Source organism: Muscardinus avellanarius (genome assembly GCF_963383645.1).
Source record: "Muscardinus avellanarius genome assembly, chromosome: 1".
Lineage (NCBI taxonomy): Eukaryota > Metazoa > Chordata > Mammalia > Rodentia > Gliridae > Muscardinus > Muscardinus avellanarius.
In genome coordinates, this window is record NC_137786.1 from 30,521,632 (window position 1) to 30,656,808 (window position 135,177).

The 135,177-nt window shown below is 39.8% G+C and overlaps 4 protein-coding genes across 4 annotated transcripts; 2 read left to right on the forward strand and 2 right to left on the reverse strand.

Annotated features, from left to right (window-relative positions):
* Positions 1–11,429: 11,429 nt before the first annotated feature.
* RAD1 (RAD1 checkpoint DNA exonuclease) lies at positions 11,430–18,717 on the reverse strand (the record flags this gene model as incomplete). The annotated part of the gene is made up of 5 exons (XM_080712563.1): positions 11,430–11,613; positions 12,136–12,234; positions 14,619–14,877; positions 17,092–17,200; positions 18,520–18,717. The coding sequence occupies 5 exons, from the start codon at positions 18,715–18,717 to the stop codon at positions 11,430–11,432; spliced, it is 849 nt and encodes a 282-aa protein (XP_080568689.1).
* Positions 18,718–19,317: 600 nt separating this feature from the next.
* Positions 19,318–29,169, forward strand: BRIX1 (biogenesis of ribosomes BRX1; the record flags this gene model as incomplete). The annotated part of the gene is made up of 10 exons (XM_080718755.1): positions 19,318–19,476; positions 21,645–21,756; positions 24,400–24,443; positions 26,084–26,154; positions 26,835–26,884; positions 26,989–27,062; positions 27,231–27,281; positions 27,441–27,542; positions 28,538–28,666; positions 28,900–29,169. 10 exons carry the CDS (start codon positions 19,318–19,320, stop codon positions 29,167–29,169), a joined length of 1,062 nt encoding a protein of 353 aa, XP_080574881.1.
* A 2,889-nt stretch (positions 29,170–32,058) lies between these two features.
* On the forward strand, positions 32,059–53,904 carry DNAJC21 (DnaJ heat shock protein family (Hsp40) member C21; the record flags this gene model as incomplete). The annotated part of the gene is made up of 12 exons (XM_080695431.1): positions 32,059–32,170; positions 36,503–36,596; positions 37,411–37,534; positions 38,059–38,181; positions 38,574–38,878; positions 39,976–40,127; positions 41,963–42,050; positions 45,795–45,953; positions 46,280–46,322; positions 49,423–49,595; positions 52,498–52,573; positions 53,734–53,904. Exons 1-12 carry the CDS (start codon positions 32,074–32,076, stop codon positions 53,902–53,904), a joined length of 1,605 nt encoding a protein of 534 aa, XP_080551557.1. The 5' UTR covers positions 32,059–32,073.
* Positions 53,905–78,831: 24,927 nt separating this feature from the next.
* AGXT2 (alanine--glyoxylate aminotransferase 2) lies at positions 78,832–119,860 on the reverse strand (the record flags this gene model as incomplete). The annotated part of the gene is made up of 14 exons (XM_080705670.1): positions 78,832–78,939; positions 81,799–81,897; positions 86,696–86,845; positions 88,430–88,521; positions 89,936–90,068; positions 93,602–93,694; positions 94,271–94,371; positions 101,694–101,787; positions 102,408–102,501; positions 104,557–104,651; positions 105,910–106,033; positions 109,074–109,258; positions 110,210–110,298; positions 119,773–119,860. The coding sequence occupies 14 exons, from the start codon at positions 119,858–119,860 to the stop codon at positions 78,832–78,834; spliced, it is 1,545 nt and encodes a 514-aa protein (XP_080561796.1).
* Positions 119,861–135,177: the final 15,317 nt, after the last annotated feature.

A 135,177-nucleotide genomic window follows, 5' to 3' on the forward strand; every position in this document is an offset into this window, starting at 1 on the left:
TGGAAAAATATCCCAGATATTTTGATAGGGATAAAAAACTTATGGTATTATACATATATATAACTCATAAATACATATAATATGTGCTTAGTAAAGGTAACAGTATTATCTCTGGGACATTTGAATATGGGGGACTTCAACTTCTGTTATACATTTATCTATTATATTACCTTTTTAAGCAACAAACATGATTATATTTGTAATAATAAAACATAAAATTTTAAGAAATGTGGTATGTGTATTAGATGTTAACACAACACAGTGTAGTGGTAAGTTGAGTAGATTAGGGCCAGATGGCCTGGGTTATAACCCCAGCTCTATTATTTATAAGCTGTGTGATCTTGGACAAATCACTTCTCAGTTTCCTCAACCATAAAACAAGAATAGTAGTATTTTCCTACTTCAAGTGGTTGTTTTGAGTTAGCGTAAGTAAAATTGTTCAAAAAGATGCTTGGTACATATTATGTGATAACTAGAGATGATGATGATCTCAAGTGTGAAGATAATGATGACTAAGAAGAAACCATTATCTTGGCAAATAGAAAAATCATCACTTACACCACTGCCATTAGCATGAGCTATATGGGTAGAGCATTATTTTTGAGATTACTATTTATATAGTACCTAAACACTTTCCACAATCAGGAACTCACTCATAGTGGCCCCTTTCCATTGCACGACAGTTCAAAATGTTAAGGGAATGTAAGCCAGGTGTAGCAGTGAACACCTGTAAACCCAGTACTCAGAAGGCTGAGGCAGGAGGATGGCAGGTTTGTGCCCAGTCTCATCAATTTAGCAAGGCCCTCTACAACTTACTAGACCCTGTTTCTAAGTAAAAAATAAAATAAAATAGGGCTGGGAGGTGTAGGTCAAAGATAGATTTCCCCTTTGCTCAATCCTCAGTACTACAAAGAGAAAGAGGAGGAGGAGGGGGAGGAGGAGGAGGAAGTTAAGGTTATAAGCTAAATTTTTAATTAGATCTGTTTAAATCCACCACTTTCTATGTGCTTTAAAATGTTTTCCTAAATCTCATTTTTCTCTAATGAGTATTTAAATAGTGCCTATAATATGAAAGTACAACCGAGAGCTAATGGGATTATTCACATAAAGCATTTAACACCAGTATCTGGGTGCTAATAAATAAATAGCTCAATAAACATTAGCTTTTTTTTTTTTTACAACTCCACCATTCTATCTGGACTTATTTGAAACATGAAAACTTGGAACATTCACTTCATTTTTCATCTTTGCCAAATGTCTCTGGGACAGTTGCATACTGAAAAGTTACTTTGGTAGAACTTTTGATGGGTCTTAAGCTATAGAAGCCAAGAGGAACAAAGAAAACCAACCTTTTATCTCCACAAATAGGGAAAGAAGAGAGGTACCCCATGCCCAGTAATCTATTTGTGACCTACTACTGTTCTCTTGATCATGTGAACAGAATAGAACATCCTCTTCTGGAGTGAGGGCTGGGGAAGGAGCATGGGTGGAATGGGGGCTTGGTGATCATCTCCAGAGAGAACTGCACCATTCTGTATCAGCCAAACTAGTCATTGGTAAGACCTTAGTGCCGAAATGTATGCTCCATAAAGTGGGTTATTTACAGATTTTGTTCTTATGCTTTTCCGGACCTTATAAGTAAATATTTAAAAACTGCTTCTACAAATATTAAGAAAGAAAATGACCAAGCTTGGTACGAGAGAATTAGAAGCAAAATATGCCCACATATTGCTTGCCCATAGTCCTGCCACGGAAGGTTGCTGCTCCAGGAAACCTTCCCAGAAATATTCTTCTCACACTAATATGACACAAGATCAAAAATGATAATTTGGAGAAAGTTATATTTAACATCAGGGAGTTGGGGAGGAATTAGCTGACAGTCCTGGCTTCCTGCAGCCAGCGCCTTTCTTTTGTTATGGGTTCAAACAAAAACAGCAAATGGCAAGGAGGTCACGAGCTAAGTTTAGGATTACAAGCTAAGATTTATGGAAAGACAATCACAAACTAGGTTTAGGAGTGGCAATGATAAGCTAAGTTTAGGGAGGAGCAAGGTAAATATTTTAAGGAGAATAGGAGGCCATCAAAGCCCACCTTCCAGTCCCATCGGGTCTAAGGAAGTTTGTCTGTCTGCTTGCAGACAATTTCCACTTAGCATGTACTATGCACATAGCTAAGCTGGTCAGAAATGGTGACCTCATTGTGTGGGCTAAGATGGCCCCCAACGCTCTGCTCTGAGTCAGGGCTCCTCCTGTGTGATCCCAACTCTGCGATCTAATAGCTTTGCAATCCTAAGTCTTTAAGCATTCTGAGCTTCAGTTTTCTGTCTTCATTCATTCTTTCAACCAACATGAAGTGAGCACCTACTAAGTTCCAGGTGCAGTTAGAGTTACAGGTGATAATAAAGGTAAGTAAAACATGCTCATTAATCTCAAGGGGTCAGAACTCCAGAGAAAGAGACAAACATGAAGAAATCATTACACAGGCACTCTAAGTTCTGCCGTAGCAGGCTCAGGGCTATGAGAGCAGAAAGGAGAGACAGTCTGTGGCAAAGACTTCTTAGAGAGGCTGACATGTGAGCCATTTCTTAAAGGGCAAGCAACAGTCCATCCAGATGGAGAAGAGAAGCCACTCCAGGGAGAAGGAGGTCTATATGCAAAGGTGCCGAGGCATGATGGAGGCCAGTGTATTGAAGGGTGGTAAGTACTCAAGGATGCTACTTAGGGGAACACTTCCTAAAGGGGATTGTAGGGAATGCTGAGTCCAAGGGATGTGGCCCGATTACTCAGGGGAAGAAGAAAGGTTCTGGGGTAGTTTACGAAAAAACATGGGTTAAATAAAGTGACAGGGCTTACCTTCCTAAACTGCCCTCTAGGCTTGTTGAGAGCAAATCAGTATTTTAGAAAACACTGTTTATAAGTGTCTGAATTAAAAAAAAATGGCCATTGATTTAAAGTTTGTTCCAAAGCCCTTATACTGTCTTTAGAACCAAAGCACAAGTTTAGTTTTGTTTTGAATAAAGGATACAGGACATGCTTAAACTGAGGATACAAGAATTCTTTGGTAGTACAGTAAAGAATTTGGGCCCTAGTTCAGAATATAATAAAGTCTTTATGAACAATGACTACCTCACCTACAAACTATTTTATCTGATTACATTACTTCAACACATCCCTCTGAACTAATTTTTATTTATGATTCACGGTTAGAGCTGTGGGTTTGGAGATAGAATAGCTTAGGTTCAGACCCCAGAAGTATGACTTTCTGGCTATGTATAGTCCTGGTGTCCTCATCTGTAAAGAAGGGATGCATACAGTACCTAGCTAAGCATTGCTGTGAGAAGAAATTATTCTATGTAAAGTGGTTAGCAGAGTGCCTGACCCCATAGTAACCATGTATTAAATAACAATTTTTTGGGTTTTATTGAAACTTTGACTTTATTACCTCCTAGTTATATCATGGGTACATGATGTGGAAAACATTTTGGTGCTTAACAACTCAGACATGACCTAGATCTTATCAGCGCCTGGAAACATAGAATACCATAGACAAGACAGTTACTAAAGCCCAAATAAAATATACACTGTAGAAGTCAATTGTCCTTTTATTGAATTGAAGATTTCAGGCAAGGGGGATTCTGCCACCTTGTGGTGGGAGAGGAATAGGAGAGAGGCTGGTACTTGTTATCACAACCTAGCACCCATTCAGCCCTCTCGAACTTTTGCTTATTTCTGATTTTATGGTACCCCTGGATAACTGTCTTAATCTGTGCGTCTTTCTTTTGCTAACTTAGAATCACACTATCTCTTGGTTTACTGGAAATAAAGAGTCTCAGAGAGCTTTGGTTTTTTTTTTTTTTTTTTGATGTGTGTGTGTGTGTGTGTGTGTGTGTGTCTAGGGATGGAACCCAGAGGCATTTGACCGAGCTATACCCCCTGCCCATTTTTTTATTCTTTATTTTGAAACAGGGTCTCACTGAGTTGCGGAGGGCCTCACTAAGTAACTGAGGCTGTCCGCGAACGACGATCCTCTGGCCTCAGCCTCCCAAATGCTGGGAATACAAGCATGCGCCACCAAGCCTGGCAGCTTTCTATATTTTATGAAGCTCATAATTAAGAAAATGAAGCAGTCTTTCGTAGGATTTTCATGTTAAAAAAAACCCTCAAGTTGCTTGTAAAATTTTGTATCTCATATTTCTATGAAAGTTTTTTCCAGCTAATTAAGGGCTATGAAAACCACTTTTTGTAGGTGTGAGGCATGAACAGAAGGTGACTGTGTTTCTGGGTCAGCCTTTCGGACCACACTTCTTCTAAGTCCAGCTCTAGTCCTCCAGCATTGGGAGATGAGAGTATGGAAGGAATATGGTTGGAAGTAGGGAACCAGAGACATCCTCCTTTTCACATTTATAGGACTTCTAGGTTTTAAATCTCTATAGTCATGAGAAGAAATCACCTAAAAATCATGAACTATATAAAAGACCCTAAATTAGATGGGGGTTTTCAGCTGTGATCAGCAGTGATCCAGGTAACAGATATCCATGGTTTGCCATTGGAGTCAAGAGAAGAGCTCCCTGGTCTTGCAGGAGAAAACCCAAGACTCTGTTCCTATTCTAGAGGCTTATTAGAAGAGTCATCACTTAGGAAGTCTGGTAGTGCGAAATAACGTGACCGCTGCCTCAGCCTTAGCACTGCCTTCCAGCTCAGACAGGACAGTGGCAGGTGCAGGAAAAGACAGGGCTAGTCATGGAAGGGCAGAACCAAGAAAGCACACAAGTGGTCCTCTCCTTCCTCTAGGTCTTCTGTTGCCCCTGTACAAGGTAGCCAACAATAAAAGCAACCTTGTTGATGATATAAAAAAGTATGGGGCCAGATATAGTGACACACACTTTTAATCCCAGTACGTGGGAGGCTGAGACAGGAGGATCCCAGGTTCGAGGCCAGCCTCAGCTACTTAGGCCCTTATGTCACTGGGACTTCATTACCTTCCATTTCCCTTTTCTATCATTAATTTCATTCTTTTCAGCCCTGATTTTACAAACAACCTGCAATACCTAAACAGTTTCTTGGCAAATGTTTAATCTACTAGTATTTAAAAATGTTCGTAGTCAAAAAATGTTTGAGTTAACTAAAACTGTGTTGTGAGGAATGTTTGACCCTTCTGAGACATTTCCCTGGATCTATTTAAGTCATAACTTGTTAGAACCAGAACAGATATTTTAAAATTTTTATAAATGTAGATACCGGGGACAACAGAAAATAAGGGATTTGTCCAAGATCAGCCTGGTGGTAATTATGAAATGGACTTCCTGGATCGCAGGTGATAAGTCTTACCCACTGCTGCCTCCACCATGATGGATTTAAAACCTTGTTTTAGAAAAGGACTGCTCATTGAGGTCGCTTGAAAAATAAAAAATCCTTAGTCCCCCAAAGGGTGTGTATCTATGAAAAGAAACTGGCAATCTCTCATTATGCTCCTTCCTTTCTTTTTGTGTGTTTAGGAAAAAATGGAATTTCATTTGAGGGCTCATTATACATTTAAAGAATTTCCCCCTCTTCCTCCTTTCTCAGTTGTCTGAAGCTGATTTACTATTAGGAGTTCACAGACTCAGTGTCTTTGGGATTCAGGTGTCTCATTACCAACAACTGTATCATTCAGTACTTATAGAACTGTAATTCAGTTCTTCATTCGCGATTTTTTTTCCTCTGGTTTGTAAAATCTAACCAGTATAGTGGGGAGTCATGTTTTGCTATGGCAGAAGCACATACGAACCATTTAGCCAGTCTTGTCTGTAGACTGGTGCGCCATCTGTAAGCACCTGCCAGCTAACTCCCAGCATGCTGTAAACTTGGCACCAAGAACCGAGGTCCTAAGGGGCAGCCCTGCTGAAGGCCACAGTATTCCATTGTCGCTCTCCACGGTGCATATTAACTGGCAACTTGGCCAGTCAGAGTTAATTTCAGCTGATTTCTATAGATGGGCCTTCTGTTCTTACTTAGAATATCCTGAATTGACTCAAGCAGCCTCAGAAACATTCTTTCCATTTTCACATACCTAGCTGAAAATGGATTTTCAAAAATGTGACAAAGAGCCAGAAAGAAGTGCCATTCAGTCTCTGCTTTAGTAGCACCAATTTTTTTTAAAATTTTAATATTTTGTAAGACCTTCAAGTCTTAAGATTTCCAAACTTTTAAACTGTATCACTTAAACAACAAAAGGGTAATATAGTAGAATAAAATTTTATGTTACATTTATTCAGCATTCATTTTTAGTATTTCCATTTTTTCTTCAGTCTGTACACTGTTGCTATTTTCTGAGATTTTTATTTCAAGATATAACAGAATTGAAAATAAATGGTGGAGACTTTTAAAAAAAATTCAGTGCATTGTAATGAATACATTATATTGGGGTATAGAACGATAAAAACGCACATGCATACAACTCTTGGAGCTCCCCCCTCCAAGTCCGTCCTCTCTCTCCCTCTCCTAGCACATGTCTGAGATCGGGACTGGCAATTTTGTATATAGCTAGCATTATTTCAATTGTTGCACCTGCTTCCTTAAACCCCCTCTCTCACTACACTGGAGTCTCTGTTCTTCTGATGATACCCTTATTTCCAAACTCCTCTCTAGCTTCCATAAATAAGAGAAAGCATACATCTATTCCTTTCGGGACTGGTTTATCTTGCTTAGTATAATATTCTCAAGTTCCATTCATTTTTTTCTTGTTATAATATGATCTTGTTATTTTTTATGGCTGAGTAAAATTCTGTTGTTTGTATATACATTTGTGATCTGTTCATCTGTTGACACCTAGGCTGGTTCCAGAATATGGCTGTTGTAAATTGTGCTGTTATGAATATGGATATGCAAGTATTGCTGTAATAATTTGATTTCAGTTCCTTTGGAAAGATGCCCCGGAGCGCTATTGCTGGGTCATATCTTCTGAGAAACCTCCAAAGTGGTCTCCATAGTGGCTGTACTAGTTTGCAGTCCTACCAACAGTGTATTAGTTTCTAATTCCCCGTATCCTCGCCAGCATTTATTGTTTGTGTTCTTGATGATTGCCATTCTCACTGGAGTTAGATGACATCTCAATGTGGTTTTGATTTGCATCTCCCTGATTGCTAAAGATGTTGAATATTTTTTCATATATTTGTTGGCCATTTGTTTTATTTTTTTTTTTTGACAAGTGGTGTCTATTCAGTTCAGTAGCCCAATTTTGATTATTTTTTTGGTTGTGTTTTTTTAAGTGTTGTAAGCTCTTCATAGATAGTAGTCCTTTTTCAGAGGAGTAGGCAGTAGTCTTCTCCCATTCTGAAGGCTTTTTATAGACTCTTGATGGTTTCCTTTGTTTCACAGCTTTTCTTTTTTTCTTTTCTTTTCTTTTTTTTTGTGGTACTGGAAATGGAACCCAGGGGGCCTTCTACCTCCGGGCGACACTCCCAGACCTATTTTATATTTTATTTGGAAACAGGGTCTCTTAAGCCAGCTGAGGCTGGCTTCGAACCTGCATGATCCTCCTGTCTCAGCTTCCCAAGCCTGGGGATTACAAGCGTGCACCACCACACCTGGCTTTTTTTTTCTTTTTTTTAATGCCATCCCAATTGTTCTTGTTTTGATTTTCTGAGCTTTTGGGGTCTTATCATAAAGCAAGTTTCTATCAGTATCTATATGTTGGAATGTTGATACTATGCCCTTTTCTAGCAGTTTCAAAGTTTCTGGTCTAATTTCTAGGTCTTTGATCCATGCTAAATTGACTCTTGTGCAGGGTGAAAGGTTGGGGTTTAATTCTATTCTTCTACATATAGATAACCAGTTTTCCCAACATCATTTGTTGAAAATGCTTTCATCCAGTGTATGCTTTTGGTACTTTTATGAAAAAATTCAGCTGGTTATAACCATGGTACTTTAACAGAGATTGGATTGACTATGTAGATTGCTTTTGATAGGTTAGTAATTTGATTATATTCTGTCTGTCCAAGAGCATGGGAGGTCTTCTCATCTTCCAAGTTCTTCAGTTTTTTTAGTGATTTATAGTTTTTATTGTAGAGGTCTTTTACCTCCTTGGTTAAATTTATTATTAAGTATTTTATCTTTTTGAGGTTTGTGTGAATGAAATTATTTTCTGAGTTTCTTTTTTAGCGGATTCAGGATTGGTGTAAAAGAATGCTAATGATCTGGGTGTGGTGGCGCACGCTTGTAATCCCCGCGCTTGGGAGGTGGAGGTTCAAAGCCAGCCTCGCTGGCTTAAGAGACCCTGTTTCCAAATAAAAAAATATATTAAAAAAATGCTAATGAGTTTTAAGTTGATTTTATATCTGGCTACTTTGCTGAAGCTAATGATAATAATAATAATCGGAAGCCGGGTGTGGTGGTGTACATTTGCTGAGACATAAGGATTGTGGTTCGAAGACAACCTCAGCTACTTAGTGAGGCCCTTTGCAACTCAATGAGACCCTGTTTCAAAATAAAGAATTAAAAAATAAGGCTGGGAGTGTAGCTTGAATGGAGAATGTCCCTGGGTTCCATCCCCAGTAACTAACACACACACACACACACACACACACACACACACACACACACCCCAACATCTTGATGTTAGGAAGCTTTAGAAAGCATATACTAGTTTCTCAATTCTGAATAGCTGAAAACACATGCAGCTAAAATGATAGCTTTAAATGTTCAAAAATACCCATCCTTATTAAATCCATTTATCTTTATAGGTTCAACTTAAAAAATATTTACATAAACTTAGAGCTAAATAATCAAAAGTAAACAGTAACTAGTAAGATGTTAAAAGATAAACTGATCATGGACATAGTTGGTCTAAGAAATATTAAATCCTAGGCACTGTTCTAGGTATAGGACACACTAGTGAACAAAACCTCCAAATAACTACCCTGTTTTAAATTTTTCATGGAGGTGGGTGTGGGGAGGGGGTTCTAGTAAAAATTTGAAAGCCCACTAGACAAATTCAAAAAGCACTATAATATTGCTATTTTAAGTATGAAAGAAAATTACAGTCTCTGAAACACTGATTACTTTCATAATTGGTTATGATTTGTTCTATTCTTGGTGTTTAAACAAAAATAATTTAACATTTAGTAAACTCACCCATTTCCTTCTTAAATACATACTATACACGGTTTTGTTTTTGTTGTTGTTGTTTTGTTTTTTGCAGTACTGGGGATGGAACCCAGGGGCATTCTACCTCTGGGCTATCCTCCCAGCCCAAATTTTTATTCTTTATTTTGAAACAGGGTCTCACTGAGTTGCAAAAAGCCTAAGTAGCTGAGACTGTCTGTGAACAGCAATCCTCCTGTCTCAACCTCCCAAATGCTGGGATTACAAGTGTGCACCACCACGCCCAGCTCACTTTACAAAATTTAAACTGCTTGTGCAGCAGCTGGCATCCTGAGATTGCCTGGGAGGCTCATCAGGTCTTGACCCCACGCCACATCCCAGAACTGCTGTGCTTGTAGCAGATCTGCAAGAAGAACAGCTCCTGAGAGACCTCCTACAAGACTCTCCAAGTTCCTCTAATGCTTTGGGGTCTGTTTTAAGGAAGGCCATTCCAAAGGTGCCCTCAGACTTTGGTGAGTATCACTGAATAGTTCTCAGCCATCAATAGTTTGGGGAACTTTTATTGGGGGAAGGAGATGTGGTCATGACAGGCATTAATAGGCAAAGACCAGGGAAGCTAAATGAACCTGCAATGGGTTCAGTCTCTTCCCATGAAGAAATGTCATAACCTAAAGGCCGTGGTGCTAGTCCACGGCAAAGACACATTACACTATTGTTACCTGGAGCGGTAACAAGGAGAAACTTCATTTTAATCATGTGTTTTTTTCTACTAGAGAGGAAGTCATATAATTTTAATATTATATTTTATTAAGTACAAAGAATGTAACTGCATAAAATATTTCAGTGAAAACTACCCAGGAACATACAAAATCACTGGTTTTCTATACTTTAGTTTGGTTAAGAAGCTATTATAGGCAAATGGAAGGTACTATTAAGTATTTACATTGACTAGTTCTGAGAAGAAAATCTGTAACTGAGACTTTGTATATCCTGCTCACAGACTTCTTCAAAATGCGTACATTAAAAATAAACTATGCAAAGAAACATTCACATTGGTTCGGTGACACCTCAACTTCAGAATGTTTGTGAAGAAATCATGTGTAAAAACCACCACCTCAATGCAATTAAAAGCACAACATCCTTCAAAACAGTGTTTCTAGCCGGGTGTGGTGATGCAAACTTGTAATCCCAGGTCTTGGGAGGCTGAGAAAGGAGGATCACACAGGTTCGAAGCCAGCCTCGGCAGCTTAGTGAGGCTCTCAGCAACTTAGTGAAACCCTGTTTCCAAATAAAATATAAAATAGGTCTGGGAGTATAGCCCAGAGGTAGAAAAGCCCCTGGGTTCCACTCCCAGTACCACCAAAAACAAAAACAAACAAACAAAAAAACCAAACCTTGGCACACATCAGAATTTTCTGGGGAAGTTTGTTAAAATAAGAGTTTTTGCCAAGTTGCAGACGATTCTGATGAGTGTGGGCAGAACACCTTGAGCACCACTGACTTAAGATATAATATCCAACTGGGCATGGTAGAACATGCCTATAATCCTGGTACTTGGGAGGTTTAGACAGGAGGATCACTGGTTTGAAGCCAGTCAGCAATTTATGGAGGCCTTCAGTAACTTAGTGAGACTGTTTAAAAAAATAGGGCTGTGGGTGCAGTTCAGAGGTAGCACAATCCTGGGTTTAATCTCCAGTACCACACAAACAAAAAGATTTAATATCCAGAACTTTAACAGTCAATGCCCATATGCCTCTGCTTTTTTAAATAAATAAATAAATAAAAGAACATTCAGATATGGCTTCATCGAACTTTAAACCTTTAGAATCTTGAAATGTTCTACTTAAATAGACTAGAACACATATTCTTTCTGACTCTCATTGATTCCCATGAGTTCAAAAGACAGAACCTGGGGACATTTCAAAAGGCTGGACAATCTATGACTACTGAAACCATTTCTTATAAAATATATAACAACTGTCAGCCTCCAAGAACCTTGCTCCTATTTTCTCCATGCTTCTTCCCTACAGAAAATCCAACAAGAGCCAGGCATGGTGGCGCACGCTTGTAATCCCCGAGCTTGGGAGGCGGAGACAGGAGGATCACGCAGGTTCGGAGCCAGCCGCGCTGGCTTAAGAGACCTTGTTTCCAAATTTAAAAAAAAAGTATAAAAATAGGTCTGGGAGTGTAGCCCGGAGGTAGAAGGATTTCCAGGAAACCCAGTACTACCAAAAAAAAAAAAAAAAAAGAAAAGAAAAAAATCCAACAAGAAATCATGAAGAACACTCTACTCAGAACGAGAACACAGCCTATCATAAACACACGTATAAACATCACAGTGATCTCATACTAAGACTCAGGTTCCGGAACATCTTCATCAGGGCAGCAGTAATATTCCACAAAACATATTTGTCCATCTTCATTTCTAATCATATATTGTAAGGAGAGGAATCCTCGGTTATCTGTCCGAATAGATACCTTACAAGATAAAACCAATGCCTTTGTAGAGGGTTTCAGTAAAGAAATCTTGTATCTGTAGAAGAGTAAATAAAAAACTGTTATTTGGACACAGTGCAGTGCTTACAACTTTAAATGAAGAACAAAAATTAGCCAGGAAATACTAAGTAACAAATATAAGAATAAAATCAAATACTCCTATTTGCTATTATTTTCTCTTGATCTTTTTTATTCACCCACAATTACAACTCCAGACTACCAAGTAAATGCAGCATCCTATTTTTAAAATACTATGCGTTTTAACAGATCGAAGTTTTTTGTGTTAATAAAATTTAGAGCCAGGCGTGGTGGTGCATGCTTGTAACTCCATGCTTGGGAGGCTGAGACAGGAAGATCACAGATTTACAGCCAACCTCTCCTACTTAGGCCTTCTACAAAGTAGTGAGACACTGTTTCAAAATAATATAAAATAGGGCTGGGGTGGGGGTGTACTTTGGAGGCAGAATGCCCCTGGGTTCCAGGTTCCATCCCCAGGACCAAAAAAAAAAAGTAATTTTTTATTTAACCTCATGTTCATCACCAATGGTTAAAAACTGACCTGTTGACCTGGGTCTGATTACAGTGAAAGGCTTCCATCAAATCAGAATCTTTGGGATAGTCAAGGTGAGAGCTTCCTGCATTTCCAAAAGTAGATAACCTATAATAGAAAATGAGCAACTCATTTATTTATTGGTTTAATAATAATATTAGGATCCAAATAAAGAAAATACTTCTTTAAGAAGCTCATTCTGGTAGGCGAAACAGACATATACCAACACACACTTAAAAGCACTGTAATAAAAGTTCCCACAGGATGCTGTGGGAATACAGGGCAACTAACAACAAATCAGTCTGTACATCCTGTTCCTTCATCCTCAAATCTAGAAATATATGACAGAGGAGAGAATTGAGGAATGATGGAAGACCTTGATCTAAGTCTACTGCAGGCCTTGGCTTCTGTTCCAGAGCTTTATTGGCCATATCAAGCAATTATGGCCTTTCTGTACCTTACACTAGTTGCAAGCGGTTTTATGGGTTTCCTCGCTTGGTGATTAACAGTTGTGTGTAGACGACTTTAAATGTTCCTATGTTGCTTTAATCTGCAAGAACTTAAGCATTTCCTATGAGATAAGCCTGCTGGTAAATGCAATCTGAGCACGGTGATCAGACCTGGGTGTGGGTTCTCTCGTCAGGCTCCATCTTCCAGGCGCCTGTTTCCCCATCGGCCATCTTTTCCCTCTTTTTCTAATAACTTTTTTTTTAATCTATGTTTGGGATCATGCCCAGTCATGATGATGGTTTTCAATTCTAAATTTCCAATTTGGACTGATATCATGAGGGCCATACTCATATATCCAACTTTACTCCCTAGTGTCAAAGGCACCTCAAATTTAACATGTGCAGAAGGAGAAGAAAAAAAAAAGCTACCACTTTCCCATCACCAAATTGTTTTCCATTCTGAGGAAAGGTACAGTTATCCACCTAGTTGCCTGTGCTGAGAGAGCTTTTTCTAAAAGGGGTGCATCTAGAGTCAGGTGTGATGGCCCACGCCTGTAATCCCAGTACTTGGTAGGCTAAGACAGGAGAATCGCAGGTTGGAGGACAGCCTCAGTAAGTAGTGAAACGCTTATCAACCTAAGGAGACCCTGTCTCCAAATAATACATAAAATCAGTCTGGGGGTGTAGCTCAATGGTAGAGATCTGATCCTCTGAACCTCTAGGTTCAATCCCCAGTACAATACATAAATAAATAAATAGGTATGCATCTTCTGATAACTGCTCCAATTTTTACCATGAGAAGGGCCTGCAATTCTTCTAAAGTAGATATTAAAAGAACATCTTATATTTCTTATTCTGTATGTATTCAGTTTCTTTAATTTTGTGTTTTGTTATGCTGGGGATTGAATTCTATTTGAAATATATTATTTTTTTTGGAAACAGGGTGTAAGTTGCTGAGAGTCACTCTAAGTTGCTGGGGCTGACTGGGAACCTACAGTCCCCATCTCAGCCTCCCAAGGACTGAAATTACAGGTGTCTGCCACCATGCCCAGCTTCTTTACTCTTTAATATTTTAAAATATTTAAAAAGAGAAGAGTTTTTATTTTGGATAAAAATATTTGGATCCTCCAAATTGTTAAATTCTCTAAATTGATTCTAATCTGGAAAAATTTGCCATTTTATAATTTGTTGAGATAAAATATCAAGAACAAAGCCAAGTATGATGGCTTATGCCTGTAATTCCAATACCTGGGAGGCTGAGTCAGAAGGATCACAGGTTCAAGGCTAACTTCAGCAACTTAGCAAGACCCCATTTCAAAAGGCTGGGGGTATGGCTTAGAGGTAGAATGCCTCTGGGCTCAATTCTCAGTACCAGACACACACACAAAAAAGACCAGCTTAATTGTTTTGACATTGCATTCCTGCTTTAAATTATCCTCCCCTAGAAAGCTTACCTTGACCACTCCTCTCTAAATACTCATCTACTGTTTCCCCAAGTATCTGTGAGTATTATCTTGGTATTGAATGTTTTGCAATTTTGTTTTGTCTACTGTTTCACATATTTTGCCTTCACCTTTATTTTAAGCTGTGCCTCCCACAGTCTTAAGATGGATAAGCACACAGCAGATGATCAAGAGATGCCAAATAAACCATGTATCAAAAATATTTACTTGCCTTTGCCTCCTGTTTAAAAAGAGAAAAAGGTATCATTAACGCAAACACCTCTTTAAACATGTAAACCCAATTCTGCTCCTACATAACCTCAACTAGAGTAGAAAGTAGCACAACAATGAAAGGCCACTAATTTATGGATTAGGAGACTGGGTTTCTCATCCACAAACCAACACTACTTGACTACAAACCCTAAACAATGAATTATTCTTCTTAGTTCCTTGATCTCTAAAATTATGAGGTAAGAATAAATGCTCTAAAGTTCTGAAAATTCTGAGAACTCAGATAATAACAATTCTGCAACGTGAGCAAATGAGTAAGTGGGGAGATGGAGCATGGGCCACGTAACTACAACTGAATGCTCTCAAGTACCTGAAATATGGCTTGTCAGGAGACATGGTGATCTGCAGGATCTCACTCGTCATGTCCAATTCAGAAAATGCTTCACGGAGCCCCTCTGACTGCAAAATAATTTTATTAATAACATTGGTGCTACAGAAATCAAAATCCAGCGTCTCCTCAGGCTCCTGAGTATTGATTTTGCAGACTGTCACCACTCCTCCTTCTTCCAGAAATAGCATCAAAGGGTGACCATAACCTTGGTAACACATTCGAAGTGCAGTTAAAGTCCCTGCAAGTGGAAAGAAATCATGAAATCATATTGGGCTTCAAATGACACCCCAAACTCCTCAAGAATATTGTCACAGTCTATCATACATGTGTCACTTATAAGAAGGAAATACAATGCCAAAAAAATAACTAAGAAAATCAGTAACCAGAACAAAGTGTAATTCTGAATTCATTGGCTTACCAAAAACTCTACCAGAAAGTTTATTGATTATATATATATATATATACATATATATATATATCTCACGCACACATATAATATGTACATATACCTATCATATATATACATATTTGTGTATATTTACACACCTATTCCTATTTATATGTGTGTATACATGTGTGTGTACACACATGGTGTTTATGATCAATAGCTACTAATAAACCATGTATATCTACTACTTTTTGTATTCTGAATATATAGTGTATGTATGCCATATATGTAGATATATGTCTTTGTTTATACATATGTATTTATATGGCATGTGGTATGTGTGTATGCCATGTGTGTGTGTATGTGTGTTTAGGAACAGAATTGTTGCAGAATAGGCTATGCTATTTCTTGAAGGTTCAATTTATGCAGCAGTGAATTGCTTTGACACTGTAATATAAATGGGAGAAGGGAGGGTGGCCAATAGAGATGTGAATTTTAACTCTTCAAACCATAAGAAGGCAAGAGGAATAGGAGAAGACATTCTAGCTCCTTCTTACTGGACCGTGAACTGTAGTGAGGAACAGGGAAGCAGATTCTTTTTTGTAAAACTAACTGGGAAGCACTGCATTAGAAAATGATGAATTAATAATACTGGAACCATCAGTGCAAAACTAAAATTAATTTTCTAGAAAATTCTTAGCTAATGTCAGGTTGCTTTCCTATTAAATAAAATCATTCTTTTGAGGATTTCTCATAGTTTTTTTTTTTTTCCCCATAGGGAGTAAATTTGCCATTTCTAAAAATAATTTCCTAGTCAGGCGTGGTGGTGCACGCTTGTAATCCCAGCATTCGGGAGGCTGAGACTGAAGGATAACTGTTCACAGACAACCTCAGCTACTTAGTGAGACCCCATTTCAAATAAAAAAGAATAAAAAATGGGGCAGGGGGTGTAGCTCAGAGGTCAGATGCCCCTAATTTCCATCCCCAGACCTATGGGGGTGGGATCTAATTAAAAGGTATATATGGAAAATATTTTAGGAAATAGGCACACTCTATAAACATTTTTTTAAATATATATTTTATTTGGAAACAGGGTCTCTTAAGCCAAAGAGGCTGGCTTTGAACCTGAGCGATCCTCCCATCTCTGCCTCTCAAGCACGTGTATTACAAACTTGGGCCACCACTCCTGGCTATAAACAGAAATTTTTAAAAAGTAAGTTTTACATGTGGCAAACTGGGAGTCAGTAGAAATGTTTCTATTTTTCTCTGCCACATTGTAATTCTTAAGTTAGAGGAAAGATACAATCAAAACATATTTCATAATGTTAAAGATATTTATGACATGTTCAGTGTCAGGAGACTGAAATCAGTTCAAATTTAAAATCCCCAAAGATGAATGTAAATATTTTCACATATATGAAAAAATGATAAACATATTCAACTATTATAAAATCATAATCCATGATTTTGACCACTGGAAAATAAACTGGCAATTAATTTTCTAAATTAGTGTCTTTTTTTTTTTTTTCTTCTTAATTTCTTCTGGTACTAGGGATTGAAGAAATGGTCATTTTACCTCTGAGCTACACCCCCAGCCCTATTTATTTATTTATTTATTTATTTATTTATTTATTTATTTTATTGTGGTACTAGGGATGGAACTCAGGGGCATTCAACCTCTGAGCTACACCCCTAGCCCTATTTTTTTATTATTTATTTTTTGAAACAGTCTCTCACTGAGTTGCAAAGGGCCTCACTAAGTAGCTAAGGCTGTCCGTGAACCAGGATCCTCCTATCTAAGCCTCCCAAGTGGTAGGATTACAAACATGCACCCCCACAACTGGCTCCCTATTTTTTTGTTGTTGTTTTATTTTCAAACAGAGCCTAAGTTGGTGAGGCTGGCCACAAACCTGCAATCCTCTTGTCTCAGCTGCCCAAGTACTGGGATTACAGGCATGTACCACCATCCTCAGCTTAAAGAAGTACTTCTAAAAGATTTCTTAATTTTCTGATCATTTTGCATAATACTTTTATGTCTTTATAATAACAAACAAAATGGTTCACCTGGCATAGGACTTGATCCAAAAATAGATAAACAGTCCAACAGGACAGTTAAATTAATGCGAAAAGTAACAGACTCTTCCTGAACCATAAACTCTTGAAATACTTCAGCCTATGAAAAAAGTAAACATGAAAATGGAGTTAAGAATAAAAACTCACATGTAGATTTTAGATTTCACTCTATATGTTTTAAAATATCAATAATGTGCTAACTCCACGAGAATTTTTAATAAGCAAAACATCTTAGTTTTTTCTCAATTATTACCCATTTGAACAATACTCAACAGTTTAATAGTTAAAAGGTGTAATGGTGATTTATTTATTTGGTACTGTGAATTGAACCCAGGGGCACTCTACCTCCGAGCTACACTGCCATCCCTTTTAATTTTTTTTTTTTTTTCGATTTTGAAACACAGTCGTGATAAATTGCTGAGTAGCTTACTAAAGTTGCTGAGGCTAGTCTCCAATTGAGATCTCCTATCTCAGCCTCCCAAGTACTGGGCTTACAGGTGTCCTGTTCCTGACTGTTAACAGGGATTTAAACCCATGCCAAACCTTGTAAATGGCCCTTCATTTCCATTCCTGGATTGAAACCTGTCTCCATGTGATGCTCCTGTGTCCCCGTATTGTGCCCACCAGTACTTCAAAGGTCTCTTGGAAAATAGATAATCTGATAATGTATGTATGATATTAGTTTTTAAGTTTTTGAGGACAAGAATCTTGTCTTATGTATTCCTCCATCTCTGAGGCCATACTGGGTGCTTAGGTGTTCAAAAACATGCTGAGTTGAATCTGAACCATATGTTACTTTATAAGGACAATTCTATGATAACCAATAGGAGAAAACACTTTTAATAGGTGGTAATAATATAGTAGTAAAGAATAAACATTCTGGGTTCTCATCCCAACACATCCACTTAGTAGCTGACAGAAAATTACCTGAATTGTGCCTTAATTTCCACCTTTGCAAAAGGGAATAATAACAATCTGCTTTATAATAATACTGTAAGGATTAACAGCTAAGACACTCGGAAAAGTATCTGTCCTAGTTTAGCTTAATGTTAGTCATGCCGGGCGTGGTGGCTCAAGCTTGTAATCCCAGCACTTGGGAGGCTGGGATAAGAGGATCGCACAGGTTCGAAGCCAGCCTCAGCTACTTAGTGAGACCCTGTTTCCAAATAAAAGAGGTCTGGGAGTGTAGCCCGGGGGTAGAAAGGCCCCTGGGTTCCATCCCAGTACCGCAAAATGAATGAAGGAATGAATTAATGTTGGTCAGTTACTGTTATCTGCGAAAGACAAGATGTGAGAAGAATTTATCAGGAGAGGGAAAAAAAAATCTCTCAAATAATGACATTTTGTTCGCTAATAAATTTTGTCTAGTAAGATCTTATGAATTCATTAAACTGGGCTTTAAGTCACGTTTTCGCATACCTGAATAAACGCATTTGCTTGCACACATTTTGAATTTTCCACCGTAACTTTGATTCCATTTTTGGTAGCGAAACAGGTGGCATGTTCTCGGAAATGAATAGCTTTCAAGAGCGTGGAGAGATTCCTGACGTTGTCGAGGCTGGCCACGAGGCTGTACTGGTCGTCCTCGTCTTGCATCTGCTGGGTCAGCAGGGGCATGGTGCCCGCACCCCGGCCCGCCGAGCGCACCGGGGACCGGACGCCGAGAGGGGCTGGAGTCGACCGCCCCGCCTCGCCACCCACCCTAACTATGGGGGGAATGGAACTTCAGAGCGACGGATGCCTCGTCTTCGGTTATGGGGAGAGTGATGCACAAAAAGTTGCAAACGACGAAGATACACAAATGAAACAACAGTTCCAGCTGGGGCCGCGTCAAACGGGGCACCATCTCCTTGGAGCCGGCTCAGAGCCGCCCTCCGACGGCGCCGGCGGCCCGAGCCCCAGCCGCCCGTTCCCCAGCCCGCCCGCCCGCGGAATGGCGGCCTCGCACTGGAGAAGGGAGCCCAGGGCGCGGAAACCCAACCTCGGCGCTCGGAGGAGCGGTTCCCGCCACTCTTTTCAGAACCCCGAGCGCCTGGGGCACCGTTACCACAGAGCTGGCGGAGGCCTAGAGAGGCGAGGGCGCCGTCCGAACAGACCGGAAGAAGGGACCATAGAGCTGAAGGAGGACCGCCGAGTCCAGCCTGTTCTACCATAGAGACCGGAAGGAGGAGGGGGCCGGGCCGGAAGTTCCGCCCAGAGCGGCGGCGTCGAGGCAAGATGGCGGCAACCAAGAGGAAGCGGCGTGGGGTTTCGGCCGTTCCGGCGAAGAAGCCAAAAAGAAAAGAAAAAGATGCCAGGCCGCCAGCTAAGCCGCCCGTCGTGGCAGAAGAGGTGGAAGAAGAAGACAGGGACCGCATACCAGGGCCCGTTTGCAAGGTAGAAAGGCTGCCCCGGGGCACACCTGCGGCGGCCCCAGGTGTCTTTTTTTTGGGGGGGGGGCTGCCTACCCTGCTACAGCCCTCAACTTCAGAATACCTGAGGTGTTGGGGTAGCAGGATCTTAGCAGTCCTCCAGGGTTAACTGGGCACCGTTTTCCCATCACATCCTCGTGCACGTGGCCACCTTGCTGGAGGCCTAGTCTGTAGAGCCCTTACCCAGCTCACAGGGAAGCCATCTAGGGGGCACTCCGCTCTGGTGTTCTTTCTTCCAGTTATTTCGGGGTTTTTGCAGGGGAGGAAAGGTGCTTTTCTTTAGTTAGTTCTTATTATTGAATATAGCTCTTTCAGTGATTGGTAGCCACATATCCGTCCATAGTAGAGGAAGCACTATACCAGGCTTCCTCTGGTTTTGATATTGCAAAGGTGCCTAGAAAGTGACCTATTGAAATGTTGGCATTTAGAAGAAATTTAAGGATTCATGAAAATGCATGGGCTTTATTCATAAGGAGGTGAGCACAAGTTGTTGGAAATTCGCTTTCACAACTGAAAAGCCCTTAACGCAAGGTGGAATATTGTGAAGACAAGGACTGCCCTAGGTTTATTTTTGTGTTCTCCACACCTAAAACATAGTACTCTAGCACTGTGAGCTTTGAGAAATTAACCTTAGAGTGTAAATTATAGCCCTCCTGTTAAATGGCGGCACATGCTCTTTTCTCATCTGCTCATTTAAAGAATAAAAATACTTTTTGTGAAAAACAAGCTAGACATATAGCAGATTTCCAGTAAAAGTTTGTGCTCTTTTCCCTTGTGGAGCTGAAAAGAAATATGGGAGCTGTAACCTTAAGTTATACTAATATATACTATGAAACAGGTGAGAGAGTTTACTTTTATCTTAGGGTAATAAGGAGTCATGAGGAATCTAGGTGTCCAGTTTAATCATAAAGGGTAGAATTTTGATGTCCAAAAAATGAGAGGGAACAATCCAAGGGGGAAGAAGGCTAGTGAAAGGAATTGAAGTGGAGAAAATCTAAAAGTAGGGTCAGATTGATTTAAGTATATGGTTGATATTGGGCAATAGTGATATAAAAAGTGAGATCGGGTTTTTAAAATTCAACATTAAAGCTATATCATTTTAAACTTTGGAAATCCCTAGGAGGTAAGACTGATCTCAACAGTGCTTTTAAAAGATGAAAGTGCTACTCATCTGCCCTCTCTTGAGGATCTAGTGTCTGAGCTGGCCCTTAAGGAGGTTTGCAGCTGATACAAGGTTACAAGAACATAAGTAAGGACAGTGTGAATAAAAAGAGTTAAGAATTGTTGCCAAGAGAAACTAGTAGCATTTAGTAGTGCTTATGACATAAGAGAATAAGGGCAAATAAGAGAATAAAGTCAAAGCTTGGGAGACTGAAATGATGGTGACAACATGAAGAAAAGAAACAGGAAATTTACCACGTATAAAGCGTAGGGTAGTTTTTTAGTATTACAGAGTCGAGTTGAGGCATTAGTCAAATATTTGGAATATTAGGGTTAGAGTTGACAGTGAAAGCTGTGGTAATGGAGAAAACAAAAAAGGCCTAAGTAAGAATCTTTAAGGAGAAGGAATTGAAAAGGATGAAGATGAAAGACAGAAAATGAAGGAAACCAAAGAAGGCACTTCTGGGTGGCAGATATGCTCTTTTAACGTTACTGAGATTGAGTTTGACTTACTACCTGGGAGCTCGCTTGCTCTCGCTTTCCTTGAAATAGAGTCTTACTGTGTTGCCCAGGCATTAGGCATTAAACTCTTGGGCTCAAATGATCCTTCTCTTTGAGCCTCAGTAGCTGAGGCTACAGGCATTTATCAGCTTGCCTGATTCTGGAAACTTTTAAAACTGTCTTTAAAAAAAAAAAGCAGATTCAGTATGAGTTGTTTTGTTTTTTGTTCTACTGGGGATGGGACCCAGGGGCTTTCTACCTCTGGGCTATACTCCCAAACCTATTTTATATTTTATTTGGAAACAGGGTCTCACTAAGTTGCTGAGAGCCTAACTAAGTAGGTAAGGCTGGCTCTGAATCTGTGTGATCCTCCTGTCTCAGCCTCCCAAAGTACTGGGATTACAAGCATGCACCACCACGCCCAGCTCAGTATGAGATTTTTAAATATTTTAATGTTTTACTTTTCTTTAGGGCAAGTGGAAAAATAAGGAACGGATCCTCATCTTTTCTTCTAGAGGAATAAACTTCAGAACAAGACATTTGATGCAGGACTTGAGAATGTTGATGCCTCATTCTAAAGCAGGTACTTTTATATATCATGTACTTTAGAAAGTTATTTTTATAAAGTTGCCAATTTTTATATTCATTTGTTCAATCAAATTAGGTAAAGAAACACCATACTGTAAGAGTTTATTAAGTACACTTATTAAGTTAATATTTTATAAGAAGTCTTTTACAGAAATCATTGGACATTTTCTTTATTTTCCTAAGCAGACATCTAGTATTGTTGAAAAACTTCCTAAAAATCCAAACTTGCTTTAAAGCTTTCAGAGGTCATCTGAATTGAAATAGCTTTCCCATCTAACTGTGGATTGCCGAGTAGTCTCGAGGGGTGTGTGTATGTGTGTGTTGTTTTTTAATGTGGTCCTAGGGACTGAACTAAGGGACATTCTACCTCCGACCTACACCCTTTGCCCTATTTTAAAGTATTTTTTATTTTAAAACAGGGGCTAGCTGGGTTGATGAGAATCTACTTGTTGAGGCTCTCTTCAAACCTGTGATCCTTCTGTCTGAACCTCTGAAGTACTGGGATTACAGCCCTGTACCACTGTTTCTGGGTCCTTTCTGAGCTTTTAAAAAGATTTTATTAAAAAATTAGCTGGGCATGGTGGCGCACGCTTGTAATTCCTGCGCTTGGGAGGCGGAGACAGGAGGATTGGCCTGGTTTGAAGCCAGCCTTACTGGCTTAAGAGACCCTGTTCCCAAATTAAAAAATATAAAAAATAGGTCTGGGAGTGTAGCCCAGAGGTAGAAGGGTTTCCAGAAACCCCAGTACCACCAAGAAAAAAAAAAAAAAAAAATTAATGGAGCTAAGTTGGGCACGGTGTGCACACTTGTAATCTGGGTCCTTGGAGGCTGATACAGGAGGATCCGGGTTTGTGGCCAGCCTCAACTATTTAGTGAGGGTCTTCTCAACTTAGACCTTGTTTCAAAGAATAAAAAATCGGGGTGTAGCTAGGAGATAGAATTACCCTGGGTTCAATCCCCAGTACCGCACATTCATAAAAAAATTAATGGAGCTGAGCAAGGTGGCACACACCTGTCATCTTACTACTTGGGAGGCTGAGAGGAGGATCACGGTTCAAGGCCAGCCTCAGCAGCTTAACAAGGTCCTCACCAACTTAGACCCTGTTTAAAGTAAAAATTAAAATAGGTTGGGCACCTCTAAAACACCTTTAAACTGAGCTCAACATATTTCTGAATGGCATGTTATTTTTTAACAATGGGCTATTTACTTACTTGCACTATTAGAGCTCTAACCCAGGAGTGTTCTTCCTCTACCTCTGAGCTCCATCCTCAACCCTTTTTAAATTTTATATTGGACAGAGTCTCCTGTCTCAGCCTCTTACAACTGGTATTACAAGTGTGCCCCACCGCACTCCACACAAAGGGGTTTCTTAAAGGCTAGCAAAGAATGCCAGTGTTGAGATTAGGCCTTTGTCAGTACCATTATGGGCCTGTTTTGTGCCTATATTGGGGGTGCTTTTGTTTTTAATTCTAAGTAATAACTTGGTTCTTTATACAAGTACTTCTCAAACTGGGGCTAGCTATAATATCATTAGATCTTTGAAACTAACAAGAGTTTTTTTGTTTGTGGGTTTTTTTGTTTGTTTTGTTTTGGTAGTACTGGGAATGGAAAACAGGCTTTCAACCTCTAGGCTATACTCCCAGACCTATTTTATATTTTATTTGGAAACAGGTTTTCATTAAGTTTCTGAGAGCCTCACTAAGTAGCTGAGGCTGGCTTAGAACCTGTGCGATCCTCCTGTCTCAGCCTCCCAAGCGCGGGGATTACAAGCATGCACCGCCATGCCCACTCCATGATATTTTAAATTATGTGTTTTCTATAATAGTTTGAAACCAAGTTTTAAAATTTGTTTTCTGTGACTAGTATGATTCAGATTAAAAGATTTTTTTTGATTTTTAAAATCTTGGGTCCTTAAGTGAATGTTTTCTTAAACTGTGTTCTTTGAACATAAACTTTAGCTTGTAAGAATGTTTCCATTTTTTGAAAGGGGGACATAGAATGCAGCCTTCTGTTTCCATAGATTCCATATCTGCGGATTTGACCAATTACAGATTGAAATTATCAGGATAAAGCTGTACTTAAATATGTACAGGCTTTTGTCATTGTTTTATGATTATAGTATGACAACTATTTATGTAGTGTTTACATTGTATTAGGATTATTTAAAACATAAAAGAGGATGTACATAAGATTTGAGGATCTGTAGATTTGGGTATCCTTGGGAGTCCTATAACCAATCCGCAGGTACAGAGGGACCTAGAGTCTGAAAAATACTGCTTAAACAATAATTTTCATTTTTTTATACTTTACAAGAAACCAATCGGGATTTGGATATTTTGGGGCATTTTTTTTCTTTTTTCTTGGTGGTACTGGGGTACCTGGAAACCCTTCTACCTCTACGGGCTACACTCCCAGATGTATTTATTTGGAAACAGGTCTCTTCGAACTCCTGTCTTGGCCTCCCAAGTGTGGGGACTACAAGCATGCGCCACCACACCCGGCTGGGCAAATCATTTTGAAAATTATAAAAATCTCCTCTAAACTCAACAGTATAAAAACAGTTGAAGTTATTATTAACTAAGTATGTGATTCGATTGATGTTACTTTGGACTCTTATTTACTTCTTTCTTTTTATAGATACTAAAATGGATCGTAAAGACAAATTATTTGTGATTAATGAGGTAATTTTAGAAATTATAGTAAAATATTTTAGAAACAGTAAATAATAACTATTATTCACTTGAATAATAAGTCAGTTATTTGGTGACTTAAATTGTTTTGTGGGAAGTATGTAGATACTTTATTAACTATCCAATAACCTGTTATGTGAATATTTAAAGTTTTATAGTTCTATCTCACAATGTAGTGTTCCAACTTACATTATTTATTTCTAAATTGTCTTGTCTCCACAAGTATATTGAAATTTCCTGAAGACAAAGATAATCTCATTTTCTTCCATAATGTCTAGTGTTATGCAAAGTTCACAGTATGTATTCATAAAAATTAACAACCAAAATGCATATAATAAGGCATAAAAGGCCATTAAATGCTTATAGGAAATCCACATTGGATGCATGTGAAATGTGTTCTTGGGTATTACCAACTAGTAGTAGGTCATATTTTCAAAATATTGTTAAAGATACCACATCTGTATTTTAAATTAGGAATTTCAAAGCAATTGTTTTAAGATAAATCTCTCACTATTGAAAGCTTCTTTTGTCCAATTAGCACAGACTTTTGAACCTCTGCTATAATGTGGCATTATTCTGTGTGCTATGGAACTCGTGTTTACCAGAACAATGCCCCATTGTCCTGGAGTTTTCATTCTAATGAGGGAGATGGGCAATGAATAAGAGTTATAATTTCAAGGAAAGATGGGCGGGATGGAGCAGCGTGTGACTTGGACAAGTGAGTGGGACTGGGAAGGCCTTTCTGAAGGGATGGTGTTCAATTTAATACATATTTTATTAGAGACTTCAGGAGAAATAGTAGTTGGAAGAGTATTATTCTAGGTAGAGAAAAACGTTAAGTATAAAGGCCCACAAGTGGCACAAATTTCACATTGTTCTGTTTATTCTAAAACCAGTAAGAACCAAAAGCATTATACCTACTATTTTTTTATGAATACTATATTAGATAGTTTGAATTTGTGAATATTTTTACCATAACAAGAGTTTACTCTTGCGATGTTTTGTATATTTTTAAGGGTGACTTTGTAAACCTTTTAGGACTTTGCCATAGGTGAAACATTCAACTTGAAGTAGGTTTTTGTATAGATACGTTTTTCACAAATCCCTTAGAGATTTTGCAGAACTAGATCACCAGAAATGTTAAATAAATGTAACTGAAGAAAACTTTAATTTTGTAAAAAGAAAGTAAAAAAGTTCGAAAAGTTGGAAATCAAAGTAACCACTATAAAAGCATATCTTTGGTTCTGTAAGGACTGTATTTTTGTCAGATTGGTGAGTTTGGTTGTGTTATAACTTCTTTCTAGGGTGTTTATTTTCAGTCTTTGTAGTTTGTACATGAGACTGATCAGAGGCGGTGCCACTAATCAGAAGTGAGACCAACTGGTTTATAGTACTTGGCCAAAAAAAGAGAAGGATGGGTAACTTCCACCAAAAAGTTGCTCAAGCACCTGGTTGACCTTGAATAGCATACCTGAGAGGAACTAAATGTTTCTGCAATTAAATTTGCTTGGGTGTAGACCGTTGTGGCTTACTAACTTGCTTAAATGTATTTTGAGAAATATATGTATTCATTGCGTTGATTGCATTCTTATTTGTATTGTCTTCATTTTTCTGCAATTTACTTCATTTAGGTCTGTGAGATGAAAAACTGCAATAAATGCATCTATTTTGAAGCTAAGAAAAAACAAGATCTCTATATGTGGTAAGAGAAAGTATTAAAATTTGGATTAAAGCCAGACCTAATGGTGCACATTTGTAATCCCAGTTCTTGGGAGGCTGAGATAAGAGGATCCCAGGTTCTTGGCCAGCCTCAGCTACTTAGGCCTTCTACAATGTAATGAGACATTGTTTCAAAATAAAGAAAAATTTTAAGCTTGGGGTGGGGGGTGTAGCTCAGGTACAATGCCCCTGGGTTCAGTCCCTAATACTGCAAAAAAAAAAAAAAAAGAATCGAACTTGTTTGATTGGATTTATTTTTTTCTACCTTTTTTGTAATAGACTGATTTTAGAGTTTTATTGTAAAAGGGGATAGAATGGAGCAGACGCATTTGATTTCACAAATTTTGAAGCCACTAAGATATAAATTATAGTCAGGTGTGGTGGAGCATGCTTGTAGTCCTAGTACTTTTGAGGCTGAAACAGGAGGATCTTAGGTTCTCCGCCAACCTCAGCTACTTAGTGAGGCCCTCCGCAACTTAGACCCTGTTTCAAAATAAAGAATAAAAAATGGGGCTAGGTGTGTAGCTCAGAGGTAGAATGCCCTTGGGTTCGATCTCCCATTCAGCAAAAAAAAGAATATTTTGCATATATTATGTCTTTTTTATTTCACATAAGGGGCAAACATTTACTATGTTTAATTAGCTGAAAAAACTTTTATTTTAGGCTTTCAAATTCACCTCATGGTCCATCTGCAAAATTCCTTGTTCAAAATAGTAAGTTGGATCATTTTTCAATATTTTCATGAAAAAAATAAAAATCTTTTGGAATAATTGTGCCAAAGTTATGACTACTTTTGTTTTTGTTTTAATTCTTCTAGTTCATACCCTAGCTGAACTAAAGATGACTGGAAACTGTTTGAAAGGTTCTCGGCCCCTTTTGTCTTTTGATCCGGTAAGTTTCTTATTTGTTGTATGAGGTCAAATTTTCTTACTCTGAATAGCAATTTTTCAATAGCTTTGGTTGTAAATGTAATTTCTTTATTTAAAATAAAATTAAAAGTAACAATTTAAAACGAAGATCCTACTGTGGTCAAATAATACGTGCATTTTATTTTTATAGACTTTTGATGAATTGCCACATTATGCATTATTAAAAGAACTCTTAATTCAGGTAAATATCTTTTCTAGAAAGTCTTAAGTAATACAGTATTTTAAAATGACATAAATGATTATCTTCCTTTGGACTTTAACTTAGCTATCAAAAACATACATGATAATGCCTTATAATGAGGAACTAACATGTGTTTTTTTTTTTTTTTTTGGTTACTAGATTTTTAGTACACCGAGGTATCATCCCAAAAGCCAACCATTTGTGGACCATGTGTTTACTTTCACCATTCTGGACAATAGAATATGGTTTCGGAACTTTCAGGTTAGCTTTACTTTAATGTTGGTCATGCTTTTAGACATGGAAAATACAAATCAGGTATGGTGGCACACACCTTAAATCCAAGAACTTGGGAGGACAAAACAGGAGAATTGCACATTTGAGGTGAGCCTCAGCAACTTCGAGGAGACCCTGTTTCAAACTACAAAGAGCCAGGAGTGTAGGTCAGAAGTAGAAAGCCCCTGGATTTCATCCCATACATATACACATGCATATCCATGTATGCACACACATATATATATATATAAGTAATATATATAATAACACCAATTTATATATATATGTAATTCCTTTCTTAGATGGTTTTATTTTCCCTTTAGAAGTTTGCTGCAAATAACTGCTATCTCATAGGATAGTTGACATGGAACATATGTTCCTACTAATCCACTGTATATATCATCTTATAAAAAGGAAAAAGTTAAAAACTGATGGAAAAGTTGGGTTTCAAATTTATGCTATGTACTATAAAGGATACACTAAAATGTTTCTCTCTAAAAGGTTGTGATCCTGGGGAGGGACTTGAGGGAGTTGGTTAAGACTTAGGAAAACAGAACTCCTGGAAAAGGCATTCAATTAGAAATATTAGATGAGTCATACTCTGACTCATTCAGGAAAAGAGCTGATTCTAGAAATCCTGAAGCAGGAGTTTGGCAGGAAAACTAGAAAAATGGAGAAGTGGATAACAACAGCAAGAACAAAACTTCAGATAGCATAGTGCATAGACCAAATTTGACGTAAGACAAACCTAATTCATATTACTCAATTTTAAAAGATCATACTGAACAAAAACATTTTTTCTATGACAACTTCCTGTGAATAGCAGTGGGTTTCAGAAAGTATTGGTGATTTAGCTCTTGTCAAAATTTCCCCACTTACATCTTTAATCTTATCAGTTTTTTTTAGTATATCTGTAACAAAGTTATAGTCAGATTAGGAATAGTATATCCAAACCTAAACAAATATTTCCTCTTTTATTAAAGATTATAGAAGAAGATGCTGCTCTTGTAGAAATAGGTCCTCGTTTTGTCTTAAATCTCATAAAGATATTTCAAGGAAGTTTTGGAGGACCAACTTTGTATGAAAATCCTCACTACCAGTCACCAAACATGGTAAGCTGCTTTTGTTGTTTAGTGGTTTTCCATGTACCAGAGCTTTGGGGCCAACTTATTTTCTTGAAGTAATTACTGTTCTGTCACCTGTGCATCAGAATTTGTTTTTTGCTTTATAAATATCTACAAATTACTACCTTATTTAATGACTTTGGGTGAAGGGACGTCGGGTTCATAAGTGAATATCTTTGCTTTATATTAATCCAAGAGTATGTAACCTTTATTGTTCTTAGCATCGGCGTATCATAAGATCCATCACAGCTGCAAAATATAGAGAGAAACAGCAAGTGAAAGATGTGCAGAAACTGAAAAGGAAAGAACCGAAGACTCTTCTTGCACACGATCCCACTGAAGATGTTTTTGTTACGCCAGCTGAAGAGAAACCAATTGAAATACAGTGGGTAAAACCAGAGCCAAAAGTCGATTTGAAGGCAAGAAAGAAAAAGATTTACAAAAGGCAAAGAAAAATGAAACAGAAGCTGAACACTAGGAGTGCAAAATGAATCAATGAATAACTGTGTTTTCCAGTTACTGTATATTTATTTTGTATTCAGTGTGTAAATACTTTTATTTTTCAGGACTACCTTATTCTAATTAGTGTGCCATTTAAGAGAAACAATTAAAATTGTTTATCTTTTCCTAAATAAAATATAACCAGAACCTCCCTGTTAATTTTTCTTGTTTGGTATTACTGAAAACTTATCACACTTAAGGCTTTGGGACTGCTGTATTGGATTAGAATTTTTGGATTAGCAAATCTGAAATTCAGATAGATTTATGGGGTTCTTGTTAATAAAGGCATTCATTATGTACTTTAAGAGCTAGTTTGTGGATGGTAAAGTAGGGATAGTTTGGTTAAAGGAAAGCACCTTACTGAGTTTTGACTTACAGAGTCACCAGTAAAGGAGACCTTGAAAAAGTCAACCTGTGATCTTTTTGTCCTCTGAAAAGAAAGTTTGTTAAAATGTTTAGGTTTTTGAGAATCAAATGTGTTAATGCCCATTTCGAAAACATCTTGTAAATTATTTAGAAGGATTGGGTATAGATTGCTTATTTTAAAAACTAATAGTAAAAAACAAAAGGCAGAGTACTAGAACATTTGAATTACTCACCTCATGGAAGAACTGCTTAGGAAAGGTGGGAGCACTCAGCTTAAGGTCCTAGAACTGTATGAGTACAGGAAAAAGATTATTCCTATGACCATGGGTCATAGGTGCTTCTGGGAGGGACAGATAAATACTGTGTATATGTGAGGACACGCAGCCATGCTTGTGCTGCTCTGTCATTCACTTAACTTCATGTTGACCATTTCCCATGTGGTGGTTTTTTTTTTTTTTTTTTTTTTTTTGGTGGTACTGGGGTTCCTGGAAGCCCTTCTACCTCGGGGCTACACTCCCAGACCTATTTTTACATTTTCATTTTGGAAACAGGGTCTCCTAAGCCAGCTTGGCTGGCTTTGAACCTGCGCGATCCTCCAGTCTCTGCCTCCCAAGCGTGGGGATTACAAGCCTGCGCCACCACGCCTGGCTCCCATGTGTTTCTACAAGAAGATACATACTAACTGCACAACGTTCTACTTTGTGTCATAGCTGTATCTGATCAGTGTGGTCATTCTAACTATTGTGGAATAGTTCCCGGCTTTGTATTTTTGCTGATAAAGGTGCTTGCCAGTAAATATTTTACCTCTTTTTGCATAACCCTTGTGTTATTTAGAAATGTGACTTGGGTCAAAGATTTTATTTTTGTGTCCGTGGTACTGGGGATTGAAGCAGGGACATTCTACCTTCAAGCTACAACCCCAGCCCTATTTTTTATTTTGAAAAGGGTCTCACCAAGTTGCAAAGGACCTCACTAGCTGAAGTTGTCGGTGAGCCCAGATCCTCCTGTCTCAGCCTCACAAGTACTGGCATTACAAGCCTGTACCACCACCCTTGGCTTCCAAATATTTTAAATGTTAAAGCTTTTTGCTTGCTGAAAGAAAGTTGTACCTTACCAGAGGTTTGAGTGTTCATTACCTTGTTTGTATCCTTGCCAAGGGTGAGGTAATGTCAATTTGAAAAAATTATTTTTTGTTAGAAATTATACTTTCTTTTGTGACTATTTTTGGGTTTAATTGTGTGTGTGTGTGTGTGTGTGTGTGTGTGTGTGTGTGTGTGTGTGTGTGTGTGTTACTGGTGATTAAGCCCAGGTGCATTCTACTGAGCTATACCCCCAGCCTATCTTTTCTATTCTTTATTTGGAAACAGTGTCTCACTAGGGCCTCACTAAGTAGCTGAGGCTTCCTTTTCAGTCATTTATTTGGAGTGTGTGGTACTAGGGATTGAACCCAGGGACGTTTCATGTCTGAATTACACTCCCAGCGCTATACCTATATTTTATTTTGAGACCAGGGTCTCAGTTGGAGAAGGCCTCCCTAAGTTGCTGAGGCCGGCTCCTGTGATCTTCCTGTCTCAGACTCTTCAGTACTGCGATGTCACCAGACCAGACATTTGGATGTCTGAGTGAATCCTCTTAGAATGGGTTAATTGTCCATGTTCATGTAGAAGTCAGACCGTATAAAGACATCCCTTTTGGTTAAGATTTATGTTCAGTGTAACTGGTTTTAGGTTTATCTTCAGTGTTACAGATAACCTTTGCCTTTCAGAGGGGCAAAGGCAAGTGACTTTCAGAGGTAGCAAGCCAAACCAGATAGTTTCCAAAACTAAACATTGACAGAAGTGACGATTTACTGTCATTTCTCATGCACAGTAGTAAAACTGAACATCAGAGATCTCAACTGGCAGCTGAAGAGAAATGAAAAACCCTAGTGTACTGTTTAACGAATCCTGCCATTATTTACTGCAGAACGGAGCCAACTAGACTACGTGAAGCCTGAGTTGCCTCCTCTTAAAAAAAAAAAAAAAACGCAGTTAAGAAACAATAAGAACCCCAAGAAGAGCAAGAAGAGATTTCCGAGAATCCGTCCAGGACCAACCCTAACTCCCCCTTCAACCCTCAAGTCCGCTCTCCGGGTCGGTACCACTCCACGGGGATCACCATCTGTGCTCACAATGACACCTGCCGCGGCCCCGCCCACCGCGCGGCGCGGCCCCGCCCACCGCGCCGGCCCCGCCTCCCGCCCGCCGAGGCCCCGCCTCCCGCGCGCGGCTCCGCCCGCCCGGAGCCCAGCCCACCCGCCCATGCGGAGCCGCGGCCGCCGGCGCCGCCCCCTCCGCGCGCCCGCGTGCCGCAGCCCTCGCCGCCCGCCGCCGCCGCGCTCCGCCGCCGCCCCGCGCCGCTGCCGCCGCCGCCGCCGCGCTCGCTGGCTGGCCGGGTGCGGGCGCCGGGCCCCCGCGGGAGGAGAGGACCACCAGCGCCGCCGCCCCGGCCCCGCCCCGGGCCCCGGCCGGCCCGCGCCCGGCCCCGCCATGAAGTGTCACTACGAGGCGCTGGGGGTGCGGCGCGACGCCAGCGAGGAGGAGCTCAAGAAGGCCTATCGCAAGCTCGCCCTGAAATGGCACCCGGGTAGGTGGCCGCCCGCCCGCCCGCCGGCCGGGGGCGCTCTGCGGTGGGTGCGCGCACTTTAGGACCGACGCCGTCGTTCCCCCAGGGCCGGAGTCCGGCGGCCTCCCCGTAGAGTGCGCTTCCTTTGGATGTTGTGTTGGGGTGTGATCCAGGCCTGTGTGACTTTAATGAAGTAATCTGATCTTCCAGACTCGGAAACCAGGACAGCAGTTGAATAATCCCAGCTTCCTGAGGGTTCTGATAGGAGGCTGTCACCTTAACCATTAATCAGCGAACACGCTTAGAGGGTCTCCAGTAAATGCAAGTCACTGTGCTGGGTCTTGTGTGTGGCTTCTGAAATGCTAAAACCGGGACCACGGAGTCTTGTTGGGAAAACGTGCCTTACACACACGAAGAGTTAACAATGAGTGCAAAGAAAATAGCACAGCATGCACGATTGGTAGTTGGATTAGTAGAACAACCAGTAAGTGCCACGGGAATCCAGGGAGGGAGTTAATCGCTGTACGGGGAGCCGCCGAGGCTTCCCCTCATGCATGCACAGCACACACGTGTGTGTTGGAAGGGCAGAAGTGTGTGTGCTAAATGTGTATCATAGCAGAAGTCGGAAGATAGGGACAACATTAGTGTAAAGATAGTATACACGCAAATGGTAGAGTAACCGGTAATTACCTTTAGAAATTGAATTAGGAATTGGAAGACAGGAATGCCTTGACTTTCTGGGTTGGAAAGGGTGAGCCTGAATATTAAATTTTATGGCCTTAGGTAATTTTGAAGACTGTTATTAAAACATTTTTAAAGTGTAGTATGGAATCAAATTGTAGAGGTCCTTGACAGTTCAACTGAGGACTGATTTTTTTGAGTCCTGGCTGGTTTTATTGGGATGGCTTAGGAGGGTGCTCTAAAGGCTCTGAGTGACTTGGAGAAGACTGGTGAGAGGGAAAGCCCACCGTGAACAAGTAGTGGCCCAACCAGGGTGAGGGGAAAGATCCAGGTGGAAGGAACAAAGGAGAAATAACCAGATGTGATTAATTGTAAATCAGTGAGAGGAAGGATAAAATGAGTATATAATTGTTACTAGAATATGGACTTTGAAACCAAACCTGTCTGGAACTGAATGTAGATTATATTCTCTGAGTATCATCTTAATTCATGGCATTCTCAATATTTTTTGGTTTAGAAATGTTTGTGTATTTCTATTTTAGGAGGAACACAATTATGATATATTTACTTTCCTGGCTCATGGATTTAAATCTGTCATTCAGATGTCTAGTTTTGTTTCATGTGTAGGGCATTGTGTTAGACATTTCTCAGGCTAAATTGTGCTTCAGAGAATAATGTGCCTCTTGTATAGAAAGGCTGTCGGTTTATTATGGTATTAGAAAAACAAGGAAAGAAATTGTCTTTATTTCTTTTATAGAGGAACTGAGAATTATTTCCAGTAGGGTCAACAATCCTACCTAATGAGAGGCAGGTCTTCAGTAATTCATCCGGTGGCAATTTGATTTCCTGAGCACCTTGCTACATGAACGAGCTAGGGAGGGCCCAGTCCCACGTGGCATTAGTATTTTGTGAGTGACTCAGGAAAACGGGCAGTTTCAAACCAGTGAGGACAAAGGAAAGGTGCTTATGAGCCCATGTACTCATCCTGGGCTAGCTTTGTGTGGGGGAGGGAAAGATGGGGAGAGCGTTCCAGAAATGGATTCCTGAAGAGGTGCCATCCAGGTGGAGACCTAAAGTGGGAATGTAGGGGAAGAGAAGCTAGAAAGAGCACAGGGAAGAGAAGGTTTTGGTAAATTGGAGCAGGATTTTATCCTAAGGGCATTGGGAAGCCATGGGACCTGGAGGAGTGATAGATTCAGATTTTTCAAGTTTCTTTCAGGTGGTAGTGGGAAAATGTGTCAAGGGGTCAAGATTGTAGGTGTTTCAGCATGCTCAGTGCTGAAATCTAAAATAACTCCATCACAACTTAGAGGAAGCATGATTTATTTTTTCACAGTTCTGGAGATTTCAGAGGTTCAGTCCATCTGAGCAAGTTACATCAGTGGAGCTCAGGACATGGTGGTGGGAGGCATGGGGAGAGCAGTGTGCAGGTTCTGCTCTCACATCACAGAGGCTGGGAGCAAGAGAGAACAAGCAAGGGGATTCACAAATACAGGCACAAGTTCCCAAGGCCACACCCCCAGGGACCTGCCTCTTTCAGTCATACCCCACCTGCCTAGGTTACCATCCAATAAATCTATTACAGTGGATTTATCCACACATGAGATTACAGCCCTCATGGTTAAATTATATCAACTCCTCCTGGAAACTTCATTTAGTAGACTTGTGTTTACATCTGACTATAAATACAAGAAAGTCTGTATTTTCAAACTGGGTATATTGGCACTGTGAACAAAATCGTTCATTTGTTTTGAATACTGGGGATTAAGCCTAGGACCATTCAATCCCTGAGCTACAGTTCCATCAGCACCCCACCCCTCTATTTTAAATTTTGAAATGGTCTCTCTAGGCTACTGAGGTTGGCCTTAAACCTGTGATCCTCCTATCTCTGCTTCCCAAGTACTGAGCTTATAAGCATGCACCACCACACCTGGCTAAAATTGTGGTTTTGTTAGGAAGAAGAGAATAGATGTTGGGTAGAAACTAGTAATGTCTGTTACTGAGTGATAATAAAAATCTAAGGTAATTGCAACAAGAGTCTGCATGTCCTTCACTACCTAGAACCTGATTGTAAAAGGGTCATAACAAGATATAATTGCTAGTAGTCATTAGAAGTAGCAGCCTAAACAGTTTATTTTTCTCATTGTAAGGAGTGTGACAGGTAGGTAATCAGCTTCAAGGTAGTACAGACTATAGTGTTAAGTAACAAATGGCTCATTGATTATCAGTCCTTATTTTGGATGGCATTAGAAATAGAGGATTCTAGGATTCCAGAAGAAATGGGAGTGGTCAGTGCAGAGAAGAAATGGGCTGGAAGATGAGGCACTGTCTTTCCTCAGGTGAGCTGCAGGGTGGAAGGGGAGTTAGACTTACATTGTATTACTTTCTATAAACAGTGAGGCTACAGGAATGGAAGTTATTTTTAACTTAACATAAAATTACCTTCAATTCCCAGGGACCATGATTGTAAAATTATACCAAAACCTTTTTCTTTTACAGCATCTTAGCAAAATGAGCCATCATGAGTTGTTACACTTTGGAAAATATTGCCAGTGTTAGGTATTGAGCAGGCCGCCTTTAGGACTTGGGATGAGTGTGATGAGATCTGAGAAGAGGTGGTAAGATGCCCTTGAAAGTCAGTTATACAAACAGTATTGTAGGAACACATTTCTTTCCTCTCATCTTCTTCTGTCTAACCTCTTAAAAACAAGTATTGAGTTGTAATTAACGTTGGTGTGCTCAAAATATTTTATTCTCTGAATGTATTCATTTTCTGTTGCTACAAAGCAAATTACCAAACTATAAAACAGTAGGCATCTATTCACTCTATAGACTCCCAGGTTCTGAGACTCAGAATCAAGGATGGTGTGGCTGGATGGTTTTGGCCTAGGGCTTCTCACAAGGCTGGAACATCATTGTCTGAGAGAACCCACCTCCAGGTTCATGCACATGGTTGTTGGCAGGCTTCAGTGCTTTGCTGCCTGTGGCCCTGGAAACCTCCATTTTTCACCCGATGAACTCCATAGACTGCCTGATTTTCTTCTACTAGTGCAGCTGGCTATGCCCAGAGTACCCCCCAGAGAGAGAGCTCAAGGTGGACGCTGCAGCCATTCATAACCTCATCATACAAAATTACCATTACTCCTGCCCCTGTGGTTGGTTGATTCCTTAGACAAAGATGCTTGCAGAATACCACAGTCAAAGAAGTCCAGCTAATGGAAGAATGTGTGTGTGTGTGTGTGTGTGTGTGTGTGTGTGCGTGTGCGCGCGCGTGTGTGTGTGTGTGTGTGTGTGTGTGTGTGTGTGGTTTATTTTGGTATGCATTGATAAGAAAAAGTTAAAGACAACATGAGCACTAAATATAATCTAGCACTAGATAAATAATACTCTGTCCATAACTGTGATTGGTGCTTATTTTATTACTTGTGAAAGTAAAATGTGCTCCTAAGGTTTTTCCATTTGTGGATTTCTAGATTGATGTCCACTGATATACCAAGGCTTATAGATGCTTGTGACAGGTTCTCATTATCAGCTGTCATACAAGATTTCTCTTCCCTGTGGTTTTTTTTAATTTTGTAGTCTCTTCATCTGTTTACAGCATTTGTAATATAAAACATTTAGAGACTGTCCTTTAGTTTTTTGATGATTGAATTTTGTGACTTTTTTTAACAGATAAAAATCTGGATAATGCCGCAGAAGCAGCTGAACAATTTAAATTAATCCAAGCAGCGTATGACGTATTGAGTGACCCTCAGGAAAGAGCATGGTGAGCATGGCCTTGTCCTTCCCGTTCTAATCTGCTTTGCTCAAAGGAATCATCAACATATGGTGTTTTTGAAAAATTTAATACACTAAGTGGTTTTTGCTTTCTTTCTTATTCATTAAATGAAATGCATTATTTGAGTAGAAAAGAAACTTAGAGGAAATATGTATTTAATATCATTGAGCTGCAGTTTTGTGTGTGGAAAGCTCTTACATTAAGTTTACATAAACATATGAGCCTTATTCTAGTGCATGTTGGTAAATTCTGAGGTCACATCTGTGGACTAGATTATGTCCAATACTGTCCTATTTAGTAATGTTTCTTTTCTGTGAAAATGCAGCTATTTTTCTGGGAGAGTCAGAAATTTACTGGTTTTTAAAATTCTCCAGTTTATACAGGTTAGTATTGTATTAGAAATTGCAAGCTGGGCTTAGTGGCACACATCTATAATCCCAGTATTTAGGAGGCAGAGACCAGAGGATTGCAGGTTTGAAGTCAGTGTAGAGTAACTTAGTAAGACCCTATTTCCAAATAAAAATAAAATTGGACGAGGGAGTCTACCTCAGAGGTAGAGAGCAGTCCTGGATTCAATCCCAATGGTACAAAAGCAAAACTAAATAATTTTCATGTATAGTTTTAATCTGTGAGAGACTTTTTATGTTGGTATGTTATGCCTTTTTATGTTAATATTTCCTTAAAATTGTTTGGCTGTGGATTGGACACATAGAAATGAACATGAACGATTTGGCTAACTCAAAGTGAGGAGTCTGTACTTACTCAGCTTCTACTGAAGGATGATCTTTTGTTTTCTTTGTAGGTATGATAATCACAGAGAGGCCTTACTCAAAGGAGGACTTGATGGAGAATATCAAGATGACAGCTTGGATTTGCTCCACTATTTCACTGTTACCTGTTACTCTGGTTATGGAGATGACGAGAAGGTGAGATAAATGTAAACTCAATTTCTTATCGAGAAGGTAAGACTCAAATACAAAAAGAATTCTTAAGATTATTCTGTAATGGAAAGTGAAGCTGTGTTCAGTTTGAACACTGGAAATCCAATGCTTTCATATTTAAGCTGTCAGCACATAGAAGCCTCCAGTTGGAACTAAATGTATGCACTGACCAGAGCTGGGTCCTGTGATTCTTCACTGTTAAAAGTTTTTCATCTCAACTGGGCGTGATGGCGCACGCTTGTAACCTCAGCATTCGGGAGGCTGAGACTGGAGGATCGCGGTTTGCGGACAGCCTCAGCTACTTAGTGAGGCCCTCTGCAACTCAGAGAGACCCGGTTTCAAAATAAAGGATAAAAAATAGGGCAGGAGTTGTAGCTCAGAGGTCGAATGACCCTGGGTTCCACCCCCAGACCCCCCCCCCCCAAAAAAAAGTTTTTCATCTTGCATTTAAAAATCTTACTCTCATTAGACTACAAAGGTATTAAGAAATTGTGTTTCTGATGTTTTAGGGGTTTTATACAGTGTATCGTAATGTGTTTGAAATGATTGCAAAGGAAGAGCTAGAATCTGTGTTAGAGGAGGATGTTGAGGATTTCCCAACCTTTGGAGATTCCCAGAGTGACTATGATACGGTAAGAGAAAAGGGCATTGCATTGTCTAATTAGTATTTATCACTGTCCTTTCCCCATTTCCTCATGTCAAGAAACAAGTTCTAGTCCTTTCCCCGTGCCTCTCTTCCCCTCTCTCTCCTGAAGGAGCTTGTCGCAGCCCCATAGTCTCCCTCCATTGTTTTTCCTGTCTATGGGCCACGGTCCTATTCTGTGGTCAGTAAGATTGTTTTCTTTTCTCATTAAGTCTGTTTTGAAGAGTGGTTTACTCTGGAAAGCCTTAAAAGGACTGTCTTCTCCACTGATAAATAGCAATGTTATATATTTGAAAAAGATGTTTTACACCATAAATATGTACTGCCTTTCTAAAGAATTTTAAGTAAAACCGGAATTTTACCTGTGCTCTTTGTTGCTAGGTAGTCCACCCTTTCTACGCCTATTGGCAGAGTTTCTGCACTCAGAAGAATTTTGCTTGGAAGGAAGAATATGATACACGGCAGGCTTCAAACCGCTGGGAAAAGCGAGCCATGGAAAAAGAAAACAAAAAGATTCGAGACAAAGCCAGGAAGGAGAAGAATGAGCTGGTCCGGCAGCTGGTAGCTTTCATTCGTAAAAGAGATAAGAGAGTTCAGGCACATCGAAAGCTTGTGGAGGAACAAAATGCAGAGAAAGCGAGGAAGGCTGAAGAGATGAGGCGGCAGCAGAAGCTGAAGCAGGCCAAGTATGTGATTCGTGGCTGGCTCCTTTCTGTGTGGGCGAGGGCCAAAGGGAACGACGGGGCATACCTGTCACCCCAGTACTTGGGAGGATCGCAGGTCCACGCCCCTCCTCAGCAACCTAATGAGACCTTGTTTCAAAATAAAAAATATAAAAAAAGGACTGTGGGGTAGCTCAGAGTTAGAATGTAAAAACAAAACAAGAACATCAGTAGGCATCCAGTACATCACAGCTGGATTGGTTCTTCACTGTTAAAGTTTTTCATCTTGCATTTAAAAATCGTACTCCCATTAGACTACAAAGATACTAAGAATTTGTGTTTCTGGATTTTTTCTTTATCATCCTGGCTTCATCCTGGCAATGTAGTATTTTTCACCTACTATATAATAAACCTTTTATTTTGAAGTGGATATTTTCCTTCAAAATCCCTTTACACTTGAGATACTTTATAGATTCCTGTACAGTATAACAGTAACAAATGTTAATTGTATTCTTACTCTGTGCAAGACCCTGTTCTGAGTGCTTTCCTGACAGCAATTCTATGGAATAACTTCTGCTTTTGACCTCACCGATGTGGGGAAATGAGGAAGGCAGCCCAGGGTCTTGAGGCTGGTAAACCACGGAGCTGGGTATTGGACCCAAGCAGTTTACCTCAGGGCCTGCATTAGCCGCCATGCAATACTGCTTTATTGGCACAGTGAGATACTCAGTTTGTTTTTGTTCCTGTAAAGTTTTGTTGTTAAGAGTTGACTACAAGTTTTGTGTCCAGAGCATTGTAACATTCTTTTACAAATTGTTCACTTACTAAAAATTCTACTCGACCCACTCACCCACTCATTACTTTCTGAAAATCAGTAATTTACTTGAAGTCATCTGAAGATTGATTAAGTTTCAAACCCTTTTATCTAGCAGAACAGTTGAAACCAGCCAGGAGACAGATTTCAAATGAGTTTGCCAGAGCCGAAGCACAGATTTTAGGTTGTAAGCATTATAACTTGGGAATAAGGTGCTCCCTTGGGGATGGCTTTTAAGTGTAAGAAGTAAGTAAACCCAGGCAGAGGCATGCTTGCCAGAGCCAGTGAGACTGTCCTATGTATCCAGACTGGCAGAGCAGTACAGAGAACAGAGCTGGATGACCATGGCCGACTTGGAGAAGGAACTGCGGGAGATGGAGGCGCAGTACGAAAGGGAGTTTGGAGATGGATCGGATGAAACCGAAACGGAGGAACACGAGCCCAAAGATGGACAGGATGGTAATTTTTCTTGATTGGTTAAGAAATTTTGGAATATACATTTAATCATGTGTTAAGATGTGCATCTGAATGCACATAATAGTGCTACGTGGCCCAGGTGTCACATGACATGAAACAGGAGAGTGATGAAAACCCAGAGAACCTTGGGTTCTGGCTGATTGCTGCTAGGACCATGCAGAGCTTTCATTTTTCTAAGTTAAGCTGGAATTCTGAGTTTTATGTGACATCTTTCGATTTTTTTTTTTTTTTTCTGGGTAGTACTGGGGATGGAACCCAAGGGTATTGTACCTCTGAGCTACACCCTCATCCTCGTTTTTTAGTCTTTTTATTTTATTATTATTATTTATTTATTTATTGCAGTACTGGAGATGGAACCCAGGGGCATTCTACCTCCGAGTGACACCCCCAGCGGTATTATTATTTTTAATTTTATTTTTGAAACTGGGTCTCACTGAGTTGCGAAGGGCCTCGCTAAGTAGCTGAGGCTGTCTATGAACAGTGATCCTCTGGTCTCAGCCTCCCAGATGCTGGGATTACAAGTGTGCGCCACCATGTCTGGCTTTGGTATTTCCCAATTTATTTATTTTTGCAATACTGGGGATGGAACCCAGGGATATTCTACCTATGAGTGACACTCTCATCCCTAATTTTTTATTCTTTATTTTTGAAATAGGTCTCACTGAGTTGCAAGGGCCTCACTAAGTAGCTGAGGCTGTCCGCAAACCGCAATCCTCCAGTCTCCGCCTCCCAAATGCTGGGATTACAAGCATGTGCCACCATGCCCAGCCTTCCAATTTTTAAGTATTACAAATAATTAAAAACAATATTGTGCTGGGCGTGGTAGTGCACACTTGCAATCCCAGCGTTTGGGAGGCTGAGACCGGAGGATCGTGGTTCGTGGACAGCCTCAGCTACTTAGTGAGGCCCTTTGCAACTCAGTGAGACCCTGTATTAAAATAAAGAACAAAAAATAGGGCAGGGGGTGTAGCTTGGAGATTAAATGCCCCTGGGTTGCATCCACATACCTGCCCCCCCCAAAAAAAAAAGCAATATTGTATGGGCTTTATAAAGGTAGTCATTGAAGTAGTTTAATTCAGGTAGCTTGATTAATAAGGCCTTTCTGCCTATGTTCTAAATGATTTGTGTTTCTGGTTACCTAAATGTAATGACAGGTGGACATGTGCACCGGTGTGACTGACTAGCTATGAGCAGTAGGTTGTGTATTAGCAGCAGCTATTTCTAGGAAAGCAGATGTTCTGTGAGAGAGTGTGTGGTATGTGTGAATTCTTCCTTGCTTCTGACTTTATGGAGGGGCTCCTTCTATTGTGCCAACAGTTTTTTCTTCTTGCCTCTATTCTTAGAGTCCAGGGAGCAACTACCCTAAAGATGAGGCTTTGGCATTTTTGAGATTAGCTACACCTGATTTTTCTCACTGTCTGTAGCTTTTTCATAAATAAATCTGAGTGATTTAAACATAGTATACCAATTTTACTTATCAATAAATATGTCCTTTCAGATAATATCCCAAATGATAAAATTATATTTATCCAAAGTGCTTAGGAAACGACTTATTAATGAATCAGAAGGATGTGAAAAAGTGCTTTGAAAATTATAAAACATTCATAAATGTGAAGTGATCTAATCGCACAGACTTTTATAATTTTCAAAGTTCATTCACATCCAGGATCTCATCCCACTGCCACACAATACCTCTTGAACATAGGTTTTGTGGATAGAATTACGCTCGTTTTACTGAAGAGGTGTGATATTGTTAACATACTTTAGATTTGTGTTCTAACCAAACATGATTCTTACCATAGGCTTTCCTCTCATAGGTAAAGACAGTGATGAGGCCGAGGACGCTGAGCTTTATGACGAGCTTTACTGCCCAGCATGTGACAAATCGTTCAAGACAGAAAAGGCGTAAGTCTGATATCTTTGAATTTACCTTTTCTTTTGAGATAAAGTGTATTGTGGCATTTGATCACTAGCCCTTATGTCTTCTTGTCCAACGGGGAAAGAAAGAAATATTTGTACCAGCAGTTAAGCCTGGTGTATCAATTCTCATTCATCCCTCTATTCCAGTGTAATAACTGCTTTTTAAACACACATGGCTTTTTTCAGAAAGAAATCCTTCCTGGGTTTTTTTTGTTTTTGTTTTTTCCAGTACTGGGGATGGAACCCAAGGACATTCTACCTATGAGCTACATCCCCAGCCTGATATTTTCTTTATTTTGAAACAAGGTCTCACTGTGTTGCAAAAGGCCACACTAATAAGTAGTGAGGCTGTCCGTGAACTGTTATCCTCCTGTCTCAGCCTCCCAAGTACTGGGATTTCAAGAGTGAGCCACCACACCCGGCTCCTTCTTGTTTTGCTAAAGAAGGCGGGTCACATGGGCAAGCAGGCTAGACCCTAATGATCACTTCTCTGACCTCAGACTCACTTCCATCCAGCCTTTGGCCCAGGCATGTCACGGCCATCTAGAAACCAGATACTTGCTCTGCCAAGAGCATGTTTACTTCATCTTGTGGGAACAGTGACAAAGAAATACATACTAAAAAGGATTCCGTTATAAAGGAGGGAGAAAGAACGTGGAAGAAAATGGGAGCCAAATAACCTGCAGTCAAGAAGAAAGGAGAGCGAAGGCCGAGTGGGGAGGTGGTGGTCAGCACTAATGTTACAAGAGAAGCCCAGGGAGAAATCGCAGGGTAGCAAGAGAAGTGACAAGAGACAGAAAAGTTAAAAACAAGCAAAAATTAAAAAAAAAAAAAAACCAACATGCAACAGTTGATTTTTAAAATTATTATTATCATCATCATTATTATTATTGGTACTGGAGATTAAACCCAGGGGTGTCCTGCCTCTGAGCCACACCTCAGCCCTATTTTAATTTTGAAACAGAGCCTTGCTAGATTGCTGAAAATTTTTTTAAGTTGCTGAGGCTGGTCTTGAACTTGTGATCCTCCTGTCTCAGCCTCCCAAGTACTAGGATTACAAGCATATGCCACCACACCCGGCTAAATAATAATAATAATAATAATAATAATAATAATAATAATAATAATAATAATAATTTGTTATATAATAGTAGTTACTAATATGTAAATATTAATATCAATATAAAAATTAAAATTAAAAATTAAAAAATTATTTTTATTATTATTTCGGTATTGGGGATGGAACTCAGAGGCATTCTACCTCTGAGCTATACCCCCAGTCCTATTTTTTTTTAAGTTTGAAACAAGGTCTCACTAAGTTGCAGAGGCCTCACTAAGTAGTTGAGGCTGGCAGCGAACCATTATCCTCTTGTCTCAGCCTCCTAAGTACTGGGATTAGAAGCATGCGTCACCACACCTGGCTTATCTTTTAATTTGGAAATAATATTCCTAAAGGAAAGTTGTAGGAATAGAATTTGCCATACCCTGTTTACCCATTTGCTAATGTTCTGTCCCGTTTACATGTGTTCTCTTCATCTCTACATGCACATACACAGACATGGTTTTTATTTCCTGAATATATGTACTGCTCTTTTGCCTATAAATACTTTATATTTCTTAAGAACAAAGATAAGTTATCATCCTTAGGATGTGTATAACTGATACTTTAATTTATTTCACAAATTCTAATTCCGTTAGTTTACACTTTGTTAATAACCCGGTGTAAACCAGGCATGGTGGCACATGCTTGTAATCCCAGCATTTGGGAGACTGAGACTGGAGGATCGCAGTTTGCGGACAGCCTAAGCTACTTAGTGAGGTCCTTTGTAACTTAGTGAGACCCTGTTTCAAAATAAAAACTAAAAAATAGGCAGGGGATATAGTTCGGAGGTCAAATGCCCCTGGGTTCCATCCCCAGACCTACACACACACACACACACACACACACACACACACACACACACATAACCCGGTGTATGCCCCTGTTTTCCATCCCCAGACCTACACACACACACACACACACACACACACACACACACACACACCCCGGTGTAACATTTTTTTCCACTTCAGTACAGAGTCCAGTGTAGGATCATATACTTGCCTTATTTGTCATCCTTTAATTTGGAATAATTTCCTCATTTTGTCTTTTATCTCATTTATATTTTAGAAGTATACTACTTCAAAATATTTCTTCTTCAAGTTTTTAATTTGAGGTTTATTTCTTTATGATTAGATTCGGGATACTTGTATCCCCAGGTGAATACTACACAAGCATATGCTGTCAATCTCAAGGTTTCCTGTCTGGGGCACATGAAGTCCTCCTGCTTTGCCTTGCCTTGCCTGTGGCACTGAGGATTGAATCCAGGAGCATCCTTCTTACAATTTACACTCTAGCTTTATTTATTTATTTATTTATTTATTTATTTATTTATTTATTTATTTATTTATTTATTTATTTATGGTACTGGGGTTCCTGGAAGCCCTTCTACCTCTGGGCTACACTCCCAGACCTATTTTTATATTTTTATTTGGAAACAGTGTCTCTTAAGCCAGCGAGACTGGCTTCAAACCTGCGCAATCCTGCTTTCTCCGCCTCACAAGCACAGAGATTACAAGCGTGCGCCACCATGCCCAGCAAAGGCTCTAATTTTTAAGAACTGAAAAATTCTGTTTGTCACCAGGCAACGCTTGTAATCCCTGCGCTTGGGAGGCTGAGACAGGAGGATCACACAGGTTCAAAGCTAGCCTCAGCTACTTAGTGAGGCTCTCAGCAACATAGTAAGACCCTGTTTCCAAATAAAATATAAAATAGGTCTGGGAGTATATCCCGGAGGTAGGAAGCCTCTGGGTTCCACCCCCAATACCACCAAAAAAAAAAAAAAAAGCCAACAAAAAAAATTCTGTTCATCACATGTATGGGAAATATTTTCTCCTGTTGTGGGCTTGACTTTTTGGTCTTCACATAGTGTTTCTCATTTAATAAAGGGTCTTAATTTAGCCGGGCATGGTGGCGAACGCTTGTAATCCCAGCATTCCAGAGGCAGAGACTGGAGAATCGTGGTTCGCGGACAGCCTCAGCTACTTAGTGAGGCCCTTCGCAATTCAGTGAGACCCTATTTCAAAATTAAAAAGACTAAAAAAATAGGGATGGGGGTATGGCTTGGAGGTAGAATGCCCCTGGGTTCCATCCCCAGTATCACAAGAAAAGGGTCTTAATTTTATTTAATTTTTTATGTATGTCTTGAAATAAAGACATAAGCCGGGCATAGTGGCGCACGCTTGTAATCCCCACACTTGGGAGGCGGATACAGGAGGATTGTGCAGGTTTGAAGCCAGCCGTGCTGGCTTAAGATACCCTGTTTCCAAAAATTAAAAAATAGGTCTGGGAGTGTAGCCCGGAGGTAGAAGGGTTTCCAGGAACCCCAGTACCACCAAAAAAGAAAAAAAAAGAAAGACATAAAATTATGCATTAAAAATTGAAAAATCAAAATAACAGAGAATTTGGTTTCCCCCAAAAAGAAAATGTATAGTAAGTAAGAAGGAAGAAAATTCGGGGAATGCTGAGATTTAGGGTCCTAATACCTGGGCAGTCCTGATAGACTTCTTGGCTCTGTATAAAATCACAAGTATTTGCCAATGTTAGCTTGGTTGCAGTCATCCAGCAGCATACCTGGGCAGGTATGGGTGCGCCCTGGTGCAGCTACTCACACCAGATTGTTCTTTCAGCATGAAGAACCATGAGAAGTCAAAGAAGCATCGGGAAATGGTTGCCTTGCTAAAACAGCAGTTGGAAGAGGAGGAAGAACAGTTTTCAGGACCTCATACAGATGAAAATCTATTGAATGCCAATTCTGAGGAAGAAATGGGAAATACATCCAAACAAAAGTACTTTTTTTTACATCGAATATCACTGGGACATATTTACCACATTTTATTTAAATACCGTTATGTCTCAAGGGATTTAATCTGTTATCTAGCTTTCACAGAATATGTTAAGATTATATTAAAGCAGTTTTATTCCCAGTCAGTTGCCAAAGCTAATGACTATCAGTTTAACTACTGTTATTGTTCTCTAATTTGATAAGTATCTTTTTCTTTTAGAGCTTTATGGTATTAAGTAATTCTCTCTTTAGCACTGTTTTCAATATCTTTTCACTTAGTAAATCTTCACAAAGTCAACTATTTGACATTTGATTTATATTTGCTCTTAGGCTTTCTAAAAGACAGAAGAAAAAGAAACAGAAGCCAGCACAGGTATGTTGGAAAGACTTTATTAACATTGACTATCAGCTACAGAGTTGCAGGACTCTTGTTTATTCAATATAGTATGTATGAAGCAGGAAAGTTTCACTTCTTAATTTTGTGTAGGTAGTAAAACTGATTTAAAGGAAGTGGAAATATCTTTTTCAGTGCTTCCCTCCTTTGTATGTATGGTGCTAAATTATTTTTTGTTTTAAATTTTTGCATAACTCTCCTGGTATGAATTAGCTGCTGAATGTCATATCAAAAAAATCATAGATTCATCTGATTATAGATCTTTCAAGTCATCAATTAAAATCTAGAAACGGAATTTGGGAGTTGGTCATTATATTTCTAAGCTTCTTTTCCCAACATCAATAAAATACTACAAAAAAGAACATCTGATTAAAAACTTGTAATGATTTGATTATTAGAAAAAAGTTTTTATTACTCAGAAGTTTAGTTAAATATCTCACAGTTGATATTCAAAACCAGTCTCTAATAGTGTTATGGTATGTTTTTACACATGTGAAACAGTCTCGTGGATATCTCTTAACTTGTAAAAATAGTTTGTCCATTTTAGTAAGGATACTTAGCGGTTTTAAAGAGTATGGAATTGATTTTGTGTAATTTTAATGTAAATCAGTTATGTAATTTAGCATTAGAAGTTTTTAGGTTTTGTGTGTGTGTGTGTGTGTGTGTGTGTGTGTGTGTTACTGAGGATTGAACCCAGAGTCATTCTACCTCTGAGCTACACCCCCAGTCCTATTTTATTCTCTATTTTGAAACAGGGAGGGCCATAAGTTGTTGGAGGGCCTCACAAGTTGCTGAGGCTGACCGTGAACCTGTGATCCTCCTGCTTCAGCCTCCCAAGTACTGGGATTACAAGTGTGTGCCACCACACCTGGCTAATATTAAATGTTTCTTAAAAATAATAATAAATTATATTAACCACTTATAATAAAATTTTAGATATGTCTTATTTATCCAAATGGTTATAATACTGTTCAGTAGTTTTTATTAGTGTCCTATTTAAAATTTTTTTTTTTTTTTTGTGGTACTGGGGTTCCTGGAAGCCCTTCTACCTCCGGGCTACGCTCCCAGACCTATTTTTTTATATTTTTTATTTGGAAACAGGTTCTCTTAAACCAGCACGGCTGGCTTCGAACCTGCGCGATCCTTCTGTCTCCATCTCCCAAGCGCGGGGATTACAAGCATGCGCCGCCACCGCGCCCAGCTTTTAAAAATTTTTATATAACACAAACTATTTGTTATTTGTTTATTTATTATTGGTGCATTGTAGTCATACATTTTAATAAATATAAGATGGTAGAGGCATATATGCACACATCACTCATTTAGCCCTTCCCTAATTCCCTCCTTCTCCCTCCTTCTCATGTTTGGCCTACTGATTGACTTTGATATGTTTGTGAATGTACATCATGTACATTAGGGAATTTCCTTCTTCTTCCTTCCCATCCCCCTCAGGTTTATTTGCTCACCTATGGTTTCTCCTTCATCTAGAGCTTCTCCTAGGACCCTATTTCTCTGTAGCTTTTGCATATTAGGGAAAGCATCCTATTTTTTATGTTTTGTGACCAACTAATCTCACTTAGCATAGTATTTTCCAGTTCCATCTATTTTCCCACAAATCATGTAGTTTTGTTCTTCTTTATGGCTGAGTAAAATTCAGTTGTAATTTGCAACAGTACAATTTGCTTCAGGCACAAAACTACATAGCAAATTAATTTTTTTTGGTGGTGGTACTGGGGTTTCTGGGAACCCCTTCTACCTCCGGGCTACACTCCCAGACCTGTTTTATACCTTTTATTTGGAAACAGGGTCTCTTAAGCCAGAGAGGCTGGCTCCAAACCTGTGCGTTCTTCCTGTCTCTGCCTCCTAAGTGCAGGGGTTACAAGCGTGTGCCACCATGCCTGGCCAAATTAAATATTTTTTATAAATTAAATTGTAGCATTGTCTATCCAGATCACTTGTTTAGAGCATGTTTTTTTCCATTGTGTCAGTACCAATAGAGAAAGAACAAAATAAAGTAGGGATTTATATTTAATCCAAGCCTGTCTTACTCTTATTCATGAATGATAGGTTTTCTGTTGATTATAGTAATAAACCCATATATTATTTTTTTAATTGACAAATTCTTCAAAATACCACCTTGTTTTTTCCCTTCAAAGCTATATTCCTTTATAAACATCTCTTGTTTAAAATTTAGGGTTATATCAGGCTCAGACTAAGTTATATGTAGCACTTTTCTTGTATTTTCCGAGCTTTCTTTTGGGAGGGGTGGCGATGTGGAGACGGTGCTCATAGACCAAAGAGCAGGAAGCAGCAAATGTGCAAATTTGAGAATTGTGATACCTCAAGTTGTGAAGGTTTTCTGTATGATCAAAAAAAGTTGTATAAGCCAACAAGGATTGTAAAAAAAAAAAACCCCAATACTAAAACTGTACATAGAAACAAAAGACCCTGCCAGACAAAGATAATTAATTCAAGTAGCTTGAACACAGTACTCTGAACTCCCTCTATGAGATAATTTGAATTTTATCAGAGGATAAAATTCACAGTAAAAAAGGTAAATTTTAAACTTAGGCTTTTTGGTAATAATTGAAATGGTATTTCTGAAACTCTTCCCTATGTTATAGATTAGAGCAAGTGAATACATACATTATGCTTTTGAGAACCAGATTCCCTATGGGAAAAGAGGAATTCAAATACAAATTGAGGGGAAGAAAGGAAGAGCTCTGTAGTTTTGGACTGGGATTGGGTTGTATGTGTAACTTTCTCTTTTCCGTTCTCGCTAGTATATTTTACGTTATTGAATTTCTTTTGAAATATGACTTTAGAATTTCATAGATTTCTTTTTTGTGTATCCAGCTGTTCAGTTATTGTGTGTTTGGATTTTACTCATTTCCTTACTGTAATACCTTTGTAATGAGCATCTGTTTTTACCTCACTTGCTTCTTTTTTTTATCTTCTGAGATCTACTAGAGTGTGTGGGACATTAATATTTTAGTATAACTATTTTGTTAAAAAACCTAAGAAGCCAGTATTAATAAATGAAATTGTTTTGTAATGACACATATGTTTTATTACATAGAGTTATGATGACAATTTCAATGAAAGTGGAACTGCAGAAGAAGTAACGGTTGATCGAGAAGATGCTAACTTGGATCAAAACAATGCCAAAGAATTGGAAGATAGTCCCCAAGAAAACATCAGTGTCTCAGAGACCATCGAACCATGTGATGATGCAAAAAGTGAAACTAAAATGTAAGTCAGAGTTGGATAGTATTTGTAATTACTTAATAATAACAGAATAGCTTTTCATATAGCAAATAAAATCTCCTTTCCATGATTGACTAATTTAGGTATAAACTACATTTATACCGACATATACACATGATAAACACACATGCACAGATAAGGCATGTTAGAAAGCAGAGATGAGAGTAGTATGCGCACAGATATTCCAGCAGCGTGATCAGAATCACTTTGGCCCAGTTCCAGTTTCCCTTACACGCTGTGGTTCTTTTGTCCTTGTTCTTGGGTCTGTTTCCCGCCCCCTTCCCCCTGGAGCATCCCTCACCAAGCCTTCATCCTGAGACAACATGCTGTGTTCAGCCCCAGCCCCGTGGTGGTGGTGGTGGTGGTGTCACAGGCCAGTAGCTTGGGGGCTTCCTGTTCAGAGGCATCCAGGAGTCCTGGTACTGCCCAGGGCTGCCCTGATGGGATGGGCTGTGTGAAAGTCTTGGTCAGCATGAGAGCCAGTCCTTTTCTTGTCTGGCTTTCTTGTCCCCCTCCTCCTATTTCTCTTGAATAGAGAATCACTTCTTATCTATAAGGAGAGATCTGAACAATAGGTAGCCTTAGGTTTCTATGGTAGGACTATGAAAAACAGTTAAAATAACGACAGCATAGTGGGTGTGTGAGTTGAAAAGCTCAACCCTGGAGCCACAGCTGTGGGGTGGTGGAGTGTACTTACGGGTGCCGGGAGTTTACCTGCAGTAGCAGTAGCAGTAGCAGTAGCAGTAGCATGGGTGAGGGAACTCATGACCAGCACTTACGGTAGGGCTCTGGCTGCAGAGAAGGCAGGCAGAGCTGTGAAGTGCTTCAGAGAGCGGAGGCTTGGAGGGGATAATACTCATTTCATTGATGCTCAGTGCTCATTCCCATTTTACGGGTGGGGGAACCAGATCTTAGCTTCAGTAACTCATCCAAATATAAGTTGGTAGGTGGAAAGGCTGGCACTTAATCCCCATCTGCCTGACTCCCCACTTGAAGGCACCCAGAGTGTCAAGCTCCATGGGCACAGGTGTCCTTTGAGGACCCAGGCTACTCGGGCATTAGGGCCACCCAAGAAGTTAGCTCTAGGACCCCGGCACTCTTCTTTATCCAGAGCGATCACAGCTTGTTTGTTTTGTGTTCATGTGGTGCTGTGGTTGAACCCAGCAGTATTCTACCTCTGAGCTACACCCCAAGTTTATTTTTTTTTAATTTAGTTTATTTGGGGAGGGGCTGTACTTGGGATTGAACTACTTCCTAGCTACATCCCAAGCCCATTTTTTTTTTTTTTTAAATATCTCACTAGGGCTTCACTAACTTGTTCGAACCTGTGATCCTTCTATCTCAGTCTCCCAAGTACTTGGATTATAGGCATACACTACTACTCCCAGTTGAGAACTAAAATATTTTTATTTTGCCTTTCTACAAATAAAAATACCTTTGACTTCTACATAGGAATTGACTTGGAGAGGATAAGTGGTCAACCACTAGTATAGTTCACCTTTCTCATTTTCCTGGTGTTAGAACACATTTCAGAATATACAGAGTGACTTGTTCGCTGCTGTGGAGTGGCAGGGCTGAGACTCACACCACACTACCCTGCCTACAACCGGTGTTAACCGTGGGTCCTTTCTGCCAGAGCCTCTGCTGCTTCTAGGTCGTGATGCAGACACTGGCTGCTCGGTGAGAAGTGCCTCCCTAAGAAGTGGTTGTGTATACCATTTAAAATAAGTAAATAAAGGAAGCAAAGCCTGATGGTGCACGCCTGCAATCCTAGTACTTGGGAGGCTGAGATGGGAGAATAGCAGGCTTAAGGCCAGTCTCAGAAACTTAGCAAGGCTCTCAGTAACTTAATGAGATCCTGTTTCAAAATAAAAGATTAAAAAAGGCTGGGAGTATAGCTTAGAGGTAGAATGCTTCTCTGAGATTGGGTACTATTAATCCCCAGTACGCAAATAAATAGATGTCTTTTTTTAATTTTTTGGTGGCACCAAGGATTGAACTTTAGAGCATTCTACCTCTAAGCTATACCTTCAGCCCTAAAGTTTTTGTTTTGAAACAGGGTCTCACTAAGTTGCTGAGAATCTCTAAGTTGCTGAGGCTGGCTTCAAACTAATCCTCCTGTTGCAGTCATGTAAATACTGGGATTGCAGGTGTGTACCACGATGCCTGGCTTAATAACTTAATATTAGTTTCTGAGATGTAGCTGTCTTTTATGTGATAAATTGTTTGCCAGGGATATTGCTCTAAGTTTTCTTAGCTATATTTGTGTCATGTCTGATGATTTTTGTAAATTGCATGTTTTACCTTTTGCCTTATTATCATTGTGTGCACCTTCCTCCAAAAGATAGCTGTATACTGTATAATAATGTTCTTCACAGTTCTCATCATGCACATGTGTAGACGGTTTAACTTAATGCAGACTCTTGGTCTCTGCTGAATGGCATACCTGTGAAGCATTATGAAGCTTTATCATAACTCCCTCATTATAACAGTATAAATAGAGTACTAAGTGCTTTGCTTTTATAAAAATACATTGTGTAAATATTCAGAGATTTTTTTTTTTTTTTCTTTTTGCAGTACTGGGGATGGAACCCAGGGGCAGTCTACCTTTGAGCTATATCCCCAGCCCTATTTTTTTTTTTTAATTCTTTAATTTAAAACAAGGTCTCACTGTCTCACTGAGTTGCAAGGGCCACACTAAGCGGCTGAGGCTGGCTGCGAACTGTGATCCTCCTGTCTCAGCCTCCCAAAGGCTGAGATTCCAAGCATGCACCATCATTCCTGGCTGCTCAGAGATATATCTCATCTTTTGATTGTTCTTGGAAACAAGATGACACTTAAATGAGGTACATTATTTTTTAATTATGCTGAATACTTTATTTTTCAGTGTTTCTAAACCCAAAGGAAAGAAAACCAAAGATACAAAAAAATCTGTCAAAGTACCTGCTGAACCTAAAATACTGGTAAGTCAAAATCAAGTCCAACAAGTAGACTTGTTTAAGCAATATAATGTCTTAAAGATTTAAATACGTACTAAGTGAGCCATTTCCCAAAGAACCCGCACAGTGTGAACCCATCAAGTGATTTTGCATTATAAGGTAGAATTTATATGGATAGTACTATCATTTAATTTTAAGAAGCACATTGGAAAAATTAGATACAATTCTATGGTTAGCAACCTAAATGCTATGCCAAGTTCTGGAGAGTAATTATGAAACACAAACTTTCTCTACTCTAGTTGTGTGGTTCATGTCACTAAAAGTCTCAGAAAGAAGCCAGGTGTTGGTGGCCCACACTTGTAATCACAGTACTTGGGAGGCTGAGACAGGAAGATTGCAGATTCATGGCCAGCCTCTCAACTTATTGAGGCCTTCTGAACCTTAGTGAGACTGTGTTTTAAAAAAAAAGAAAAAATAAGCCGGGCGTGGTGGCGCATGCTTGTAATCCCCGCGCTTGGGAGGCAGAGACAGGAGGATCGTGCAGGTTCGAAGCCAGCCGTGCTGGCTTAAGGGACTGTGTTTCAAAATTAAAAAAATATAAAAAATAGGTCTGGGAGTGTAGCCCGGAGGTAGAAGGGCTTCCAGAAACCCCAGGACCGTAAATGAATGAATGAATGAATAAATGAATGAATGAATGAATGAAAAAATAGTGCTAGGGATGTAGCTCAAAGGTAGAATGCCCCCCCAGGACCACCAATAAATAAATAAATATAAATAAATAAATAAATAAATAAATAAATAAATAAATGAAAAAATAGTGCTAGGGATGTAGCTCAAAGGTAGAATGCCCCTGGCTTCAGTCTCTAACACCACGAGAAAGAAAGAAAGAAAGAAAGAAAGAAAGAAAGAAAGAAAGAAAGAAAGAAAGAGAGAGAAATAGGAGGGAGGGAGGGAGGGAGGGAGGGAGGGAGGGAGGGAGTGAGTCTTAGAACTGATGGTTGGTATTGGTTAATGAGTTTAACTTCCAAGAGCATCTGCCTTTGTTTAGCCTGTTATATTAAGTGTCTGCTTTCTTAAAATGTCTTTATTTTGCAGATAATTGTTGTAAAATCATGATATTAAAACATAAGACACTACTCTCAGATGATAACACTTATTTTTATTTGTATTTTTCCCCTTCTCAGAGTGATGTTCTTATCAGCTGTACAACCTGCCATAGTGAATTTCCATCCCGGAATAAACTTTTTGAACATCTAAAGGCTACAGGTCATGCAAGAGCACCTCCATCATCATCATCATCTTTAAACAGTGTGACAAGTAGTCGGAGCAAGAAAGAAAAACGTAAAAACAGATAGAAATTCTGCCAACACCTTTTGTTTTTTTACTGTCTCTAGATTCTGAAACCAAAAACTGAACTGAAATCATCTAACGAGTTAAAATTTCAGTGATCTGCAATTTATTGGATTGTGGAAGATTATTTTTTAATTTGTAAAGACATTTTTTTCTTTAATATATATTTTTTAAACATTTCACTAGTGATTGAATTCTACTTTTACCATCTGAATTGACTTGAATGTCTCAGAACAGGTAACTATTATAAAGTGTGTATCTTGATTTCTCACATGGACAAAAATGTACAGGAAGAATTAAATTATTTTAACACATACACATTTCCCTTTCTGTTTTATTTTGTGAATTTCAAATTGTTTTTGTTTGGTGCTTTTTAATTTTGTTGTGCTTCTTTGTATTCTGTCAAGAACTAAGATTTTTTTGTTTGTTTTGTGATACTGAAGATTGAATCAGGTACATTTTACCTTTGAGCTATACCCTCAAACCTATTTTATTATTTTATTTTAAAACAGGGTCTCACAAGGTAACAGAGGGCCTCCCTAAATTGCTGAGGCTGGCCTTGAACCTCTGATCCTTTTTTTTGTCTCAGCCTCCCAACTATTGGGATTATAGCCACACACCACCATGCCTGGCTATAAACATAGATCTTTTTTAAAATCATCCTAGATTACTTTTGTACCTCACCCTATGACTCCAGTTCTGATTTTTAAATGATCTCTAAATAACCAGTTGTTAATTACTGTGTTCTTTTTTTTTCCTCACGAACAAATATAAGCAGGAACTAACTGAACATATATGATTATATTTCAGAAATAATATATTGAAGCCAGATGTGATGGCACATTCCTATAATCCCAGCTGTTTGGAAGACTGAGACAGGAGTAAAACATTCAAGACTAGGGTAATTTAATAAAATAAAATAAAAGGACTAAGGATGTAGCTCAGTGGTAGAGCACTTAGCTAGCATGAAGAGGGCCTGGTTTCAATCCCCCATACCACAAAAAATAAAAATAATAATTTCTCTTCAAGGTTTAACTATTTTGATTTAATCTAATTTGAATTAAATTAAAAACTATTTTAATTTAAATCAAGTAATTGATTTCTTACTGTAATTGTCAACAAGATATATCTTTGAATTTTGGAGGTGGAGGCAAATTGACATAGCACTTTTCCCTAGACTGGGGACGTCTATGAAGTATAATGGAACCAGTAGCAAATGGTTCAGATTTTACTTAACTCCCTTGAAAACAAGGGATGTTTTCTTCTCTACACTTTTTTCTTCAATATTTTCAGACGTTTTTATTTTGTTTTGTGTATATCATTCAATGGAGGAAACCTTTCTTAAGGATTTTTGAATACAGTTGATCCTGCAAAGTCATTTATTCTATAGCAGTGATGGATACTAAGTCAAAGTGAATGTGAGAATCATAATAGTGTAGTCAAGTACGTTGACAAATCATGATGATTTTTTAAGATAGATTAGACCATTGATCTTTAAACTGGTGTTGAAAGAACTTTAAACTCACTCTTGAAATGTATAGTTTCTGGTCAGTGAAATTATTTCTCTACTTATATCCCCAAATCTTCAAATGAGTGAATCATCAATGTGGATAAGTTCCAAAATACTTAGAATACTCAGTGGCGAATTTTAGTGGTGCACAGACCATTCTATGTTAATGACTTGAAAATAAACTTTTGTACGTTTTTTTAAAATTTCCATTTAAAGGTACAGGTATTTACTTACCTTCTAACTTTTCTATTTTCCATTAATTTCTGTCACTAATTCCTCATATTGTTTCTTCCCAAACTTTCTCTGACTCTTCAGGGGCAATGCTAACTACTTTTATATCGTATCTTCTCATTTCTTCCTCCTGGCTTCATCTGAACACTCTACCTTTTTTGGATAATTATGAAAAAGAATATTAGTGAATAGAAGCATATTGAAATCACATATTATACAAAATTAAAAATTATGAGGTCATTGTGAAGGCAGTGTGTCTCACTAATATCCTTCAGACCTTCTTTGCTTTCCCTGAGTACTAATCATGTAGATGTTTATTTCTGCTTCATGTGACATTGATTGGAGTTACTTCTCACTTTTATTCAGCTTGACAAAAACCCCCATAATTTTTAAAGGACCATTATCAGTTGTGATCAGAAGTCAGGAGATCTCATTTCCTTCCTTCTTTCCTTTTTTTTTTACGGTACTGGAAATATAACTTAGGGGCCATAATTTTTAAAGGACCTTTATCAGTTGTGATCGGAAGTCAGGAGATCTCATTTCTTTCTTTCCTTCTTTCTTTTTTTTTTTTTTTTTACAGTACTGGAAATAGAACTTAGGGGCATTCTACCTCAGAGCCGTACCCCTAGCCCTACTTTTTATTCTGTATTTTGAAACAGTCTCACTAAGTTGCAGAGGAGATCTCATTTTTAATTCCATATGATGTTGAAAAATCATCTCTTCATTTTCCTATTACTTACTTTCTTTTTTTTGGGGGGGGGTACTGGAGTTCCTGGAAACCCTTCTACCTCCGGGCTACACTCCCAGACCTATTTTATATATATTTATTTGGAAACAGGGTCTCTTAAGTCAGCGCGGCTGACTTTGAACCAGCGCGATCCTCCTGTCTCTGCCTCCCAAGCACGGGGATTACAAGTGTGTGCCACTACGCCCGGCTATTTTTCCTATTTCTAACATAGTTCTTGACATAATAATATCTCCATTTATCATATTAGGTCATTATGATGGTCAAATAAAATAGTGTATATAACTGCTTTGAAAATCCAAAAGCTTTATACAAAATATTGTTGATTTTTTAAATTAATTAAACATTTTAGTTAATATATTTTTAGATAAAAGTATGCATATTAAATTATATGTACATTAAGTTTTAAAAGAATTTGCTTCCTGCATCTACTTCTGAAGAGAAAAACAACATATGTATGTTGCCAGGGGTAAAATAACAATTTGGTGAATCACAGACATTTAACTTTGTTTGTCTGAGGCAAGTAATATTCTAAGTACATGAGCACTTATTTTACATTGATCTCATTAAAAATCAGTGGTGCCGTGTGCCTGTATTCCCAGTACGTGGGAGGCTGAGAGGAGGATCACAGGTTTATAGCCAACCCCAGCGATTTAATTCTGCAATTTAGACCCCATTTAAAAAAATAAATAGCTCAGGGAGTTTAGCTCAGATGTAGAATGTCCCTAAGTTCAGTTCCCAGGCGCGCGCGCGCGCGCGCACACACACACACACACACACACACACACGTCAGTAGTAACTGTCTTGACAAAGTTAGGCCCTCTGGCAAGAGAGGGTTAAGGGAAATACCCTTTCTACAGTTCATTCAGTGGTGCTAAAATTAGGGCTTCTATAAAACACATTTTGACTTTCCCTGTTTCAAAGTAATAGCAGTATCTTCAGCCCCAGCCAAACATTTTGCTATTTTTTTACTTTTGTTACAATGGAGAAAAAGCTCAACAGTGCACAAGTTAGTAGGAGATCAGTTCTGTTAAGGAAGAACACTGGTGGTATTTAAATTGGTGTCATGAGCAGACTTATAGAAGGATTGTATCAGAAGCTTTCATTTATTTTCTCTAAAATTCTTTCCTGCAAAATTTTCATATAGAAAGTTAGTATTTGTAGAAGATTGGTCCTGACATTAATTTCTTATAGTAAGCTGGAGTTTCACTTTAGAGCACCCCCAAATCTTGAAAATTATATGCATTGTGCTGATTCTACGTAATCATCATAAAACGAGAAGCAGAACCTTTTCGCTGTATGGACAGATTCCTAAACATAGTACTACTAGTGTGCTACAAATACTATAACGCGCAGTACTAAAGTATCTCTACTCCGTACATTCTGTTCCTTGTCTGCTAAATTTGTTTAATGTTTCCATACCAAAATTAAAGGCTTTGGGGGTTGGAGAAGGGACTTAGAGATGATTGTCAGATCCCTGGCTCCACAGAAGAGGAAGCTGGGCTCAGAGAACTACAAACTCCACAGCTAGAGCTGGTTAGGGGACACTGCCATGACAGAGATGTGGCAGGTTCCTGGACTCAACTTGTTCAGTCAGCATTCTCACTCCTGTGACCCAACACTCCTGACAACCACAACTTAGGGAAGGAAGGTGCGTTTGCTCACTGTTCTGGAGATTTAGGTTCATAGGTCAGGTCACTTCTGCGGGGCTCAGGGCACGGTGGCTGGGGGAAGCTGAGAATGCAAGGGGCTATGCCCCTAGTGATCCGCAATTTAATCAATCCCCTATTAATGGTGAGTTAGGTTTTCTGATTTATTTTAGCATCGCACTTTTAATGGTTATATTTACATTTACCTTTATTCTACTTTTATTTCCTCCCCTAGGATAAATTTCTAGAAGGGTAAGTATTGGGGTAAAATGATTGCCCATCATTTAAAATGTTCATTAGAAGCCTTGATGGTGGTGCACAGTTGTAATCCCAGTACTTGGGAAGCTGAGACAGGAGGTTCCAGGCCAGCTTTAGCAACTTAGTGACTCCCTGTCTAAAAATAAGAAAGGGCTGGGGTTAGCGCAGATGTAGAATGTCCCTGGGTTCAATCCGCGGTACCAAAACCAAACCGCTGCACTGCCAGATTGCCGTACTGAAAGTGCATCTGTGTATGTTCTAGTAACAGTGTAGGAGAGAATAGCTGTTACAGCCACAAATAAGGCCACACTATTAAAATGTGTTTATTTTATACATCTTACAGAAACATTTGAATTTAAGTTTAAATGGGGAAGCAAGCAATATAGTTTTGAGTAATCTGTTTTCTTCTGAATAACAACTGTCTTTGCTATTCTGCCAGTGACACTGCAGTGCACTCCTTCCAACAGTGGCCTTTGCTCAGGACAGGTGGTGGGGTGAAGCATCCTGCCCAGAAACCTGACAGGCCGCATGGGAACCTCACGGAAGTCTATCTCCATTTTCCCACTAGCCAAGACCAACCAAGTAGGCCTCTGATGTGATTTCAGAATGTGGGCACAAATAAGATGTCTTCATCATTTCAAGCTGTGATCTGCTTACTTTTGATCCTAGAGACCTTCATGGACCAAAAAGCAAGTCAACATCAAGGCTGGAAGTGTCTGGATAGTGTGCCCTGTTTTGCTTTTAGTTGTCTGGGTTAAAGGGAGGCATTTCACTTCTTGGGGTACATCCTGCCATGGCAGTGGGAAGTTACACTCTGCTTGAGTTCTCACTGAACTTAAAAAACTGCCTGCCTTGCCGGGCGTGGTGGCGCACACTTGTAATCCCTGCGCTTGGGAGGCGGAGACAGAAGGATCGCGCAGGTTTGCAGGTTCTAAACCAGCCGCGCTGGCTTAAGAGACTCTTTTTCAAAAAAAATAAGTCTAAAATAGGTCTGGGAGCGTAGCCTGGATGTAGAAGGGTTTCTAGGAACCCCAGTACCACCAAAAAAACAAAAACCAAAAAACTGCCTGCCTTGTCTTCTGTGAACTTTCAGGGGTGGTATCAATGCAGATGGCAGGTCACTGCAACGGGTTTTGAGGAGAAACTCTCATGCAAAGCAGGCAGGCTCATCTGACGCCACTTGCTAGCTGAAATATATACATTCTGCATCCAAGGCACCCTGAGAGAACACCGCAGCTGGAGAATGTGCTCTTCTCTGGCAGTAACCCTGAACTCAGACCCCTTGGCTTCCAGGGCTCAGTAGCCTCGAGTTAGGTTGCAACCAGAGGAGAGGATCTTAGATCTAGCTCCCTACCCTAACCCAAGGCGTCTTCTCCCCGATCCTTCCTGTCCTGCTTCCCTTCTCGAAGAGCCTGCTCTGCTACTGTAATGGTAACAGGAAAAAATTCCTCACATATGGAGACAGTTGGAGGATCAAGGGAGATACGTCAGGAGTCTCTTCAGGTACCTCAAACGAAAGGCAGAGAATACCTTCCATTTGTACAAAAGAGCAGGGTGAAAAAAAAATCAGGGTAGAGAGACCTTGGATCCTGAAGTTAGATCCACATGGATTCAAATCCCAGAATTACAAGATTTGTTACCTTTAGCACATTACATTAGAGCTCTGAACCCATTTCCTTTAAAGTGGTGATGATACCCTTTCCTAGGCCAGTGATTAAAATGAGCTGCATTAGTGTATGCACGTAGTCTGACAGTGCTTGGCACACAAATGCCTATTATATCCTAGCTCCCATCTGTTCCGATTCAGTATTCCTTGGAATGCACCAAGGAGTGTGAATTGAATTGTCAGTCAATCTTTGCCCAGATGTCCCTGCAGGGGTTGTTTTCCTCCATGGTTCTCATTTCCTTCACCATTCAATGAAGAGCCAGACCAGGTGCCCTCCCTTGATTCCATGAGGCCTCTTAACACAGCTCTGCAAGAGGCAGTTCTGGTCCCTCAGGTTTCTGGACCCCAAGTCAACTTTTCCAAGAGTCCTCAGAAAAGGGACGTATAGAGTGGAGTGTGACGAAAACCTGTGTTAAAATGGGTTCCTTCAAGACATGCATGGTGATGCACACTTGCAATCCCAGTACTTGGGAAGCTGAGACAGGAGGATCACAGGTTCTGAGCCAGCCTCAGCTTCTTAGTGAGGCCTTCCATGACATAATGAGACCCCCTTTGAAAATAAATAAAAAATGGGCCTGAGAGTTTAACTTGGAGTTAAAATGCCCCTAGAATCACAAAATATAAAAAAGTTAAAAAAAAAAAAAGGTTCCTTTTCCTATTTGAGACTTGGAAGCTCCTTTGCTTTGAAAATGTCATCAGCTCCCTGGGATCCTTAGCCAAGAATAGGCATATGTAAAAATTAAGAAATATTTGCCACTTGCTGAGAGGCTGCCTATGTTGCCCTATAATTCATCAAATTATTCTATCTTAGGCCGGGCGTGGTGGCGCACACTTGTAATCCCCGCGCTTGGGAGGCGGAGACAGGAGGATTGCGCTGGTTCGAAGCCAGCCATGCTGGCATAAGAGACCCTGTTTCCAAATCAAAAAAGTATAAAAAATAGGTCTGGGAGTGTAGCCCAGAAGTAGAAGGGTTTCCAGGAACCCCAGTACCACACAAAAAAAAAAATAATAATTCTATCTTGAACAAGTGACTGTGTACTTCAGGAAGAAGAAGAAGAAGAAGAAGAAGAAGAAGAAGAAGAAGAAGAAGAAGAAGAAGAAGAAGAAGAAGAAGAGGAGGAGGAGGAGGAGGAGGAGGAGGAGGAGGAGGAGGAGGAGGAGGAGGAGGAGGAGGAGGAGGAGGAGGAGGAGGAGGAAGAAGAAGAGGAAGAAGAGGAAGAAGAGGAAGAAGAAGAAGAAGAAGAAGAAGAAGAAGAAGAAGAAGAAGAAGAAGAAGAAGAAGAAGAAGAAGAAGAAGAAGCAGCAGCAGCAGCAGCAGCCTGGGATTTGCAAGTAAACAGAAGTGTGAACCCCAGCTCTGTCATTCACCCACTGTATGCTCTTAAGTTCCTGAACCAAAATTGATGACTTAAAATAGCTTGAATTGAACAACAGGCAGTTCTGAAGAGATATCAGAAGTCCTCAAATTAGTCTCAGTGAGGTAAAGGCAAGGGGTTGGTAGGGCTGGTTCCCTCTGGAGACCAGAGGGGAGAACCAGTCTCCTCCCCTTGCCAGCTCCCGGAGGCTGCCTGCATTCCATGACTTTGGCCTTCTCAGGTCTGCAGAGTCTGCAGAGGCAGTGGCCAGAGTACAATGTGTTTGGCGCCAGTGTAGGGGGGTCAATCCCTGAGGAGAAACAGAGTCTGGAAACAGACCCATTCATATAAGGAACTTGATTTTTGAGAGACTGGCAAGTTATCTTTAGAGTGAAAATGTAGTATATGCTACTCTACCCCCTGCTTAAAAAATAAACTACTTGGATTAAAGACATAAATATGAAAAGAAAAACTTTTTTTTTTGTGTGGTACTAGGGATTGAACCCAGGGGCATTCTACCTACAAGCTACATTTTATAAATTTATTTTATTTTATTTTTTATTTTATTTTTTATATTTTGCAGTGCTGGGGGTGAAACCCAAGGGCATTCTACCTCTGAGCTACAACTCCAGCCCTAGTTTTTATTCTTTATTTTGAAGCAGGGTCTCACTGAGTTGCAAAGGGCCTCAACTAAGTAGCTGAGACTGTCTAGGAACCGTGATCCTCCTATTTCAGCCTCCCAAATGCTGGGATTACAAGCATGTGCAACCACACCTGGCTCTCAGCTTTATTTTTTATTCTTTATTTTGAAATGTGGTCTCATAACAGCCTCACTAAGTAGCTGAAGCTGGCTGCAAACCTGCAATCCTCCTGTCTCAGTCTCCCAAGTACTGGGATTACAAGCATGCACCACCATGCCTGGATCAAAAGCAAAGCTTTTAAATGAGATTCTTTTGAAAAAAAATCCTAATAAATGAAAGTGAACTTTTTTAAAAAATGAGATTCTATTAAATTATCTTCATGACTTGGCAAAAGAGGATTTCTTTAAGACATGAACACACAATGCCTATAAGAAATAGGATGGTTTTACACTTAAGATTTCTACAGGCCAATAGACATATAAGTAAGAAGAGAAGATACCAACTGGGAGAAATGTTTGCAGAACATAGAACTGACAAAGAATTAGTATCCAGAGTTCAATGAAAAATGGAAATGCCTTCTACAAATCAATGGGGAAATGACAGCTGTGCATTAGCATAGCAGTTCTCAAACTTTTGGATTTCAAGACCATTTTGCACTTTAAATTGAGAACCCAAAGAGTTTTTGTATATGTAGATTATATTATTATTATCTACAGTGTTGGAATTAAAATGGAGAAATTTGAAAGTATTGTTTAAAATAATAATACATATTAGATAAAAATTCTAGAGAAGAGTGGCATTGTTTTACATTTTTGCAATGACATGGATGCTGCTTTTATCAACACATCTTGCTTCTGACCTTCCATTTATAAAGACCTTGGTAGTGATGATGCGCCCACCATCATCCAGGATGATCTTCCATCCCAAGATCCTTAACTTTACAGAGTTTCTCGTGCTGTGTGAAGAAACAATCTCACAAGTTTCAGGGTTTGGAGGTAGACACCTTTGGGTCAGGGGGTGCATAATTTTGCCTCCCATACAAGTCTCACTCAGAGGGCAAACAAGAACTGTCTTGCTTTTACCTGTGAGGCTCAGAGTGCTCAGCCCAACAGCTGCCAGATGGACAGATCTTAGACTTACTTCCAGACTGCAAAGTGGTGGAAGTGAATAGGAGCCCTGCCCTTCTATTCATCTGCAAGTACAGTGCTGGGACCAGAGTACATGCTTAGGAAATACTTCCTGGCCAGGCGTGGTGGTGCATGCTTGTAATCCCAGCATTTGGGAGGCTGAGACAGGAGGATCGCAGTCGTGGCCAGACTCAGCTATTTTGTGAGGCCCTTTGCAAATCAGTGAGACCCTGTTTCGAAATAAAGAATAATAAAAAAAAAATAGGGCTGGGGTGTAGCTTGGAGGTAGAATGCCCCGGGGTTCCATTCCCAGTACAAAAGAAAAAAGAAGAAAAAAAAAAAAGAAAAAGAAAGAAAGAAAGAAAAACAGAAAGAAAAAAATAAATACTTCCTGAACTGAGTTCTAAACTGAATTCAGAGCACACTCACAGGAAGCAGAATGTGGGCAGAGGGCTCTGACCACTCATTGTGTTACATTCCAAGGAAAACAAATGGGCATCAGCAGTCCATTCTGTTGACTATTTTAAATGATGAGTCCTCTTGTGGTACCACTCACAGCTGTGTTGATGGGCAGTTCCAACAAACACTTGGATTCAGTAGAGCCAAAGCCAGCTGTGTTTATATAACGCAGTGCTACCTAGTGAGCACACACTGCTCTCACACATACTCACACTCTCTACACACATACTGGATGAGAAGGCGAGGCACCGAGGCTTCCTGGAGTCCCAGACCATGGGCTTGGTGCTTGCCTGGTGTCTCTGGGCTGAACAAAGGTTCGGCCATCGGTACCAACATGGTCCTTCTAAGGTGAAATAATGCAGCTCTGGGAAGCCAGTTAGTTTTTCTTTTTTAAAGGAAATTTACCAGTTTTCTACCTTTTTCTCAAACTCTCCCATACTTAATAAAATATAGTATCTAAACAGCAGGATAGCAGTGCAAGTTGAGGGAGTATCTCACCAATCTCCCAGTCCTGCTGTTTATTTCCAAGGGGAGGCTCATGGATTAGGGAAATGGTCCAGCCTCGCCCTACCCCACACTCATGTCACCCTAGAGTAGAATGTGTGGTTATTAGACCGGTGGGCTTGGGAAAGGAGCTGGGCCTGGGTGACTCAGCCATCTGCTCCTCTTTGAGTTGGCTCATTGGCCTGTGGAGTGCAAGGTTTTAGTCTGATCCAGGTCCACAGGAAGTGACCCTGCTCCTGCAGGGGGCGCTGGGAGGGTGCATAGGCAGGTGGGGCGGAGGCCCTTGGCTGTGCCCCACTGCTATGACTGGGTGGCCTCTGTCTCATCTTGGAGTTTACTAGTAGGATGCTGTCGTCACCACACACTATCTGCTTTAATCCATTTTTCACAAGTAGCTTTTAAAAACTCAGATGGGAAAAAGGATTCTATACATGGGACTTGCTCAAGGCTCAAAAGTCCAAAAGACATTTTTGCAATCCTAATTCATAATAATGAAATGGTTTTGGTTGTGAATACTAGAAATTAACTTTGGTTATTTAACCAGGACTAACTGCAACAAAGACTCAAACCAGAATAGCAGCCCCACAGGCTTTAATAGCAGGATGTCACAGAAATGTCTATTATTTCCATTTAAAAAGCTCATTCAAATAAGAAAAATCAAAACAATACTGGCAAAAAGTTACCATTTTTCACTTATATGACTGCAAAATTCAAAAAGCTTAAAAACATTCACCGTTGAGGTTCAAAACATTCACCCTATAACAACTGCAAATACATATGTTCTTTCACTCCAGTTATAACTCTAGAAATGTATCCTACAAATGTCTTTACACTTGTACAGCATTGTTTTTTGTAAAAGCGAAATATTCTAAGTGCCTCAATACTCATAAATAACTAATAAAAATTGGCCAGGTGTGGTGGCACTGACCTGTGATGCCAGCTACTCAGGAGGCAGAGGCAGAAATTGCAATTTGAGGCCAGCCAGGGCAACTTAGCCTCTATCTTAAAATTAAAAAATAAAGAGGACTAGGAATGTAGCTCAGTGGTAAAGTGTTCCTGAGTTCAATCCCCAGTACCACGAAAAAATTAAAAAGCTAATAAATTATAATCTGCGAGATAAAATGTTAAGTTAAAAAACAGTATGTATTTGTCTGGGGGAACCATCCCCAGGGATCTTTGTTAGGCCCCTGGGAATAATTCCCCCAAAATACCACAAAAAGATAAAAAGCACGGGTTCTTGTCCTGAGCTAAGGATAAATATACAATAGCCCGGACTCGTGCTGAAGATTTAAAGAAGTTTATTAAAAAGATAGAAATACAGAACACAGTTACAGTCTCATGTTACCCAGGTAACAGACTGTAATTGTCTTGGGGTAACATGAGGGAGTGCTTCGAACAAAATCACGAAAATAGAAAGCATGGAACATGTTATACATGACATCCATCTTGTTTCACGTAATTCTGATGTAGTAAACGTCCCTGTCCCTGTAAGGTTCCTCCTCCACCAAGGTGTCTCCTTTCATGAAGGTCCACCCCCTCCTCCCACCCCAGCTATATTATCCAATTATGTAAACCTGTCTTTAGAATGAGGATGAGGCCCTATAGACTTGCTAATTACCTTTAGCTAGGTTAATTTGCATTGGAATAGTTGCCTGCTTTTCTTGGCAGAAACCAAGTCCTTTCACCACTTTTTGAAATATATTAATAATCAGAGCTTTCTCAAATCTTAAATTCCTACTACTACAACTGGATTAGACATAATAACTACAAAAGATGCCAAAATATCAGAAAAACAAGCATGATAACCTTGAAAATACAAGAATTAGGAATAGGGAAGAAACAACACAAATCACAAATACTGACCTACAAGAAATGCAAGAAGAATTCCAAATCCTGATCTACAATATGATGAAAGATCTCAAAGCAACTGTACAGAAAATGAAAGAGGAAATAGAGACACTAAGAAAGAATCAGAAAGAGGTCTGGAATGAAATGAAAGAATCAATAAATGAAATGAAGACAGCAATAGAAAAATTCTGGAAGATTAGATGAAATGGAAAATAGAATATCATTGTTAGAAGACAGCTCATTCAAAACTGAAAGCACAGTCAACAGCATACAGAAGTCATTACAGCAACAAAACCCAAACACCCAACAATATGAAATGTCCTAACTTATGAATAAAAGACATTGAAGAAGGGATAGCAGTACACACCAAGGACATTAGTAAGAGAAATAATTTCAGAGAATTTTCCAAATATGGAAAGAGACTTGGACTTACACATTCAGGAGACATACAGAACACCATTAAGACAAAATAAAAAAAGGACCTCCCCACGCCATGTAATAATCAAAATGACCAATATAGAGGCCAAGGAAAGAATCTTAAAAGCAGTGATAACAAAAGAACAGGTGACATTTAGGGGAAAAACAATAAAAATTACCCCAGACTATACAACCCAAGTCATGAATGCCAGGAAAGACTGGTATATGTGATCCAGACCCTGGAAGAAAACAACTTCCAACCAAATTGCTATATCCAGCAAAATTATTAATCAAAATTAATGGAGAATCAAAAGTATTTCAAGATATGCAGAATCTCAAAAAATTCATGAATTCAAAGACAACACTAGAGAAAATACTTAAATAAATAAACCATAAAGAAGAAAAAAGAGGCAAGTTACAGAACCAGAGAAGAGATGAAGTTGATCAGCAGGGCATCTAAGTAAAAGAAGAAATAATATTATACCAAACGGAAGTTAGAACACAAAATGACAGAAAAATCATATTTCAAAAATAACTCTGAATGTCAAAGGACTTAACTAACCAATCAGAAGACATAGACTGGCAATGTGGATTAAAAAACATAATCAAAATATATGCTGTTTCCAAGAAACTCACCTTACAGCCAAAGATATTCACAGATTGTAAGTGAAAGGATGGAAAAAGATATATCATGCCAATGGAGACCCAAAACAGGCAGGAGTAGCAACGCTAATATCCAACAAAACAGACTTGAAGCTGAAACACATCAGAAGAGGCAAAGCAGGGCACTTCCTGTTATTGAAAGGAACAACCCACCAAGAAGATATAATGATAGTAAATGTTTATGCCCCAAATATGGGTGCAGCCACATTTGTAAAACAAAGCCTCCTGAACATTAGATCTCAAATAGACCAAATACAATAATATTGGGAGGCTTCAACACACCTCTCACACCACTGGATCGATCTTCAAGGCAATAAATGAGTAAAGATTCTTCAGAACTAAAGAAAATTCTAAACCAAATGGACCTAATAGATATATACACATTCTTCTCAGCTGCCCATGGAGCCTTCTCAAAAATAAATCACATTTTGGTCCACAATGCAAGCACCAGCAAATTCAAAAGATGTAGTATAATTCCCTGCATCTTTTCAGACCATAATGGAATGAAAGCAGAAATCAACAACAGGAAACTCAAAAGAAACTATTTAAATACATGGAGATTGAATGATACACTATTGAATGGTGAGTGGGTAAGCTAGGAAACTAGGGGAGAAATAAAGAAATTTGTGGAAATAAAAGAAAATAGAGAAACAACTTACCAAAATCTATGGGACACTTTGAAGGCAGTGTTAAGAGAAAAGTTTATAGCACTGAGTGCCCTCATAAGAACAGAGAGTTGCCAAGTAAACAACCTAATGACACAACTCAAGGACCTAGACAGACTGCAACAGGGCTAGGAGGCCTGGAGCACAGGGCCAGAGAGAACAGAGTGTAGGGCCAGAGAGTGCAGAGCTCAGGGTAATAAAATGCTGAACCCTGACCTTACACAGAATTAATTTACAGTGACACCTGACACCCTGACACCTGAGCACAAAGCTGTCAGAGGCAAGAGAGGGGCACAAACACTCATAAAATGACATCTTTGCCATAGCAACAAGAGAAGAGAAGGATATCAAAGGAATTCAAATAGGAAGAGAGAAATTAAAACTATCTGTTTGCAAATGACATGATTCTTCATCTAGAAGACCCAAAGAACCCAACCAAAAGATTACTGGAGCAGATTAACCAATTCAGCAAAGTTGCAGGATACAAAATCACCCTAAAGAAATCAGTTGCTTTTTTCTATGACAACAATGAATACACAATGAAAGAAAGAAAACAATTCCATTCACAATAACCTCAAAATCAATAAAATACCTAGGAATAAACCTAACCAAAGACGTAAAAGACCTCTACAATGAAAACTATAAAATGTTAAGAAAGAAATTGAAGAAGACCTTGGAAGATGAAAAGATCTCCCATGCTCATGGATAGGCAGAATAAATATCATCAAAATGACCACTCTGCCAAAAGTGACCTACAGATTCAATGCAATTCTTATCAAAATACCAACGACTCTTCATAGACCTAGAAAAATCAGTCATAAATTTTATATGGAGAAAGAAAAGACCCAGAATAGCCAAAGCAGTTCTCAGCAATAAGAACCATGCAAGAGGCATCACAGTCCCTGACTTCAAATTATACTACAGCACAATAGTAGTTAAAACAGCATGGTATTGACACAACAACAGGCATACAGACCAGTGAAACAGAAGATACAGAAACAAACCCACACACTTATAGTCAATTGATCTTTGACAAAGGGGCCAAACTCATGTGCTGGAGAAAAGATAGCCTTTTCAACAAATGGTGCTGGGAAAACAGTCTATCTATTTGTAGAAAGATGGAACTAAATCCTTACCTCTCACTGTGCGTGGGAATCAACTCAAGATGGATCAAAGACTTGGAAATTAGACAAGAGACTGTGAAGCTATTAGAGGAGGGCACAGGTTCAACACTCCAACATATAGGCACAGGTAGTAACTTTCTTAACAAGACCTCCAAAGCACAGGAAATTAAAACAATAATTAACAAGTGGGTTGGCATCAAACTAAAAAGTTTCTACTCATCAAAAAGACCATCAAGAACCTAAAGAGAAAGCCTACAGAATGGGGGAAGATTTTTATGAGCCACCACTCTGCTAGAGGGCTAATATCTATAATATACAAAGAGCTCAAAAGACTCTACACTAGCAAAACAAATAACTTAATCAAGAAATGGGCAACTAAACTGAATAGACACTTCACAAAAGAAGAGATACAAATGGCCGATAGATACATGGAAAAAATGTTCAACATAATTAACCATCAGGGAGATCCAAATCAAAACTACATTGAGATTCCATCTAACCCCAATCAGAGTTGCAAGCATAAAGAAATCAAATAGCAACAAATGCTGGTGAGGATGTGAGGAAAGAGGAACTCTTTTACACTGTTGGTAGGAGTACAGAGTAGTTCAGCCACTATGGAGATCAGTGTGAAGATTCCTTAGAAACCATATCTATTCCTTAGAAAACCATATCCTTAGATCTACCATATCTTTGGGTATCTTTCCAAAGGGATTAAAATCAGAGAACTACAGTAACATATGCATACCCATGTTCATAGCAGTACCATTTGTAATAACCAAAATATGTAACCAACCTAGGTCTCCATCAACAGATGAATGGATTGCAAAATTATGGGAAATACACACAATGGAATTCTACTGAGCTATAAAGAAGAACAAAATGTCATTCACAAGAGATGGAAAGACCTGGAGAACATTATGTTAAGTGAGATTAGCCAAGCACAGAAAGAGAAGGGACATATGTTTTCTCTAATATGTTCAAGCTAGGGAGTATTAGGAATACCAAAGGGACTCCAAATAATGGAGAGGAAACCTCAGTAAAGCTACAAAGGAAGGGTAGGAGAGGAAGAAGACTGAAGTTGATTAACTGGAGGACTACATTTGAATATGTGTATAGTGTGAATTTACCATGGTCAACCTGAACACTCATTGTTGGGAGGGGGGAGGGGAAATGGGAGAGAGGAGGGCACCAAGTACTGTGTGAATGTATGCCATTGTCAATATGGTCCACATTATGATGTAAAACTATAGTGTACCAATAAAAAAAAATAAAGTTCACTTATATGCCATTCTTTCTTCCCCAGTGCCATCTTAGAAAGGAAACAATATTTTATTTTTGACATAAGTTCTATTCCCCTCCTACCTCCATGTTTTTTAAAAATTTGCCTCAAGTAGCATTAAGAATGTCTGCAAGTTAGGGCTTCTGGCTGGAGCAGAGGAAGTGTTAGATAACAGCACCAGCTGTGTCCTTAGCTCTTGCTCAGCTAAGGATGACTGTGAGTCTGGGCAATCTGACAAGGAAGGGAACCAGGCAGTGAGTGGGACAAAGAAGGTCCAAAGTGTGCCAAGGCCAGCAGAGAAATTCCTAGATCAGGGCAGTGAGAGGAGGCAGGATGGCTATGACCAGCAAGTAAGGGGCCAGTTGCAATCAGAAGTTTGGTGGAGACTGGCTTAGGGGAATGGGGGTTAACTGACACTGCACACTTATAGCAAAAGTCAGTGGGGACCAGCACACATGGAGTGCAGAAAGCCGGGGCAGAGTCTCTTAGATCCTGGGTGAGCAACCATGCAGGAGGCAGGAACGAGGAAGGCAGGAGAGGGTGTACACGATGAGTGATATAAACAGAGTTCTTGCTGGGAACATTCACTTTTTTCCCTGAAAAATTAAATGCAAAGTCATTTACTGAAAGGGAGGGCAGGGATGTGAATTGGGGATTCAAAGGGCTTGCAATCCTTCCCGGGAGAAGGCACAGGAGATTTCTGCAAGGCTTTTAGATTCATCCTGTCTCTTATGACCTCCTCATGATTCATCCAAGAGTGACTTTCTTTACTTTCTAGAACAATATTTTGTACTAAATTGCCTAAAATTCTAAATATATAAATAATATATGTCAAAATTTTTTTCCTTCCTCTCTCCCTACCCCTCTGTTTTGTTCCTTTCCTTCCTTCCTTCCTTCCTTCCTTTCTTTCTTTCTTTCTTTCTTTCTTTCTTTCTTTCTTTCTTTCTTTCTTTCTTTCTTTCTTTCTTTCTTTCTTTTCTTTCTGTGCCGAGGATTGAATTCAGGGACACTTTACCATTGAGCCATAACCCCAGCCCTTTTATTTTTAATTTAGAGAAAGGGTCTCATTAAGTTGTCCAGGCTGGTCTCAAACTTATGATCTTCCTGCCTCAGCCTGCCGAATAGGTATTACAGATATATGCCACCATACCAGGCTCTAAATACATATCTCTGACTTATATTATTTATGTTTCTAACAATATGTTACATACATCTCTAAAATATTTGTAAATATATTTCTAAATATATTTGTAAAAATATATTTCTAAAAATATTTGTAAATATATTTCTAAACATAACACACACAAAGTATTTATTATTTCAGATGGGCTAATTGCTACCTTAAGATGTTGGAACATTCATGGATAAAATGCACACACACCTTTAGGAGTCAGTTTTTGTTGTGGTATATGGGAATAAAGAAAATACGGCCTGACAGCAAGGAACAGGCTTTATGCAGGAATAAAATTTGGAAGGAGGCAACTGAATGGGGAGAAGAGCCCACGAGAGCCAGGATCCCACCTCTTTATAGGCTAGGGGTGTTTCACAGGGCAAGGAAAGGGGGTTGCGAGAGTCCTTGTGTAAGCCACTGGTTGGTGGGCTAGTGGCCAGGTCGTCTTGGGGCACTTCTCTTTCTTTGTTTATTTCTCTTGGTCCTCCTCTGGCAAGACCTCACGGCCAGACCGCACAGTGCCCACAGTTTTGGCCCTTTAGCAAGGAGCACTGTGTTAGGCACTGAGTGCATGAGGATAAGACAAGGGTGTCCTGCTAGCAGAGGCCAGTTAAGGAGAAAAGATGTGTGCAGAAGTATAAGCTGCCCAAAATGGGGACAGAAAAAGGCCAGTTGAGGAAGTTCTGTCACAGGGCAGGAATCCAGGCTGGGGTATAGCTCAGTGGCAGAGAACATGCCTAGCATGCACTGGTCCTTGGGTTTCATCTCAGCGCCTCCAAAAAGAGGAAAAAAAGCAGAAATCCTACTGAGTTAATAGAACACTGCCCATCTATTTCTGTGCACTTGTATAATTACATATAATTATACATGTGTAATTCTCCCAAGCATTCTGTGGGGTTACACTATCCTCTTTTTGGATATGAGAAGTGTCAGCTCAGACAGGTTAACGTGCCCAGATCAACTGGAGAGCAAGAGCAGCTGTTCTCACACCGTGTGTCATGTAGTTCCAGCTAATTAAAGTTTATGTTTTTAGTTTCCCTACCCGCTTCCTGATTACATCCCATTATTGAGACTTTTGTGACACATCTCCATCCTGCACGACTCTCCCAGCACCTTCAGGTCTACCAAGCATTCTTTCCCTACCTTTTCCACCAATCCCACCCAGGCTTACTGACTTTATCTTTTCTAAATTCAAAGGGACTTATAAAATTAAGCTTTTGTTTCTATTACTTCACTCAACTGAATTCAGCGGACCTTGTTTCTGTTAAGATTCTATTATAATTATTCATTTTTATTATTTTATTATTTTTTATTTTTTTTGGTACTGGGGTTCCTGGAAGCCCTTCTACCTCCGGGCTACACTCCCAGACCCATTTTTTAAAAATATTTTTTATTTGGAAACGGTCTCTTAAGCCAGCGAGGCTGGCTCCGAACCAGCACGATCCTCCTGTTTCCGCCTCCCAAGAGTGGGGATTACAAGCATGTGCCACCACGCCTGGCCTATTATAATTATTTTTATAGTGGGGATTGAACCTAGGGGTACTCTACCTCCAAGCTTCGTGCCCACTCTTTTAATTTTTTATTTTGAAAAAGGGTCTCTCTAAGTTGCTGAGGATCTTAATAAGTTGCTAAAGTTTGCCTTGAACATGTGATCTTTCAGTCTCAGCCTCCCCATTATTGGTTTTGCAGGTGTGCACTATCATGCCTGGCTCTCTTCCAACATTTTTTTTTTGTATGTGTGGTACTGGGATTGAATCCAAGGGCATTCTACCTCTGATCTATACCACCAGCCCTTAAAAAAAAATATATATATATATATATATATATATATATATATATATATATATATATATATATATATATATATATATTTGGATATAGGGTCTTGATAGGTTTCTGAGAGTCTTGTTATATTGGTGAGGCTGTCCTCAAACTTGTGATCCTCCTGTTTCAGTCTCTCAAATACTGGGATAACAGATGTGCACCACCATGCCTGGATTTATTACAACTTTTTTTTTAGTACTGGGTGTTAAACACAGAGCCAATCTACTTGTGAGCTACACTCCCAGCCCAATTTTATTATTTTATTTTAAAACAGGATCTCGCTAAGTTGTTGAGGCTGGTTGAGAAACTGCGATCTTCCTGTCTCAGCCTCCCAGGAAAGCATCACCATGCTCAGCTTATTACAACTTTGAATGAGGCAAAACTGTAGCATTTCTTACTGATTGTGTCTCAGTTGAGAGCGAACCCTTTGCTCTAATGAACTGAGGGCAAACTTCTGATGTGGGCCCAGCAGCCTTCAACACTGCTTCCAAATGCCCACTATCATGAGTTGGTGTCAACACTCTGATGGTGGTGAACAGGCAAATGCTGTGAACTTTTCTACTATTATTTTGTTGTCCATTGCAGGAAAGGTGAGATTTGAGCAAGATTTAAATGTAGAAGAGGGATTAAATTAGTCTAGAATTTAGAGGTATCTTTTTCTGTGGTAGTGGGGATGAAACCCAGGGGCATTACACCTCTGAGCCCTATTTTTATTCCTTATTTTGAAATAGGGTCTCACTGAGTTGCAAAGGGCCTCTCTAAATAGATGAGACTGTCCGCGAACCACAATCCTCCTGTCTCAGTCTCTCAAGTACTGGGATTACAAGTGTGTACCACCATGCCTGGCTAGAGGTATCTTTTGAGGACAACTTAAATACAGTTGGCCCTCTGTATTCATGGGTTCCTCATCCATGTATTCAACTAACAGTGGATCAAAACATTTGAAAAAACGTTGCATCTATATTAAATATGTACAGAATTCTTCTTATCATCACTTTCAAATGATACTAACATTTGCATTGCATTAGGTACTATAACTAATCTAGAGATTTAACATGCACAGGAGGATGTGCATAGGCTACATGGAAACACCATGCCATTTTTTTTATATAAGAAAATTGAGCATTGAATTTGGTATCTGCAGGAGGTCCTGGAACCAATCCCTCATGGGTAATTAATAAAGGACAACTCTACTGGAATGTTAAGAGCTACACTCATGTACAAGATGGAATTTTCATAATACAAATAAAAATGTAGCTTTATTATTGCATTACCTGTTTATAGGTATTATTTTACAATAATTGCTATTAAATCTATAACTAAAGCTTGATGTGATTTATAAAAATCCCTCCCTCCTGAGAGGATTGGCATTTCAAGTATTTTTAAACTACTGCCAACATCTTAATGCTATATTCCAACCACATGATTAGCTGACAATATGTTACTTGTGTGGGAAAAAAAGTTTACTTGAGCTCAGTGTTCATTATCTTCACTTTGGACCATTTTAACAGGAGGGGAAATAAGGAGCTTGGCAGGAGTGTGGGCTCTTGCCTTATGTAAGCTGGCTAGTATCCCACCTCCTGTGGGTAGAGAAGAAATGGAAGGGAGAAAATGGTGGTGCTAAACTCCTGCCCACGGCTCCAAATGGGAAGGAGGAAGAATCCTTCATGTTTATAAACCAAGGAGAGGAAAGCACGGCCATCCGTGCTCTAACACCCCAGTTTCTGCCTTCCTGCTCCCAAGTCTCAAATGCCTGCTCCTCTCCAGTCTCCAAAGTCCTTAAAGAAAGAGTTAAGGTGTCTCTAAATCAACAGGAACTGCAGAAGAGCCTTTGTCATCTGAAAATGAGAGCCAGGGCTTAGCCACATTTTGGAGTTTCATCGCTGGCTTTGTGCTACGGTTGGAGTATTTCAATCCCCATGAAAACTCATGCCGAGGCTTGGTTATCAGTGCTGACATGTTGGGAGTTGGGCCTCGTGGAAGGTATTCAGACAGAGCCCTCCCAAATGGTCTGTGCCTTTTTCTTGGGAGTTAGTTCTTGTTCTTGCCAGACTGGGTGAGTGACTGCGAGAGAAGGTTGTTATAAAAGAAGTCTGCCCCTCATGCTCCCTCCCTTCTGCCCTTTCCTGTATGGCCTTTGGTTTTCCACCATAAGTTGGAGCAGCACAAGACCCTCACCACTTGTGGCCGTATGATCTTGGACTTCTTAGCCTCCAGAGCTGTAAGGCCGAATTAAACTTTATTCTTCATAAAGTATCTACTCTCCAGTATTCTACTAAAGCAACATAAAAAAAGGCTAAGTTGCTTTGACAGTAAGGTGTCCCCTGGAAGTGGGAGAATAACAGGGTATACTGTTAGGTACATGCGCAGTCTCGTAGATCTCAGCAAGCCACAGGGAATATGTGATATTAATTCACTGGATCATTAAATCTCTCAGCCCTTTTTTCCAGAAGAGTATGTCCTGGCACCATTAAGGATCGTGTGCTGAACATGGGAAGATGTTTTGTTGTTGTTGTTGTTGGCTTTAAATTTGAGCAATATTGTTTCTTCTTATTTTACTAAATTCCTTAATGGCTGTTATAAACTTTATTTCCAGTGATCTTTTCTTTTCCTTTATCTATAGGAAAACGATTGTTGAAAGTGATAGAGCTCTGAAGAATCACTAAGAGAGTTGAATTTCTTGTTCCATCTCCCTGATCTTATAGTTTCCACTGACAAAGAAAAAAGAAGGAATATTCCAGTGAACTATAGAAGCAAAAATGTCAAAGTGCATGATATGGGAAGAATGGTGGAAATAAAGCTTAGAAGGTGGTTTGGGATAAATTGTGAATGCTTCTGAAAGGCTGTAATTGTTAAAATTTGTTTCATGGACATGGGGGAGCCCCTCCCCCAGCTTCATGAGATAAAACATGACCATATTTATAGTTTTAGTCAGCAACTTTGATATTATTGTGGATGAATTGGGAAGGATACCAGTTAGGAGAAAGCTTAAATAGTTTAGGGGAGATGGTGGCCTAAACTGAGTCAGTTTGGGCATAAATAGGCCTTATTGAAAAAGTAATGTTGGAGAGCTTGTTCGTAAAATTTAGTTAAATGAAGAGAAAAGTGATAATTTGGAAAAAAAATTACCTGAATTATGGGCCACAGTTAAAAGGATACTATCAATAAAGAAGAAAAGTGGAAATGATGGTGCATGCCTATAATCCCAAGGCTGAGACAGGAGGAATGCAGATTCAAGACCAGCACATGGTAAATGGTAACTTAATGCGACCCTGTTTCAAATTAAAGAATAAAAAGATCTGGGAGCACAGCTTAGAAGTAGAATTATTCTGGGTTCAATCTCCAAAACCATAAAAAGAAAGAAAGAAAGAAAGAAGAAAGAAAGAAAGAAAGAAAGAAAGAAGAAAGAAAGAAAGAAAGAGAAAGATATCCACTGGAGTAGAGAGATTTAGGAGGTTTTATGATAAATCTTCTGAACTTGAAATGTCTTTGTGTTCAAATGCAAGTATCCAGAGAACTATAATTCTGGGATTGAAGTTCAGAGAAAAGGTTGGAACTGAAGATAAGTATTTGGAAGTCATCAGCATAGTGAAGATGGGTGATTTCAGAAGTGAATAAGGTTGCTTTTGGGGAGAATATAGCATGGCAGATGAGACAAATCTTGTGGCTAAGGAATTGCTAAAAATGAGCCATCTGAGATAGCAGGACCAAATTCAATGGAAGGATATCAGTGAAGAAGGTGCAATTGTTCAGAAAAGACTTTCAAAGAAAACATTTTTTGAGGGGTCATAAAGAAGTCACAAGTAGCCTGTTGAGAAGTCATTTGCCAAGGACTGAGAGGCAGGAATGAAATCCTAGTGGTTGGGCTTGGACGGGAAACAGGGAAGTGTAAATGGAGCACAAAACCTATTCTTAGGAAAAACATTTATAGGGAATAAAAGAAGAGGAATGTAGCTTGAAGGGAAGAGGTTTCTTTTTTGCATGTTTCATCAGTTTATGAAGAACTTTTATACCCACTGGCCCAGGTGATTGCCAAGACAACTCCAGAAGGGGGAAAAGACCTATACTGACACACTTTGAAATAAACTGAGGTTAAGAAGAAGTTATAGACTCCATCAAGAGGTCACTTCTGACAAGTAGAAGAACTGAGTTTGGAATTTTGACTTTTGACTCAATCCAATGATTGCCAAAAGTGTCCCGAGGAGACATTTCTGAAGTGTTTGCTCCATATGGATATAGGAGGACTCTGAATTCCTTCATAAAGGGTTTTCTCCTTATCCAGGAACAATGGGGAACTACTGGGCAGATCTGTGGTGGAGAATACTATGTTAAGTCAGTGCCTGATGGAAACAGAGCTGGTGGTGAGATGTAGGATGTGTTAACAGAACAGACACCTCAGCAGGGTAGACAATTAGGGTGTGGCTTCAAACCAGGACACAGCTTTAAATAAGCCCAATCACACGCTGGGAGACTTATCTTCCTTTTAGTTGTCCAAATCTGCTTCTGTTGGGTCTTAGGAGGAGGTCCCAGTTTGACAGTGTATTTTTAACACCTCTCTGTCATCTCTTTTGGACAAAGTTCTCTTTAGTCTGAGAGCATTTGCAAACAACCAGCTCCACTACAACTGGACCACACGGCTTGCGATCTCTCTGTGGTTCTTTATGACCAGCAGTATTGACTTCTCCTTTATTATAAATTGTAGAGAGCTCACTACTAAATACGTTGAAGTAAAAAAGGCCAATTAAGGGAAAACGTGTCAATTCCAAGACAAGCAGCACACATATATGGATGGAAACCATGAATGTATATTCTAATGACAAAAGTTGGAAAATTCTGGACTTGGAGCCTTTTGCAATATGAGTAATGAGGGTTTAGATCAGGGAGAGATGGTGGTTGTAGGAATGGAGAGGAAAATAAGGCTCTGATTGACGCTTTAAGGGAGACAAGGGGTAAGAGGTTATCCTCTAATTTTTTTTGTTTTGTACTGAGGATTGAACCCAGAGGTATTATACCTTTAAGCTACATCCTCAGTTCTTTTCATTTTTATTTTGAAACAGGGTCTTGCTAAGTTGCTGAGGCTGGCCCCAAATCTGTGATCCTCTTGTTTTAGACTTCCAAGTACCCATAAGGTATTTTCTGCATCATTTCTTAGGGTGCTTTTGGCAGTGGTAATGGAACTTAATTCAAAAAGGCTTATAGAATAAAGTAAATTTATTGTCTCATGGACCAAGAAGCCCTGAAGCAGCATGGCTTTAGGACTGGTTGTCAGTGCTTCATTGATATCACAAAGGACATGGCTTCCATCCTTCTTCCAACCTGAGCAAACGAGCTTTATTCTCATGACTCCAAGATGGCTGATGTGGTGCAGCAATCCCATCATGATAGGCAATATTTTCAGCCCAGTAGGAAGACATCTCTCTTTGCACTGAAGAGTCAAGAACTCTTCCTTCTCCTGAAGGCACCACCACCAAAAGATTTTCCTTAGGATTCTTTAGCCCCCAAATATACCACATCTTCACGCATAAACTAATGCAAAGAGGCGTCACCTTACCAGAGACTGATTATTCTCTGCACTAAGGATAGAAATCCTTTCTTTCCCTGAAAAATGAAATTCTTCAGATAGTGGGGCTCTGTTAATAAATATGGCCGTGGGCCAGTCAACTGTGTCTTTTACAACCACTGTGGAGAGCGGCAGCTTTTCTCTTAACAAACGCCGGTGGTTTTGAAATTCCTCAAATTCACCCTTGCACATAAGTGGGAAGTTCTTGAAGCTGTGGCTTTTCATTTCTAAACCTTTTACTTAGCTCTTCTCTCCATGTGCTGGATTAAGGCGGCACGGAATACCTGCACTGCAAAGTCAGCTTCTGGCTTGGTGACACACATCGGAGGCAGGATGCGGAAGGTCTGGGGGGGGGGGAGAGGGAGAGAGAGAGAGAGAGGGAGAGAGATCAACAGGGAGTCATTGTGGCTTCTAAAGGCACGAAACCCAAACCTGGAATTGGAAAGCTCGCTTTTATGACATTTCTTACCTTTCCCCCTTTCCCCATGGGCTGAGATCTTCCTCTCCCCCCCCCCCTCCCAAGCTGGATTTTGCAATATTCATACAAATCTTTTCTTTTTTGAACTGGTGATTGAATCCAGGTACATTCTACCTCGGAGCTTCTCCCCCAGTCATTTTTATTTTTGTTTTGAAACAGAGTCTTGGTAGGTTGCTGAGGCTGTCCTCAAAGCACCTGTGATCCTCCTGCCTCAGCCTCCCAAGTACTGGGATTACAGGCATGTCACCAAGCCAGGCTCTTTCTCTCTCTCTCTCTCTCTCTCTCTCTCTCTCTCTCTCTCTCTCTCTCTCTTTCTTTTTTGTGGTACTTGAGATTTACCATCTCTAACACTACGGTTCACGTTCAGTGTCCTAAGCCACCCCCTCATCCCATTCTAGGCTCTTTCCCTTAGTTCTCTCTCCTTAAGGGGCAGATCAGAAATCAGACTGCCTGCATTTAAATCTTCATTCAGCTTCTTACTAGCTGTGTGACTTGGGCAATTCACATGGCCTCTCTGGGCCTCTTTTTCTTTATTTATAAAGTAAGGGTAGCCGGGTGTGGTGGCACACACTTGTAATCCCAGCATTTGGGAGGCTGAGACAGGAGGATCACAGTTCGTGGACAGCCTCAGCTACTACTTAGTGAGGCCCTTTGCAACTCAGTGAGACCCTATTTCAAAATAAACATGATAAAAATAGGGGTTAGCTCGGAGGTAGAATACCCCTGGGTTTCGTCCCCAGTACTGAAAAAAAAAATTAAGAATAGTAGTAGTGTTGACTTCCTAGGTTTATGGAGGGCAGTAGAGGAGTTGAGACATGTAGAGTGTCGAGTGTTGGGCACGGCGCCTCCAGGGAGATGGGCTTCTTCCCACGCCCACTCACCCCTCAAGCTGCGTGCTTCGGCTGCGTTGTGTACACGCAGCCCTTTGCACCGCTCTGGGTTTATGTGTGGACTGTTTGTATCACTGGTAGCCAGGAAAGGCTGGCTGAGGCGTCCATCATCGGTCCCCTTATAGCACCTTTTCTTTAACTTGTTTAGGTCACCACATTGTATTGTACAGTGGTTGAGATGTTTTTCTCTCTCATCAGCCCCACGAAGAAAGAAGCTGCCTCTTACTTATCATGGTGGCTTCCGTCCCCAGCACCTCACCTGCGCCTTAGCGCTTACTATACATGTGTGGCAAGTAATGAAGGTATAGCGAAGCAGGTGGACAGTCAGTTGTTTCGTGTCCTCATAGCCTGTATGTCTTGGAGTTTTAACAATTAAGTTATGCTATTTGATTTGTACAGAAAAATATTTAGAGAGTTTAATATAGAGCTCTTGCTTGCTAGCTTTGATTTTTTTTTTTTTTTCGGGTCTGGGGATGGAACCCAGGGCCATTCAACCTCTGAGCTACGCCCCCTGCCCCATTTTTTATTTTTTATTTTGAGACAGGGTATCACTAAGTTGTGGAGGGCCTCACTAAGTAGCTGAGGCTGTCCGTGAACCACAATCCTCTGGTCTCGGCCTCCCGAATGCTGGAATTACAAGTGTGCGTCACCACTCCCAGCTGATTTTTTTTTTTTTTTAGAAGTATGAGGCAAGGCATGGATATTTCAGGATTCTTGGAAACCATGGAAGGCAGGGATGAGTAGGGCAAATGAGAGGAATGAGGAATGTTTGAAATGGGTTGAGATACTAGGCTACGTCAGATAGAAGCAAGAAGTTTGGGGTCGCCATTGCACAGTGGGGTGGCAATAGATAGTAGTGCTCTGTATATTTAAAAAAGAAGAAAGGGTTTTGAATGTTCTCACCACACAAGAATGGTAAAGAAGCTAGATATTCTTGCCCTGAATTGGACATTGTACAGTGTATCCATGTAAAGACAGCCCATGGTGCCCCATAGATACATACAATTAGTGATTATGTGTCACAGCAATTTTTAAATGTTAAAAAAAGGGGGGCAAGAAAGATTATAAAGGACAAGAACAAATGAGGGGAGGAGCAGAAGTTACCCTCGCTCTTTCGTCTTTGCTGTGGAGCCCGCCCCTGGCCCCGGCGAGGGGCCTGTGGTGTGAGGGACTGAGGGCAGACCGTGTTAGTGGCAGCAGCAGCAGCCCAGGCCCCAGAGCCAGGTGGACCAAGTTCCTCACTGTGGAGCTGGGACTTGGGTTTTCCAGGAAGGGTCAGGGACAGAGAAGCGTCTCTGAACCTCCAGCCCCAGATGACGGGCACGGGGAGTAGCCCATCTTGAGCTCTGCACTGGACGGTCCTCCACCTCTCCTGCTGGCCAGCGGGGCCTGCAGGGCTGTCAGGTGGCCCCCTGCCACAAGGACACTGTGTGAGCAGGTCCACAAAGTCAGAGCTCAGGACTGAGTTAAGACCTGGATAGGATGGCTTTAACAGGGGTTAGAATTTATTTATTCGTGAGACAAATCGTTCAGTGCATGACTGTTATGACCGATACTACTCTACTGTAAGCCCTCTGGGCGGGCTGTACATCTAAAGGACCTCTGGTCTGTATCTTTTCCCCTCCGCAGAGCTCGGTAACAAATCCGTATTGCCACAGCGCCCTCTAGTGGCCACCAGGCATCACTACCCCTCTCCTTTGAATATAACTGATCTGAATCCCTAGAGGAAAAATGTGGCTGGGCTCCCTAGCAAGGTCGTGAAGAAAACCCACCGCATTGCCACATCAGGTGGATGGCTCCATAAGATGATGGACAAATGTCAGCCCCTCTCTTACCTGAGAAAAAATGCCGCCTCTGCCCACTAGGAGCCCCATGTTTTTGCAGTCCTCATGGATTTGATTTATTTCTTCACGAGGAAGAGGCTGGCGGCTCATCTGTGAATACATTTTAAAAGTGTTTCCTGTTTGTTATTTGAATGGTTAGAGAAATAATTGCCCAAGAGAAAACAAAACCAAAACAACTCAGGCAGTGAATGCACCCATAATAAAATAAAGCTGTTAATTGCTGGACCAGATTTTTGGAGGGTGTTATTAAAAATACTTGCTTTTATTCCACTTTACCTCAAATTTCCAAAGACAAAATGAAGTTGCGTACAGATAGCCAGTGAGTCTTGGCTCTGCTAATGGCAGCCTTAGGGGTTTGGTTCTTTAATAGCTGAATTTGGAGTCTGTTTTATTTATGTTGAAATCCTCCCCAGCTCTTCACTGTGTTCTGCCCACGTAAAGAGCTCACTTCAAAGTCCAGGAAGCAGCTCCAAGTTGCACAAGGGCTTCAGCAGCCCCAGCTTTCTCCTGTGCAGGGGCCACGTTGTCCTCATCTTCCCAACTTGTGGAATTTTACTTTCTCCCCAAGACTTCATCCTCCAGGATTAGGAAGGGCAAATGCTTGAGGACCCAAGAGCCATGTCAGGTCTTTAGGTATTTGATGTCGGTCTCATTGTGGAGGTTCAGACATAGCAGCTTCCCTCTGGGAACACTGGACTGCAGCCTGCATTGTTTCTGTGTATCTTCTGTCTTCTCAGTCTCTAAGCACAAATATCTCCTGCACTTCTGATTGTGCATACTTTACCTAGAAGCCAGTTACACTACAGGTATTTGGGGCTCAGGACTAATTAGAATATTTGGGACAGGGCTTAGGCTTTGTATTTGAAAACAATGCTCCTCAGGTGGTTGGGCTGGGAGGGCTCCAGTTCTCCAGTGAGCCTTCTGGGCCATCGCTGGCCCTGGGCTATCCTGATTGCTCCATGGACCAGTTAGGGAGCATCAGCAGTGGGTCTGCCTCTCTGGCTTTGGATACTGAAGACATGGTCCTTGCTCAGGGGTCAGCCCCTGCAGGAAGGAAAGGGCTCCTTCCAGTGCGCTCAGCTTTGCTCTTCTCAGCATTTCCTATCCACCCTTCCTCTGGGCTTTGACTTCCTTTCTTTTCTTCCTACCAATCCTTGAACCAGCTCTTTCCCAGATCCCTCCTTCCTTGTAAGGTGTCTGTGTCTGAGAACACAGTATGATTGGACTTCCCAGAGATGTCTGCATTTTTAAGTATGTCTTAAAGCTTGGTGAAAAGCAAGACAACATTTCAACTTCCAGATGACTGAGGAATAGAAGATCTGAGGTAGAGCAAAAAACTAAAATCTTTCCATTAAATTCCCAAATTCCATCATGCATCCCTGCTTGCCCCCGAGGTTCTCATCTATTGGGGAGGGAATCTAAAATAGTTCAGGGCTACATTATGAGAACTGGAAAGAAGTTAAGTTTGACTCAAAGAACCAGAAGTTGGGAGAGTCACAGTTGGAGACGTTGGGTAGATGAGGGCCTTCTCCAACTTTGTAGATCTGGATAGGGGGAATTTGCTTGGCTTCGCCCCAGTATTGATCTGGTCCAGCACCCTCCTTGTTTTCTTGCTGGTTGTATGACTCCCTCCCCCATCTCAACTTCTCGGACTAATTGGACATCTTGTCTGCATTCCACAGAGAAAGGCGGGGCCAGAGACCCATTGAGGCCAAGGCAGACCCTCTGTCCTTGCCTCCATCCCTGCTGCTTGACAACATAGAGGGTATGTTAGTAATTAAAATTATTGGGTGCATTAGGTAGTTTTAGTTTAATATTTGTTTGGTTTTTGCTTTTTTGGTGAATTTGTACTTTAGCAATTACAGAAATAATTAATGGCCTGAACTGGTGGTGCATACCTGTAATCTATTATTTGGTAGGCCAAGACAAGAAGATTGAAGGTTTGAAGCCAGACTCGGCATCTTTTCATGTCAGTATATTTGGGCCTAGTTTAAAGACTACCTAGTATTTTATTGTTTTTCAGTAATTTGTTCAATCTTCTATTACTGAGCATTTTGGTCATTTCCAATTTTTCATATTACAAGCATCCCTGTTTATATATATTTTATATACTTTGTTAGTATTTCTTAGGACACAGTTACATAAGCAGAATGGCAAAGTCAAAAAGTGTAGACATTTAGAATTTTGATAGATACAGACAAATTGCTGTACAAAGGGCTGTACAAATTTGCAACCTCACCAACAGAATCTGGAAGTATCCTTCTTGGGATATGCTGTAAAGCACTATAGCAAAGTTTTGGATTTTTATAATTACCTGAATATGGTCTGAGTGTTTGGGGGTCTGAAATCAATCCACAAACACAAAACACCATCTGTGTCTTTCCTAACCTCAAAAGTATACAACTTATTTATTGGCACATTAAAAACTGAGTCAGTTTACACATAGTGGATGTGTAGACTCAATGTTTCTGTCCCCTGTCTTCTCATCTTTCCCTTCAGATGTTGAAACCTAATCCCCAGAGTGTTGGTGTCAGCAGGTGGGCCATTGGAGATGATTAGGTCCCGAGGGTGAAGCCCACATGAATTGAATTTCTTCCCTTATAAAAGGCCCAGAGAACTTTCCTGAAATGTGAGGTTATAGCTGGAAGGTTGCCTCTTAGGAACCAAGAAGTGAGCCCTCTCTTGACACTGATCTACTGACACCTTTGTTTTGGTCAAAGCTCCCTAACTGTGACACATAAATTCCTGTTGTGTATAAGGTACCCAACCTATGGAACTTTGTTATAGCAACCTGAACAAAGATACAGAAGAACTTTTCAAAGAAATCCCCGAGTGAGTGTTCCAGGAATCCTCTGAAATATGTGGTTTCTGTACAGGAGAGCCCCAAAGGCAAACTTTGAGGAGGAAGCGTGGTACAGAGCTGGATCTTCGAAAAGTCTGGGACTTCTACAGATAAAGAGGAGACTGTTGTATTCCAGGCTGGATAAAAAGCTTGAGTGGCGTTTGGATGAAGGACAGTGAAGGGCACTGAATAGACAGTGGGTAAAGCTAGGGAATGGAGGGGCTGGGCTTTAAATCTGGGTGGAGCTTATTCTTATGACTAACATATGGCTGAGGGAAAATAAAGAGATGCTGCTGTGTAACTGCTTTCACTGCTTCCCACGGTATAGTTTGAATGTATTTCCATGGCAGATAGGTATCTGTGCCATGGTAGCAGGGATGCACCATAATTTAGCTTGTCAATAATTTAATAATTATTAAAAGATAATTTAGCTCTATCAATGGTCACTTGGGAAGACACAGTGTTTTACTGTGATAAAGTTCTAATGAATACCTTTGCTAATATGACTTTGAGCACACAGAAGTTGCATTTGGAATGGCACCACTCCTCTTTCAGTGAATTTTCCTCTCTGGAGTCTAGACTTTGAGGATGAAACCCAATGTAGGGATGAGGATGGACCGTCAACACAGCCTTGTTCTGGGTCACAAGCTGGAGATAAGTATGTTGTGGCTCATGAGCTGAAGAACTCTGTCTCATGTGAGCCTTTGTTTATTGTCTTCTCTTAGCTTTCAACTCTTATTTCAATGTCCCAGCTTTGTGCTCCCATTGGTATTAGTGGGAGAGTCTTATGTCCCTGGTGTGGCCTGAACAATAAAAAACTGAGCATTAGTCAGCCATGGTGGCGCATGCCTGTAAACCCAGTATTTGGGAGGCTGCAATGGGAGATCACAGGTTCAAGGACAGCCTCAGCAAGCTAGTGAAACCCTGTTTCAAAAAAAAAAAGTCTGAAGGGTATCTCAGAGGTAGAAATCCCTAATAAAAAAAGATAAAGAATATGAAAAAGAACAGAAAAATTTCTTAAGTGAGAATGGGTGGTAAGACCAAATGGCAAGAAATCACCATCCACTCTTGATCCTGTGGACAAGGGTTAGAGCTATGAGATTGTTCTGGGGACTCCTCACACAAAGATCCCCCCTTCTCTTCTCTCCTTATGAGCCCCCAGCTTTGTTTCTTGAGAGGAAAGGCATGATTTCCTCCTTGTATGGACTTTAGGATCAGCAGCCACATAACAAATGAGCAGCACAAAGATCTGGAAAAAATGTGGCAAAGAAGGAATACACAGGAGAAACCGCACGTTACCTTGTGGTGTTGAAGCTGGGCAGGGGGAGAATGGTGGAGAGCGAGCAACAGGAACGGTGCCCTAGGAAAGCCTTTGTGGCTCCTTCGAGACTGAAATCTACTCACATACAAGCAAGCAATCCTTTACAATCCTCATCCCAAGCCTTCATCACAACCTTCTTTGGCCCCTTATTTACTTCCACTAGCTCCCTGGGTTACCTGTTCTTCCCCAGATAATTTCTTCTTTTCCCATATTTCCAAGTAGTGGGTCATTGCTTATACTCATCACCTAGTTTGGAAAAGTAGTATCATTCACTTTTTCAAATTTCAAAATATCCTCCCTTGGCTGGGGATGGAACCCAGGGGCATTCTACCTCAGAGCTATTTTTTTTTTTTTTTTTTTTTGCTGGTCTAAGGATGGAACCCAGGGGCATTCAACCTCTGAGCTACACCCCTTACTCTATTTTCTTTTAAACAGGGTCTCACTGAGTTGTGAAGGGCCTCGCTAAGTAGCTGATGCTGTCCATGAACCACGATCCTCCTGTCTCAGCCTCCTGAATGCTGGGATTACAAGCATGCGCCACCATGCTGGGCTCCACAATATTCTAATGCTTTGTTAATAATCAACACTGCCTACTAACCTCTCAAGGGTTTTGTGGAGTCTGGCTGCCTGTGCATGTCTTCTCCCTGAGAATGAACTGAGTATTATTCTTTTTAACTCCTCCTGGCCTCAAGCAGCCACCGAGAAAGCAGCAGATCAGAACCTACCTTATCCTGCACCATTTCTACTGCTATCATGAGGCCTTTGCCACGGACGTCACCAACAATGTCAAACTCATCCCGCAGCTTAGCCAACTTCAGGAGCATGTAGGTACCAACATCTTGACAGTTTTTCTGTAGGTTTTCTTCTTTAATCACCTGTTGAGAAGAAACCCAAATAAAATGACATGGCAAAAGTTCCAAGACAGCCTGAGAAGCATAGAGAGATAAATGTCCATGACTCTCTTTACAGTAACTTAACCAGATGAACAGAAGAACCCTAAACAGAGCCTGGGGTGGACACACCATGGACTACAGTAAGATCTACTCTAAGGAGTAAGATGGTCTTGGATGTGCCCTCCAAAACCCCTACCTTAAAGTATAAGAATTTAGGACAGAATATAAACTGAGTCTCCATGCAATCAGAAGTATAGATTCCATAATCCAGAAATGCATTGTTTCTAGGCTTTCCTGAGAGCTGGATGGATGATGGACAAGATTAATGTTCCATATATTTAAAGAAATTCCATAGGCGCTTTCCCTCCTGAGATATGGTGACCTTCACCCAGCCCTCAGTTTGATACCAGCTGTCACAGCCCAAGCACCCCAGCTTGTGGCCCTGCCTTCTTCAAATGAGTGAGTCCCGTGAACACTCAGAGCCAGAGCACCTGAAGAGACAGCAGGCTTTTTGACTAAGTTCCAAGCATAGCAGACACCTGTGATTTTTGACAAGACACATGAAATATACTGCATTTATATTTAGCTGATAATAATTGCATAACTTCAGGAAAATCTTGATGTTTTTAAAGACCTATTGGTTCACCAAAACCCTCTCCTTCTTCTAAATTTGTTGAGAGGACACAGGACTTAAAATAAAAAGAGTTAGCAGTCTCTACAGAAGGAGATAAATGACACATTCCTACCCACACTTTCTCAGTTCATGATTTAATCAAATTTAAAGATAAATCTTTATTTAGCAGGAACAGCCTTAACTTACTTATTATTATTTAAAATACTTTAAAATTTAATGTTTTTGAATAGGCAGGTCATGTTCATTGCTGAAAAATCAGAAAATATTAAAGTGTAGACAATGAAATGACTCTTTCTGACTCCTGACTCTAGCCAAGTTTCTCTCTCTACAAACATACTAACTTCTTGGACAGTCTTCAAAATATATTATTCAGGTAAATGGTATTATGAAATTGTGTAAGGAAGCTTTTTTTTTTTATCAACGGTCATTTCCAATAGAAAAAAGGTTAACACCAGGCTAACTTAGTGGGATAGGGCTGACCAGTCAGTCATAGTAGCTGAATGACTTAGTTTTGTAATCTCATAAAATTTAGCTTCTCTTTAGTCCTTTAATTTTTGATGATGCAACAAAAGGAAGAGCATCACACAATACAGGACCAAAAAATAAACCATAAAAGATGGCATAGGTAGTTATTATGCAAAAAACATTATGCAGATAATAAACAAATTCAAGATACCATCATGAGAATTCTTTTAATTCTCATATATGTGAGGTTCATTATGCATTTTTTTTTCTGGTTCCGTACTTTAAGCACCCAAAGTAGATCTTAGAAAAGGAGAAAGGCAGAGCAACAACTGGAAACCCAACTTCAGTGGGTGAGTTACAGGTCAGCCCTCCACTTTAGCAATGCGATGTGGAAGAGGGGTGACACTGAATGGTGTTGGGTGGTTCTTTTGTGAAACCAGTGAGGCTAAGGTGAGTGCCAAACGCACCTCAAGCACAGCTGATCCGACGGCACAGGCCATGGCGTTCCCTCCGTAGGTGCTGAAGTGAAGCAGGCGTTTCTCCAAAGACTTGGCAATCTCTAGGGGTGGAGAATAAAAGGCCGACAGAGTGACCCCTCCCTGCCCACCACCTCTCATGGCACAGTGGGGATCACATCGACTTCCATGGTGTCTGTGCCACTGTACCGGATTCATTCTTCACTCAACTAATAGTAGATGCTATGGACTGAATTGCATCAGGTCAACACTTATTTGTTGAAACTCTAACCCCAAATTCAACTGTATTTGGGTTGTGCCTTTAAGATGGTAATTAATGTTAATTGAGGTCATGAGGCTAGGGCCCCAGTCTAGTAGGACTGGTATCTCAGTAAGAGACCTCAGAGTGCGCCTTGTCTCTTTCCCACACACAGGCACTGCCATGTGAGGCTAGAACAGGGAGGGAGTCGTCTGTAAGCCGGGAAGAGAAGCTTCACCAGAAACCAGCCTTGTGGGCACCTTGGTCTTGGACTTCTAGTCCTCACATCTGTGAGAAAATATGTGTTTTGTAAGCCTCCCAGGCTGCGGTGTCTTATTTTGCCAGCCTGAGCGGACCATAGTGCATGAAGAGAAAGAGCTTATTTGCTCAGTGAGAAGTATGATAAGAGAATCTTTAATGTGTCCCACGAATTGGAATATACCTTTAAACTTGATATTTGAGAGTTTATATGGAATCTTCAATTAGCTCAACCTTCTTTTCTTTATTCTACTCTTGAGCTAAGAAGGACGTGCCAAAAGAACGGTCTCACGCCAAGGATCTAGCCATGCAGTGCTGGATGTTTCAGGGTTACTTATATTCAGTTCCATGTACTTCACTTTCTGCAGCCATATTTTTATACCTTTATTCATTAAATAAAAATACGGAGCTATCACAAGGCACCTAATTAGTTAGTGGTTGACAAATGTGCTTACTATTGGTGGGGAATAAAAACAGAATGATTAAAAAATTCTCAACCATCAGTGGTTCACAACAAAGAATACTGTGCAAAGCTTCATGAAAATGCAACATAGGGGTCTAATGTCCATAGAATATTCTGGACAGGTGAGATTTTACTGTACTTGCCCGCTTTCTTAATGAAATGCAAAGAAAGAAATGTCATTCCTGAACCTTGAGTCACAAATAATCATGTAAGAATTGCTTTCAAGAATGTGATTCTTTTGGAAGTCTCATGGTTAGTTTTGTTTCAGTTTCATGGCAGGCTTTCTTATCCCTCATCAGTGTGGTGGGACTCTGCATTTAATTGTGGGAATGGGAGAACTGGAAGAGCGGAAAGGGCTGACTTTTCTTCATCTGCCCCACAGTCTGGCAGACAGGCTGTTTCTCTTCCATTTGCTTGAGAAATGTGCTGTGTTGTTCCCGTTATTGCCTCCAACCCGGGCAAGTTCCAACCCACATGCTTTATACCATCATCAACGCAGGAGGCCCAGAAGCAAGCGCAGCTGCCTGGGGGGTCCTACCTGGAGTAGTCACAACTGCTGCCATGGGAAAGCCATTCCCAATTCCCTTAGCCATGGTGACAATGTCAGGCAGCACATCGTGGGTTTGGAAGCCCCAGAAGTGAGAGCCCAGCCTTCCAAATCCTGTCTGCACCTGATAGAGGCAGATTAAAACCCACTGGAAAATGTTCAAGCAATTTCATATTTTTCCGAGTCTCTGTTCTTTTCCTGTTCCCCTTCCCTCTCCTCTACCAGATTCATCACCACTCTCCTTGTACCACCATCCATCTGTGGCTGAGCTTTGAGACACTAAACACAATTTACTAGCTTTGTGTGATTCTGGATACAGTACTTAAGTCTCGAATCCTGGTTAACTCACCTGTTAAGTAGAAATAATAATAGCCATACATCACAGGGCTGCTGTGAAGATCATCTAAATCAGGCCTGTGAAAGGGACCCATGTGATTCACAATTCCTAATGAGCATCTTCTCTATGCACGGCACCCAGGGAGCAAAGCAGAGAAACCAGGTCTGGCTCCGGCTGGAGGGAGCAGGAGTGATTGTCCTGGTGGGGGATGGGGCCCTCACCACCCAGCTCAGACAGTGTGGTCATCCTTTTCCCATTTCTAACACTCACCTCATGAGGAGGGCCCAACTAATCCAGTTAACTCAGGATTGAACGCTATTTTCTAGAAATTGCCGTGATTTGGACTGAGAGTTGACTGTGGCTATTTGAGCATGCTGTCCCCTCTCTCTAGAAGACTTCCTTCCCCCTTCTTCATCTCAGTAACATCTGGTCTTTCAAAGCCTGGTGTCCACATTGCCTGGTCTGGCAGCCTTCTCCTGAGCCCCAGGAGGCTGCCATTGAGGACACTGCTGTGGGAACATCTCACGGTGGGCTGTCATCACAAGTGGCCATGTCTGATGCCAGGGGCTGTGTCTTACTTCTCTATCCACAACACCCAGCAGAGTGCTTGGTACAAAGTAGACACTTATTGGTGGAAAGGCCTAATTTAATAAAGCTTCACAAGCCTCTCCATGCTAATTTCTGCCAAAGCCTTTCTGGTGAGGTCCTTTGATCTCTCTGTGGCTCTGTTTTGATTTCTGTCTCTCTGTCTCTCTCTGTCTCTCTGTCTCTCTGTCTCTGTCCTTGTTTCTCTCTCTCCACACAGGGACAAATTGCTAGGTGGGGACAGGTTGTGGGCACCTAAAGCGCATTCTGAAATGCAGTTAATGAAACAGCATCTTTCTCAGGCTTCCTTCTCCTTTCTCCCGGTTGCTGCAACAAAGGCAGATTCCAGGGGTGATTCTTAGATGACAGAGACCAACATAGAGAAGAACAGAGACATGGGAGTCATAGAGACTTGCGCTGGAATCCTGGGTCTCTTGCTTCCTAGTTATGGGCCCTTGGGCAAGTTGTTTAATTGATGCGAATGAAATAACATAGGAAAGTCCCTCCATTTTGTCTTTCTCCCTTTTCATTCTACTAGGTCTACTTAAGTGCCATCAGATTGCTTGGACAATGAAAAAACAAAAACAAAAACAAACTGTGTATGACACTAAACTATGATTGGCCATCTAGGGAGCCTTTTTTTTTTTTATAGAACTGGACACACAGTAGGAAGATCCAGATCATTCTAAGGTGCATGCACTCCAGTGCCTTTGCGATGAGGAGTGCCACTTGGGGAGCAGAGCAGCTGGGCCTGCATCAGCGAGGGGGTGGATGTGCACTCTCTGCCTCTAAAAGCAGTCAATTTCAAATTCATTAGGACAGTCATTAGGACAGTCCTTCTTAAGCCTAGCTCATATGAGGCAGTTTCCAATTATATTTTTAAAAGTCATGAAACTACATCTCTTAGAAAAATTCTGAAACTTTTATTTTCTTTGATTTCAGCCTACTTTCCTCCTAATTATTCCAATCAAAGCAGCTTTACTATGTGCTGATTCAGAGGCCAAAGTTTATCTGCTTCTCTGATGTAGTTAATTTCAAGCTGATTGAATATAATTTTCTTCTTTGTTAAATAGCAGGTTAATTTCTTCAGCTGGGACCTCGCTTTGTTTACTGGCAGGTTGGGGAGAGGAGGATGGGCACTGTAGGAGAAGGTTGGCCTAAGCCACGCACAGTTCACCGGGGCAGCAGGGCACCCAGGGCATAGCAGACTGGGCTACATGCCAAGTACTGGCAATTGCAAAATTTTCTTGCCAAGGGACAGCCCAAAATCAGTTGTAGGTGATTTTTAGTAGAGGAAAACCGTTTGGGCAAAGATGGTAGAACTGAAGCCAGACTTGGGGGCATATACCTATAATCCCAGTATGTGGGAGGCCAAGACAGAAGGATCACAGGTTCGAGACCAGGACACAGTAACTTAGTAAGACCCTTTTCATGGTTGTAATCTAAGTACTTGGAAGGCTGAGACAAGAAGATAATGGATTCACGACCATCCTCACCTACTTAGGCCCTCCACAACTTAGTGAGACTGTTTCAAAATAAAGAATAAAAGGCCAGGCGTGGTGGCGCATGCTTGTAATCCCCGCGCTTGGGAGGCGGAGACAGGAGGATCGCACAGGTTCGAAGCCAGCCGCACTGGCATAGGAGACCCTATTTCCAAATTAAAAAAAAAAAAAAAAACATAAAAAATAGGTCTGGGAGTGTAGCCCGGAGAGGTAGAAGGGTTTCTAGGAACCCCAGTACCAAAAAAAAAAAAAAAAGAATAAAAAAAAGAATAAAAAACAAACAGGGTGTAGATTGGAGGTTGAATGGCCCTGGGTTCAATCCCTAGTTCACACACACACACACACACACACACACACACACACACACACACATACACACAAATAGGGCTGGGGGTATAGCTCAGAGTAGAATGCTTTTGGGTACAATTCTTAGGACCAGTAATAAAAGAGAAGATAGTAAAACTAGAAGAGGTATGAAACATACGAGCTTGGCTGCAGCTCTGGTGACCATCCTCTGGTCTATTGATTCTCATTGCTACTCTCAACAGACAGAAGGCTGTTTCTTTGGCACACATTAATTTGAGGTATAATTGTAAGTAAATTGATCCTGTTAAAAACACAGGCTGGAGCTCACACAGCTACTGAGTAGCATTCCTTTCAAAGTCATTCCCTCCGGGTGCTGTGTGCTTACACCAACCATGTTGCCTCACTAGTTCACAATGTTTTAAGAGTTGTCTTCTGAATTTTGACACTGGTGGCACTCTTCTAACTTTGAGGGTGGGACGCTGAGTTATTATTTATCCATTTTTAAAAACTATCATTTCCAGGAAAGTTTGGTCAGAGAGGTGTATGCTGCCAGATTGGCTAACATTATTTTGGCAAAAATCAAGATATAAACTTGATTGTGAGATCAAATTTCTCAGGTGGTCTGTCTTTGTTTCTGCAGGAGTCCCCCAAAAGGAATTTTAAAAAATGCATTGAGTAATGGTAGCATCATCTATGCACATAGCAACTTATCCGATAGACATCTTCCTGAATTTGAAGTTCTGTTGTACTTGTTAAACCAACTAACCCACTAATGAACCAGCCAGCCAACTAGGTGAAGCTTCCTTAGTTTACAGCCGCAGTCCAGAGCTGCGTTCCTCCTGGAACAGCCAGGTGGGTTTGAAGAGGTTCTTCTCTGTACCTGTCTTGTTTCTGCCGTGCTAACTGCATCCTTAGGGTGAGACTTACTTCATCGGCAACACACACGCCTCCCCTCTCGCGCACCAGCTCGAAAGCTTCCTTCAGAAACCCCTTTGGATACTGGATAACGCCATTCAGACCCTACAAAAGACCAACCCAAGAAGACCTGTAATGCCAGCGTGAGCTCTTTCACATTATTAAAAAAAATCATTATCACCATTATCATAATAGTATTGCTAGCCATTTGATAAACAGCCTGTAGACTGGTTCCCACTATGGGTTAGACGAGGAGCCACCACTCTCGTGCCATGCCTTTTGGGGAAAGATGCAATGTCTACTGTTTTCCCAGACTAGAAGAAAAGAATAATGGAAGTTGGTGAGAAAGACTTCAGAAAGACTCCCCTGGCTGTGTGGGCAGGAAGCAACTAAAAATCACTGGGGCTTCCTTTTCCTGGGAATTTTAGAAATTTAATAGTTTCATTTATCTATTTAGAGTGAGACTGGAGGAGATGGTTCTTTAAAAGGCAACTGAAAATCAGGTCCTTCTGTTTTCTTTTAAAGGGGACCAAAAGAATGACTAGAATTTGGAGAGGGACGGAGCAATTAATTAATTTAATTTGAAACTTAATTAATTTGAAACTCTCTAAAATCTATGAGTTAACATTCTCTGAGAGTGGAAAACTCAGTTCAACCAATGTCTAAAGTTTCTATACCTACTTGAATTGGTTCAGCAAAAAATCCAGCTATGGACTTGGCCACAGCAGTGTTCAGAGTGTCTTTGAACTGTTCAATATATTGGTCTTTAGCTTGGCAGCAATCTGTAACAAATAAACAAACCACACATTTGAAGCTGTGAGAATAAAGTTTAGAAGAATGAAGGAAAAATAAAACCAGAAATGGAGCAGAAACAGAATGAATAAATGAATAAATTGATTGGTATTTTCAGAAAACATTAATAGAATATAAGGGTGCTTATTTCTGAAGGGGGAACATTCCCTAAGAGTGAGTTGCACTCAAGATGGCCATGCAGACATACACAAATCACGTAAATTCCTTCCATCTGTCTCAGAGTGTCACTGAGTTTTGTATAGAGAGCGATTTCACCTAAGGATGCCCATTCTCTCAAATGGGTACATCTAATCCAACTGTAATTGGGATGATTTCCTCTATTTTTTTAAAAAGACTCTATTTAGTTTTTATTGACACTTAATCTGATTTTAAAGTAAAAGTGTTTCTGTCTTTAGAGTCAGTATATATGTTTGTAGAAGAATTTGAATTTAGCATAATGAGGGATGTGCTAGAATCAGATAACTTCCATCCTGTGGAGCTGTTGATACTCAGACTTATGATTGCTGTTCACGGTCTCTTCCCCTTTAATTGGGGGCAGGAGTTATGTCTTGTTCATGGAGAATCTGTGGCTAAAGTGTGTAGTATAACTGTAGTTGCCTAGCAAATGTTTAATGAATCAAGAAGGAAAAGAATGGTAGAGACTGTGACCGGTGTGAGATATTGAGCAGTTTCACTTAAAAGTCTTCTCTGGTTAAGAATGTGTCCTTAATGTCTTTTATAATTACTTTTCTTTTTGGCTAGAACTGCAGAAAAACCCATCCATTAGGTTTTAAGTGTCAATGTTTATTTTTATCACTGGCAGATAATATTCATTTTCAAAATTTTGTTCTGTCATTCTTCATAGCTTCTTATCTCCTACAGATATTTTCAAGCTCCTGTTTGATTTTCTTTTGATATATCAAGCATATTCATTTTTATAGTTTGTCTGAAAACTCTGTTATTTGAAATCCTGTGGCTGGGCATGGTGGCTCACACCTGTAATCCTAGTACTCGGGAGGTTGAGACAAAAGGATCACAGGTTTGAGACCAGTTTCAGCAAAGTAGTGAGAATCTCAGCAACTTAGCAAGACCCTGTTTCAAAGCATAAAATAAGCCTGGCGTGGTGGCGTATGCTTGTAATCCCAGCATTCAGGAGGCAAGAGCAGAGGATCGTGGTTCGCGGACAGCCTCAGCTACTTAGTGAAGCTTTTTGCAACTCAGACCCTGTTTCAAAAAGTAAAGACTAAACAATAGAGCTGGGAGTGTATCTCAGAAGTAGAATGCCCCTGGGTTCCCATTAAAAACAAACGAACAAAAAAACCCATAGAGTAAAAGAAACTGGGGTGTAGCTTGGAGGCAGAATGTTCCTTGGTTCAATCCTAGAACCACAATCAGTCAATCAATCAATCAATCAATAAAAGAAATACTTGTTAGTCTTTTTTATTGTGAAGGTTTCATCATGCATTAGTCATTTTTCATTATGGGCTGTTTGTTGTCCTTGGAATTTCTTCATTTGTGAGAATGTTTTGAGGCCTAGAATGAGGTAGATTCCTTCAGAACATATTTGCATTTGCAGCTTCCAGGAAGGTAAGGCCTTTCTAACCTAAGATTGCTCTAAACAATTAGCTTGAGGTAGTGGAGGTTAAGAATGTAAACCTTACGTATATAAAATATCACCATCATTCCTCCTCCTCCTCCCCCATCTCCTTTTTCTTTTTCCTCCTCCTCCTCCTCTTCTTCTCCTTCTTCTCCTTCTTCTCCTTCTTCTCCTTCTCTTCTCTTCTCTTCTCTTCTCTTCTCTTCTCTTCTCCTCCTCCTTCTCCTTCTTCTATCACATATCATGATAGTGATTCAGATTTTCAGTGGTGATTTCTATGAAGTCCTCTCTCTTTGATCATCATGAGAATCTTCGCAGTCTTTTGCATGTGATAAGTTGTTGATGGTGCAATTATTTCTAGTTGCCTATGGATGAGAGTATGCCCTCTTGGGTGTTCCAGCTTTGTGGCAGGGGCATCTTCCCTATCAAATCCTGTCCTTTGGCTGGGTGCTGGACTTTGTCATCTCTTCTCTGTACTCCACACAGCTATAAGAACAGGAACTCAAGGTTTGAGCCATGCCCTCAGGGAAAAAGCTGGCTCCAGTGCCCTGATGACCTTGTTAGGTTTCTGAGAATTCTTTTTGTTTTGTTTTGTGTTTTGCCTTACTGGGGATTGAACTCAGGGGCATTCTACCTCTGAGCTATATCCCCAGCCCTATGTTTTATTCTTTACTTTGAAACAGAGTCTCACTGAGTTGAAAAGGACCTCACTAAGTAGCTGGGACTGTTTGTGAACCGTGATCCTCCTGTCTCAGCCTCCCAAATGCTAGGATTACAAGTGTGCACCACCATGCCTGGCTTGGTGTTGTTTCTAAGAATTAATAATTTAAAAAATTGTAAACATGTATAAAGTTTTAAAGTTTAGAAATGAGGTATGGATGAGAAAAATCTTGTTATGGTTTGGATTTAAAATGTTTCTCTAGACCTCATGGGGACAAAGCAGCCATGTTGGAGGCGGGGATTGGTTGCTGAGGAGGAGTCCCTAGGGATGTGGCCTTGGGGATTATATATGGTCCCTCCTCCTCTTGCTCTCTCTTTTGCTTCTGGCCTTTGTGAGGTAAGAGCAGAGCCTTTGCTCTCCCCCTCTCTGTATGCTTCCTGCCACCATATCTGAGCTCTGCTGATGTAACCTGGCCTAATACAGACTGATCCCCTGAAATCTCCAGAACTGTAGAAAACAAATTTTCCTCTCTCTAAGTTGTGTGGTCAGGGCTTTTTGGGTCACAAGAGTAAAAATGCTGACTGAAATAAATCTAAAATGTTTCAAGTAAGTAGTTCAATGTATTATTAGAAAAGAAATTTAGGATTTTTGAAAATGATCTTTTAACTATGTTTTTTTTTCTTTTAGATTGTTTTGACTGGCATAGAAGTGCAAGTTGTGAATTGTAGGGATATTTTTAGCTTAAAATATCTTAGGATATTGTCTAGGCAGGTGGAAAAATATATTTTATTCTTTAAAAAGACCCATTTTTAGATCTCATTAATTTTCATTGTTTTTAAAATTTTGATCAAATAGAAAATAAATTCTTCTGAATAATAACTTAGTCTTTTTATTGATGTGTGTGTGTGTGTGTGTGTGTGTGTTTTGTGCAAAAATGCAGAAAAGCATTATCTCTGAGTCTCCAGTCTTGCTAGTTTGAGTTTAATTGTAGGTATATTTTAGAATATTTCATTCTTGGCTTATGTTAGTAAAGGTTTAAAAGTCATGAGCTTGTTAAGTTGGATAAAATTTGATCTATTTTTCACAAACATGAACTTTAAATAACATAGATGAATTCAGAATACTATGTGAAATATTTTTACTTTTATCAATCATTATCTGATTTTCAGGGATTTCTGAGAATTCTTATTTTCTTATATCTCTGGTTTAAAGTGGGTGTCTTTAAAATATTTTAGCCAAGATTTTTGAAGGATTTTTGGTTGTTTTCAGCTGGAGCTAACCCAGGTAACAGCATCAGTTTCCTATCCATCCCAAATGTCTTAGTAGTAACTCTGCTTACATTTGATTATACTTAAAGATGCTTGGTATATTCCTGCCAGGGGTGACAGATGCTTCACTAGCTGTGAGCTTTGCCACACAGATAGCCAGAGAAGCATGAATTACTGAAGGTGGGAGAGGACCTGAGGAGGATGCTTCAGGAGGCTTCCCTAGACTCCAGAAGCTGCCATCTTGTATCATCACTCAAGATGGGGACCAAGAAAGCAGGAAAGTCGAGAGAGAGAAAGCCTTCTACTCTGGAATACCAAAGATTCTAGATCAGTTGCATCTATACATGACTGACCTTTCAGAATTTTTGTCCATACTTATAATTTGGTTCTAAATAGAAAATTCCAATCCATGGCCAGCAGAGGGAATGCAGAGGGAGGTGTGGATGAGACGGGAAGTCTCAGCCCCTACGACAGTGAAAGTAGTCCAAGTGTGGGGGGGGGGCATCTACCATCCCATTCCTTGCTTATATGTGTAGATGTGACTTGTTTCCTGTAAGCTAGAGATACGGAAGAAAAACTGCTAGCTATCACCATAAAAACTAAAGCACAAATACAGTCAATAGTTCAGCTCTTCATTAAAAAGCAGGGAGAATGATAACAGGCCCCAGACATTGTTATAGGGCACATATAGTATTTGGGAAAGCTTAATTAACAGAGTTGTCTGATATCTTTGATTAGTTGGAGGTTGGAGGTATTACGGAGACAGTAGTGACAAAAATATAAAGCCAAAAGGTAGGTTATTAGCATCACTTATTTTGTTTCGAGGGAAGAAGATACAGGATAAATAAATCTATGCTTCTAGAGAGTGAAATTCCATGTTTTCACTAAAAAAGGAAGAAAAAAAGAGCCTTGGGTGATGTGAAAGGATGGATCGAATATATGTTCAAAGGGCATAATTTGGAGATTTAGCAAGCTCTTTTGTAAGTAGAAAAGTCAAAGAATGGAGAAAAATCAACTCTAAAGGCTTAACTCTACACAAAGGAAGGTTTTGTTTGCACCTGCAGTAGACATTTCATGATTTTTCTCATCTGCCCACGTATGCAGTGATGAGAGGGGTCATCTAGTCTGTTTGCCTCTTATTTCATGCTTGCTTCATTGGTTCATTGCTGTAACTTTAAGTCAGGCCACCTCTAGAGAGAGACTTGGTGTGTTGGTGTCTCCATGGCAACATCAAAGAAATGTAGATGCTCTGCTGGGTACTCCAATAGAGTGGCTATGGACGAGATTATTTGGTGGTACAGAAAGAGTTAAATGGAGTCAGAAGCCAAGGAAGAACAATTTTTAAGAAAAATAACTTTCCGTCTAAAAGGAGAAGAATGATATGATCAGTGCCAAGTTTGGTACATTGTGGGGGCAGTGGGTGATGGGGTGAATTTCATCATAAAACTTAGGACTTGAATTTCATCAAAAAGTACCTCTAGAGAGAAACAATCTTGGGAGGTAGGGAGACTAAGATAATGAAATATGCCACATAAAAATCTATATTAGGCTCATGAAGTGACCTTATGCCTAAGCCGAGATATAATGACATAATTCTGAAATAAAAGGAATGTATACCTATCATGATTGGCACATGCATTCATTCAATGAACAACTAAAGAGGAATTGAGAGCCAGGACTATCTATACTCAAAGACACTTAATGTGTTGGGCTGCATCTGTGAATACACCAATCTGAGAACAAAGGCCAAACACTTCTTGAGTCCCACAGGCACTGGAGAAGGCTGGAGTCCCTTTTCTTTTGTTTCAGTCCTATTTAAAGAGATGTTATCAGTCTTGTCTCTTGAAGATGAGAGTTAAGAAAAGAGCTGAGTTCACATATACCAAAGACAACAGATCAGAAAAACAGAAATATATGACCATCACTATTAGCCTCTGGATGCCACTTGAGAGATGACCGTGGATTTCTGGTGTTTTCATACTGGTCTGAGATAGAGGAAAAGGCCTCAAACAGGAAGGATGCAGAGAAGATGGAGAGACAGGGAACATAGTAGAAAGGGAGGGAAATGACCAACTCTTGAGCTCTTTGGTCTGCTAGACTCTGCGCTGGTGCTTGTGCAGATGGACTGAGCTCTGTGAGGTGCATTGAGCTGATTTTAGGTCTTGATGCCTACAGATGTATACATATTCACATAAGGCTTTAAGTCAAGGAAATCTTAAACTTGAAGTTGCTACTTACTGCCTTCCTCTAAAAAAAGCATTGTATACCCTGATTTCATGATGTGCTATGATGGGAGTGTGTGTGTATGTGGGGCAGGTAGTTCTATCTCTGTTTTACAAGTGAGTTAAACACAGTCAAGGGTGGTGCTTGCTCACAGGTGAACTGCAGCAGTGCTGGGAGTGGAATCTAGATCTCATCCCTGTGCATTTCCTCAATCGCCACCAGAATAACAGGAATTATCTTTCAGCCTGGGCTCATTCAGATAGGAGTGAATGAAGTTGGCCACAGGTCTTAGAGGAAATGGCTTTGGGGTCAGGAGACTTGGGATCAGATATGAGCTTTTCTCCTTCTTATATGTTAACTTTATTTTTCTGGTCTTTAAAGTGGAAAGTTTGAGTTATAGCTTTAAATGTCTTTGTGTTTTTAAATTCAGTGACCATGACATTTTGTTGTGGCCTAAAACACTCTTTCTTTCATCCTCCTTCTTCTCTTTTGCCATATGAATCTTAAGATGACTGTGAATCTTCTTCCTTTTAAACTGATTTTTTAAAGGCTTCTTTCATTTTCTCTCTACACTGGCTGACTCATACTATTCCATTAAAGGACTTTTGGCTGTAGAAATTAGTTTTTTCCCCTAGAACTACTGAGGAGCTGCTATTCCAAAGGTCCTGTACTGTGTTGACAAATCAGAGGTAGAATTTGTTGACTAGCAAAAAGCAGACGATGTTCCCGTGAAGAATAAGTGACGAATGCAAATAAAAACGTGATTGATAACTACAAAGTTCCCTTGCTATAATGCCTTGAAGGCTTTTGCAAGAGATGTCAGCAGCCTCCAGTCATGGCCATGTGCTTTGACAGATGCTCTCACTTTGGTTGGCATTCCCAGTCCCTGGAGAATTTCTAGACTGGAGTTTTGAGATTAGCCAATGTGTTTTCTTCCCTCTTCCCTTCTCCCATTGGGAATTGGTAAATCATCCCACCTGCCTTGTTTGCTTTTAAAATTGTTACCAGTGTAGCCAGGCGTGGTGGCGCATGCTTGTAATCCCCCCCACTTGTGAGGCTGAGACAGGAGGATCACATAGGTTCGAAGCCAGCCTCAGCTACTTAGTGAGGCTCTCAGCAACTTAGTGAGACCCTGTTTCCAAATAAAGTATAAAAATATAGGTCTGGGAGTATAGCCCAGAGGTAGAAAGCCTCTGGGTTTCACCCCCAGTACCACAAAAAAAAAAAAAGAAAAAAATGTTACCAGTGTGACACATGCATAGAGCTCCTTTACTTAAGAGCCGATGATAGTTTGCTTTTTAATATATCTCTGATAGCATGAGCTACTTTTCCTACATGGCCAGATGGGCCTGCTGATAGTAAAGCAGTGATAGGCAGGAGAAGCAGTGATTCAAGGAAGCATCATGTAGTACCTTCCACTTTTGTTTCCTTTGTTTTATTTTTCTCCTTTCCTGTTCCCATTCTTCCAAATCTGAGGGCTCACTCAGGAATGGTTCTGCCTCCCCCAGGTTCCTCATCTCTCTGGACCCCCCACTCTGTCCCTCCCTCCCTGCCCAATTAGACCTGGTTCACAGCTGCATTTCCTAGTTGTTTGCACTGGGGAATCTCGACAGTGGCTTCCTCCCCAAAGTCCACGGAAAACATCAGGGCACATTGTCTGTAAAGGACAAAAGAAGAATTTTGGCAAAACAAAACCACAAGACAGCCAGTCTGGAGGAGCATATGGTAGCAATCAAAGCAAGAGGGCTTCTTAATTTGATACGGAGATTCCTTCCTCCCTTAGGATGAAAATCCAATATTCTGCTTTGAAGAGACACCTTTTTTTTTTTTTCTTAGAAATTACTTATGTGGGCACTCTACAAAGAAGATTGATTTTATGTTAGTCTAGAATCAACTTTCTCAAGGGTTTGGAGGATGAGGGCATCTGAAAGAATAAGGATAATTAAGTATCTGATTGTGATGCTGAAAAGATGGGTACAGCATGTGAGAAGATTAGGACAGTGAGGACTCCATAGAAATGTTGTGCTCAAGGTTCTCGGAGCCCTGGGTTTACTTGATTGCACGTACAAGCACAATAAAATTGAAAACTCCATGATTAATTATTACTCAGACTCTCAAGGCCATTCTAAGAAACATTTTCCCCAAATGGTCTTCAGTTCAATTAAGTCAAATTGAGCCTCTGATTAATGATAGGTTTTATATTAGCATCTAATCCTAATCTCAGGAAAATTTGACCCTGGGTCTTTAGAGAAACAAGACAAAAAGCTCAGAACTCACAGATTGACAACCCATCCCACTGGGGAGTTCTGTCCTGGAATTCACTATGTTTGTCAAGCCAAGGGTATAAGGACTGCATCCATGGTAGGCTCCTCTGCAGAGAAAAATGAGGGGAGGTTGAGGTCAAGGTCACTTCTCTTATCATTGGTCTAAATAGAACAAAAGAAAAAAAATCTATGAAGGCAACAGAGATGAAGTAGAAAGATAGGAACATTTAGTTCTGATGACTCCTAGGAACTCTCTCAAGCCCATATCAAGAAAATGTATTTTTTTAATCTTTTCAACTGGTATCAAAGATTTGAAATTATGGAAAGCATTTTGGGGATCATTTGGCCAAGAATCCTGACTCTAGGACCTGATTCTGTTAACTCAAAAGGAGCGAGACACATTTCTATCAGCGTACTGGAAACTTTATGTTCAGTGAGTGATAGATAGTCTTTAACACAGTCACCGTGGTGAGACAAATATTACTTCCTGTGGTATAGCTGTTGCTCTATACCTTTGGGGAATCCTCTTTAAGAGTGTTATAAATCACCTAAGTTGGAAGATAAGAAACACAAATTTTGTTTCTGTTGAACCAGTTACAGTCATAATGAGTATAAGTCAGCCTGACGAATCTTGGTAGTTTCCCAAATCAAACCCTTCCATGAACATTTAAGACTACTGGAGAGAATAGTAACAGATCTTGAAAGAGGAGACACAGCGTGTGTTAAACACTTGTACTGCTATTGTTTCTTCAAATGCTCAGTACTTCTCTGGACATAGATATTTGTGTTATTTTGGTAAAATAGTAATTAAAGTTCTTTAGTAAATTATTTCTTTGATACCAACTGTTTGTTATGCTTGTGATAACAACCTGTGAACTTTTATAAAATATGTAATATATTTGATAAGGATGATATAAAATCTTTGAATTTTGACAGAAATTATAGCCAGACAGATTAAAAAATGGTACTATTTTTTCATTCTATAAACTTTTAATATAAGTAACTCCTATCTTTCTTTTTTTTCAGTACTGGGGATGGAACCAAGGGGCATTCTACCTCTCAGCTACACCTCCAGCCTTATTTTTTTTAATTTTTTAATTTGAAACAGGGTCTCACTGAGTTGCAGAGGACCTCACTAAGTAGCTGAGGCTGTCTGTGAACCATGATCCTTTGTCTCAGCCTCCCAAATGCTGGGATTACAAGCGTGCACCACCATGCCCAGCTCTATCTTTCATATAAGCCTTATAAGAGTCCATTTAAATGAGATAAGAGAAAAATTATGAATAAAATTAATTTATTATTATTATTATTATTATTATTATTATTATTATTTGTTATGTGGCACTGAGAATTGAAACTGAGGGCATTAAACCTCCAAGCTACACCCCTAGTCCTATTATTTTTATTTTTATTTTTTGAGACAGGATCTTGCTAGGTTGATGAAAGGCTCACTACTTGCTGAGGTTGTCCTTGAACCTACAATCCTCCTGTCTCAGCCTCCCAAGTACTGGGATTGCAGGACTGTGCCACCACATGCAGCTGTTTTTTAAAAATTATTTTTAATATTAGGATAGTCACTGAGGGCTTTTTTAAAAATATATTTTTTTGCTTTTTTAAAAATACTTTTTTGCCGGGCATGGTAGCGCACGCTTGTAATCCCCACGGTTGGGAGGCGGAGACAGGAGGATCGCGCAGGTTTGAAGCCAGCCGTGTGCTGGCTTAGGAGATCCTGTTTCCAAATAAAAATGTAAAAATAGGTCTGGGAGTGTAGCCCAGAGGTAGAAGGGCTTCCAGGAACCCCAGTACCACCAAAAATAAATAAATAAATAAATAAATAAATAAATAAATACATAAAAAAATAAAAATACTTTTTTGTGCATTATAGTCTCACATAATAATGTAGTTCACAGTGATCATGACATACGCGCCACAGCACTTGGTTGGCTTTCACCTGGGTTCCCTCCCCACGTCATTGAGGGTTTCTGAGGCCAATGAGGTTATCTAGTTGTCACATTCACTCGACTAATTCTGCCCCATAACTTAAAATTGAAAAGATATCCCTGGGAAAAGTCCTCTTCATTTCCATGCAGTAATGTGAAGATGCACATACAGTACGGGCTAAGTCATTATCACTAAAGTTGCATATTCCAAATTATAGTTACCTGAAAGAAATGATGTCTGTGTTATTTGAGTGTGCTCTGGCCATCAGCATGGCCAGGTCATTGGCTTCTGAGCCACTGTTCACCAAGAAAATGACCTGGAGGGGAAAGGAAGACACATACCTCATGCTTTAGCTTCTTAAGTCATTCAAATTTGCTGAGGACTGTGTATCCCAGCCTCTGGTTATTAAGGAGAGTTACCTTCAGACCAGCTTGTGTTACCTAGCAGTCCTATCACTTAACTATTGATATCAAGCCCAAAGCCCTTCATTGAGCAGCTTATAAGTGCTAGAAATAAAAAAAAATGGCTATATGGTTATCTCAGTCTTAAGATATTCTGGATATTTGTTGGCTATATTTATGATCAACAAAATGCTAAGATGGGTGGGGAGACTTGCTGAGACACAGTGATTAGTGACTGGGTGTATCTGAGGATGGGACCTTTGGCTCTTGAGCCTAACCCATCCTACCTGATTTATAAGGCTAGGAACGAGGCAGGACCCCTGACTCTGCAACCCAGGGGTTGTCCAAGCTGTCTGTGCTGTCTGTGTGAATGTTGCAAATACAAATGAACAAACAAAAAGTGCTTCTCATCCTGGACAAAAGAATGAGGGAAACTGCAGGGAACTGGGTCCTCCAGACAGGGGGCTAGGAGGTCTGTGCTCCGGACTTTGTAGACTACCCTTCTTCTAATCTTCCATGAATATCTGGGCCTGAACATAAGTTGCAGCTATCCCAAGTCTCTTTGTCTATTCTATATTATAGAGCAGTAAATTCAGTATCTAGACAAAAAGCAAAATAATAGATAAGAGCAGGTACTGGGCACTGTTCTGGGCCCTCATCTGTATTGATTCATTTAATGCCTAACTGAATTTTGGCCAACATGTTTGCCTCTCAAGTCACTTTAAAAACTCAGTCATTTCAGATAAAGAAAACCATCGTATTTGGCAAAAATATGTAAGTGCATTTTAGACCGATATTTATAAAAAATGACTCGACTCCTTGCAAAAGAAAAAGTGCAAAATAACTTGCAAAAGGGTTGCAGTTCAAAGAGGTGGGTGAAAACCTTCAAAGGACATAGGCGAGAACATCAGGAAGAATCAGCTTCTGGGAAGTGCTTTCTGCAAAGTCATGCTAAAGGGAGAGGCCAAGGCTTGGTCTGAGGCTCAGTGAGAATGCACGTGCATGCTGCTGTCTTATTTCACAGCAATTCGTAAAGTCTTCTGTTTGATTGCTTTCAGATCTGGGTCAGTCTCAAACCATAACAGATGTTTAATACACAGACCAAATTTCCAGCTTCCTTGGGCATCCTTTGGGATGCCAAGACTCCTATCCCTTTGAACTGGAGAACCGTACCTTGAGAGGCTCGGGGAAAAGTGCCGAAAGCATCTCTGCATACTCGTGAATTGGAGGGTGGAAGAAGATAGAACCCGTGTGCCACAGACGGTCAAGCTGCTTCTGTGCTGCTGCATTTACCTTCCTGGATACACAGAGAGCAGCGTCATTGCTAGCAGGAGTGTCCTTCCAACACTTGAGTCACTGAGCCCACATACCAGGCTACTTCTGTGTCAAGAGGAAGGTTAGTACACACATGAGAAACAACTTCTCTAACCACTAGAGATGTGGGGCAATGGGATGGGCTGCCTCAACAGGTGATGTCTTCTAGACAAATGTTCAGACAGAGACTATATGATTGCCAGAAAAGAAATTCCTACTCTAACTGGAGGGAGTTTGGGCATAGAATTTCTTCGAACCACATTTTCTTATTAACCATCCTTTGAACAGTCTGGAAAATAGAGATAACTTAGAAGTAAGCCTAGGTATTCTACCATTTTAGTTTTCTAAAGAACTGTAGGTCTTGCTGAGCATGGTAAATCTAGCCGAGTACCTGTAATCCCAGTACTTGTGAGGCTGAGATAGGAGGATTGCAGGTTCGAAGCCAGCCTCAGCAACTTAGTAAGGCTCTCAGAAATTAGTGAGACTGTTTTTTTTAATAAAAATCACACACACACACACACACACACACACATGTGCATGTGCACATGCACAATTCATCAAGCATATATATGCAAGATCAACAGATTTTCCTTTAAAGGGAATTCTAATACCTGGGTCTGAGCAGTGGTCAGTGTTGATGAGTATTTTGGAACAATAAAACCACATTCTTTGAAGGAGCAGAGCAACCTTACAGAATCAGAAGGTTTATTGCGAGGGACAGTAGGGCTAGATAGATATGTAGGGCCTGACCAGGAAAGCCATAGAAAGGCAGGTCAAGGTGTTTCAACTTGATCTAAAAGACAGCAATTGCTAAGGTATGTTTCATATGAATCCTGTCTGTTATTACTATCTGTCACACATACACACATGTGCCAAGTGGTTCAATAAATTTGAGAAATGCCAGATTAAATAGATTTTGTACGCAGGAGACTTAGTACCCGTAATGGGCTAATGTACACTGTTCTTTTCTAGGAGGAAGATAGAATTTAAAGTGTTTCCTACACTTATTTTCTCATGGGACGCTTTTCCACAGTGACCCCTGTGATTGGTGTTCTATGAATCTCACATTAGAAAATTGTGGTGTGTAAACTCTTAAAAAGAAGAGAAACTTAGAAGCAGCATTGCTTAGAAAAATAAATCTAAGAGCCACATGAAGTGTAGCATGAAGGGCAGATTACTGGTGATGTGGGGGCTAGTTAGGTGAGCAAGGTGGCCCACAGGGAGAGAAAGAGCTCCTGGAACACTGTGCAAATGGGAATCAGTGGGAGAGGGGCCAAAAGGAGAGACATTTAAGAGAAAGGGAAACTGGTCTATATAGCACCAGGTTGGCTGTAGGGAGAGTCAAAGATGACTTCAACATCCTTGCCTTTAATGCTAGGCAAATCACAGGAACAGTTGAGAAATACAGCCATTGTCTAGCTCCCAGCTATCTTTCCAGGACAGGTAGTTCATATATGCTCCTTGAGTAAATGAATACATGAATAGAAACAGTTTTGTGGAGATGATGGATTAAGTCTTAGAAATATTGAATTTGAACTGCTGGTGGAATGCCATGGTTTGGGAGGTATCCTAGATGGCAGTGGAAAATTTGGGGCATCTTGACATCTGCTCAGGGTTCATTAAACTTTTAATGTAGTTTAGAGAGGACCAGGGCTGAAGATGTAGTTAGGCCAGGCAGTAGAAAATATAGTAACTAGATAAGCAGGGGTAGAAAAATGAGGTGAGGTCAATTCTATGTTGGAAAATAATAAGGGAGGAGGAGGAGAGTAAAGAGAGAAGAGCAGAGAACTAAGAAAAGAGACTGGGTCACTTGCATTGGGGTCAAATGGTGATTAGAAGTCTAGAGGTTGTGAGAGTAGCGGGCTAGCAGAGACAATGTCAACACTATTGGAAGGATTCAACCACAGTGTTTAAGATTGTTCTCTATTTCATTTTTTCTATGTTTGCACTGCCTTAAATTGTATCTGCAATTTATTTTGGATGCTCCTCGGGGCCTTGTATGAGTGGCTCCTGGAGAGGAAAGGGGAAAAATAGCATGGAGAAGGCGAGGGCCGGGCTGGGTGGCTTGGCCCACTCCTCACCGGCTGGGGACACCCTTGGGCTGCTGCTGTGATGGGAAGTCCTCAACCTATTCAACTTATGTTAGACTTGCTGCTTCTTTTCTTCCCACTTCATGTTAGTTTTAGAGCAAGAGAGAACAGGTATTGAGATGAAGTGGTGGCTGAGAAACCAAAAGTGCCACCAGAGAACCTGCTGCAGGGAGTGTGTGTGTGGGGTTTGTGACCAAGGCTTCAGAAGGTCTCAAGACTTACTTGTCCATACACTTCTAAGTAAGTTCCAGCAAGGACTACTTTTGTCTCATATTGCTCTTCCTTTCCTTAACCATCACTCGGAAACCATGAAAATAGATCCCCAGGCTAGAGGTCAGTTCCCATCTCTCACTGTCCCTAATCCCACAATTCTGTCTCCATGCTTCTCTAAGAGCCTTTTCCCTTCCTTGCCATCCTTTCTGCAGGGCACCTCTCTGTTTGGAAAGTGTTAACCAGCAAAAAACACATGTGGAAACCCTCCATTTGTATGGAGCAGGCCATACTGCATGGGTAAAGAGAATGACAAAAGTTTGCAATGTCAAAAATTTTAACCCAAGAAAGCATGTGGGAGAAGGTCAGCTACACACACACAACACACACACACACACACACACACACACACACACACACACATATATTTGGTTCTGAGGATTGAACCCAGGGGCATTCTTCCTCCAAGCTATACCCCCAGCCCTATTTTTCATTCATTATATTGAAACAGGGTCTCACTAAGTTGCGGAGGGCTTCACTAAGTAGCTGAGGCTGGCTGTGATCCTCCCGTCTCAGCCTCCCAAGTGAGGATCACAAGTGTGTGCCACCACGCTTGTCTGAAATAGATATTTTTTAAACCAGGATGAATGAATGAAAGGTTCTAAGTTACTACATGATTGTTTCCTTCTGAAGTGAAAACCTCTGGCTTCCCAGGCTACTCACGGGTGGCAGTGGCCAACGCTGACAGTGGCAATCCCAGAAAAGAAATCCAAGTATCTGTTTCCCTCATAATCAAAGAGCCACTCCATGTGCCCCTGGTGGAGCAGCAAGGGCTTCTGGAAATACGTTATTGCAATCGAAGGAAGATGGTGCTTGTGGATTTCCAGGGCACGGCTGTAGGGAAGAGACTGTGGATGAACAGGATTAGAACCTCTCTCTTACTTTTGTCCACATTCTTATTAGATCATCAACAGGTTCATGTGCCAGCACCTCATCTCCAGTGAACAGGACATGGCACTCTGCTCCATAGAGCCCCAACTGTGTATTTACCCAGTATCCTTCTAGCAAGAAACAAAAACTTTCTTTTAAGTAGGTGAAATTATTATTTATAGTCTTTTGATCCCATTCTAGAGCCAAGTGGAAGAGAGGGGACTGAAATTTCTACTTCTCAATAGAAAGTCTTGGCTTTTTAAGTTGATTTTAGCTATAAAAAGTAAGGACTTTGGAAGTAATGTCTGAATGTCTGTAGCTTTTCATTGCTGTGGCTTTCCTTTTGAAAATAAGAAGTAAATGAAATGCTGGAAAGGTTAATGTTTTAATTATAAAACCTTTCTCCATTGTCTCGCTCTTTTTTGAACTATGAGTATTATGTAAAGAGTTTCTCTCTCTCTCTCTCTCTCTCTCTCTCTCTCTCTCTCTCTCTCTCTCTCTCTCTGAAATAGAGAGAGGCAGTCTGACAACAAAAAAATAATTTTATAACTTTGGGTGAAGGAGTCAAGGAAGTCAAATCATGAATTTCCAGGCGAGTTTGTCAAATAGAAACAACAGTTTTTAAAGCAGATGTGCACCATCACGTTGTGATGTGTGTATCCTCACAACACATGCGCTGTGGTGTGGTGTGTAGTGTATGGCCTCTTGTACTATCTATCCCTCTCTGTCTCTCCCACATGCACATCAATTAATCACTGGTGGTAAATGGTACAGAGCATCTGATGTTCCCAGTGACTTAAACAATAGAATACCTGGACTGGGACTGCTTAGTGGCGAGCAGGGCCATTTGTGGGGCCTTCTTGAGGGAGTAACTAGAACTAGTTGAGACTCCCCACTTCTCTACGTTTTGTGGAAGTGCTAAGTCTTACCTGGTATTTTTCAGGTGAGAAGTCACATGGCGGCATCCTGGGTTTTGTGTGAAGACCAAGCGTGGTTAGAGATGTCCAGGAAGCAGCAGCTGAGAGTGAAGGAAGTTAGGGACCTGAGCAAAACCTGATAATCAACCTGCATCAAGTCCCTCAGGCAAGTTTCTTAGTTTCAAAAACATCGTTCAAATCAAAGTTTACTTTAGATTTAAAAACTAAGACATCTCAATAATAAATTTTCTGAAGGAAAAAGTAAATATATTTCCTCTTGAATCTCGTTCAGGAAAGCACAAGGGGATACTGAGCAATGTCATGGTTTACCTGATTGTCTTTCTCAATAAACATGCAATTTATGGCTTCTGACTATTTTTCCAGGAAATGAGGAGAATAGGTGCCAGACAATGTTGTGTTAATAGATTCCTGCAAATAGATCTGGAAGACAAAACCTCCTAAACAAAAGGCTGTCAGGCAGCCTGTCAGGACTGTGGCAAAAAAGAAAGAGCCAGAGGAAGCAGTAAATATTTGGAGCGAGGAGAGACCTTAGATTTTATTTTCTTTTAGGGAGGGGATCAATGTTCATTTTTCTAAGGTGATAAAAATTTGTTTAAAATCCCTAACCTAGTCGGATGAAGAACAAGAATGTGATTCCAGGTCTCCGACTCCCAGCCTGGCACTCTTTTTCGTTTCTTGGCCACTGTCACCAGCACAGACTTTAACGTCTCTGTAGCAGTGAGATGGGAAAACGGAATCAGAGAATATCAGAGCTGAAAGAGGTGTCTTCTAAGTACTCTCGGAAAAGAATGCTCCAAAGTTTGAAGATTCAAGGGCAATATCAAGATATTTTCACAAGGGGAAAGAGCCGCGGAAGTCATGCCTCTTATTCGGCATGAAGGTTTGTGCCTGAATGAAATGTTCTGTGTGACTATCAAGTCACAGTCCTGAGAAACACAATGCACAATTGTGTTTCTAAATGAAACTGGAAAGTAACACCTCCGTATGCATTTTCTTTCCAAGAGATTCCACTCACTTTTCTGCTCTAAATAATCACTAATACCATTAATTTGCTTTTACTTTAAAAGCCAGTGGCTTTTGGCTATGCGTGCATAGAAATCACCAAAAAAAAAAAAAAAATAGCTGAAGTTTTCTCAGAATCTCACCTTTTGAAAAGCTTTGCCCAGTGCTTCTCTGCATTAGTTACTCTTTTGATACAGGAAACTTTTTTTTTTGAGTGTTTCTGAGAATTCAAAATCCCTTTACTCCATCAGTCTCACTCCTATTTGTAAAATCAAAGCTGCCCACAAAGGAGGCTGCACACTCTCCTGAGTCCAAGGTTGTAGAAACGACAAGAGCAGGCTGGAGAGGGTAGGGTGACGGAGAGAAACACCTGATGCAAAGCAGGGATTTTAAACAGACAAAGAGTGTCCGTTCATTCACACACCAAAGGAGTAAGAATATGACGTGGAAGTGAAGGCTGCGAATGAAACATAAACTATGCCTGAAGAAAGGAAAGAAAGGATGGAAGACAGAGAGGAGGGGCGAAGAGACAGGGAGAAAACAAGCACGTAGGAAAGATCATTAGTTAATAAGTAAAGCAAATCTCTATGATACCTGAAAAACTACTACCCTGCTCAATAAACACAAACTCAAAAGTGACAGTAATTAATGATAATTAATGGATGAAAAAAGTAAAAATGTTTTGGTTCATATTATTTTCCAAAAATATAAAATCTAAATAGCTAGATAATTGTATGCATTCTTTATTCAAAAAAGCCTGTGTTTTGAGGATGACGTAAGCACTGAGGGTTAATAGTTTATCTTGAATTCTTGGAAATTGCACATGTGCATACATGCACTTGTACATGTATGTGTGTCCATATGGAATGGGGCTGGGTGGGGGAAGGGGTAACCGAGATTTGGTTTAATTAAACTGAACTACAGTTTAATTACAGTTCAGTTTTCCCTCTTTTTCCCCCTCCCTTAATTCTTTCTCTCCTTTATTGGCACTGGGAATTAAGCCTAGTGGCATTCTACTTCTGAGCTACATCTCCAGCTCTTTTTATTTGTATTTTGAAATAAGGTGTTGCTAAGTTGCTGAGGGCCTTGCCAAGTTCTTGAAGCTGACTTCAAACCTGCAATCCTCCTGTCTCAGCCTCCCAAGTATTGGGATTACAGGCGTGTGCAACCACGCCCGGCTCCAGGCCTATTCCTGAATAGGTATTTTTACATTCCTTTTTTTATTTTTTAACTTATCTGTTATTGCCTTTTTAGATTAAACACAGATGACAGTTATGGATTTTTTATTCAATTTACCAATTTTCACTTCAGTTCACATGGACAACTTAAAACATTAAAATGAAATTTAATTCAGACAATAATACCACTCTCCTGTGATAAATGTCATCTGGGTAACTGGATTTAATTTACTAGCTGCTTATTCTCAGAGTTCCACAAGAGACAAATCACTTTAACGTCCCAAAAATCATATCAAGAAGAAAAAAATTCTGTTGAGCAAGGTAAGTGTGAAAAATCAACCCCTGTGGGATTTTGGAGAGTCTCGAGAAATTTTCTTTATAACGATACAGACTTATTTATTTTTTATTTTTATTTTTTTATTAGTACATTGTAGTCATACATCTTAATGGAGTACAAGATGGTAGAAGCATACATGTACACATCACCCACTTAGCCCTTCCCCATTTCTCACCCCATTCCCTCCCCCTCCCTCCTTATGTTTGACTTTGATATGTTTGTGAATGTACATCACGCACATTAGGAACTTTCCCTCTTCCCCCTCCCCTCCCCCTCAGGTCGCCTATGTGGGATTGCATTAAACTAAAGAGCTTCTGTACAGCAAAGGAAACTATCAAGAACCTACTATAGGTGAGCAAATAAGGCGAATTCATACATGATAAAAATAAGAATGTTTTGGTTTACATTATTTTCCAAAATATATAAAATCTAAATGTCTAGATAATTGCATGCATTTTTTATTCAAAGAAGCCTGTGTTTTAAGCATTGAGGGTTAATAAAGTTTATCTTGGATTCTTGGAAAGTGTACATGTGCATACTCTAATACATTGTTGGAGGGATTTTAAATTAGTGCAACCACTTTGAAAAACAGTATGGAAGATCCTCAGAAGAATGAGAATTAACTTACTATAAGATCCAGCAATACATTTCTGCCTGTCTACTCAAAGGGATGGAAACCAAACTACCAAACAGATGCGTGCATATCTATGTTCATAGCTGCTCAATTTACAATTGCCAAACTATGGAACCAGCCAAGATGTTCATCAAAAGATAAATGGATTACAAAACTATGGGATATGTACACAATGGAATTTTACTCAGCCATAAAGAACTAAATTATGTTGTTTACAGGGAAATGGAGGGAACTGGAGAACATTATGTTAAGTGAGATTAGTTAGTCTCAAAAAATAAGGAATCAGATGCTCTCCCTAATATGTAAAAACTAGGGAGAAAATGGGTCATAGGAGAAACTCCAGACAAAGAAGGAGATACTATAGATGAGCAAATATGACATTTTTTTTAAACATCTACAACTAGTTTCAACTGAGAGGGACAATTTACCAAGAGCTTCCTAAAAAGGTTAAATACACAATGCACACAGTGTGATTTATTTATTTATTTGTTTAATTTTACAGTGTGATTTATTAAAATGCAAATCTCATCTATTTTTGTGGTACTGGTGATTGATCCTCCAGGCCTATTTTATTTTATTTTTATTTGGAAATAGGGTCTCACTAGGTTGCTGAAAGCCTTGTTAAATTGTTGAGGCTGGCTCTGAACCTAGAATCGTCCTGTCTTAGCCACCCAAGTACTAAGATTAAATCTATGCTTCACTATGCCCTGCTAATTTTATCTTATTTTGGCAAAACATTTTATGTAATTAAAAAGTAACTTGTCACTATCTTTTTTTGTTTTGGTATTGGGGATCAATCCTAGGGGCATTTTTACCTCCAAGCTAAACCTTTAGTCCCCCCCCCCCACCTTTTTTTTAAATCTTGAGACAGGACCTCACTAAGTCCTGAAGGTCTTGCTAAGTTGTTGACCTGACCTCAAACCTGTGATCCTCTTGTCTCAGCCTCCCAAGTACAAGAATTATAGGCCATGCCTCACATTTGACATCTGCTTTGATACTTTGGATAGCCAATGAGTTATAAAAGAAAGATTTCACCCTGCATCCGTCTTGTAGTTGCAGCAGTGACATTACCTCCGAGGCACTGGGTGTCTTGAGAGGCCTTCACATCTTAATATCCTCATCTCCCTTGGAGGCCTGTTAAGCTGTGATGGGGTCCAGAGGTGTGAGGGACAGTGGCTGGTTAGAAGAGACATTTTCCCTTGAGTTCTTCCCTGCACTGGACCCTCCGGTCTCGGGCTGGAGGGCAGATTCTTTCCCTTTATAAACTGTCCCCCAGTTGTAGAGGACACTGGTTGTGGCTGCCTGTGTCATCCAACTCCTGATAAGATCAGTGACACCCCTCTTTCTCTGTTCCATTTTGTGTGCTCCCAACAAAAGAATAATTAATACCAGGCGTCTGCCTTCCACCAGTGACACCATCATGGTGATGTTTCTTCCAGAAATCGCAGCATGCCTGCCTGGCCTTCCTCAAGACCTCCTTTTGTGCCCAATCCTCCCTCCTCCTGCGAGCTGTTTCAGCCTCACTCTCTTCCTCCCTCCACTCCTTCATACCCTTTCAACACATGTCTTTTGGTTGAAGTCAAACAGGGACAGATGATACCCTTTACATGCAAGAGATCTGTCTGATTCTGAGGCTGTCCCTTTTTCTGCTGTTTGGAGTGGAGCTTTTTTGAGATCAGCCATGATGTTAGCAGGAGGCCTTTTATTTTTTTGGCTTCATTTTTTTTTTTGGTTATAAGCACCTCTATTTATTTATTTATTTATTTATTTATTTGGTTTTAGTTTCTTTAAATGGTTTCTCTTTCATTATGGACGGAAGTTATCAGGTATACATATTTTTCTACAGTTTTAAGGATATCTGTTCTTAAATTTCTGTATGGAAATGCTTAAATAAAGTAAACAGCTTAAATCTCAGAAAATACATATGCAAAACACATCTCTTGCTATAGCAAACCTGCATAAATTTCAGGGCTCTACTTTCTGGTTTAGTAACCATGAAGTTGGGGCTTAGAATCCTTATTTTCTTTTCTTTTTCTTTTTCTTTTTTTTGGTGGTACTGGGGTTCCTGGAAGCCCTTCTACCTCCGGGATACACTCCCACGGGCTACACTCCCAGACCTATTTTTTAACTTTTTTATTTGGAAACAGGGTCTCTTAAGCCAGCATGGCTGGCTCCGAACCAGCGCGATCCTCCTGTCTCCGCCTCCCAAGCGTGGGGATTACAAGCGTGAGCCACCTTATTTTCAGAATCCTTATTTTCAACAATTATTACCAAATTACTTTAAAACTGGAGATCTAGGAATTAAGTTTTAGAAACTACTTTAAAAACAATGTCAGTTTGTGGAATGCAGATGTATATCTTCAAGTAATATTAACAAAGAGATCACGTGTATACATATGAATGTACCATTGTCAATCTGTACACTTGGAATTGGGAGAGAGGGAAATGGGGAGGCGGGGGGCACTGAGTACTCTGTGCATGTATGCCACTGTCAACATGTTCTACAATATTTTTTTTATTTTTATGTGGATCATCTTAGAAATGGCATACATTTAGACTGTGCTTGGTGCCCTCCCCCCTTCCCCTGCCCTCCTCTCAACAATGAGTGTCCAGGTTGACCATGGTACATTCACATTTATACACATATTTGAATGTAGCTCCTCCAGTTAATCAACCTCAGCCTTCTTCCTCTCCTACTCTTCGTTTCTAGCTTTGCTGAGGTTTCCCCTCCATTATCTGATATTCCTAATGCTCCCTAGTTTGAGCATATTAGAGAAAACATATGTCCCTTCTTTTTCTGTGCTTGGCTGATCTCACTTAACATAACGTTTTCCAGGTCTTTCCATCTTCTTGGGAATGACATGATTTTGCTCTTTATAGTTGAGTAGAATTCCATTGTGTGTATTTCCCAAAATTTTGCAATTTATTCATCTGGGGGCATTGGTGGTTCAGTGGTAGAATTCTCACCTCCCATGGTCTACATTATGATTTGAGACTATTAACATACCAATAAAAGAAAAAAAAAAAAGAAAGAAAATGGAAAAACCATAAAAAAATAAAAGAGGAACAGAAGAAACCAGTCCAAATCCATTCTTTCTGGAGAAAACCTAAATGCAGTGAAGTGATCTAAATAGAGATATTGCAGATAAAAAATTACATGACCTTCTTGGGCACATTTTAAACTTTTTCTTAGAAAAGTCTTTGTGGGAGTGCTCTCAGTTGGAAATGGGACACTGTTTGCCATCCAGGGACTCCCCTGTGCACTTCTGTTTCGTGAGATAGGGCATATGTTAGGAAAATGGCACATTGGAGTCACTTCACATTTACCAAGAAAGGGTATACATTTTGCAACCTTAGCTAATTATAAACCAAATTATGGAATCAATTGAGGTGTCTATTGGCAAATGAATAAATAAATGTGGTATACACACACAATGAAATGTTATTCAGACATAAAAACAATGGAATCCTGTCATTTACAGCACAATGACTGGAATTGGAGAACATTATGTTAAATGAAATAAGCTAGACACAGAAAGGCAAATACGACATGTTATTTTTCATATGTGGAAGCTAAAAATTGATATAAAAGAAAAGTGCAGAATAATGATTACTACAGTATGGGGAGGTAGAGAGAAAGAATGGAAGGAGGCTGACTAAAGGGTACCAACATACGGTTAGATAGGAGTGAGTCCTAATGTTGTACAGCACAGTGGGATGACTACAGGTTATAATAAACTATTAAATGTGTTCTTAAGAACTAGGAAAAAGGAGTTCATAGGATCCAAACATAAAAAATGATAAGGAGATGGAAATGCTAGTAAGCATACATATATTGAATGTGCAATTCACTGTATCACATATTGCATTATTTGATTACTACAGATTGTATACATGTATTGAATGATAATCCAATGTATCACCATCGAATTACCATGAATATGTATGATTATTGTGTTAGCTAAAAACAAAATTATGGGACTAACATAAGTCTCCATCAACAGATGAGCAGGTTACAAAATTATGGGATATACACACAATAGAATTCTACTCAGCAATAAAGAAGAATATAATTATGTCATTTCCAGGGAAATAAATGGACCTGAAGAAAATTATGTCAAATAAGATTAGACAGTCACAGAAAGTTAAAGACCATATGCTTTCTCTCATATGCAGAAGCTAGGTAGTAACTGGGATACAAAGGGACTTTAGATACCAAGGGAGAAAACCCAATGGAGCCAGAGTGGTGGTGGTGGTGGTGCTGGTGGTGGAGGAGGAGGATGGCGGTAGAAGGAGGGAGAATTAACATAGAAGGCATTTCCATTGATGTTATGTACATATGTGAGAATGCCAATGCCAATCTCAATATCATGTGTGGGGAAGGGGAGGGAGAGGGCAGGGAGCTGGCAGTGGTGGTGGTGGTGGTGGAGCTCACCAAATGCTGTGTGCATGTATGTCACTATCACTCTGAAATACATTATTATGTGAGACTATAATGCACCAAAAAAAGTTTATAAATATAAAAAATAAAACTAATACCTCTCCCCCCAAAAGAAGTCTCTACATAGCAAGCCTCACTTATCATTTCTAAATCACCTGCTATCACCATCAGCCCAACTCTGAGGTTGGAGTAAAATAGTGGAAGAAGGGACCATTTTGAGAGCATTTTCTCTTGCTTTTTTTGGTGGTACTGGGGTTCCTGGAAGCCCTTCTACCTCCGGGCTACACTCCCAGACCTATTTTTACATTTTTTATTTGGAAACAGGGTCTCCTAAGCCAGCGCGCGCGGCTGGCTTCGAACCTGCGCGATTCTCCTGTCTCTGCCTCCCAAGCGCGGGGATTACAAGCGTGCGCCACCACGCCCGGCTTCTCTTGCTTTTTCAATTACTACTACCTTCAGTATAGTTTCCTTCTTACTGAGCATAAGATTCTGGGCATAATTTTAACTTTGTCTGAAAAAATAGAATTAATATTCTGGGAAAATATCATAACTAAGGGAAAGGAGAAACACTAACAGGATTGGATCAGAATGGGTAAAATGATGCATCATGGACTCTCCCTGCGTTTGGAGTCAGGAAGACCTGGCTTTAAAAATTTTTTTTATTAGTGCATGTAGTCATATATCTTAATGGAATACAAGATGGTAGAGGCATACATCCACACATCATTCATTTGCAGACCTGGCTTTTAATCTCGAGTTGTCAAATGTCTCTGCCTTTGGCCACATTTCTTAATTATTCTTTATGCTCTGTCTTCTTGTCTGTGGAACAAGACAATACTCACTAGCAACCTTGGTTGAAGATCAAAGGAAGTAAAGTGTGTAAAGCATCAGATATGTATTAAGTTTCACAAAACTGCAGTTGTCGGGTGTGAGTGGGCAAATAGAGATGGAAGGGGAGAGAAAAGGGAAAGGAGAAAATGAAGACAAAACTGATCACAACAGGGAGTGGAAAAAGTTCCTCGTTAGAGCCCATTGGGTACAAGGATCTACTATGAAACACAAACATAAAAGAAAGAGTTGCTTAAAGCAGTTGGCTAGGAGGTGAGGAGCTGGTAGGCCTATAAAAAAAATAAGACTCATGTGAAAATCTCCAGCACATAGAATAGAACTGAGGAGCCACACTGGGTGTGGTGGCTTACTCCTGTAATTCCAGTACTTGAGAGGCTATGACTTCAGGGAGGATGATTTCAGGTTTAAGATCAGACTTAGCAATTTAGTGAGACCCTGAGCAACCTAGCAAGACCCTGTTTTAAAATTAAAAAAAAAAAAAAAAAAGAAAAGGGCTGAGCGTGTAACTTGGTGGTAGAATTCCCCTGGGTTTAAAACAAAATTGAAATCAGGAAATCAGGAAATGCCAACATCTGGCTCCCCCAGGCTTCCTCACATTTCACGTTCCCTCTGTGGAGAGAAGAGAAACTTAGGAGAAAGGCAGTGCCTGGTGTCTCGGCTGGGATTGCTTGCCGGACTCTGTGCAAATCACTGTCCTTCTTTGCCTTGTCAGCCATCAGGGTGAAAGGGGTCCTACTTCTTAGAGGCAAGGTGGAAATTTATAAAGATACTTTATTTCTTTTAAAGTAGTCATCCTTGGGCATCTGTATATTGACTTTAGTACTTTCTTTTGAATTGCTTTCTATTATGACTGATATAGCATGCTGTTTTAATTTTGACATTAAGATTTTATTATCCGTGAATGAATTTCATTTAAGGATGAAGGGGCATTACAAAATATTGATTCTGAGAAGGGGGCTTGGATCAGATAAGATGAGAACCAGCTGTGGTGTTACATGCTCTAAAACCCCATCCGGGTCTAACGTTCCTAAATCCTAGGAAGCAGGCTCCAGAGACTAGCCTTGCCCTTTTGCTGATACTCTGCTCACCCCTGTTCCCGCAGTTTCCACTCACAGCTCAGGAAGAGACATGTCTTGGGGATCCTGGGAGAGGAGGTCTCCAGGCGCAAGGCTCTCAGCACTCGGCTCCAGGCTAGCATCATTTCTCCTAGGCAGGAAGCAAATTTTGGTGTAAGCAAGTCAGTGGGAGGATCAGTTCTGACTGCTCACTGACCAGCTGGACTTTGAGATTAAAGGGGGAGGAGGCTCTAGAAAGGGAAGCCAGGTCTGTTAACAGCCAATGGCCTTGGGACAGCTGCAGAGCCTGCCATTGTTTGATCAAGGGAGGGAGGGAGAGAGAGAGAGAGAGAGAGAGAGAGAGAGAGAGAGAGAGAGAGAGAGAGAGAAGAAAAAATTGTGTGTGTGTGTGTGTGTGTGTGTGTGTGTGTGTGTGTGTGTGTGTAGAGCATAATCCGGGGGAGAAAGGAGAAAGGGAGAGTGGATGGGAGGCAGCACACAATGCAAAGGTCACCTGGACTGGTTTTGTTAATCCTTATTTCTATTATCAGAGTCTCACCAGGGCAGACTGTGAGTCTCATCAGGGTAGACAGTAGAGCCTCCCTCTACTGGAGAGTGGTGATGGCTTTGGGAGAAGGATCAAGGAACATGTTTGAAGGGATCAGAGACCGAGCAACCAGGGATGTCAATACAAGAGCCAGAAGGAGAATTTCCACAATGTGAATGATTAAAGAAATTGGTTTGGAGGGTATTAGAGAAAAGAGGAGACATTTGAAGGGGAAGAAGCAGAGGGCACCAAGTAGGCATCCATGTAAAGCTTTGGGTATATTTGGATACTCTTAGTTACCTGGTTGAGGCAAAGGATGGAAAGCTGAGGAGTGAGTGTGCTTTATTTGTATGATATTTTTAATTTCCTAAATTCTTATTCATCAATCTTGTCACCTTTTAATTCCACTGTTCGTAAGCAATGATCTAGTGTGTTTCTCTCTTTTTGTTGGCCCAGATTCTTGTGAAATGAGTATTGTTTGGATTAAATATATTTTCAATTTATGTAAACATGTACAATATTCAATATTTGTCTTTTTGTCCCCACTCGGAGCCATATTGTTAAGATACAACCAGATTGTTATGGGTACAACTGTTTCAGGTTTCCAACTATTTGAAAATGGGAGTCAATGTATTTTGCATGACAGTATCTAGGGGGAAGAGTGATAAAAGCAATTGCAACCAGAAGGAATGGGAGACTGGGCTAGATGAACGCCATTAATCTCTAGAGAAAAGATAATTGACTTGGTTATATCCTTTACCAACACCTGGGAACAACTTTTTACCCCCAAATGCACAAAGGCGGCAAGGGTAGTAGGTAAGCACAGAAAGTGTTTTAAATTCAGTGTAAATTATTTCCTTGGTTCAATCCCCAGAAACAAATAAATATGGTCCTAGGGAGTTTGTTTACCCTTTTTGTGATGTGAGGATGCATAAAAATCATCTCAGCTGGGCATGGTGGCACACGTTTGTAATCCCGGTACTTGGGAGGCTGAGACAGAAGGATCACAGGTTTGTGGACAGCCTTGATACTTATTGAGGCCCTTTGCAACTCATTGAGACCCTGTTTCAAAGTAAAGAATAAAAAAATAGGGCAGGAGTGTAGCTCAGAGGTAGAATGCCCCTCAGTTCCATCATTAGTACCACACACACACAAAAAAGAATAAAAAATAGGGTTGGGAATGTAGCTCAGAATGCTTCTGGGGTTCCTATCCCCAGTACCACACACACAGTAAAAGTAACCATCTCTAAGAACCAGGCCCTCGCTAGACAGAAAATTTATTGGCTCCCATCCTGTACTTCTCAAGCCTCCAGAACTGTGAACAATAGATCTTTGTTGTTTACAAAGCATCCAGTGTGTTGTGTTTTGTTGTAGCAGCCTGCAGGGACTAATACAATGACCCCAAACTTTCCAAACTAAATAATATATATTGAAATATTATAAAGGAATTAGAGAAGATGACTCATATTTTTTCATAAGAAGCTATATTACCATAGACAGTTTGATAAATGGTACATAGATCTACATATAAAGATTTCTGAAGGAGTGTTTAACTGAAATATCATGTTCAAATTTGTAACTTTACTTTCTCTTTATGTTTTCCTAGTCTTGGGGCATTTTAACCCTAAACTACACCCCTAGGCCTATTTTATTTTATTTTGTTTTTAAAATTAAGAACAGGGTCTTGCTAAATTGATATGGCCTCATTGAGTTGCTGAGGCTGGCTTTAAACCTGTAATTCTCCTGTCTCAGCCTCCCAAGTACTAGGATTATAGGCTTGTGCCACCACTCCCAGATTAGGGCCTCTTTTATAAGGGCACTGATCCCACTCATGAGAATTTTCCTCTTATGATCTAATTATCTCTCCAAAGCCCCATTTTTTAATACCATCATTTTGAGAGTTTGAATTAATTTCAATATATAAATTTTGGAGGGATATATACATTCATGCCATAACAGGCACTATTACTTCAAATATGTCTTTTCCTTTATAAGTTTTTTTTTTAACTTTGTGGAACTGAGAATTGAACCTAGGGTGTTCTACCTCTGAGATATACCCCTCTTTTTTTTTTAAATTAAAAAAAATTTTTTTTTTTTGCAGTACTGGGGATGGAACCCAGAGGCATTCTATCTGTGTGCTACACTCCTAGCCCTACTTTTTTATTCTTTATTTTGAAACAGGATCTCACTGAGTTACAAAGGGCCTCACTAAGTAGCTGAGGCTGGCTGCAAACCACCATCCTCCTCTCTCAGCCTCCCATATGCTGGGATTATAAGCATGCGCCAGCATGCCTGGATTTTTTTTTTTTTTTAAGTTTTCATTTTGAAACAGGTTCTTGCTAGGTTGCTAAGGGTCTCAGTAAATTTCTGAGGGTGGTCTTGAACCTGTGATCCTCCTGTCTCTGCCTCCTACTTCAAATAGTTCTTTCTTCTGATATTTCAATTATACATGTATTACTTTTTGAAACCATCACACCATTCTTTTTGCGCCTTCCCCTTTTTTTCCTCATTGCATTTTAGACTGGGAAGTTTTTATTGACAGGTCTTTAAGCTCACCAATAGCTGACTACACCCATCGAAGGGATCCTTTGTTTCTGATGTAGCCCTTGTTGATTGCTAGCATTCCTTTTGATTCTTAGAGTGTGTGTCTCTCTGCTTATATGACTCCTCTGGTATTACATGGTGTCTACTTTTTCTATTAGTGCCCTTTAACATACTAATTATAGTTATTCTAAATTGTCTGATAATTACAATATCTGTGTATATCTGAGTCTGGTTTTGGTGCTCGTTTTGTATCTTCAAACTGTTTTTTTGGTAATATTTTATTATCTCTTATTTTATGATGAAAGCCAGACCTAATAAAAGATCTGGGAAATATAAGCCTTTTGTGTGAGATTTTATGTTAATCTAGTTAGGAATCAGGCCGTATTAGTGTTTGCTATAACTTTAGGTACCAGAGGACTAAAATATTTTTAGTGTCTTTTGTTTTTTATCCCCTAATGTCTGAACTTCCCTAAGAACTCCTCCTTAAATAGAATTGGGCTCAGCAGCTACTATGATTAGATTCCCATCTTTTAGTGGATCTATGTTTCTGGACTGTCATCGTCACAGTTTTTTTTTTTTTTTGGTAGTATGACAAAACACAAACAATACAAAACAAATAATAAAGATCTCTGTATCCTGCTCCTTTCCTTGGCACCTGTTTCCTCGAATCTCTTTTTTTGTTGTTGCTTTCTACCTTAGATGAGAGAGAAGACTAAATAAGAATGCCTTTCCTAAATTTAGGGATCTGGCAAACTTATTTTCCTCGGAGAATAAATACTTGTTAAAGTAAAGGCTCTGAGCATTTTATGATGATCACTCATCCCCCTTTTCATCCAGAGCATTGAGAAGATCTCACCTTGACAATGTGGTGATAATCCTGTGGGCAAAACCCATAAACATTGTCCCCCCCTGGGTGTGGCAACCAGAGAGCATCTCATTCTCTTGCTAGTATGCACTCAGCTTAGTAATCTGTCAAAATTACTGCACAAGTGTTTCTACTAGTTATGGCGCAGTGGCTTCTGCTCCAGGTAAGCACATCCTGGCTGCAAATGTAGGAGTCACTTGTCTCTCTAGATTTTAGGGTGACAATTCTCTTTGAAACTTCACTTTTCTAGTGGGTTCAAGAAAGGTTATCAATTCTCTGTTTATTCAGTTTCTTCTTATTGCAAAAATGAAAGTGACAACATCCAACTTTCTTTCTTTCTTTCTTTCTCCTTCTTTTTCTTCTTTCTTTCTTTCTTTGCAGTACTGGGGATGTAACTCAGGGGAATTCTACCTCTAAGCTATATCCCCAGCCCTATTTTTTTATTCTTTATTTTGAACAGGCCTTGCTGAGTTGCAAACAGCCTCACCTAAGTAGCTGAGGCTGTCCTTGAACCTGCAATCCTCCTGTCTCAGCCTCCCAAAATGCTGGGATTATAAATGTGTGCCACCACACCTGGCTTGTTCTTTCTTTCTTGATAGGGGAATCAAACTCTGAGACATTCTACCTCCAAGCTACACCTCCAGCCCAATTTTATTTCTCATTTGGAAACAGGGTCTCACTAGGTTGCTGAGAATCTTGATGAATTGCCAAGGCTACCTTTGAACCTGAGATCCTCCTGTTGTAGTCTCCCAAGTACTGGTATTACAAGTCTGCACCACCATGTCCAACTATCCAAGCTTCTTCCATGTTGGGAATTGAAGCTAGAGACTTCATATATTTTAATTAATAAGTCTATGTTGATATACAGCTAGTTTTTCTCCATCATTCTAGAACATAAAATTTACTTGACTATTTTTTCTTTGAATAAGCTCCTAGAGGAAGGAGTCCTAGGTAAAAATATATACATTTTAAAATGATTTCAAGTAAAATGGCATCAATTTATAGTTCAACTAATACTGCACAAAACTGTTTTCAAAGACATTTATTATTTTGACCACTTTAGAATTACATGATATCCATGGAATCTGAAAATTGGGATGCGGAGGAAACTTAGGATCCCTCCTCTAGGTCTTCAATCTTAGCCTGTGGGTCATCTGGTATACCAATCCAAATCTTACCCAAGGTTTACAAATTAAATTCTAGTTAAACAGGCATTTTCTCTGAGTTATAAGGAACTTTAAAAGATATTTGCTTAATCCCTTCTTTGGGCAGGTCAGGTATAGTTTTCTACACTTTATAGAAAAGCAGAGACGGAGGACTACTCTAGTTTACACAAATGGTAAATAAGTGGACATAGCCTATTGCTATTCCTTTAAGTTCTCTATTTCCAAGAGAATGAGTTACTTTTAAAAATAATGTTTTATTGGTACAATGTAGTTGTACATGATAGTGAGATTCATAGTGGTACATTCATACGTGCCTCTGGCACATTTCCTTCCCTATTCTCTTCTTCTTCCTCCCCATGTACGATCCTGAGATTCAGAGCAATACATTCATATATGTACATAGTATTATTTAATGTTTTCTCCTCTAAATATCTTTTTCTCCCTGCCTTCCTCCTCCAACTCCCTTTCACTGCTCTGCTGGTCTCTCCTCTCATTTTCATTAGGTCCTCTTTCTCCTTCCTTCCTTCTTTCCTTCCTTCCTTCCTTCCTTCCTTCCTTCCTTCCTTCCTTCCTTCCTTCCTTCCTTCCTTCTTTTCTCTCTCTTTCTCTCTCTCTCTCTCTCTCTCTCTCTCTCTCTCTCTCTCTCTCTCTCTCTCTCTCTCCTTCCTTCCTCCTCCTCTAGATTGCACAAGGAGAGAAAACAGGTAGCCTTTGACTTTCTGACTCTGGCTGATTTCACTTGGCATAATGTTCTCCAGTTCCATACATTTTTTTCTGCAAATTACATAATTTTTTTCATCGTTATGGCTAGGTAAAACTCCATTGTGGGTATGTGCCACATTATATTCATCCAAGAGAGCGAATAACTTTGAAGTCATATAATAAGTTTCATTTGTTAGGATCATATTTAAGTTTCTCCTTGAAAAAAAATGTTTGGCAACTGGGAAAGTCTTGTTATGTTAATAATTGGAGAGAAGAATTTTTGCACACAGGTTCACCAGTGGTTAATCAGTTAAGTCCTGAGCATCAGAGAAGTATGCTTTTTGCCCCCAGGCCTTCTGCCAGTGACAGAGCAGGTTCCAGGAAAAGTTACAGAATAAATAACGGCTTTCCCCAAATAAGTTTTTCCCCTTTCCTAACTCATTTAGGGCTGATTTAAATAATTCAAATTGCAAAAGAAAAATGAAGGAAGAGTTCATCAAATGACAAAAAAAAACTGTCTAATTACTGAAGGGAAACATAATTCAACTAGAAGGAGAAAACAAAATATAGTTATATGTTGTTCAAAAAACACACCTAAAACACAGAACCACTTAAAGGAATGGAAAGAATTAACCACCCAAAAGACAGTGAATTAGCACTGGATGTGGTGGCACATGTCTGGCATTGGAGCTGGAGAGGTTGAGACTGGAGAATCACAGATTTCTGAGGCTAGCCTCAGAAACTTAGTGAAACCCTGTTTCAAAATAAAGCTGGGTGTGGTGGAGCACACTTCTAATCCCCACATTTGGGTGGCTGAGACAGGGGGATTGCAGTTGGAGGACAGCCTCAGCTACTAATTATTGAGTTTGAGGACAGTCTCATCTACTACTTAGTGAGGCCCTTTTGCAACTCAGTGACACCCTGTTTCAAAATAAAGAATAAAAAATAGGGCTGGGGTGAAGCTCAGAGGTAGAATGCTCCTGGGTTCCATCCCCAGTCAGTCCTGCAAAAAACAAAAACAAAAACAAAGTAAAAAGTAAAAAGGACTGGAGGTGGTGTAGCTGAGAGATAGAATGCTCCTGAGTTCAATCTAAAGTACCAGAAACAACTTAAAAAAAAAATAAGCTGGGTGTGGTGGCGCATGCTTATAATCCTAGCATTTGGGAGGCTGAGACAGGAAGATCAGGGTTTGAGGATAGCCTCAGATACTTTAGGAGGCCCTCTGCAACTCAGTGAGACCTTGTTTCAGAATAAAGAATAAAAAATATGGCTGAAGGTGTAGCTCGGAGGTAAAATGCTACCGCGTTCCATCCCCAGTACCGCAAAAAAGAAAAAAAGGTGAATTATCAATGTTAATATCAGAAATATGGATTTTATGACAAGAGAAATAGTTATGGGTAGAGGGGATTATATTTAAAAGTGAAATGAATAATTCATTAGGAGGATTCAACATTAAATCGATAGATATCTAGTAATACAGCCTCAACATATATAAAGTAAATTTGATACATTTCTAAGAAGTAGAAATTTCCATAATTTTAGAATTTAAGTTACCTAAATCACCTCAGAAAATTCTCTCAAGCAGCAAAAAAGAATATCATGAATGTAATAAATTAGGTATATAAAGGAATTTTCTGGACACAACTAAGGGTATGTGTAAACATCTACATGATGCATTATACTTAGCAGTAAACTTTTAGTCTAAAGACTAAAATTAAAGTCAGAACAAGAATGAATGCCCATTACTCTGCTTCTAGTCTACAGTATGTTTGAAGCCCTAACCCTAAGAAATAGATCAAGAAAGAAAACTAAGAGTTATAAAAACTAGCAAAGAAGAAATAAAAATTTTGTTATTTAATTAAACAACTGTAAAAATAGAAAAATAAAAAAATCTCCAAATTGTAAGAACTAAAAATTAGAGTTTAGTAAGGTTGCAGTATGTAAGAGTGATATAAAAAAACCAGTAGATGTTTTTTATAGACCAGCAACAACTATTTAGAATGTAACACTCTTTTGAGAGATTCCATTTACAATAGCAACTAAAATTATATGGTGCCTAGGCATGAATCTAATATAACATATACAAACATTTATGAATAGTATAAAACTTTATTGAAGACCAATGTAAATGAAGTGTTATACCATGTCCACGATTAGTCACACACCATGTTCAACGCTATAAAGATGTAACTTGTCTTTAGTAGTTACACTTAATATATAACCATCTAGGTCCCCAAAGTCTGGTTTTGTTTTTGCTACTAGGGATTGAACCCAGGGGTACTCTACCTCCAAGCAAGACTCCTACACCCTTTTATTTTTTTATTTTGAAACAGGATCTTGTTAAGTTACCATATGTGGGCCTAAAATCTGTGCTCCTTCTCTCTCAGTCTTTTAAGTACTGGAATTACAGGTGTTTGCAACCATGCCTAGCTCAAGGCTGGAGTTTAAGTGAAAACGTAAAGTAATTCTAGGTAGAAAGAATAAAGACATGTCGATCTTTGGCACTGAGATTTGTGGCTTTGTCTTCATTGGGGAAAGCTGATTGTACTTCACATTTGGAAACTCTCGTTTTGATTGCTCTTAGTTTCTCCCAGGAGAAGATCCAAGGAACTTCTGGGTGCTTCCAAACAGATTTGTACTTTCAAAACTTGCTGGCAAATGAATAAAGAATAGGGAGACATGAGCTGAGCTGGAAGCATAATTCAGTTTTGATTTAGAATTAGTAGGAAAATACAATTGAGAAGGTGCTGAAAGATGAGCACAGAATTTGTGCCTGAAGAAAAGCTGCCATGGATGTGTTTTAGCACGTGTCTACATATTTTGTCACCAGAGAGGCTTAGGATGCCAAAGTAATTTTCATTTTTTCTTTCTTTTATCTCTCCTTCCTTCCTTCCTTCCTTCCTCTCTGTCTTTCTGTCTTTCATTCTCTTTTCTTTCTTTCTTCCTGGGATTGAGCCACTTAGCTACATCCCAGTCCTCATTTTTTTAGTGGTACTGGGAATTGAACTCAGAGGGTTCTACCTCTGAGCGACACCCCCAGCCCTAGATTATTATGTGAAACAGGGTCTAGCTATGTTGTGGCACACTGGTCTCCAACCTGTAATCCTTCTGACTCAGCCTCCCAAGTGCTGGGATTTTAGGTGTGCTCTACTGTATCCAGCTCCCAGCCCCTTTTATTTTTTTTCATTTTAAGATGGGATCTTTCTAAGTTGCCCAGACTGGTCTCAAATGTACAATTCTCCTGTTTTAGCCTCTCTAGTTTTTTTTTTTTAATTGCAAGCATGCATTATTGTGCCCAGCTTTCCTTTAAAGATGTCCTAATAAACTTTATTGAAGCAATAAAAAACCTCTTCTCAAGATATGTGTATAAAAGACCCTCTAAAAATCATTGCTCAATAAGCAATTTATTAAATGAATTTAAATTAAATGTTGTTACCATTGCAGAACCATTTGCTCTGGAAAAGGATTGACCAATGAATGCATCATGAAGTCACATAGTTCAGCGACAATATCAATCAATATTCATTATGTAAAGTAAAACTACTGGTAAATATCACGCAGGCTCACACTGTAATTCTTAATATTTTATAAGGAACAAATGTTTCAGCTTAAAAATGTATGTGCGGCATTTACAAATGCTTTCAAATACATTTATAAACACAGTCATGACGTTTCTTGAGCTCCTTTTTGTTATACCGGTGTTCTCCAATCAACATCCACGTGGGTGTTATTTGACCGACATTCTCTAGCTTTTTATTTAAGAATATTTTATAGCAATTACAAAAATATCTGTGCTTCAAGTCAGTTTGTAGTCACATGTTTTAATGTGAACCTGAAGATAACAAGAGAAAAATCCTTAACATTTGTATGAGCAGCAGGAGTTGATATGTAGTGTGGGTTGGGTGGAGAAGGTTTCTCTACCACCAATTCAGTTAAGGAATTTCAGTTTTAGATGTCAGAGCTTGCAAAGTAGAATACATTTTACAACAGCAAAATTAGGTTCATCAGGGCATGGTAATCCCAGTACTTAAAGAAGGTTGAGACAGGAGGATTGCAGGTTCAGGACACCTTCAGCAACATAGTGAGACTCTTAGTAACTTAATGGGACCTTGTTTCCAAACAAAAAAAAATAAATAAAGGGCTGGGGGTGTAGTTCAGAGGTAGAATTCCCCTAGGTTTAATCCCCAATACCACAAAACAACACACAAACAAAGAAACAGGTGCAATTTCCCCTGTATAATTTGAGGGGCTCTCAAAGTCAGCAGGAATTCTCCTTATACTCCTGGGAAATCCCTGTTGGGGGCTTTTCAATGATCCTGTTTCTTATACTTCTCCCTATTTCCATCCTGTTCTCTCCCCTCCAGGATGGAAGCTGTATATATTAGCCCCTAAAAAGAAGAAGGTGATTTGGAATGTATAAAAGTTGGTTATTTAGCTCTAGAAAGTCTGACTCAGTTAAGATTTCAAATGGGATTCTGGCAAGATGTAATATAGAATACATTCTTTTTAAAAGGACATGCAATACTTTTGGAAAAGTAGCTACATATGGATTCCCCAGCTCAAGCCTCTGTCTTATGACTGACACTCCACATGTTGTAGCTTCAATACAAACGGGACCCCGAATTAAAGGTAGATGGTTCCAAGAGAACACAGGAGAGTCAGAATTTCTTACCTGAAGCCAAATTTTAGAGTCCAATACTTGTGTAAGAAAGAAATTTCTCTTTTGTCAATAAGATATGGCATCAGAGAATTAGGAGGTGGCAGAGGAGTTTGTAAATTAACTTGTCCCGCCCTCCAACAACACTATTTCACAATTCTGCAGTACCGGCCTGGTCTGTAGATGATTTCTAGATCTGGATCCTTTAAAAGTAAAAGATTATCCATTTATATATCATCTGATGGATTTTGTCAGAAAAGATGTCGGTTGTATTGATGAATCATACTGTTCAAAGGGGCTCCTTTATCCTGATGGTTTGGGCGTTCCTTTATTTCACAATACTTAGATGAGTTTCCCTTATTTAGTCCCCATGTACCCAGTTTCATCTCAATTTAAGTTTAGCAGTCTCTCCTGTGATAAGAATGAGTAATGGAGGAGAACCTTATCTGGTAGTCATACATCAGGGTCATGGCAAATGGAGAAAGATACTGCGTTTATGTAGCAATGTCTTGATTATAGATTTTTTGTTTTGGTACTGAGGATTGAACTTAGGGACATTCTATCCCTGAGCTATACCCCCAGACCCCTTTAACTTTTTATTTTGATACATGGCCTCACTAAGTTGTTGAGGCTGACCTCACAGGAAGATCCTGTGATCTTCCTGTCTCGGCCTCTCAAGAACTAAGATTGTAGATGTGTGCTACAAAATGGTCCTGATTTTAGATCTTTAAGCAGTAAAAAGTTTTTTTCAAGAGGATTTCTTTAGCTATACACATTATTCCACCCATCCCCATTTCAATTTAAAAAAATATAGAAGGATCGTTAAGGGAAATAAACATTTATTGAGCCAGGCACTAGGGCAAGTGTTTTCCACAGTGACATGAGTAGAAATAAAATAACCATATCATACTGAATGCCTAAAATTTTGTTTGGTAAGCACTGTTTTTGGCATGCATTAAAAATGAAGATGCGAAAAGAGCAGTTGTCATAATTTCCCATATTATTGACCAAGATTTAACAGCCCATGTTGTCCCCATAAAATGGAAGGAGACGAATGAATAGATTAATGGAGATCAATAACCAAGGATTTGTAGATTGGAAAGTGTGAGATAACAAATCAGATGACTGTAGCTTATCATTCTTTAAAAAGAAAAAAAATAGATACTCCAATAATGAGATATAGAAATGAGTTTTAAAATCAAAACAAGATTTTTTCTAATAAATGGCTGACTTTTCCTACACCATCATTTTTGTTATCTAAAATCATATAAAGATAGATTTATTTCTAGAGTGATTGGGGAAATCAAACTGTAAGTTTCTGATTATAGATGTTTTTAGCAGCAAAAGTCTTTAAGAAAATGGCTTCAGCCACACATATAATTTTGCTCTTCTCCGTTTCAAATTAAAAACAAAACAGAGGAAAGAGAGGTAAGGGAAATAAACATTTATTGAGCCAGGCACTGAGCTGGGTATTTTTGATAATGACATTTATTATCATGGCTTTGGGCAATCCTTAAATGACTTAGAGTTAGGAAAAAAGTCCCAACTTTATGATTTTGTTGGCTTTTAAAAATTCGGTTGATTATGTATTCTTTCTGAACTTTACTTATCAGCCAGTTTTTATAAAATATAAAAGTGTAAAAATGGTTTTTCAATGCGATGAATTAGAAGTTGTATTCTCGTGTAAAAAAACGACCCCAGCAACATATGGTAACAAGCACTTCTAATTTCCCGCTTAACATTAAAGCCTTTTGCTTGGCATTTTCTAGGGTAAGAAGAAAAGCAGAGGTAGTGTTAGCTTTGAAATTATGGAACTTTGCGCTACGGTGGAGTCTTCACTTCAGTATGGCTTTGCAGAAGACACGCTCATTCAGCGGGCTGGGTCTAGATCACTTTGGTTTCCACGTGAGACTCTTAAATTGTTCAAAATGAATACGAAGCACAAAAGCAAGCCTCATGATGCATATAGCTCTCAAGATGACTCAGTGGTCACAGGAAGCAAAGCTGAGGGGTTGACACAAACATTTGTGGGATTGTACTTTGAATTCTTAACACCCCAGATCAGCTGTACAACGACATATGACACCACTTCAAGACAAAGATTAAGGAAAAAATTAATACATTCACAGTTTCAACAGAAATATATAATTACATATTTTTAAGTTTTTTATAGACATAGACACAATTATATTGAAATTACATATGGGTAGATTCTAAATCATTAAATAATGATTTTCATTTGTACTTCATGATGAGTTTTCTAATATGAGGATTATATATCTCAATGTGGCATATACTGTTTTTGAATCCCACAAAGCAATATATTTAGTATAAAATAATACAACGGTTGCTTTAATTTCAGAAATGTCATATGACGAACACATCAAATGTGCCACCAAGAAACAGTCAAAGCATGAGACACATCTTCCATTTCTAAACTACAAGCAGCTTTGAAGGAAGGTCATTAGGACACATAAGGGAGGTAGTTTTAAAAATTCAAAATCACTCTTTTTAGGAATTTTATAAAAAAATTTTTTTCCGAGGTATTCTTGCCATATGGTTTTTCAGTTTTAGATAACATGATAAAAGACTCCCCCCCCCAAGATTTGCAAAATGTGCACAGAAAAGCTCAGACTGTATTTTGTATTTTGCAGTTTACACAGGTGGAATATAATTTAACCATAACTATTAAAGATTATTTTTATATTACTACTACAGATGCCAATGTTTTTTAATTTTTTTCTTTTTAAACAGCAGCAGGTAAATGTTAATCATTAAACTAAGATTATCTGAGAGTTCCTCTGTTCATTGACCCCATCGTATAAACAGGATTGGCTTTCTATTTTTCATGTCTCAGTACTTTCTAAATGAAAATTAGAAAATAAACTAAGGAGCTGATGTGGGAAAAACCAGCTGCTGCCTATATTTTATGGATTTTGTACATCTCCTAGCTATAAACTCAGAATATGAAACAGAATGCAGATCACCAGTTTTACTAAAATTTGGGTTTCGTGACTATTGTTGGCATTTTGTGGAGACCTGAGATGGTTAAACCTTTGGAAATATTCCATTTTCTTTCAATTTCCTTTAGTTGGAATAAATAGATATCCCATGAGGGTCCCAGACTGAATATCACCTTCTTGAAAAACAAGAATGTAACTAAAGAATTCCTGTTTGATTTGCAGATGATGTCTGTTAATTATAGAATAAGTCCAGGTTGTAATTATAAATATAATTTTTTAGAGCATAAACTCTGAAAATTCATTCTATATTTTTAGGTTTCTCCTTAAGACCTCTAGTACCTAGTCATCAAGATAGCTTGGATTTATAAGTGGCTTCACATTAGTTAAATAATGAATATGGGCTCCAGTCTTTAAGCATGCAGATTTTTCAATGGGCTGTACCTGTGACCATCAGCATGGGCTCGAGTGTGGCTGATTTAACACTGGATCAGACCCTTTGCAGGGTCAAAGTCATTGTTTATAGTTAATTCTGTTTCTTGCAGATCCTGTCCTTGCTATGGTACATAATTAATCTTAAAAGAAATAATAGACGCTGGTACAGAGATAGAGATAGAGAGAGGGTAAGAACAAGAGCCAGAGAGCCTAAAAGTATGTAAAACTAGGAAGGAAAAGGAGAAGCAAAGGTGTTAAATCTATCTGAGTTGGAGAAATGGATTTTCATTTTTCTCTTAAGTAGTTTTACAGACACACTGTCTCGGGAATTCATAGTTTAGGCCAAGGGCACGTCAGCAGCGTGTTCCTATGTTATACCTGGGCCTCTGACCTGAACTCTTGGATTCTACTTAAACCATGAGAATGAAAGACAGAGTAGGAAGAAGCCTTAGAGAAAGATTCTTTTGACCAGCCCACCTACTTATCAAGTGGGTAATCTGGTGTGAGAATTTGAAGGACTTAAGGGAGTCCATTATAGCCTGTGTAGTAGCAGCGATGTGACCCAGACCTGGACATTGAGTACTCAGTCACTACCCTAGCAATGCAATATTGTGCTTGAGCTAAAGAGGCAGAAAAGGAAATTTGTTCACTGAAGTACACATGAGGCTTTCATCATGGCAAATCTATCTTAGCAACATTGGGAAGGGTTATTCAAAGTCATTAATATTTTTCCATCTGTGTGCAAAGTTTCAAAGTGCACGCATTGTCCCTTTCAGGTCCTGGCATGCAATTCAATGACATTCAAAAATGCATCAATATGTTTTAAAACAGTCTCAAGTCACAGGAGAGCAGGTTTATCCACAAATCATAGCTGGACTCAATTTCTGAGCAGGCAAAGTAAGTTACACTATTCCCATCAGCTCTTTGATAATTCATTTGAACAATACACAAAATTCCACATTGGCTGATTAGTTCTTAGACAATTAAATCTCTTCCATTCTGGTTTCTCCTCTTTTCATCTCTCTGTTCATTTGCATATAAAAATCTATATAAGGTGAATTTTACTTTCCAACAACTGTCTTGCAAAATGAAAACTAACTTCTTTTTAGAAAAGTAAAGAAAGGCACTTTGTAAAGCATACAAATCGGTTTCTCTCTTGTTTACTCTCAGGAGATAGGGAAGTTGCTAAAGGCAGGGTCAAGTCCTTCTGCTGATGTAAATGATAAATGGCAGAGGGCAGCTGAGAGAGAGAGAGAGAGAGAGAGAGAGAGAGAGAGAGAGAGAGAGAGAGAGAGAGAGAGAGCCAGATTTCCTGCAGAGACAAACTGTTCCCTAGAAGTCAGGTGTCCAAGTGGCTCATTAACTCAAGATTCACCAACTCAGTTGGGTCACCACAGGGAAGGGTCAAACTGTTCTGACCTTATACAGGCAGTAGGGTATTGATACCTTCAGGCCAACTCAGTTAAAGTGAGACGTTAGTTTATAACTGACTACCAGGATTGGTCTTAGGCACTTAGGAAAATGAAGGGTCTGCTGACTATCAATGACAGTGGGTGATAACTTGTGCTCATGTCAGGGAGCCTTTAC